General features: G+C 32.7%; 9 protein-coding genes and 1 non-coding gene across 13 annotated transcripts in view; 6 read left to right on the top strand and 4 right to left on the bottom strand.

The window, feature by feature from the left end:
- Nucleotides 1-6,806, bottom strand: part of LOC130648389 (transmembrane channel-like protein 7) — a 13,086-nt gene extending 6,280 nt beyond the window's left edge. Inside the window, exons 1-9 of the mRNA XM_057454435.1 lie at nt 6,579-6,806; nt 4,949-5,234; nt 4,677-4,764; nt 4,313-4,394; nt 3,660-3,907; nt 2,758-2,906; nt 2,062-2,209; nt 1,214-1,378; nt 877-1,037 (exon numbers count right to left, since the gene is read on the bottom strand). Coding sequence (XP_057310418.1) covers nt 877-1,037; nt 1,214-1,378; nt 2,062-2,209; nt 2,758-2,906; nt 3,660-3,907; nt 4,313-4,394; nt 4,677-4,764; nt 4,949-5,234; nt 6,579-6,672 — 1,421 coding nt within the window. The 5' untranslated portion in view covers nt 6,673-6,806. The remainder of the gene's footprint in view (nt 1-876; nt 1,038-1,213; nt 1,379-2,061; nt 2,210-2,757; nt 2,907-3,659; nt 3,908-4,312; nt 4,395-4,676; nt 4,765-4,948; nt 5,235-6,578) is intronic.
- Nucleotides 6,807-10,085: 3,279 nt separating this feature from the next.
- On the top strand, nt 10,086-42,928 carry LOC130649408 (mitochondrial Rho GTPase 1-A-like). Of its 2 annotated transcripts, XM_057455679.1 has the most exons (22): nt 10,086-10,290; nt 18,923-18,981; nt 19,807-19,888; nt 20,117-20,160; nt 21,277-21,330; nt 21,437-21,601; nt 21,786-21,887; nt 22,048-22,089; nt 26,054-26,110; nt 26,290-26,398; nt 26,520-26,640; nt 27,661-27,745; nt 34,022-34,057; nt 34,267-34,376; nt 34,822-34,919; nt 37,048-37,256; nt 37,951-38,073; nt 38,167-38,235; nt 38,475-38,531; nt 41,048-41,121; nt 41,524-41,636; nt 42,809-42,928. In XM_057455679.1, the coding sequence occupies exons 1-22, from the start codon at nt 10,245-10,247 to the stop codon at nt 42,826-42,828; spliced, it is 1,875 nt and encodes a 624-aa protein (XP_057311662.1). In that variant the 5' UTR covers nt 10,086-10,244; the 3' UTR covers nt 42,829-42,928. The 2 variants fall into 2 exon arrangements, 1 of the variants encoding a protein (XP_057311662.1); XR_008983044.1 differs by lacking the exon at nt 41,048-41,121.
- LOC130649407 (E3 ubiquitin-protein ligase TRAF7-like) lies at nt 42,893-65,283 on the top strand. Its single transcript, XM_057455678.1, has 27 exons — nt 42,893-43,033; nt 44,148-44,383; nt 46,275-46,335; nt 49,114-49,376; nt 49,631-49,738; nt 50,026-50,118; nt 50,477-50,516; nt 50,892-50,944; nt 51,073-51,169; nt 51,476-51,509; nt 51,675-51,750; nt 51,923-51,981; nt 52,545-52,614; nt 53,979-54,044; nt 54,523-54,604; nt 61,006-61,079; nt 61,258-61,353; nt 61,512-61,580; nt 61,731-61,813; nt 61,965-62,004; nt 62,126-62,242; nt 62,371-62,487; nt 63,275-63,394; nt 63,571-63,613; nt 63,830-63,918; nt 64,285-64,404; nt 64,683-65,283. Exons 2-27 carry the CDS (start codon nt 44,186-44,188, stop codon nt 64,692-64,694), a joined length of 2,280 nt encoding a protein of 759 aa, XP_057311661.1. The 5' UTR covers nt 42,893-43,033; nt 44,148-44,185; the 3' UTR covers nt 64,695-65,283.
- On the bottom strand, nt 54,597-60,446 carry LOC130649409 (cyclic nucleotide-binding domain-containing protein 2-like). Of its 3 annotated transcripts, none has more exons than XM_057455682.1 (12): nt 59,150-60,446; nt 58,981-59,063; nt 58,585-58,702; nt 58,419-58,487; nt 58,048-58,136; nt 57,826-57,899; nt 57,563-57,639; nt 57,242-57,325; nt 56,927-57,003; nt 56,670-56,747; nt 56,414-56,474; nt 54,597-56,136 (listed from the first exon to the last, which is right to left on the bottom strand). In XM_057455682.1, the coding sequence occupies exons 1-12, from the start codon at nt 59,288-59,290 to the stop codon at nt 55,426-55,428; spliced, it is 1,662 nt and encodes a 553-aa protein (XP_057311665.1). In that variant the 5' UTR covers nt 59,291-60,446; the 3' UTR covers nt 54,597-55,425. The 3 variants fall into 3 exon arrangements, with proteins under 3 accessions (XP_057311665.1, XP_057311664.1, XP_057311663.1); XM_057455681.1 differs by having other exon boundaries at nt 54,597-55,823; nt 55,926-56,136; nt 57,563-57,899; XM_057455680.1 differs by having other exon boundaries at nt 57,563-57,899.
- A 128-nt stretch (nt 65,284-65,411) lies between the features above and the next one.
- LOC130649410 (kelch-like protein 8) lies at nt 65,412-71,631 on the top strand. Its single transcript, XM_057455683.1, has 2 exons — nt 65,412-67,836; nt 68,418-71,631. Exons 1-2 carry the CDS (start codon nt 66,728-66,730, stop codon nt 68,692-68,694), a joined length of 1,386 nt encoding a protein of 461 aa, XP_057311666.1. The 5' UTR covers nt 65,412-66,727; the 3' UTR covers nt 68,695-71,631.
- Nucleotides 71,632-71,928: 297 nt separating this feature from the next.
- Trnay-gua (transfer RNA tyrosine (anticodon GUA)) lies at nt 71,929-72,018 on the top strand. Its single transcript is given in 2 exon segments — nt 71,929-71,965; nt 71,983-72,018. It is a non-coding gene; the product is annotated as a tRNA-Tyr (tRNA).
- A 6,022-nt stretch (nt 72,019-78,040) lies between these two features.
- Nucleotides 78,041-89,938, top strand: LOC130648806 (cytohesin-1-like). The gene is made up of 15 exons (XM_057454907.1): nt 78,041-78,183; nt 79,123-79,196; nt 80,523-80,587; nt 82,150-82,219; nt 82,467-82,585; nt 82,944-83,024; nt 83,250-83,362; nt 83,828-83,901; nt 84,466-84,540; nt 84,851-84,962; nt 85,413-85,489; nt 86,147-86,218; nt 86,462-86,540; nt 88,029-88,098; nt 88,487-89,938. The coding sequence occupies exons 1-15, from the start codon at nt 78,171-78,173 to the stop codon at nt 88,560-88,562; spliced, it is 1,170 nt and encodes a 389-aa protein (XP_057310890.1). The 5' UTR covers nt 78,041-78,170; the 3' UTR covers nt 88,563-89,938.
- A 13,684-nt stretch (nt 89,939-103,622) lies between these two features.
- On the bottom strand, nt 103,623-108,921 carry LOC130648801 (myb-like protein X). Its single transcript, XM_057454902.1, has 2 exons — nt 108,808-108,921; nt 103,623-106,266 (listed from the first exon to the last, which is right to left on the bottom strand). Exon 2 carries the CDS (start codon nt 106,255-106,257, stop codon nt 103,912-103,914), a length of 2,346 nt encoding a protein of 781 aa, XP_057310885.1. The 5' UTR covers nt 106,258-106,266; nt 108,808-108,921; the 3' UTR covers nt 103,623-103,911.
- A 2,117-nt stretch (nt 108,922-111,038) lies between these two features.
- On the bottom strand, nt 111,039-117,360 carry LOC130648800 (uncharacterized). Its single transcript, XM_057454901.1, has 2 exons — nt 116,676-117,360; nt 111,039-114,746 (listed from the first exon to the last, which is right to left on the bottom strand). Exon 2 carries the CDS (start codon nt 114,736-114,738, stop codon nt 111,673-111,675), a length of 3,066 nt encoding a protein of 1,021 aa, XP_057310884.1. The 5' UTR covers nt 114,739-114,746; nt 116,676-117,360; the 3' UTR covers nt 111,039-111,672.
- Nucleotides 117,361-118,690: 1,330 nt separating this feature from the next.
- On the top strand, nt 118,691-120,955 carry LOC130649309 (uncharacterized). Its single transcript, XM_057455568.1, has 2 exons — nt 118,691-119,041; nt 120,159-120,955. Exons 1-2 carry the CDS (start codon nt 118,822-118,824, stop codon nt 120,641-120,643), a joined length of 705 nt encoding a protein of 234 aa, XP_057311551.1. The 5' UTR covers nt 118,691-118,821; the 3' UTR covers nt 120,644-120,955.
- Nucleotides 120,956-144,179: the final 23,224 nt, after the last annotated feature.

Consider the following 144,179-nt stretch of genomic DNA (forward strand, 5'->3'; position numbering starts at 1 on the left):
CCTGTCTACACAAAAATACGATTAAAAATTGGTGCGTAGTTTGACAATGTGAAAACATTCAAATCTCTCATATTTATACCCTTATCCAGTCGCTGTTTTATAGCCCTACTACAAAGATATATAAAGGATAGGCGAAATTCGTTGATTTATTCACAAGCTACTAACTGGTCTATGTCTTATTACCCCCCTGTTTGTTCGTCAGCCAAACATGGTAGGTGCGAGTAGCAAATTAAGATTTTTCAATGACTGAATTCCTGTGGATTTTATTATAAATTAACGACTAGTACAATCTAAAATCTTTGCGTTTTATTCTACAACTAAAGAATTGTCCAGAGATTTTGCACATCCACTTAAAAGTACCCATTGGATGCTCCCTGTGGCAAACTGAATGTAGATGCTGCCCCTAAATTCATTTCATGGAGTCTGTGTATTGGCATGACTTCGTAATCACTAGTAAATAAATGACTTATCTCAAACAAGTATTTTAATTCACCTAATCCTTATCATAGTATAATTGGTGTAAATCATATTAAAGTAAAACTACTTTGTGCACCACAACATATTGCCCGGTCTGGCAGTATATATGCATATCATCTAGATTAACTATCTGCGTGCATCACTAACATATTGCCGCAAGTAGTATCGTGGGTTCGTCTACTACTCCCAGTTTTGGGGACAGCGGATTGAATTCCACCTACTGCCAGGCAGCATGTTAGTGATACACACAGTAGTTCTACTTTAATATGAAGTATCTTAGTCACTCACTAGTCTTCGTACTGGTCTGGCCTTGCAAATTAAAAAGAGTCTGCTGTATCTTTCTTTGTTTGTGAAAGAGTTGTTATGCTGTTTTGTTAGTTACCACAGTACTTTCCTTACCTCCATAATGACATTGCAACTTCAACTCTTGGACTCCAATCTTCCACCGCGGTAAGAACTTCAAACAATAATGGCATTATTAGATTTAAAACACTGATTGTCAGTGAAGATGCCCAACGCTTCATTGTAATAATAAATGTATTCCCTTCACTTGTTAATGTCTAAGTAAAACAAAAAAGAAATGACTGATTATTCATTCGAACATTATTTGTTTTAAACAACACTTAAACTAAAAATTACTGCTTGACATTGAAACATTAAAGTGACAAAGAAAACATCCGAACAACACTAACCCTCTGAAATGATGGGATATTGCAGGCTAAGAAAAAAAACTTACAACATCTTGGGAGACTTCCACAGCCTTTATAATAGCATATATGGATACAGCTAAGAGTCCCATCACTACTATTGTGATTAACAGACGACGGAGATATATTTTGAAACGTTGCCACTTTGTTCTGTTCTTCATTTTTTCAAGACGTTCTTCCTCAGCTAATTCAGCCTGAAACATGAAACATTATAAAGGAAAAAGTGAAAAAAATAGAGCTGTGTATATAAAAACATAACTGTATATATTCAGAATATAAAGAATTCATTGAATCCTCACATATAAACTGCCTCTTTACAAAACTAACTGAAATCTAAATGATTTACATGAATCTTTCATTTATACTTAAGTGTATTTTGTTCCCATAACTTGGTCTATTAAAAAGAGAACGAAAAAAGGTTCAAAGAAAGAAACTGTTCTGTAAAATATGTTCAAAAGAAATAATTTACTACTTTAATTCTACTAAATTATCACGTTTAAGAAATGATAAACTTTCCATAGTAGTATTTTCAAACTCAATAATAAAACAATCTATTCAAAATAACTTTGGCTTAAATAGTATTCTTTTTTATTTTCCAAATTCCCATATACCTTGCCCTCTTGTAAAAAAGTATTTTAAACTTATGCTATACAAAAGTTTTTTCTTCATTCATACCAATATCTTAAATTCTATTTTTTTTTACAAATGAGAGATTTAAGTGACATTTTTCCAGATTTATTAATTTAATGTCTGCTTCATGAAACAAGAAAAACAAACAGTTACCAAAGTTTCATCAATTTGTGACAAAAAACAGGTGACAGGTGTTGTCATGATGATGAAGTGATGCAAGAAAGACGCCCGAACGGGAAGTACTTACAATAAAATCCTTCCGAATGCAACTACACTTTAATGCAACAGCTTTCTCGCTAGTTATACAGTAATCCCAACTTGCAAACACTTTATTGCAGTACGAATAAAAAAAGCCACCACTTTCTATAATACTGTCGGTAAATCCTTGGGCTAAGCTGAAACAAAGAAAAGTGAAAAATGAAACATTAAAAAACAAATAAAGAAATGAACAGATTAGGTATTTTAAATTGAACAGGTATATCAATGGTGTTAGCAAACAGTAATTATTGCTAACACATCAATAACAGATTAGTGTCATAATCTGCACAGAAAATATAAAACAACCTTGGGGTCTTAAAAAAAGGGAGAATAATACAACCATCAAATCAATCATACTTTGTTATTAACAAAAAACATAAGCAAGAAACAACAACTTAAAAATACATTTCAGGAATCTACAATAGTGTGTTCTATTCTTCATGATCATCAAAAAAGAAATCCTAACAATTTACCTTTGCATATGAAACTGTTTTCTACAATATTTAAGTGTTTATCAGAAAAAATACCGTTTACATCGTCATTATCAACAAAGTTTCATTCGCCAGTGGCAAAGCTAACTCCATGTGATTAGGGATGGGGATGGGGATGAGTAGTCTGAAATAAAGCTGCAGTGCAACTAGTTTGAGCAGAAACCGTAATTATCCTAGATATTCAAAAAACCTACTTTTTAACCATTATCAGCAGACTAAGGATAAAATATGATCCACCAACAAGCATGTAAGCTAATGGCATATCATACTTGTTTCCATTGTCATTGACAACTATCTGGCCATGGTAATTACTGTAGAACATTATGGTTGTGTTCACATAACCCTGGATATAAAAACAATAAAAATTAGAACAGTTAGGGATTTTCATAGAAAAAAATTCCAAAATTAAAAATAGATTAAAAAATTACAGTCAAAAATAATTTAACAAACTTAAGCAAAAGCCAAGTTAAAATCTTACGATATAGTATATACATGTTTTTTTGTATAAAAATTCCTAAAAACTATTTTTTTGTTTATAAAGGAACCAGTTTATAAACAACTTCGGACTAAGCCACTCAAAATGTAAACATTTGAAAATCAAAAAAAGCTATCTTTAAAATGTATCAAATTAAATACCTTTAAAATTAATAAATAAAAGATTAGAATTAATATCAAGTGTTGGCAACACGTGGCATAAAAGCACAACATGAGCAAAATTGATTAGATAAATCATAAGCTAGTCCCTCAGGATAAGTAATTTTACTTTTGTCACTTTTCTACTGTTTATAATTTATAATAATGTAAAGATTTTTATTGTATATCTTCTTTAATACACTTTCGTGCTTTCGGTACATCTTAAAAATGGAGAAGCATGAAACTTACAGTCATGTACAGTTTTACATGTTTAAATTTTGAATAATGATATTCTGATATTTACCGTAAGCTTTTAATCCCACTGTAACTTAGATAGACAAACAAATTGTTACAGTAGTTAGTACGCAAGGTGAAACTTCAACAAAATAAATCTAGTTTCCCAGATCTTAATAAACATCACTTAATTATTAGAATATTAAAGATACTGTCTCTTGACACTTACCTGGCCAGTAAAAAAGTCCAATATATGTTCTGCACCAGAACGATTCTTATAAAAGTTTTTATCAACTTCTGGACATTTTGATATGACACCAGGATTGGTAAAATTATGCAAATTAATCAGATGTCCATAGTCAATAATAATTTGTGGTACAACGAGGAAGCAAAACAAAACCAGAAATATCGCTATGTTTAGGAATAGAAGTGATTTTAAGAAGAGAAAATAAGACAGCACACCATTTCCAAAATTGCCTAAAAATAAATACAAATTATGTTTTCAAAACATATCACTTTCCTATAATCAATTTCAATTTACCAATTATTAAGCTAGCATGGGACAAGATTCCAAAGACAGCCTTAAATGCTATGTAACTAATAATATCATGATTTCTGCAAATGAGTTTTAAAAATTAAGGAAGTAGACAATAACATAACCTTAACACAGAATAAACCCTAAAAAACATGACAACAAGTTTTTAGAACTGTTTGAGAATAAAAAGTGTTGGTCATTTTTATTGGATAAAATTATTTTTATTTATATATATTTTTTAATTTATGAAAATGTCAATCAATAACTTTTGTTCCAGATATAATTTTGTCAATATAATGTAGGTTCTGTTATAGCATTATTTTGCATGGGTGTAACACAAACTTTACCTTCAATTACTTTAAGAGAACTTCTCCACAATACCAGTGACAGAAAAAAATCCTTTGTGCGAACTTTAAATAATGTCCATTTCTAAACAAGCGGAAAATTATAAAAAAAACTTACATTGCAAAAATAAACCTACCCTTTACTCAGACTACGAAAGTTGATCTGAAGGAAAAACAGATTCAATAAAATTTTTTTCCAAGAGTTTACAATGAGTCTTTCTAATTTGCAATAATGCATAATGCAAAATTGCAATTGTGATTGTGATAGCCACGATGTAGGTGTAACTAACTTTTCGTTCATAAGCAAATTTACAGTACTAGAATCTTTCTGCATTATTTTGATTTTTACTAGGTACAAGTTTCCTACCATTGCAATTTGCAGTTTCAAGGCCTTCCAATAGGATAGTTTACTTCTATTTAATCTTGCAGATCGTCTTCTTGATTCACGTATTCTCCTATGAAAATGTCACTATTACAATAAAAAACAAAACAAAACTGTGGGCAGTCATTTACAAATGCAGAAGGAGACAAGTAAATGTTATAACAGTAGGATTTAGAATAAAAACAATAGCAATAAAAAAGCTAAAACCAGACAGTTATTTGTGTTGTCTTTTTGAATGGTTAAAAAACATAACAAACCTAAATGATTTTCTTTGAGACATTGGCGCAGCTATAGATTTCACTATGTCCTTGTCACCGTCTTCTAAGTCCATAGTATCCAATGGAGCAACTTCATTTCTAGGAGATCCTGTAATGTTGTTTGATTGTGGTTTTACAGACTGTCTCCTCCGTAAGCTCATCCGACTGGCTGTGTTGTTATGCATTGACCTGGTTTGGTCAAGGTTGCTAGGTAAATCTGCAAATAGACTCCGAATACCCATAATGTCATCGTCATCATTCTCGGTATTACCATTCTCATCAGAATCTATTTCAATAATTTTAAAGACAAATTATAAGTGTCTGCCAAACAATTTCAAGGTTTTTAAAATTTTTTCACCATTTCAGCAATAACTAGGTTCGCAAAATGGTAAGAATACCCCCAAAGCTTTGAATATTTACACATTATTTTAAAAAAATGCTATATATAACCACTATATATAGCATTTTTCAAAGGACTGTGAATAATTAGATGAGTAGAATATAAAATAAAAATACAATAAAATTATATTTTTACGTCACGCCGTTATGGGAAAGTAATAATCTTTTAGATTCAAACTGTTCGTTAAGAACAGGCCTTAATGACTTTATATAGAATGTCTCCAAAATTTTCCGCCTTAAACAGTTTTTAGGAGCGCAACATAAAATTTTCCAACAAAAAGAGTGTCCATCATTCGCGACAACATGATTAGCTGTTTGCACATTTCATACTGTTTTTTCTTTCTTCAAATAACCAATTCGGGATTAAAAACTCTTCCTTATCTTTGTTGAAATCTCTTATTAAACTATAGGCAAAACCATGAGGATACTCAGCTTTCTTATACTTAAATTTAATGTATTCAATTTCTTCTTGAAAATAATCAGAAATTTTACAGGCAGTAGATTTATTGTACAGCAGTAGTATTTACCTGACGATGTAAAGTTTTATTTACGAAAAGCTTCGTGTATTTTATTGTAAATTTTATATGTTCTTTTATATAATAATCCTACTATGGCAAGGAAAACAATTTTAACATGCTATATGTTCTGTTATTGTTAGATATTTAAGATGTTTTAAGAAGTATTTATATTTCAAGGTTATTCACCGTCTCATTTTAAGGTTTCAAGATTTGGCAGACACCTTGTTTGTTGTTTAGCAAAGTAAAATTTCTAGAATTATTACAAGCTTTTTATTAATTATGCATTTTAAAGTTGAAAAAGAAATTTAAGAATCTTTTTTCTCATAAAAAAATATTGTGGGAAAATTTGGAAGTGTTGCATAAAATATTCATATTTTCACACCATATTTCAATCTTGATACCATGGCAACAAATAAACTATATATACAGGCATCTATCAATTAATTAAAGATTGTAATTGGATTTATTAACCAACTTTTTATTTACTAACTTATTTATAGAATATTTAATTTTATTTTACTTTTGTGGTCAATGTAACAGTGCCAGTCTAAAAATCTATAATTATTATTTAACATTGCTCTGTGAATGCTTTGAGTAAACTGGCCATATAACATAAATAGCTAGCCCTTAAAATTGCAGACATTGAAATTTGTTTCAGCCTATTTGCATTTACGAAAATAAACGCATAAGAAAATGAAAATATTTTCACATACCATCATGAAATAAATTTAGTTCAACATCTTGATTTGTATTTTCTTGGTTGTATGAATGTTCTGCATGTGGAGAAATGCACCTGCTTGATGTCATGTTTTTAACAAAAATTCTTTGTGGTGCTATTTTGGCGTCTTCTTTTTCCGTGACATCACTGTTTATTAAAGTTTTTCATTTTTAATACTGTAAAGAATATAAAAAATATTACATCAATCATAAAAATGTAGCATTGTAATATTTAAGTAACAGATGTATTATCGTAAAAATTAAACAGTATGAACAAACAAAGCCAAACTATAACAAGTAAATAGAAACATAAAAGGCTATCTAGTCAAACTAATTCTGTCTTTTTGCCTACACACATAACCAGTTATTAACATTAACTGTTTGGTATGAACCTGAAACAAAAAAGGAAATTTTTAAAATTGTTACTTTTACTTAATTTGAGATGTTGACAACCTGTTAGTTTCAATATTATACTCTCCATCACATATATTAATTTTTATTTAAAACTGAAGGAGAGCTTGTTGATCACTAATAGAAACATTGTATCAATACCTTTGATCTATTTTCTTATACCAACTTATGATGCTGTCTCTACAGAAAAGTCATATATATAATTTGATTATACATTTATCGCAATTTGTTTTGTTTTGAACTTTTTTACGTACTTAAAAATGGTCACATAAAGGTTCTCAAACACATACTGTTGCTTATAAATAGCCTTAGGTTAAGTTTCACATGAACTAGAACAAAAAAATTGTATTAGGATTATGATTGCTAGTGCTTCTTCACAATTTATTATCCTTATAATTTTATAATAACATTCTGATAAATACTTGAAGGATTGTCTTTTCATATACGACCTGATTCAGCAAAGTATTGGAAAAAATAAACTTTATTAATAAAATGTATTGCGATTTCTTGCCATAAACCCAGCGAAAGTCTATAATTAATTCTGTTAAACTTATGGTAGCTGCTTTAAGTAAACAACAAACAAGCAGACACTGCTAAAGAATTTGAAAAAATGACTGCCAGGAAACAACCACTATAGTAGGATCCTATAATTGTGGTAATGTACTGGGATTACATAAGAAATAACTTACAACCCAGTGATTTTTACTATTGTACAGTACTGGAATAAGGACACCTAACATCGTGAGCGCATATCATGCACGACATGAACGTTCGGCGATCCAAAAAGTGTTAACGAAAAACTTTGCGATAGTCGCGATGTATAAAAAACTAACAATGCTATCGCGATCGTCACAATTAATCGTGATTGTCGTGATAAACAGTAGCATAACATGCACGAAGGATGGATCCTGAATTACATGCTTAGTGTTCTTTTAATGTTTTTTGCGTAGTATTATGAGAAAATCTAAATTTAAGTGCAAAATCTTTTACAGACTATCTAAGTACAAAATCTTTTTACAGACTATAGCTTAGTTGACAATATTTAGTCTTTCGCAGCATTAAAATTATTTATTTAATGGGATGGGGTAAGAAAATATTTGTTTGTTTTTCTTTTTTTTTAACTTTTTTGCTTGATGTTATTATTTTTTTTGTTTTTGTGAAAATTAGGGTCGGCCAGGCAAGAAATAAGCTTGCGAAGACAAAAATATTTTTGTTCTAAAAAAAAAACACCAAAAAAACAATTGTTTAACTTACGAATAACTTACATATAAAGCCCCCTAACAGTCTCGAAATGCGGTTGAATAAAGTTTTTAAAATTGTTTAATGAAGTGGCAGACACTGCTTTCTCTGGTAGAATGCTCCATTCATTAATTACCCGAGGAACAAATGAAAATTTTCCTTTATCCAGTCTAATGAGGATTCTCTCATTACATTTATTAAGTGATTATGTTTAAAGATGTATATGTAGAATATGAAATATCTCCTAGGTAGCATACTAATTATATGAAGGCTACCCTCAAAGATATAATTGGTTAGCGTCACCCGACCTGTCGAGTCAGGGAGTCAGTTAATTTGTAAAATATAAACAAAACAATCCACGAACAATCTTCAACACACAACAAAATCCACCATTTACCTTTTCAGCGGTCCTCCGAATTACGGTTGTTACGTTTGAATGTTACTTCGATAGGGGACTGCGCTGCTCTAGTCAGTGCTATATTTTCCTGCTTCGCATTTATACGGCAATACAAGTGAAAACCATCGGAAGGAGGCTGACTAACAAAAATTTGAAATCAAACTTGAAACGGAGGCTAAAAATACAGCTGGTGTACATTTAAAACGAATAACAAAATATGGCTGTAAAATATAGTAAGTAGTATAGTAGTCTTGTAATTTTTCAGGAAAAATTTTTATCTGACCGACCGACTCATTTTTGTAATTAGAAATGACAGCTAACAGTCAGGGTAAACACCTAATTAGGCCACATGACCTAATTAGAAAAGTGATTTAGTTAGGCCACGTGATGTAGTCTAACTAGGCGAACGAAAACTTTCTGTTGTAAATACGTCAAAATCATTGTGTTTCGCACTACAATTTTTATGTGAATCAAATCTGTCCACTTTGCAGATAATTTTGACCAATTATCGTCTTATTTGCATGGCGCATTGGTAACTTATGGCCCTAACCTCGTGTGGCACTATTTGTTGTTTTAAATAATGGATTTCAGCCATTTACGCCACAGGGAAAAAATAAATATGGCGGACAAAAACGTCACCTAACGAGGCGACACTTAACCTAATTAGGTTATATATGTCATTTTAACATAATTCTTAGTTGCGCAAACATATCGAGGCACAAGTGACAATTTTGGAATCATGGTCGCATAGACTATCTATTCTGAACAAAGATTTTTTGCGATTTTTTCTTAGGAATGTGTGAAAAAGCCATTAGATATTGTAATGTCTTAACTAGGTTACATATGGCCTAACTAGGCTACAATGAGTCGCCTAAATAGGTGGTATGCCCTAATTAGCCTACCGTCGCCTAATTAAGTGTTTACCCTGACTGGGCTAACCAAACATATTTTCGACAGTGGCCTAAACCACATATTTAAAGTTTTTCCTGACATTTAGTTGATTTATTTGATTGGTGCATGGTCTGTTGTTCACATTTTGCCCTGTATGCTGCACATGTCCATTGTTCTAGATGCAAAATCATAATATTAAGTTTACCCTGCAACTCATAATTGGAAAAATGCAACTCATATTTGGATCATGATCCCATCATCATGTTGAAGAAATCGTAGATTGCTTTCCCATATTGTGCTGGGGCAGTGCATTTGGGTGCTGAACCCTCCTAAACTAGTAAAAGTTCATTCGCCAGATTAGCCCTATATAATCGACAAAAAATGCACATAATCAGTTAGCTTCGAGCTTGGCGATGACTCCTCTTCCGACTTGACCAGAATGCGCAATCATTTATTGTTTTTCCAGTGTCAAACATTCTAGAACAGCTTTACCTAATTTTAGCCTGAGTTATTTATTATAGAACGTATGACCAAAGTACCCTTATAGAAACTGCTAACGTAAGCAAAAATATGAAGCGAAAGCCGAAGAGCAAAGAGCAGAAATTTTCAAGATGGCTACCTCTAAATGACCGTGTATGATGCTTGCAGAAAAGATAGCATGTCTTTGCAAGTTAGAATATCCTAAAACTAGCTAGGTAACTACGCAGTCTAGAATTAGACCAATATGTCTTTCGCAGCAAAAGGTGTTAGAATATTGTTGGTTGGCGACGGTAAGTTTTGAGCTATAGCTAGTCTACACTTGAATTTTTTGTATCTTTTATCTCTAGCTAGCTATTATCAGTTCAGGAGTTAAGTCGAAAAGGGTAACCGCTACCCATCTGGGAAACGGTTTTCCATTTAAGAAACTTCACGGTTTCCCATTTGGGAAACCTTTACCCTAAACAGGCAAGAGGGTGCCGATAATATACAGGCGAGTTCGGGCGACTTTTCGAATAAAATTGGCGTTTGCCCCCCAAAATCGCCCGCACTTTCCCGAAATCGCCCGGAACATTTCCGAAATGCAATCCCTTGTAACAAACCATGCGGACGATATTTGGGAAGAAGGCGCTTGAAGAGAAAGGAGTTAATATAGTTTATATATAAGTTATTTATAAAGTAAACTTTATCAAAAACCATCAAAAACAGTTCTTTTAAGAACTTCACAACCACATAGTAAGTTTATTTTAATTTTTATAGTTTTTTTGAATCACATTACTGTCTGGTTTTTTTTTCTCTTCAGGCCTATGCAGGTTTTTTCGGGCAAATCCTTATATTTTTTTCAAAACGCCGAACTCGCCCGAAAACGCCCGCACTTTTTACGGCGTATGCGGCTTATCGGCACCCTCGTAAACAGGCCAGAAATACGGCAATGGTTTCCCATTTAGGCCACCATCAAAAATATGTTGTGTTCGCGTCCTGCTGAAGACCCCGCAAAAATCAGTCGGTCGGGCATATTTTTTGCCGGGATTTTCAGATCGAATAAAGCAAATTTGTTCCTAGGGACAAGACACTATAGCGCCACTCAACATCGTTTGTAGACCATTTTTTCGCCGCCCTGTAAGCTGTCAGTAGCCGAGTACCCTAAAAGAATTAATTTCTACCGAAATTAATTTTCGCGAGTTTTTGTCAATTTTGCATAAATTAGTTCTGGCGAAAAAAATTTATTTTTGAAAAATATCTCGCAAAATTTTTTCCAGTTCTTTTTCCGACTTACCGACTCGGGTTTTTATTACCAAAAGGGAGTCGGTCGGAGGACGCGAACACAACATATTTTTGATGGCGGCCTTAGGGAAACCACCAAAATAAAAAAGAATCTGCGTCGGAGGACGCGAACACAACATATTTTTGATGGCGGCCTTAGGGAAACCACCAAAATAAAAAGGAATCTGCGCACGAGCTGGTTAAGAAGCGCACTACAAATTTTTAACCAATGGAAAGGGAATATTTTCCTGCAAATTTTCACCGAAGGAAAAAAAATTATCGTAGCCTCTTTCCGCATTTCCATAAAGTGGTTCTTAGAATTGGTAACGGTTTCCCAAAACGGGCACCAAAATTAAAATCAAAAAAATTAGTTTAGGAAACAGTTTCCTATATGGGAAACCATTTCCCTATATGACATGGGAATTTCCATGTAAAACATGGGAAACCGTTTCCCTTTTAGTGTCAATCCCGGACTGTTTATGTAGATGTGCATATTTTACGTGGCTAATATCGCACAAATGTCGAGGAATATACCTGTCTATTATTTCCAGGAGGGACCATAGCTTATGGAGGGTCCTAAAGTATTTAATACTTTTTTTGAGCTACGCAGACACAATCAGGGTCTGTGTGTGATGATGCTGTGCCAGACACAACTCCCTCCAACATCCAATGACCAACGCTGTGCTATCTCCCCCATTTTTCTCACATTGTTGGGTTTTCCTGGAGCTGTTGTAACGCTCACATGCCCATATTATATTGCAGCCAAGGGAAATCTAACCCCTGGTACCAAAGTATAACTGTTCTGACCCAACTAGGAACACTGGTCCAACGAGAGGGTGCCGATAGGCCGCAAACGCCCGCATATATATGGCCGAGTTCGGGCGACTTTTCAAATAACATTGGCGGTTGACCCAGAAACTTCTCGCACTTTCCCGAACTCGTCCGAAACATTTCCGAAATGCAATTCCTTGTAACAAACCATGCGGACGATAGTTGGGAAGAAGGCGCTTGAAGAGAAAGGAGTTAATAAAGTTGATATATAAGTTATTTATAAAGTAAACTTTATCAAAAACAGCTCTTTTAAGAACTTCATTACCACATAGTAAGTTTAACTCTTTAATACTTTAAAGAAAGATATACATGGTCGTTCAGCATATATATTTTTATGGGTTTTTTTTATTTATTTTAATTTTATAGTTTTTTTTAATCACATCCTTGTGGAGTTTGCAGGAAAGGGGTTGGTAGTAACTCAATTTTTTGTCAGACTTGCAAGCATTGGGTACATAAGAAGTGCAGTAGTATTAGTGAAAGGTTAAGGGCTGGCATACAGTTTGTATGCAAGCGTTGCAACGGTGAGATTATAGAGAATGAAGTATTTTCAGCTTTAATGATGTACAACAGTGGCTCGTTAGAGATAGTTAAGAACTTCTGTTACTTAGGTGATATGTTGGGCAGTGAAGGGGGTGTTGGAAGAAGTGTTACTTGCAGAATAGGTTCTGCTTGGAAAAAGTTTACGGAGTTACTTCCTTTATTGACTAGCAGAGTCCTGTCAATTGAGGTAAAAGGTAGGTTGTATGAGGCCTGTGTAAGAAGTGTTATGTTGTACGGTAGTGAGACATGGGCAGTGAAGCAGGAAGATCTTGACCGTTTAGAAAGGTATGATATGAGAATGGTTAGGTGGATGTGTAATGCCAGTCTGAGAGACAGAAAGAGTTCAGATGAGCTAAGAAGCAGGCTAAGTCTCCGTAGAATTAAAGATGTTATCCAGATAAGAAGATTGAATTGGCTGGGGCACTTGGAAAGAATGGAGGAGGATAATTGGGTAAGAAAGTGTAGAGACTTGATAGTTCCTGGGGCAAAGCCCAGAGGCAGACCGAGAAAGACTTGGCAGGAGGTTATAAGGACAGACTTGATAGACAGGAAGTTGAGTTTAGATCTAAGACAGTCTAGATCAGATTAGAAGAGGGTCATTAATATACCCCGTCCAACCCATGCTAGCATGGAAAACGGACGTTAAGCCGAGAATGATAAGAATGATGACATCAGTTTCTGTTTTTTATCTTTTTTTCGGGCTAATACTTGAATTTTTTTAAAACGCTGAACTCGCCTGAAAACACCCGCACTTTTTACGGCGTATATGGCTTATCGGCACCCTTGTGGTCTAACTTTAGACGCGGGACTAGTCCATCAAAAGATAGGTCATTGTGTTCTCAGTTCGGATGACCCATCTAAGGCCTATGGGTCAGTCTGAAGACTCCCAGACTAAAGTTTAAAATTGTAACATAAGCAACACACTTAAATTTAAAAAAAATTGAAGACAGGCCTGGCCCAACTATGGACAAGTCCAGTGCCTATATGAGAGAACTAAAGAGAGCAAAAATGTCTAGAGGAGAGTAAATCATGAATTCTATAAATATAATCTATTAAAAATATGGCTAAATAATAAGCAGTAAAAACACCATGTCATAAATTCTTTTTCTTAAAAATTGAATAAACACGGACATAAATTGACAAATAAATTTGATAAATAGGGATTAGCAGCACAGTTGGTAGAGCGTTTGACTCATGTCCAAGTGGTTGTGGGTTTAATCCACTCATGGGCTGTCGTCGAGTTGGAAAAAAAAATTCAAAAAAGCACGCATATCAATGAGGGGAGAGCAATTGCTCTTGCTCACGCAAAAGCTTGCCCAATTCTGAGAAATGAGAAACTAGCTGAGCCATTAATTGCTCCCTTAATTCCAAAAAAATTTTTTCTGGCTGAGCAATATCAATTCATCTGACATGGAAATCGATGTTTTTTTTCTTATTATGTACAGTAAAAAAGAACCGAAATATAAAAAAAGGCAAGAAAAAATAGATAAAAAAGACCGATAAAAGATGCGTTTATAAACTTATTCTATTTATTCAGATTGCTTGCCTAGTTTAAATTCTTGTAACCTTGGAGGAGCGATTTATTGCTCCGGTGTTATTCTCTTATCGGTAGGCCTATCGGTAGGTAAAAAGGTTTCTGTAGCTCAAATGGGAGCTTTAATGAGAACTCCCTTTGTTTACCACTCTGGAATATAATTTAATGGGTGTATTGCTCGAAACTGGTGAGATTTATCATATAAAAGATAAATTAACACATATTTCTTTAAATTACAGTCATAAGTTTCTTTTTCTTAATTATATAAGGGGTCGTCTACAAATTTCGTATGATATTTTATACAAATATATACGAATTTAATTGCTTTTAATTTGTATAAAAATCGTATACAATTCGTATAGTGTTAAATAGTTATACGATTTTTAAAAAATCTAATACGAATTTTATACGATTTTCATACGAATTGTCATACGAATTATATTCTCTTTTATACGATTTTCATACAAATTTTCATACGAATTATACTCTTTTATTTATACAAATTTTCATACGAATTATATTTCGTTTTTAAACTTTTAAAATGCGATCTAAAATAAACATTTCTATCCCCGCTTTTCGTCTATAAACTTTTAAAAAGCGATTTAAAAAAGCTTTTCTATAGCGGTTTTTCGTTTTTAAACTTTTAAAATGCGATCTAAAAAACATTTGTCCCGCCGTTTTTCTATTTTAAACTTTTAAAGTGCGATCTAAAAAACATTTCTATCGCTGTTTTTCAATTTTAAACTTTTAAAATGCGATCTAAAAAACATTTCTATCACCGTTTTTCGTTTTTAAACTTTTAAAATGTGATTTAAAAAACATTTCTATCGCCGTTTTTCGTTTTAAAACTTTTAAAATGCGGTCTAAAAAAACATTTCTATCACCGTTTTTCGTTTTTAAACTTTTAAAATGCGATCTAAAAAAAACATTTCTATCGCCGTTTTTCGTTTTTCAACTTTTAAAATGCGATCTAAAAAAACATTTCTATCGCCGTTTTTCGTTTTTCAACTTTTAAAATGCAATCTAAAAAAACATTTCTATCGCCGTTTTTCGTTTTTAAACTTTTAAAATGTGATCTAAAAAAAAACATTTCTATCGCCGTTTTTCGTTTTAAAACTTTTAAAAAGCGATATAAAAAAGCTTTTTTATAGCGGTTTTTCGTTTTTAAACTTCTCTCAAAATATGTTATACAGTACTGTGAAAAGGTTTGTTAACATTGTGTTCATGTAAAGAGCGTGGTGCACACGAACCATGATAATATTGTGGTCTTTATGTATATCATGGTCGCCACGCTAATATTATTATCTCAAAGAAGGATCATGTGTCCCACAATTATTTTTGCTAGCTTCACGCTTATCATTTAATAAAATTTAATTCTTTTTAAAAAAGTGTTTCATTAAAGTTAAATTGTTTGTTTCAGGTTTTATCAAGTTTAACAAATCATATTTGTAGTTTTTGTTTGGTGAAGAACCATGATAGAAAAGCTTCGTTAATCGCATTTTAAAAGTTTACGAATGAAGAGAAGCAATAGAAATGCTTTATTAGATCACATTTTAAAAGTTTAAGAAGGAAGAGCGGTGATAGAAATGTTTTTTTAGATTGCATTTTAAAAGTTTAAGAGCGAAGAGTGGTGATAGAAATGCTTCTTTACCATGCATTCTAAAAGTTTAAGAACGAAGAGCGGCGATAAGAAATGTTTTTTTAGGTTGCATTTTAAAAGTTTAAGAAGAAAGAGCGGCGATAGAAATGCTTTTTTAGATGCCGTTTTAATTCACGAACGATTAAAATTTATTATATGTTAGCTCTTTGACAACGAATTAAAAGAACAAGTGTTAATTTATTTTTTTGCCTTCGGTTTTTGATTTAATTGATAAACTAATACGGTCTTTGTTGTTTTACAATAAAAGCTATCTATCGTGGACGCCAAGGTGAAATGTTTAATTTTTGTTCGTGTAGTCCACGAAACATGATCGTGAGGTCCACGATTGTTAAAAAAATATGCATGGTGGGCTATCGTGGTTCATGCATAACATTAAAAAATAGCTAGGTAGCTGGCTGTATATAATATAACATTATGTTACACTAAGTGAATGTTATCTATATTGATATCTAAGTTCTAATTATTAGCTAGTAATTATGTACACAACAATCTAGTTAAAATCATCTCCAATCATGCAACAGGGAAGTCTCTAACTACTTTAAAAAATGCATTCGCCATATGATCTTGTCAGTTGTATTATAAATGAAAATCAAGGATCTGGTTTTGCACCAAGAGTTGCCAAGTAGTTTTGTCTTTGCTTCCCATAGCAAACTTTAAATGCACAACTTAAATGCACAACTTGATTTAATCTCAGCTAGCTATATACAACAATACGTCAGAAAAAGTTTAGATTTTTCACTTTATTGGAGTTAGTTTACATTAAATAAAGGTCTTGATGTATGCAAACACCTTTTAACACCATGTCGCAAGTTGGTCCTAGCCTGTCAATTGACAGGGTAGTATGTCAAAAGATGGACCACCTTGCCAAAGGATGGGCCACCATGTCTAAAATTGGTCTGTCACGTCTTTAGACGAGCCGTGTTTAAAGTTGGGTCAAAATATAACCACTAAGCTACAGCACCCCACCCACTTAAAAAAAGATTGGCATAATTTTATTTTGAGTAGCTTGAAAGTAGCTTGAAATCTGATCAAGTCCACAAGTCAAACTCATGTAATTTATGTGTTTTACTATGCACAAGTTTTGTCTGTGTAAAAATGAAGCTAAAAATATATTAAGAAAATTGTTTTTCTACAGCATATTAAGTTACCCAACAGCAATACACGCAAATTATTTAACTATTATAATGATCTATAACCATTTGTGTCGCAAATATACATATAAAAATTAGATTCATAAATATATATAAAAGCTGGAAATTTAACCTCACTGATTCTATTTTTCCTAACTTCTCCTTTACTATGAAGTGATTCTTCATTCAAACATATTTCAAATTTAATCCAATTTTGATGTCATTACGTTAAGCTAAAGGTTTTCACAACCACTGCATATACTCTGTTTATGACACCAATGACCTAATTTTAAAGTGAGCAACAAATTGTTGTCAAATTTCAAAATTTTACTGCTGTAGATCTTTGCAAAATACATTCCTATTAGTTCCCTATTAAAATATAACAATTTTGCGTACAAACAATGTAACATTTAAAATACTTTATGTCTGTTGCTTTGTGTGGAATCTCTTGTTCAACGTGGCATGTGGATTTGGTATGTAAGTCAGTGCTTCATGAAGTAGGATTTTATGTACGTAAGATTTCCTGTGTGTTACATGAGTTAATAAAGCACAACAATTTCATGCATGCAAATAGTTCACATAATTTTTTTTAACTCTCGCTGTTCATTCGCAAAATAAGGAAAAAAAAAGAAATGTTCTAGACGCAATATCAATGTTGAGGCTGTATGTATGTATGTATGTATGTTTCTTTATTTAACGTTGGTCAAATTTACTAGATAGCTTTCGCTAATAAAAACCAACTAATGTAACAAATAATAATAATAATAATAATAATGAAAAATAACATTCTGGGCAAAGATAAATTAAAGTTTACAATTCATATTTTACACTTTTTTTTTTTTGCATCAATTTTTTTTACATATTTTACAGTTACATAAAATAGAATCCTGGCAGGCTAATTTAACCGTGAACTCTTCAATGGTTGAACTATTTTTAATTTCACGGGGAAGATTATTCCATATCCAACAACTTTGATACAAGATGGAATTTGTACCATAGGTAGTGGTTTTAGCTTTAGGTAAAGTCAAGGAAGGGCCTCTCCGGAGGTTATGCTCACATTGGTATGTGTTAAAACTAAATAGGCACCACATGAATTCAGGGTTCAGATTCTTAATGCTTTTAAACATCTCTATTGCTAAAGTTTTTAAGTGGCGTTGGTGGATGGATTTGTCCTTGTATTTTTCTAAAATGTCAATAAAGTCAGCTTTCACTATATCGTATACAACCTTCAATGTTTTATAATGTACTCGCTCTATTTTACTATATGCAGTTTTACTGCAGAACATCCAAATAAGGGGTGCATAGTTAAATTGACTCTGTATAAAGCTTGAGCTGAGTATTTTTGCTTCGGGTTGCGATAAATAAGGTCGTAGTCTTCGTAATGCATGAAGTTTAAAATTTGCCTTCGAGTACAAGTTGTTTATATGTTGATTGAAGTTTAATTTATTGTCAATTTGAATACCTAGGAGTGTAACGTGGTCAGACTCATTTAAAGTAACTGATTCAAGTGGTAGAGTGATTTTATCTCTTGTTTTTTTACCTAGTATTATAAATTGAAATTTGGTTGGGTTGGCTTTTAGTGAGTTGATTTTAAACCAATGTAGCATATTTTGTGTATCAACAGTTAATGAATTTAGTACAGTAGCCAACTTCAAACTACATGCATACAATGTATTGTCGTCGGCAAAATTACATACCTCTGATTCTACAATAACAAAAAACAGAGGCGTGTTGAGTTGAATGTGATTTCCTGAATCCGCATAGTAATTTGTGTAGATACTGTTGTATGTACGTATTAAGTTGTTCATAGATTAATTTTTCGAATACCTTAGATAGTAATGGTAAAACACTTATAGGTCGGTAATTTTTTTTATCCGTGGTGTCACCTTTCTTATGTGTATTTGATAATTATTGATGGCATGTCAAAATTGTTTTAATAAAATATTTTAAGATTTATCTTTTCCTAGATGGTGTTGGTAAAACATCGCTGATCTTATCTCTTGTCACTGAAGAGTTTCCTGAAGATGTATGTATATCACTCTTTTTTGTAGAATAGTGGAGAGGTGTTACAATGCTTTTATGCTGAAATGATTGCATGATTGTATTTAAAAGGCAGATTTAAATCCAAAGCTGTGTTTAATATGTTTGAAATTACATGAGGATAGCTTACTCAGAAAAATGAAAATCTCCTTTAAAATAAATTTTTATTCTATTACAAAGGAAAAAAAGAAACCTATTTATGCATTGCTTAAAATAATGTTTTTAAACCTAACAATTCTCTAAGTACATTCACTAGAAATAAATTGCAATGAAAATTATTGAGTGTGGAAGCTTCTACATTGATATTATTTTTGTTAAAATTTTTCTGGCAATAGTTTACATTAAATGAGATCCAAGTTTGCTGATCATAAAGATCATTGCTGCAAAAAGCTATGATACTCTCTAACATATTGCCACTAACCGATCACCTGTTATGTGTTAGACTATGTGTTCTACTATTCTCAAAACTCAATCAGGTGTTAATACTTACAAAATATAAAAAGCAAAGTAAGTTAGTTAATGTGATTATATACCATGGAAAAGACCTAATAAAATAATATAGGTATAAAGAGCTTTGTGAAGCTTTTTTATGTGAAATTTTAATATCTCAGTGATTTCGGTTAAGACAACCCAATGTATATACAAAGTTAAAATAATTTTGCAAAATTTAACAGTTTACTCTTGACATTATGTATAATTGTTAAAGTGAAAAATAAATTAGTTTGATGGTTTTATCTAGAAATGTTAGACCTAATGAACAAGATGATCATGTATGCCACAATTAAAAAGTTGATGTTTTTTCAATACATAGGTTCCTCCGAGAGCTGAAGAGATAACAATACCAGCCGATGTGACTCCTGAAAAAGTTCCTACCCACATTGTTGACTTTTCTAGTAAGTGCACAAAGAATCGCTATATTTCACCATACACCATTGTTTACCATTTATTGGTAATGTGCTAGCAATTGAACTGAAATTCGTGACAATAGCTTAAAATGATTTTTTGTTGAGTTAAACCATGGTGCTTTCAGTAACTAACTTTTTATCTGAATTTATCTAATGTATCTTGCATGTGTAATTTTTTGCATCAGGCAAGCAAAATAAAGGTGACATCTTGTTTAGATGCTGATCAAACAGAGGATGAGTTGAGAGCTGAACTTGAACTGGTATGTTCTTTAAGGTTTTGAAACAGTTAAAATTCGCTATTAAAAAGGTGCAACAACAAAACATGACAATGTTGACCACTTATTTTAATTGCTCAATTAGTAATTAAACAGACCAATATAGTTTATGTTGTGGTTACAATTAATACTAGTTTGAAATCCTATTAAATGACTTTGATTACTTACTGAATGAACTTTTAAGACACAAAAATTAAGATATTACATACTGGCATGTAACACCTATAGGTTCAGGCCTACAAATATACACAGCGATAAAAGATTTGGGAATTTTTTTTAAAAGCTATGAAATTAATTGATACTACTCAATAAGCTTGTGGAAAAATCCTCTAAGTCAGTTTTGTCTTCTAATTTTGACCTGTTGGCACACAAATTTTTTTTTAGGAATTTTTTTCGCTAGTTGCCACTGTTATTTCAAACGGTTGTAGAGATTTGGGGTTTAACAGTTGATAACATCTTGATCTAGAATGGGCAGATTACCCTGCTTTAGGAAATTGGTGTCATTTTGGTCATAGACACGCAGGGTATGACATCAGTAATTTTCACCCATTTGAAAGTTATTTCGTTTCAAATATACACGTGCACTGCAATGACTTAAAGTCACTGACGTCAATCTTTGTCATGACATCAAAGCTATGTGAAGAAAAGTTTTAGGGTTAATGACTTTTTACTCTTCCAAAATATCCAACCTATTTTTTTCTCCATTCCAAAATATCCAACCCATTTTTTCCCCCATTATTCTAAAGGTCTACTGGCTAACTGGCAAACAGGAGCTAGAACAAAATGTTTTTCTTTACAAGTTAGCAGGTGCAATTTCCTTTCATTAGGCTGTAATGTTTGATCAACACATGGGACGAAAGCAGTTTCTGCATTTCCTCATACGTAAATGGTACCGCAAAAAAAAAGAGAAGAGAAAAAATATTTTAGCAAACTTAGAAAGTCTATCAAACAAGACACTTTAACACTATTTATACAAATTTTTTGTAACACAATAAAGGGTAGGCAAAAACTAGGGATTGCCCATGCATCTTTGATTTAGAATATAGTTGTGTTTTTTTCAGTAACAAGACGTGTATCTGTTAATATATTACTTTTTTCTAGGCGGATGTTGTTTGTGTTGTCTATGCTTGCAACGATGAGGAATCTGTGGCACGAGTGAGTGGTTTTTATAAAACCTTATACAATTACAGTTAGTTAGTCTGAGGCTGTTACAACAAGCCGTCTTACGCTATTATTATTTTTCTTTAAAATTTATGTGTAGATTACATCATACTGGCTACCTGTTGTGTTTGAAGTATGCAGTGATCACAGAAAACCTGTGGTATTAGTTGGAAACAAATCAGATCTTGTTGAAACTGAAGGTGCAATCATGAACGAACTTCTAGGTATCATGGATGAATATCCTGAAGTAGAAACTTGTATTGAGGTATCAAAATTTTATAAGTTATAACGCAATAAACAAGATTAAATGTAAAATCTTCCTAAACACTATGCTACTTTCAAATCATTACAGTGTGTAAATTAGATAATATAGTGTGTAAATTTAGCCTTTTTTTAATTCACTGGTTGTTATTTTAACTGCTGATGTATACATGAATTTTGACTTTTAGTGTTCAGCATATGATTTAAAAAACATATCGGAATTGTTTTACTATGCACAGAAGGCAGTGTTGCATCCCACTGCACCATTATATTCTCATGACGAGCAACAGGTATTTGTCTTCGTTACAGAACTGTTTTTAATGCAACTACCAGTTTTAAAATTATTTTTGTTGCCTGCAACCACATAATTCTAATTTTAAAAATTATATTAATAGATCTTTTGGATAGTATGAAATAGATTTGTTATATAAACTGTTTGGTTTGTTGTAGCTTACAGAAAAGTGCCAAGAAGGATTGATCAGAATTTTTAAGGTATTTTTGTAAATAAATTACTTGTTTATTTTTATTTTAGAGACATATACTCAAACATTTTTTTTTTAAAAAAATTAATACATTTCAAGTGAGGACATACATATATAAAATAATAAAATTCTTCTAAATTCTGGGTGTAAGTTTGATCTAATATATACTTCTGCTGAAAAAGCAAGTGGTGCATTGTCAAAGAATTTCCAGCTGTTGTTCCATTGCATTTAATAACCATGATTTTCGAATGATTTTATTTTTAAGCAAGACACTTTGAAAATTTTGATGATCAAAAGTTAGGAATCCAAAATTTCTAAAAGATGGCAAGCCATTTCGTAAGATTTAAGGCTGGCAGTAGATCGCACACCTCAAAAATTCTGTGCGTGCGAAGCGTGTGCGATAAAAAATTTTTGTTACAAAAACATTTTCTTTACCCCTGTATACCGCACAGGGGCTGCTGTTTTGGCATAAGGAACAAACAAAGTGCAAGTTCCAACAATGTACGGCAAGGAATTTCAACCCATATACGAAAAAGTTGTAAGCAGACTCGTTAATTTAACTTTGTTATTACTTGTGGGGCAAACAGATATTTATATTAAATTAAATTACAGAAAGTCGAATGGCCGCTAATAATAATATTTAATAAACCTTATGTTCGATGAATCATAAAAATTTTTACCTAAAAGAATGCTTCGTTATTAAAGAAGGTTTTTTTTCTTATTAGTTAATATTATCTTTTAGTTATTTAAGCTTAAATAACGGTGTATTTCTTTTAAATTCTCCAAAATGTGACCTTACAAAGATTAAAATATTGTTGCATTTTTTTATAAAATCATTAAAAGGAAACTCGCAAAGCCTTAATATAGCCTTGTGCGTAATACAGACTTGTTCTGCTGTCTTTCATTACTATTTCAGAAACATTTGGGAAGAGACAAGGGAAAAAAGACATCATAAAGTAAAGTTGCATGTCGTGTCAAAATATTTACAGAAAGATCAATCTTCAAAACTAAAACAAATGAATCACTTTAATTATCGCAGTTTAAAAAAAATTTATAGCGCTGATATAATCTCCACATTAACCCAAACTAAACAAATAAAATAAAATATTGACAATCCCACCATTAACTCAATGTTTTTATTGGTTCGCAAAATTTGAAAGGAAAAAGAAACAAATTTTTCAAAAGATAGCGGCCACACACTAGGTCGTTAGTGACCTATATCTGTTCTGCATAATACCCCTTGGTAGGCAAAAAGAAAGAAAGAAAGCAAATGGTAGCAATTAAATTCACATTATCAACATTTGGTAAAGAATGCTCACGTGCGATAGTTCAGTAAAAGAATGATCGTTTATTTTTAAGGTTTATTTAATAAACTTTCTTTCTTATAAATACAATAATTTTTAATTACAGCAACGTTTTGCACGTTTGATGAATCACACTCCTAAACAAATCTGTGCGTGTGTGGGGGCGTTCGCATGCGATCGCACACCTCTCACGAAATGGCCTGAGATGAAGTTTTTCTTTATTTCATGTAGACAAAAAAATATTCTTTACTAGTCGATAAAACCCATGGAAAAATCCCCTGAGGCAGGATAAAAATGAAAAAGAAGCATCATTTGAATTTTGGTGACGTCAGTAACCTACCACACACACACACAAAAATAGAATCTTGTTTTCACGTTGCCTCTATTGTGTAGAGCTTAAACTGCTGATCAAGAAAATGTATATGACGATGTGCTTTTGATGATGATATAAGGCTTGAAAAATTGTGCTGACGTCAACAAAGTCTTCTGACAGTACCAAATTTTTTTTAGAAATTAGTATACCTGTTGGCTTTATCTTAAAGATCTTGAAACGCTGATCAAAAAAATGTATAAGATCGCGTACTTTTGAAAAACGATTACGGAAATATTGAGGTTCAAAGGTTTTTTGATGACATCACAACCCGGTCATTCCGAAACAGATTCAGGGACTCAGGTTTGGGAAACTTACCCAAATTGGTCCCAGGTGGTCCCTAGTTACCCACGCGGTAAAATCATTGACGTCACCACCTCGTTTCCAAGTTATTTGGCCTCAAAGTTTTAAATGCATTGTAATAGCTCCATTAATTTAATATAAGATAATGACGTTAAATCAATGTTATTGACATCTCACCGTAACGTCAGATGGATTAACAAATCGGACATAAGTTTTTCGGCGACATCAAAGGAAAATGAACACATCCACTTTGCCTGTTACAGACACACAGACACACTCTCCATATTTTTATATAAGTCTAGTCGATAAGGCCCGTGGAAAGATCCACTTAGGCAGAAGAATAATATAAAAAAAAGTTTGTTTTAGGTTTTTTGCTGACATCAGCCAGTGCATGAACCAAAAAAAATTCGCGAAATTTGTTTATCCGTTTCCTGTAATTTGAGAGCTTGAAACGCTGATGATAAAAATGTATAGTATCATGTGCTATTGACCAACGGTTAAGAAGATATAAAGGTTTAAAAATTATGCTGACGTCAGTAATGGTCCGTAAAAACCTAAAATATTTTTTTAGAAATTTATATACCTGTTGCCTTCATTGTATAGATCTTGAAACGCTGATCAAGAAAATGTATAGGATCATGTACTTTTGACAAACGGTTGCAGAGATATTAGGCTATGAAGATTTTTACATGATGTCATCAACCCGTTAATTCCGAAACGGATTCGGGGACCCAGGTTTGGGAAACTTGCCCAAATTGGTCCCAGGTGGTTCCTAGTTACCCACGCGGTAAAAATTCATTGACATCACCAACTCGTTTCCAAGTTATTTGGCCTCAAAGTTTTAGGTGCACTGTAATGGCTTCATTAATTTTATAAAAGATATTGACGTTAAAGTAGTGATATTGACGTCGCGCCGTAACGTCAGAAAATTTAACATATTAGACATCGCTTTTTCGGCAACATCAAAGGAAAATGAACACATCCATTTTGCCTGTCACAGACAGACGGACACACTTAGCGTATTATTATATAGATGACCACACAAAATATCATTAAGAATCGATTTAAGAAGCGCATGCAAATCATCATCATCATCATTCTCGGCTTAACGTCCGTTTTCCATGCTAGCATGGGTTGGACGGGGTATATTAATGACCCTCTTCCAATCTGATCTAGACTGTGTTAGATCTAAACTCAACTTCCTCTGTATAAAGTCTGTCCTTATAACCTCCTGCCAAGTCTTTCTCGGTCTGCCTCTGGGCTTTAACCCAGGAACTATCAAGACTCTACACTTTCTTACCCAATTATCCTCCTCCATTCTTTCCAAGTGCCCCAGCCAATTCAATCTTCTTATCTGGATAACATCTTTAATTCTACGGAGACTTAGCCTGCTTCTTAGCTCATCTGAACTCTTTCTGTCTCTCAGACTGGCATTACACATCCACCTAACCATTCTCATATCATTCCTTTCTAAACGGTCAAGATATTTCTGCTTCACTGCCCATGTCTTACTACCGTACAACATAACACTTCTTACACAGGCCTCATACAACTTACCTTTTTAATAGTAATTTTCCCAAACACTATTTTATCAGCATTGTAAGCTTCTTTAAATCAAAACATCAAGCATATTAACAACTTTTGCAGTTTTAGTATATATATGCATAGTTTAATTTTTTTATGATGCAAAAAATTGTTTATATAAAGCATTTAAAAAAACTTTTTACCTAATCTTAAACACCACTCGGATAAAAAACGAAATGATAAGTCTTTTTTACAAGGCTTGAAAAAATATGTTCCAAGTTTAGCACCTAAACACTACAACACGGCTTTATTTTGAAGGTGTGCTTGAACCATTTGATCAGCATGAATTTACATGAAACAGGAGAAACCCATATTGCGAAACATTACATTATTTTTTAATTGCTTTGTTTTACTATCCTTTTGTTTGTGTTTTTTTTTTGTTGTTTTTTGATTTTTAAAATATTTGTTTGTAGATATGTGATTTGGACAATGATGGTGTTCTAAATGATCTTGAGTTAAATGAGTTTCAGGTAGGCTCTTTCTTTTTTAACTTAAAGCTTTATGGCTTAAAATGCATGTTGCTTGAAAAATTAGATTCATTATAATAAACAATTTAACATGATTTTCTTATAATTCCATATATCAAATTTTGAATTATATTTTTGGTTGGCAGCATTGCAACTTTGATTGTTTTTCTTCTTTTTAACAGAAACGATGTTTTAGAAATTCTCTTCCAACACATGGGTTACAAGAAGTTAAAAATATCGTTCAGCGGAACATGGATGAAGGTGTTACTGATGTTGGAGTAACTCTCCCAGGTTGGTTATATGCAGTTTTGAAATTTGCGTACTCCATGAATATTTTACCCCGTTTTTTGAAACCTAAGAAGTGATGCAGCGGGACACATCATAAAATAAAAAGGCATTCTTCATATTTCAGGTTTTTTGTTTCTCCACACATTATTTATACAAAAGGGTAGACAAGAAACCACATGGACTGCACTTAGGCGATTTGGGTATGGAGATAATTTAGAAATAAAAGAAGACTATCTTGTACCAACGTAAGTATAGATTATAGGATCAGTTCTGTTAATTCTAAAATTGGACAACAGTCACTGGTTGCAACTTTATTGGAAACAAATGTAGTACAACAAAAGCGACACAAGAGAAGTTGTACAATAATGTTGTAGATAAAACAGTTACATAATAACCATTGCAGAATATAATGGATTCTTAATGAAAACCAAGTAATAAAGGCTTAGTGTCTATATATTAGAACTAGAAGAAATACACTGATGAAATAGATGCATTAAAAATTGTGTTCCACGCTGAGAACACACTGAAAATGTCCCAATATTGCATTGAGACATGTTTCCCTCAAAATTTATACTTCAATTTCTTTACGAAAATTGGTCAGTACATAGAAAAGCATGCTGATAGTAAGAGCGGAAGTTTTGATTATTTGTCAGCTGAATAAAATAATTGATCTATAATGTTGAAAGTACTCCGTTTTCAACAAAATTAAAAATAAAAAGCTCACTAAATTTATTGGTGACATCAAAGTTTAAATCTAACTATTTTAGGTCAAAACTAGTGAAATCTGTTCTGTTGATAAAATTGACACACTAAACTAAAATACTAGTTTCACTGTTAACGAAAACTTTTGCAGTTTTTTTTATTACTTACCACTGAAAATCTTTAAAATATATGCTAAATTAATGTGTTACCTGCTCAAGTTTATTTTCTTAAGTTTATTTTAAAATGTGAGTGCCTGCTGCAGGTCAGAATGATAAACCTGCTGAATTCTATTTCCTAAATGTTTTTAAGGCATACATGAACAACCAAAACCCTTAATTTTAAACATAATCTGTGTTACGATAAGAGAAAAGTCAGTACAAATGGAATTTTCGTGGTTATAACTTTTAAAAAATGTCATCAGCAATAAGTTTATTTTCACAAAATGTTTGCATTTCACAATTGGTTGAACCTTTAGTTTTTTTTCATGAAGGCATCATAACTGCTTTTTGTTATTGTGGTTACATGACTAGTATGTAGCTTTGTTGATATGTCTGTCTATCTAGATTACATATTGCTCCAGACAGCTCTGTAGAGTTATCATCAACTGGATTAGATTTTGTTATGGAATTATTTTACAAGTATGATCAGGTAAGCTGTGAAACTTTTGTTTTTGTTTTTCTTCTTAAAAAAATATTAAATTCAAAATGTTGTTATTGCATGTGATTATTAAAACTTATTTAAAATTGTTTATCACTTTTTGTTGTTTAAAGGCTGTTGCTCTAGTGTTTAGTTTTTTTCTAAAGATAAAAAGTCAGTAAATAATATATTAAAATTACTTATTAATGGAAGATCTGGAGTCTTTGAAATTTAATTTTTGTTTGGGTGAAAAAGTGTAGTTGTTTTGTTAGCTTGTAGTAAAAAATATAAAATTGTGATGCGAAATAAAATAAGTACACAAATTTTATTTTGCATATTTACTTGTACATACCTTCCCCTTTATACACACTTTCCTCTGAATTTTTTTTATAAATAAAACCACAGTACTTGCCAAAATGTTTTTTAAATTTTGTATAAAGCCAGAGTTTTAAATATGTGCCTGTAATGGTAGATATTATTATTGTAATTTTATGTTTCATTTTAGTTATACGTAGGTTCAATATTTTATAATTTAATATTTAATATTCAAGTTATATGTACCTTTTTTTATAGAGATTTGCAGAATTTGTTAGCTTTTTACTAATAGAGTTTAGAAAAAAAAATAATAACCAGTAATATGATCTAGTTATATAAGGTTAAGACTATAAATGTGACATGGGTCTTGTCTATGTAAACAGACTAATATAAGTAAGGAAGATAACAAAGAAAGTTCTTGTAACCAAATAATTTTTTTGTCCTTGGAAGTTACTAAGTTTATTACTACTTTCTTGTCTCAATTAACAATAGTTCACACATCTGGAAGTGTATTAAAAATAGTATTTGTAACTTTTGATTGTTTGTATTGATCTGTTGGACAATGTCTACTGTGCCACTTCTGACCTTCTCTTGAACACTAGTCACATAAAGTCATATACCATTCTTCACCAACATGTTTTGTAGAGTTGACATTGACAACAAGATTTGTGTATTTAGTAAAACCAATGATATACTTTTTATTATAAATTCTTGTACCATGTATCTGTGGTAAAAGTGACCTGCTGATGTGGAGTCCATATTGGCCATTTGCCCTATTAAAATCAAGCTTAATTTTAACTTTTTTTCATAGTTTTACTTTTAATTAGCTCTTATTTTAACTAATGTTAAGAAAGAGAGGTGGATGTAGCTAGCGAAACAGTGCACTTCTGTCTGGTTTAGAACCAGTGAAAAGCAACGATGAATCTTTGGTAGTATTGAATACAGATTGTTAATGTTCGCTATTATGAGGGCTATTTCTCATATAAATACATTCATGATTATCATTTCATTACTCAAAGGATTTTGGTGAGACCCAGTTTTGTGTTTATCTAAAACCTCCATTATGTGGAATTTATTTACAACTAACCCTATTATGTGTTATTGTTTTTGCGTGTCCCTGATGTTTAGGTTTTCAAAGATATGAATGCCACCCTCTAATCAGGGTAATAAAATATGTTAGTGTATCTGATTCAAATATAAAACATCAGGAAAAAGAAATTAACAGTCTGATTTTCACTTCAAGAAAATTTCTGCGTACACAGATAAAATTTTGTCCTAAAAATCTGGAAACAGGAACCAAAACAGGAATATTTTATTAAATATTTTTTTAGCTGTACACAGACACAAAAGTTAGGTTTTTCTTTACTCATTAGGGTTACTTAGACACCTTTATATAATCCAATATTTTTGGATTGTCTGTGCTGTTTAGTATTGACGTGTTAAATTTTCTAATTGTATTAAAACATTCTACATCAGGAAATATTACAAAAATTAAAATACTTGCATGCACATAGTACAATGGAAATTGTTTTTTCTTTTAATTACATATAATCGACTATTCTCAACAGTAGTTATCTGCAACCTCCCGTTGATACTTACTTTAACTGCTTCATGTTTATCTTTGTAATTAGTTCAATATTCAATCATTTGTATGCGTTATTGTTCATGCACCTTGATACACATTATATATTTTATTAGGCAAAGCCCATACTTGCTTCATTTCCTAATGTTTTTTTTAAAGTTGTAGTTCGACTTAAAGCATTTTTGGTATTTCCAATATAGAAAGAAATTCTCCTATGCAGTATGTACTTGTATACAAAGTCTGAGAATGAATGATAATACTAGCACTGATTTAATAACTTTAATGAGCTTATTTCTATTGTTAATTAGAATTAATTGGCTGTTGTATAAACAACATAATGTTGTAAGGACCCATGCTTTAGAGTCAATTAGTATCCAGTTTTGCAAGACAGCAACACGTTTTCTTTGGAGTAAAACTTGAAAAATGCAGTTCAATACACCTTTTTATTTTCTTGTGACGGTTCTTGTTCATTTCAAATGTGATGGAGTGATTTTCAATAAAACTTTTACAAGGGAGAATTTGACTTCGTGGAATTTAAGTGGTTTTTGCATAAAACGTCTACAGTTTTTCAATGGATATTGGCAAGGTGGATCATACAATGACAATGTGCAATGTTCTTTGATATCAAACGAACTGACTTTTTCATCTTCCAGTGAAGTATCAGTGACAATAACTCTCCTGAAGAGAATGTCATGCAATGTATCATCACTCGTTTTCAAAAGTAAATTGGTTCTCATTGATAGCGTTCATTATAAAGCTTACAAATCATCCTTTATATCATACAAAGATCATCTCGATAAAATTGAACTTTATTTTGACTTTTCCGTCCAACCCTATACTTTGGACAGATTTAGTCTTCATTTACCCCATGAAGTAATATGCGGAGCTTTGTCTGAAGTTATGATAAAAGGTAACAAAAAGACGCCTTATAAGGAAGTTGTTTATTTTGGTTATTGCAGTCCAACAGCCAGAAAGAATCTCTACAATAATGAAACTGTGTATGTTGTTCATTCCAATGATGCACAGTTTCCACGTTATTATGGCTCATGTGCTTGCAGTAAAAGAATATCAAGTGCTGAATGTTTTCCATGTAAATCTATTGGAAAGAGACGAAAAGGGCAACTTCAGTGTCTAAATTGTCGACATTACAAAAAAATTTCAGGGGCTCGATCTGTCAATTGTTTCCAAGCTGTTAAAAGCTCAATCAGATTGCGAAGTGTAGAGCATGATACGATTTTTTTTGATTGGATTCTTGATTCACTTTTGTTTGTCAGCAGAGTGTCACTGACAGTCAGCGACATCAACAATAAGAAATTGAAGCATACTTTTACAACCGATGGTACTGAATCTAATGTTTTTATCAATAACCTTGACCCTGGTGTGGCGTACCACTTAAAGTTTGACACCTTAATAAACGATGCCGTAATCTCTTCAAAAACTATAAATATAAAAACACCTGAGAGACACCAATTTCTTACTAGTGATCAGATCACTGCTGTGTGCTGTACAGTGATAACTTTGATATTTTTGTTGCTGTTTGCATCATGCATGGTTGAAAAAAGAAGCAAGGATGAAACATCAACAGCAACTTATGATGAAAAGAAGTTGTAATGAAAGTGACCAACAAGAAATTTATGCTTAAGAAAAAACAAGCTTTTTTGTCCTGTGCATGAACCAGTAAAAAACTTTTGAGAAGATTTTCTTTATTGTAATGTATAATAAATGTTTTAATAAAAACATATTTGTTTTTTATGTTTTACAGCCTAGTTGTGACATAATGCTTAAGCATACGTGCTCATAATACTCACATTATTAGCTGACATCGTCAGACAGGATTAAATTGACAGAAAAAATTTTTAATTGGATAATATTCTTGTAACCTTTAGTGGAACAAATTTGTAGTTTTTGTGTATTTAAAAAAGATCATTGCACTTGGCATGAAAAAGCAATAAAAAACTGATTTTTTAGACCATCACAGATTATTTAAATATAATTAAGTACAAGCATAGCATACTCTTGCTATTTAGTGCTCTGATTTTTCTTCATGAGGACATTCATTGATAAAAAACATCAGATCTATAACCCCTCATAGAGACAATGGAAGATTTTTAGCCTTTTTACAAATTTGTGAAAAAGCATCAACTTGCGAATTTTACAGATGCATAGGTTGCGTAAGCAATGTTTATATTGTACTAATTGCGCAAAGGCCCCGATTTTAAAGAAGATTTTGTCATTTTTACTAAAGTTTTTTTTTGCCATGAACTTGTGCTACTGCTATTTATATTTCTGGATAATGTGTTTTTTATCTTGTTATGATTTCAATATTAACCAGTTCAAAATATTGTGACTAATATAATGTGTCTTTTTGGTTTTAATTAGTTTTAAAAAAATGCTTTCAGTTAATTAAAAAATAATCTGGTAGGGCAAGCAATGCCACAAATAAGTACAAATTTTTGCTAACGTGTTCTGGTTTGGTCAATAAAGGTTGTGCTGCAATCTTATTCAGAATTAATTAGAATACTTAGGACGTTTTTTCCGAACAACATAAAAACATCATTTTGGTGCATGACACATTATTGTTCATGCTTCCTAATACACATATATGTTTTATCTCCAATTAAGCAAAGCAAAGCAAATATTATTGTCATGTACAAAATCTTTTTAATTTTTTTTTTATTTATTTAAAGTTTGTTTGCATGTATAGACTAATTTATACCAACTATTTAAAAGATAAAACTAATTTGATAATAAAAACATGGGGAATACATAATTACTGAGAAATAGAACACTGACAAATAGAACACTTCTTTTGTACCAATGCTTTAAATTAATTTAAAGAGGACATATTTGTATGGATATTGACAAGTAGTTTCATGCCTGTCCTGCACTAACGGTTTGTAAAGGACTTAAGAGCTAGCTGATAAAAATTAGATACTTTATCAAACTTAGACCACATTGATGTGGTTTCAAAATTTTTTACACTTCTATAACTAGATATAGATAGCTTTTTCTGGTGATGTGAGTCCTGATTTTATCAAGTCAAATAGTCTGAGTAAGTAAGAGAGAAGTCACTGTCTCTTACTGATAATGCCTGATGGTCAGTACTAGGAGTTGCTGAGACCTTTTATCACAAAAGAGTGCAATAGTTAAATTGTGACAAAAAATAAATGCTTAATTCGTAGTCACTTTGGAATCTTTTTGACAACTCCCCTCTGTTTTGTTAAAACGTGACACAATGCTGTTGTGTCACTAATACTTGTACTGACAAGACTTTGCTATTTCTAATGCTAAGAGTGAGTCGTCGAGATACGGCAGCCAAAATATAAACAGAGAGAAACAACTTTTTAACAAGCTTAGAGAGAAAAATGTCAAATATTTTTGAATCTGAAGAGATGTGAATAAGAGCAATTTGACTTTTTGCTTTCCGTGGAAAAAAAATTGAAGTACACAGCCTGAAGTCAAGATTGTATTTTTCAGCTCAGATATTTTTTTCTGCTTCTTGGAAATTTTTGTATTTTAAAAGACACAATTTGGACCCAAACCTGACATGCATTTTATTAAAATGTTATCTGATTATTTCAATCCCCTTCTTTTTATGTTTTTAGCACACGTATATTTGTCCAAATCAATGTTCCGTCGAAAACAGCTAAATCGGGAACTTATATACCAATTTTTAAGTGATTATTTTAAATTTTACCAAAGTTTTTGGAAATCACCAACATGGAAACGATGGTTATTTTTTTGTATGCTTGCTGTTTAAAAGACAGACAACATATTACATTGCTAACAGGAAAACACAAAATAAATTGATTATAATTTTTATAGATCGGTTTTAATATTTTTACTATATTAAGCAATGTCCAAAATGTTACATTCCACAACCTGATATAAATAGTGGTGATATCAGAGTATTAGTTCTCAATGATAATAGATGTTGTCTCTATGATATTAGATCCTGCCAAGTATTTTAAGCTGTAGGTATATACAATCCCCTTCCTATAAAAAATTATTATTAATTATAATTAATAATATTTAACCTTGAACCCAAAACTATTTTAAAATTTAGTCTAGCTCTAGGTAGCTATCTTCCTACTTTCACCTTAAACTATAATACAATGACAGTGGCTAGATATCCCAAGCAAGTTGTTTATGATTGCATTTTATGTATACAAATTTTACTTTTTGCTTTTTCCATAGCTTTTACCATAGTTTTTTCTGCCTTGTGTTTTAATACACATGAGAACCACGAGCTAGGCAACATTTCATACCAACAAAATACCGGCTTGTGTTTTAATATAGACAGGGCTAAGTTTTAACTTAATTAATTTTGACTTTAGTACCAGCCAGTTTGCTTTGACTGAAGAATAATCATTGAAATTTTTTTTTATTAGGATGAAGATGATGCATTATCTCCAGAAGAATTACAGGTACTGCATATCGCATAAGGTTTTATTTTGCATTATTACCGTATATAAATATAATTAAACAGAAATATTATAGTGTGAAACCAATTAAGGTTCCTACAAAATACAAAAAGGAAATAAAAGTTTTACTTCTGTTTCGACCAAAATTTACGCCTGAGTAAGGCTCTCAATTTTACAGTTAACGTGACCTATGATATTTGTTTGCTGCATAGAATCTGGTAAGCTTGTGTCCACAAAATCCCTGGTCTCAAGTAGACTTTACTGCTACTTGTTGCAATGATCAAGGTTGGATAACAGCTGAAGGTTTTGTTGCTCAGTGGATGTAAGTAAAGTATTATTCTTGCTAAATGTATTTTATTTTTTTTCTAACTCAAATTTATTTTATACTCAGCCTTTTTAATTCACGTCGACTCTGTGGTTTTTAATAAGTTGGATGTGAATTAATCTGTTGTTTATGTATTGGAAAGCACTCTCTCTAAACAAATATATTTTGCCAACATCGTATGCCCGACGTGATACAGGAAAATGGGACCTCCATAAAATAAAATAAATTAGAAAGGCTGCGTAATTAAAAATATGTTTAAAAGTAATTTATGGTCTGCATAGTTTGTTCACAAAAGGAGCAATAACCTGGTAACTGCGATTAATCAAAAAGTAAGCCTCCTAGTGTTAAACTAACTTCACAGCTAGACATGTTATATGAGCTATTAAAGTTATTGTAATCATAATAATTTCATCTCTGTCACATATACTTTGCATATTTATAGTTTGTGGTCATACATGGATTACACGTGGACATTAACACAGCTTGCATATTTTGGATTTATTCATGATGATTTAGAGAATCAGCTGACTGGACTTAGAGGTAAAATTATTTTTTTGAATTTTAAATCCTCATAAGGAACTGATGTAGTGTAAGATATAATTTTTTTCTTATGTGAACAACTGTAATTTACTTGTGCAAATCACTGTTGTTAAAGGCGTGTAATCACCCTGTAAGCAACTTTTTTAGAGGTACCCATTTTATGTGTAAGTCATATTGAAGAAGAACTACTTTGTTCATCACTAACATACTGCCAAGCAGTGAGCGGGATTCGATCCGCAGTCCCCAGAACTGGGAGCCGCAGACAAACCCACTACACTACGTGCGGCAATATGTTAGTGATGAACTCAGATAGTTTATCCGGATGGTGTGTATACATATAGATGAATATTTATCATAGCACATCCGTATTTCATTCTCAACAGAGAATGGTTCACCCCGATCAGTTTCATTCTGTTGAGAATGAAATACAGATGTGCTGTGATAAATATTCACCTATATGTATACACACCATCCGGATAAACTATCTGAGTTCATCACTAACATATTGCCGCACGTAGTGTAGTGGGTTTGTCTGCGGCTCCCAGTTCTGGGGACCGCGGATCGAATCCCACTCACTGCTTGGCAGTATGTTAGTGATGAATAAAGTAGTTCTTCTTCAATATAAAAAATGTACATGATAATTTTTTTCGATAACGGTGATTACGTGCCTTTAATTAATTGTCAATTAATATATTAATCTTATGACATCATACCATAATTTAATAAAAAAGCAAAAAACATGATTTCTTAACATGGGAGATTAGCTTCACTTAAAATTAATCATTAAAGATATCCTCCGAAATTTCCCTTATAACCATTTCTGTCACAGGATATTTACGAAGACCCCAATGTTAAGAATTGCAAAAAGCATAGTTATTTGCCTAGAAGTAAAACATTTGCCATAATTTATGAAACATATCAAATGGTCAACAATATTATTTCCAGTGCTTTAAACCTGATGCAAGAACGACTTGCATAAGTTATGGTCTTGCTAATCCATTAAGAATTGCACTAAAGGTTTGGAAAATATTTCAGGAATTTCTGGAGATATATGGACCTACACAGTTCTTACAGCTATTATGGCATGTGAATCATCACACATTAAAAGTGTAGCTAAGTTATTTCCTACAGCAATTCACAAAGCATTTCACTACAAAAGGTTTAAATCAAGAAATCAATTCTCAGAGATTTTGAGTTTCAACTGCATTTAAACTAGCTTACATAACAAACATGGCGGACATATCTAGTATAATTGGGTAGAGTCTAAAAAGACTCATAAAAGGCAAAGTAGAGATTTGTCTATAATAATTTTAGCATAGAATGTTGTCATGTGAAATGCTTTTTTTACAATTTTGTACTTTATGTTTTTTCTTACGTTATCAGTCCTTGAAATTTGGCAAATTTAGGATTAGCATTGGGACTCCTGTGGTATGCGTGTTTGGGAGAGAAAGCTGCTATTAAAACATCACTACAATAGTGATTGTGTGTGCATTTAAAAAGGAGAACTTCAGTGGAATAGTGATTTCTTAGGATAAACATTGTGTAGGGCTGTCAAAGTATATGGTCAATGTGACAAAAAAAGGTTGAATATGTGATCCTTAATAAATATTCCAGTTTGGTATGTCAATAAAATCTTCCTCATTTGTGCAAACTCTATTTTAAGGCCTGTAGTGACAATTAAAAAAAACTTGTTGCTGTTATCATTGTTAAATCACAAAGAGAGAGCTAATATATGCCCCAGGCGTTTATTTTATTTTATTTTTGAGATTATATTAACAGGCACTTTGCTTTGCTGAAATTGGATTAAAATTTAAGAATATATTTACCAAAAAATTAAGAGTACTTAGACTAATACAAAGAAATACTGGCATTGATTCGTTCTGTGGAAAAAATTATGTGTCGAACATAGGATAAATTTGGTGTCCTTTGATGTTGTCTTATTTCATGTCTCAAGAATTCTTATTTTACGCTAAAATTGAAATAAATAAACACAAGTAATGTTTAAAATTTGCATAAACCACGCTTAAAATTTTGTTCTGTTCTACTTTTTAAGATACACAGTTGTACCATGCTGGAATCTTATGTTTATTTTTTGTTGTTTAATTAACATTGTTCTTATTTTTTTTAGTTACAAGAAGCAAAGACGTTGATCATCAAAAGCGCAAAACCACTCGTAGTGTATTTTTAGCTTATGTTGTTGGTCCACCTGGTGTTGGGAAGACAAGTTTTCTTCAAAGTTTTCTTAACAAAAACATTAGTGATAACAAAGAAATAAAACAATTTTCAAAGTACTCAATTAATTCGGTTCAACTTAGAAAGCACGAAGTTCATGTGATTGTAAGTTGCTGACTTGTCTTGACTATTTTATCCATACTAATGAAGCAGGTGATTTACCACATACCTTTTTTACCCTGTGTGTACGGTGCAGATTTAAAAAATTTATCATTCAAGATTTATCTTGCAAGCTTAGCTAATGTAACAACGGTGTTACACTACTTAAGAGTCCTGAGAGATTGTTCTCTCACTCCCATTGAATTTGCTTGTTAATGTACACCCCAACATTGTCGAACAACCTTATAATATTGAGAGATAGTTAACTACCTAGCCCAGGCCCTACAGGCAAAATAAAATACCCATTGAACCTATTGGGTGTAAAAGGGTGTAAAATATTAGAGCTATTTATAACAGACATATGTCAAGAAACTTAAAAATATTAAATTGAGGTTTTAAAAATAGCAGTGGGACAGCTTTCTTAAAAATTTTCTGTTTTTTTTCATAATTAATTCTAAAAACCTTTAAATTCACTAAAAAGTAAGTTTGATAACTAATAAACTAGACAATGAATCTCCACTGTGGAGAAAAGCTTATTTGTTTATGTGACCAGTCACAACTAAAAATAGGTATACAGACACAAAAATAAATTGTCTACCCCAACTTGCAATAATTTCATTTTAAGTTTTCTTACACTTTGGCAAATTGTGTCATACTTAAAAAGTTTTCAAAGATTTCAAAGCTTTTTCTTTTATTACAGTTGGAGGAAATTCCCTTCGAATTAGCTGAAGAGAAGTTGCTGGCACAAAAACATGACACGACGTGCTATTTATATGATGTGACAGACACAAACTCTTTCGCAAAAATTGCGGAACTCCATAAAGTAAGTTAATATCCAAGAATTTTCATGTAAGCCTTTCATTCAGTAATGTCCAATTTTTTGTTAAATTATCAACATATTGTACTTCCTATTTAGAAAATAAATTTAGACAAAACTCCTTCAATATTTATTGGAACAAAATCTGATTTATCCACTGTAAAGCAGGTAGGAAATGTATAGAATGACAACACCATGCTTTATTCTGGCAGTTTCGGATCTGTTGCAATAACCTTGTAACATAGTGATCACTGTTCTGTTTTTGTGAATGTACATTGTGTGCAAAGCTAATTTGTTGAATTCTACTTATTTCTTGTGCTGTTTGAAGAACTATTGAACTAGCTGGTATTATGTTTATTTATGGACTACATTAAAACTTTAATACTTACGGCTATTATTTATTTTAGAATTTTGAAGTACCTCCCAATGAATATGCATTTAAAAATTCTCCTTTTCAATTGCAAGTATGTCTTTTAATTTATTATTAAACTAACAAAAACATACAACATAGTAATTTGAATTTTCAAAACTCACATTTCAACCCCAACTCTGACTTTGTCTCCTTTATAACAGGATGGCAAAAAGAGAAAAAAGCCCTAGGATCGAGTTTGCTCACAATTTGCATTATTTTAAACAAAACGTCAAAAAAAATTAAAAAATACAAATGAAAAGTGTCTAAAAAAGCCAAAGGTGCTTAACAACCATTACATAAAAAGCGAAATACGCTAAAACTATATACTTGATTTCCCATTCCAGAAGTATGTGAGGGAAAAAAATGGTACCAAACATTAAAAAGATCCAACATTTTTTGTTAAGTCATGCAAAATCAGCTATTTAGTCTATATTGCATAAGGTAACCCTTCCAAAGATATACTCAAAGTATAAGAAATTAATAGTTGACAACACATAAAAGAGAAATATAACAAAATAGAATCATTTGGTATATTATATATCTACTGAAATATTTCAATCCAAAATATCAAAAGAACAGTTTGCCTTACAGACCTAAGCTTATAATCAAGAAAATCAAAGAAGATAACAATGCAGCGTTTTCGAATATAAGAATCGAATATATATATATTTATAAACAAACTATCGTAACATAACAGATTTAAACATTGATTTAAAGTTTATGTTTTAGGTTTAGTTTATTATAACGACATCAGCACCGAGTCACACAGTCTGTAGTGTCAAAAACAGTAACAACGGAAAAATTACTTTTTACAGTTTATATAAATTCTTTTCTATGATACACACGCTGTGTGTTTTCGTTTCAGCATTGATGTTCTTAACCTTTTTGACAAAATGCTATTCTTATTATTCTCAATATGTTCTTAGCATGACTATGGCCTTAATATATGCAATGCCTTAATAAAATAAATCCTGCTATAAGTTACTATAGCTAGCTAATGGCAATTTCTACATGTAACATGTAAAAATGGTAAACTTCTAATTAATTTTGTGCGTCATACAAATGTTCATATTTAAAACAAACTATCAAGCTCACACATATTCTTAGGATATTCTAAACTTCCAACCCATTTTTCTGAGTATATTCTTACAAAATAAGTGCTTAAAGAAAATATTTTCCGGCTCAAGGCGCAACAACAAACTTAATATTTAAGGAAAAAAGAGCTCTGGAAGAAACGGCTCAAAAATCGTTATGCACCCAAATTCATTTCTCTATCAAAAAATTAAAACAACACACACCTGCTTTTCTTTGGCTTTCTCAGTAGGTTGCTAGATAGGGCTCTCTGCAAAAAAGTCCAATCAGTTTGTTACTTCGATTAATAAATTTCACTTCATCCCACAGAGACCGTATTGGAAATGTACAACTAAAATTGTCTGGTGCATTTCCAATAAATTCTTTTTATGATGTTGTATCATCGCACGTTTTTTTCGTTTTAAAAAATATTTCTTACAACACTTCGTTCAACAACAACAGTTTGCTTTTTACATTTTAGATTCGAATTACATTCATATTCGAATGCGATACAACCTCGGTCCCAGAATACAAAAATGGAAAATATAGAAAACATATAAGCTTTAAGCTAACCTGACGATGAATAAACAGTGGCATGCCTTGTTTGAAATGACTTTTTTCAGGATTACTTTTAAAAAAGAGACAACCTTCTTCGCTTTGCTTTCATTTTTCAGTTAAAGAAAACAACTTGTTTCCCTGAGATACGGCATGCACATTGGAAACCAGGGGTAAAATTAAATTATTTTATCCATAACGACCCCCGTGGGGCTTTTAAAACAAACACAAATAAAAACAAAAAAAACACAAATAAAAACATTCAAAATATAAATTAGTTTTAATAACATAAAAAAACAGTTTTAGACAGTTTTATTTTTCAAATTAATAAGAAAAAATAATGAAATGTTTAAATAGTAACTCCCTGATTTGCGTTTTTTAACTTAGTAAATTTTAGCGTAACGCCACGCTTTGGGGACACAATGTATGAGAAATAAGAAAGTGACTTTTTTTTCCATGGTCACATCGTGCACACACACAAGCTAATATATAGATTGTTAGGAAAAATAATGTAATGTTTAAAAAATAATTTGGAGAGACTGATATGAGTTAAATTCTATCAGTCTACATTTGCAACTATACCAATTTGTTATAAAATTGAATACCATTCTTCATAACAAATTTAGTTGTATTGTGCTTAACTAGCAATTCCGGAGCATCTCTCCTGCAGATTTCTTTTAATTTAATGTTTTTACTGTTTTAAGTGCTAAAATGATATGAATGGAGTTTTTTTACCCTGTGGACTATTTAAAACACATTGTATGCATTAAATCTTGGGAAGTTAGTACTTTTTAGTCTGTATCCAATGTTTTCATCAAAAAAATTCTTAAAGATACTAAATGTCCTGTTACCATTTTAAACCTGTTAATAATATAAAAGTTGTGCTTCTGAACTTTCCTAAATTATATTTTATCCACATTAATTTTGATCATTTGGTTTTAGTTTTTTAGCTCCCTAGAAAATAATATAAAGTACAAAAATGTGTATACAAAGATCGCAACTTTGGCCAATCACACGTAAGTTTTATGTTAGTGCGCATTAGTAACTATATATTGCAATGCTTGCTGCCTGTGTGTAAGCCAAAGATGATAGCTGTGTGTAGTGGTGGGGAAATTCCTATGGACAGGTGTTTTGCTTCACTTGTAATTATTGATACAACTTCTGCATCCACAGTAAATGAAAATCTGATAGTTCATGACTATACTGATAGTTCATGACTATAAGGGAATTGTAAAATATTTCATGTCCTCAATCAAATGTTGCAATAAAGTAAATTCTGTAAAACTAGAAAAACTTCTGAGATCATAGTCTCCAAACCATACTATTATAAACTTTGAGGGATTTAACACGTAATCTAGAAAGCCATGTATTACATTTATTACGTTCTAATTTAATTTTTTTGTTTTACATCGTTTTAGAGGAGGAAGTTATAGTTCTGAAACATCTGTTATGAAATTAGCATTAACTGTTGGCCTGTCAATTACAGTATTGGCTGGAGTAGGATTCATAGCATACCGTTATTTAAGAAAAGGTAAGTTTCTAATCATTTAATTGAATTCTCTCGAACAGGACTATAGTTTGTTGCATAACAATTTTTTATTGCAATGAGAACAAGTTTTAAGCCTTGTACAATTGTTTTTCTTTTAGAACTGTTTGTCATGGTTTAAAGGTTATTAATACACTTGATTGATCATATTTGTCATATATTACAACTCATGCAGTGTATTTCAAAAATAGCTTATGGTTTGTGGCTGTTGTGTAGTAGTCGATAAGGCCTGTGGAAAAATCCATTTAGGCAGGAAAAGAATGGAAAAGAGAACCATCACTTGAATTTTGTTAATTCAGCAAGACTAATACACAAAAACTTTTTTCGGAAATTTGTTTACCCATTGTGTATAGCTTGAAACGCTAATCCAAATAATGTTTAGGATCATAGTTTTCAACTGACGCCTAAGGAGATATAAGGGGTTAAAAAATTTGCTTAAGTAAGCAAATACCTGCCACAATACAAAAAATATTTTGTTAGAGACTTGTATACCTATTGTCTACATTGTATAGATCTTAAAATGCTGATTAAGAAAATGTATAAGATCGTGTCATTTTGACAAATAGTTACAGAAATATTGAGTTTTAAGGGTACCTGTTATCCATACCATTCGGTGCCCCAGGTGTGGGAAACTTACCTAATTTGGTACAAAGTTGCCCTTAGTTACCCACATGGTAAAAATTACCGACGTCACCACCCTGTTTCCAACTTATTTGGTCTTAAAGTTATAGATGCATTATAATGGCTTCATTCATTTAAATTTAAGCTATTGATGTTAAATTCATGACATTTGAGACATAACTTTTCAGAAACATCAAAGAAAATTAACTAATCCGCTTTACCTGTCACAGACAGACGGACACACTCTTCGTATTTTTATAACGGGGATTTTTCTTTAAACACATTTTGCTCACAAAATACCAAGCTTTTTTTAATTTGTAGCCAGGGATCAGCATGTTTTTTTTTTTTGTTTTTAACTACTTTTTGCTACAAATTGCAACGAATTTGTTAATTTTTGGCTTTCCTCACAAAAACCAGATATGATTAATCATATAGTGTATACGAGACAAAGTTTGTGGTTAATACATCATGTAACTATGATAGATCATATATGATTAAATATGTAGTATATGAAGCTTAAGAATATTTATTTTTAGGAGCTTCAAATACTAGTTGATTATTGGTGTCATTAAAAAGGAGCCTAAAAGTCGGTGTTAAAATTATCATGTTCTGAATCATGTAGCAGTTCTCAACAAAGAGATATGTTTGTTAAGCAACGAAGATCATCTGTAACCACTTGATGAACAAATCAGAAACATACATTATTGCTGAATGTGAATGTGTTCTTGTGGAGTAACATATCATACTTTCTAATTTGTGAGGTGTGGCAACTTATGAACATATTTGAGATTTGCGTGTTAGAAATGCGCGAAAATTTCTGTGGAATAACATTTATTTCACTACCTTTTTCTCTTGTTTTTGGTTTTTGGTTTCCAGCAATGAGTCATTTATAATGTTTAAAATTTCCTTTTTATTTCTGCACGTATCAATTTTTTTTATGTTTTTATGTCAATTTCCTTTGTTGTTGTTTTCTTCAGGTTTGTTTACTTTACTTTTATTTTATCATCTATAAACTAGGCATGTTTTGAAATATTTTTAGATATTTATAAAATTTTCTACGAGGTATTATATTAAAGAGATGATATTCTTGAAGAAATTTATGACAGTTCAAAATGTATCTGTGTGAAAGTTCAACAAAACAAAGTATTTTTTTTTATTGTTGTCAAAATTCTTTATTTAACATATCCTAGGCTACCCTGTGTTATTATAGCTACCATTTTTAAAGCGAATGGAAAGTGTTGCCAAATTCCTTTTTTGACACATTTTAAACACTTCGGTTCTACTTATGGGGAAAAGACAGCTAAAAACGATTTTCTTGATTCTTAAAATATGTAAATTAAATCAGTTTTTTTATCATAAATGCTATTTGAAAAGTGCTGGAAAATGTGTGCCTGTGAAGAAACTTTTTTATCAATAGTCCAGTATTATAGTTCCAACATATTTTGTTAAACTTGTATTTGTTTACTTTTTGTCTTCTTTGTATTTAAGGGCTACAGTTAGTGACCACAAATTGGCACAATAGTAGTTTTTAGGCAATTTTTTAAACTTGGCAAAAACCATTAACTCTCCAATACTTCACACCCGGGTGGAAACACAACTTTTGTATGTACATAGACATGCTGTTTGGAATGTGCTAGTTTTTCTGATATACTGGAATTGCAGAATAATTAAATCCCTAGAAGATCTAAAATTTAAGGAAAAAGAGTCATGCTGACATTATTGACAAGTTCAAATTTTGTAAATCTGATTTAGAAATAGCCGAAATTACTACTTGTGGGAACAAACTTTAAAATTTTTAGTCATGTGCCAACATTTTTTAGATATCTTATTACTGTTGTTTCTAACCTTTGTTGAATGGAAACCATTTTTTCTTAGTGTTGAAATGTTAATGATAAAATACCAAAACCAACTGCATGGCATCAAACGAAAATCACTTATCTGTAATTCACTATGACTCTGATAGTGGAGCTGATTCAGATGTACCAGGAACACTGATGCAACATAGAAAAATGAATAATGATCATGCTAGGTCTTTAGCTCATAGATTGGGACATGCCCCGTTGGCAAGACAGGAAAGAGACCAAAGCTACAGACAAGATCTGAAATCTCAGGTAATGCTTAATTTATTACATTGGTTATTGGTCGGTGATGGTCAAGGCACAATAATTTTCCACTTAAAAAAGAAGAATTAAGCTAGCTAAAAATGACTGGTATTTTTAGTTTTCAAATTGTTTGCAAAGATGTAGTATGTATAACCTTTGTGACTTTATATAACTTTTTTATTGTTATTTTTATTGGACATATGTTTGCTTTTAGCAAGGTCGTTGTGGCTGTCAAAATGAAGTGTAGAACAAACACACTTGTTCATGACATGATAATATTTATATTACTCAATGACAAATATCATGTTTAGTAATCTTGGTGATTGTTATTTAAGAATTCTAAATGCATTTTTTATGACATGCCTTTGTGTATCTGCTGTCGCATTGCAAATATATCAATATATAAAATGCCAAAAGGACATCAGGGTTAATCGAAGTTAAATGCTATTTTACTTGTTGTTTGATTAATAAAAAGTTAGGGAAAAGTCAGGTAGAGCTACCAAATTTTTGTCTTGTCAAGCTGTAATGAGGAATTTTAGAAAAAATTTTTAATGTTTTAAAAAATTGCATTTTATTAAAAAAATTCTACCTGTTGCAGTGTGTCAATTAAGTGTATTTACATGTGTTATTCTAAAATTAATTTCTACAAAACAAAAACCTAGCAATTGTATTTTGTGAAACATATAAATAGTTGTCTATTATGGTCACGCAGACAGAAAATATTAATACTCAGATTCCCTGAATTTAACACCAGACTCTCTCTCTTTTATTTTGTACATTGGGACGCATTTAAGCCCATAATTCTGCTGAAGATTATTTAACACCTTACATCTTGGCAGGTCCTTTCATAAAAAACGTCCTATTTCATGCATTCAACCAATTCTTATTTTTGCTAGGAAACAACTTTTTCTTAAAGGGGGACTAGCCTAAATTCTTTGTAGTAAAAACATTTTTACATATCACAAAAACCGCATGGCATAAAGATGGCATGAAGATTTTTAAATGTTTTCATATATCCAGTTTTTGTCCCCTCCAGAACGATAATTATCGAAAAGCCAACTGTTGACATATATGTTGTCGATTTGTTATTTATCACACATCATTCATAGCTCAACAGGATTTGTAAGACGATGGATAAAGATTCACTCACTTTTTCATCTTAGAGTGATTTAAATGTATCACAAGGTTCAAGCGACGATGAAGACGAGCTAAATTCCATTAGAGCAACATTCTCGTAGAAAAAATAATTTCCAACAATTTAACAACAATTTTTACAAAGTAGATAAAAATGCTTAAGACCGTTTCTGTTTTGTTTTGATTTCACATAATCTGTTCCAGTACACTTTATTGCGCATAATCATTTAAAGTTTTGTCTTCAAACTTGGAAATTAAATGAAAAACCTGTTGTCTTTCAAGATGTTTGAATGTAAAATAGACATAGAAAAATTTCATAATAAATTTAAATACACTTAAGACTTCTCTATCTTAAACTATATTTATAACAGTGAAACATTATATTATGCAAAATATATTTATTTCAAAACATAAATAAAATTACTTTCAGACATTAACAAGAGACATAGTTTGTGTGTTTAGGATTTCCTCTCTACGTTCATTCCGAATACGTTCGTTCACAACCCTGCTGACTTGCATCATACATTTAGTAATTTAACAAACAGAAAATCCTCACCAACACTATCATTGTGGCGACTGTAGTACTACTTTGACCATTGTCAAGAACCAAAGCTTACAATAATTGTGTTTAATTCATATTCACATTATAATAAACATTTGTTATCAATCATTAGTTCTCCTTTAATCCAGTCTATTAATCATGGTTATTGCTTATGGTTTTATACACTGCTTGGGTGATATTTTTTTTAATATTTTCTTCTTTTAGAGTAAATTTACAACAACTTTTGATGCCACTGACAGTGCTTCAGTTACTACAACCATACAAGGTAAATTGAAATACTAACTTAATGCATTGACTATTTATTTGTAATCAAGTAGAGTCTATGAATCTTATATATTAATTCCCTTGCGTGAGTAAAACTGTGAGTCCACGACACGGAAATCACGGGTCACTTTCTTATGACGTGGCTGTACGCTAAAATTTAACTAAAAAGATTAGGGATGTACTTCATAGAAATCGCACATAAGGTGTAAATATATAACCCGCTGCTAATAACGATATAAATATATATACCCTTATGCCAAAAAACTCTTTGTTAGCATATATATATAGGTATCGCTACATATGAAACGGTATTAGATATTCACAAAGCATACGGACTGTTAAATGAAGTTCCTAGCATAAAACGGAAATTGTGTTTACGAAAAAGATGGCTGTTCTTTTTGAGTATTCTCTACTCTTTCATTCAAAATAAATCTTTAAAAAAACATTTGAAGAAGAGCATGGCTTTATAAATTAATCATAGCAAGGTTCTGTAAGGTTTTTTCATGTTTTATTTTCAGTTTTGATTATATTATTGTTGCCAGACATGTTTTATAGCTAGCATCATAAAAAGCCAACCACCACCAACAACTAGCTAGCTAGCTAGGAATATATATATATAGCTATATATGTAGCCATGTTCTTTATACCTAGCTAAGTCTCCAGTTTATATTTAAGTGACTAGCTATTAGCTGCTGTAGCTAGCTAATGCTAGCTTTAAACTAAAGATTCCCAGTATATATATTCCCACAAAACACATCAAACGTTATTAACCCTGAAAATTTTAAACATTTTCCTGGGTTTTTTTTGGTTTGCGAAGTTCTTTTCCTCCAAATATTCTGAAAATAAAGTTCAGAAATTACTTATTTTTAAAATGTAAATTTAATTTGTTTCAAATTGTGGGCAAAAACCTTAATCAGCATGCTAAAAGAACTGACTTTTTTTAATTTAGAATTACTAAACACAACCATTTTCTTACAATTAGTGTAAACTTTTGTGCGTATGGCTTATATTTAATACACCAAAAGAGCTACTTTGTTGATTTCAATTTTATACTCTTTGTAAGCTATTTTTTTCTTCTTTTTGACATTTCTGTTTTACCACTCATTTTTTACATTTTATAAGTTATTTGGAACAGAATGGTATGAAATAGACCAAAATACCTGATCTTAGTTGTTTTTAATTTACAGGCTGTGTCTGTGAAACTTTAAGGGGAACATTTGGTGGAAGACAATGGCATGACATATACTGATAGAACTGATTTTTGTTGTGTTAGATGTTATATCTGAACCTTTTTGACATTTTATGTTAATTTTGCGAGGAAGGACCATATATATATATACACAGAAGAAGAATTCAATTTTACACCTTGCAAGCTTTGTTTTTCTATATTTTGTATAAATTCTTGCTGGGGAGGACTCCGTGCAATATATCGAAATGACTGATCCTTCTCCATTTAAATTTGATGTGTTCTAAATCGTATATAGTTTTGGAAATTTTGTGTAAGATTTAATGGGTAAGGGCTAGATGCAATATGTCAAAAAAACTTTTTTTGTTGAATCAGAAGCACTCCCTACAACCATTCTTTTTTTTACAGTTTGTGAAGCTTTTGTGAGGAAAGAGTGTATGCAATATTATCGAAATAACTGATTTTTGTTGCAAACTGTTTTTCTTTGGCATTTTGGATTAAAATATTGTTTTAGAGGGCATATGCAGTAGATATATGTACTGAAATAGTTAAATTTTGCAAACTTTAATTTTGTCGTTACCTCTCATTTTTTACATTTTGATTAAACTTTTGTGGGAGACCGTCGGTATGCGAAGGACCAAAATAAGAGATTTTAGTATTATTTAGAATTTGTATTTTGTGTTGCAAAATTGGTGCAAAAATTGACATAAAATGAACTTATATACAGATTGATTGCTGTTGTTTAACATGACTCATTATGACTTATATATATATTTTATGAAAATTTGTGACAGAATACTCTGTGAGATTTGAAATTTTGTTTACTTTATTGATGGTAAAACAGCATGCAAATTGCTAAAAGGACTTTATTAATTTTAGGTTTAAACACCGTTTTTGTCTAAAGTTTGGTGAGGAGGGACTGTATGCAATATATCAAATAATGTTTTATTGCATTATAATTTGTCCTTGCAAATCCCTTTTTTTACACCTTAGATAAAAAATTCTGTCAGAGGCACAATTTATTGTTTATTTTTCACATTGTGTGTCAACCTTTGGCAGGGTTTGCAATAAACTAACTGATTTTAACATATACAATGAGAGAGATTTGTGTTTGACATTGATCAGCTTTTTTGTATATATGTGGTGTTTTAAGTGATTTAAATTTTATGGGTGAGATGTATGTTGAAATGCTTTTGGAAACTTCTTTCCGAATAATTTTCGCATTTGTCAGATGGTCAGAGCAAGTAATTTTAGTAGATTTAGATTTTAAATGTCACATAAATACTGCAGTTGTTGAAAACCTTTAATTTTTTTGGTCATTTATATAATAATGCAGATGTAAGATGCGCACTGCTGTATTGTTTGTTTTTTGATGGACATATATCTGCTACATAAATTAAATGGAATACAGTGGATTCTTCCACGGGAAACAGCTAGTATATGATTAATAGGTTTCCAAGGAAACAGCACTATCAATTTTTGCCAAAGTAGCATTTATGTTTCTCATATCTGTGCTTTGTTATTTGTACATGTATTTCAACACTGCTACATACTATATAAAATAATAGAACAATAAACATTTTTTTATTCCAGGTAGCCATGCATCTTCTAGCAAAGAAACATTTCAGCAAAATAGAATAAATTATGCAGCCAGTACAACAAACGAAAGATTGCCAAGTTTTTCAAGTAGTTCAAATGATGTCTCCTATCACTCGAATTATCCTATATTAAGTAATGGCGCTACCAGTGAATTAACGCCATATGCAACAACAAGAGGTGCTAATCCAGATTTCCCAGCTAGTAGAACCGGTTACTCAGTGATGACCAGTGGGACAGAAAGCAAGCCGGCTTCATCAGTAAGTTGTCTAGATTTTATACATTCGTTTCACGTGACAGTCATGTGGAAAAAACTTTAAAATTTAACTTGATAATCAAGTGTCTGTTGCCATTGGTTTTCTTGAGCCAACTATAGCAAGTAACTTTCTCATTTCTTAATCTAACTGTAGCTGTCTTGTCTCACTTGTCTTTATCTGTGAATATAACAAGCATAAATAGATATACACCACAACACACCATGAAAGCTATAAAAAAGAATTTTGTTTTTCTTTAGACCTCGTACCCTTCTCAACAACACAAACGTTCAAAGTCTGACAGTGGTGCTGAGATTTTAAGACAAGCTAATGTGTATAAAGTGGAAACACCATTTAACGATGAAGAGGTTAGAGATTTAGTCAGCTTTGTATATTTTTTATTTTGTTAATATTTTGGTACGCCTTTATCAGAGATAATTTAACATAGATTAATTTGTTTATTTATCATGGTTTGGCAAAAGTATCACGCTTACCCCTGACTATGCATATTACATTTGTAATGACATCGATAATATTTTTCTTGATTTGCCATGGACATCAAAAATAGCCTATCATTTTACCACACATAATGTATCTTAAATTCCCTATGTGTACCTTTCCTGTAGCAGTTTTCATAGAGTAATTCTGTTTTTAGTATTGCATGGTATTTTGTGAAGAAGTATCAAGAAAACTTTTATGTATGTTATGTAATAAAGTATTTAAAGATCCAGTGATAGCCAGTTGTGGTGTAAGTTACTTGATAACTCCATTTTATAATGTTGATTAGCTATACAATGTGTTTTGTTGTGTTTTTTTAAGTGTTTTTGTTATTTTTTTGGGATGGTTTATGTATTAATTTCTAAAGTTCTTTAACCAAAATATTTAGGGAGATCCCCTCATATAGGGGAAAAGCATGATTTTGCATTTTATTTTAAATCCATAGGACGTTTTTTTTGTAATGAGCTACACAGAAAGCCATTTCGACCAAAAGTGGTAATAGACTCTTTAGTGGGAGATATATCCTCTAAAAACCGCTGGAAAACTTTTATTAATCGATGCACTGACTATTAATGTGAAATACGTTTTTGTTTTTGTTTAATTCTTAGCACACATTCTGTCATAAATGCATTGTTGGAAATGCCGCTAGTAAGTACCTTTTTTGCAAGAAAGTTGTGCAAATCTAAATTTCAGTATTTAATTTTGAGGTGTTTTAAACTCAAGTTTCTGTGTAGATAAATTGTGACAGATTTGCCAAAATTATAAAAACTTACTCAGGGTAAAAATTCGTTCCCTCAGGTAGCGAGGTATGTGGAATGCGGGGAGTCAGTTAGCAAATCTAATTAAAATCTAATCTGGAATCGAAAATTCAGAATGTATATCCTGTTTCATTAATTCTTTTAATTAGAAGTATTTTAATAAGTTTTCTTGGTATTTTTTGCTGCTGTTCAAAATGTTTTCGGGTTATCACTGTAACATTCTGGATGTGCAATGCTTTTAAAAATAGTAAACACATTTTTTTAGCTACTTGTCCCACGGATGGTACACAACTGATTGTTGTGGTAGCGAATCTTGCGGTATAATATTTTGGGAAAGATACTTTTTTACCTTTGTTTACGTGATGCAATTATAACTCTATTTCCTTTTTCTTTTTTAATTTTTTTTTCTTCTTTATGTTATACAAAAAACGTACTTTAATTTTTAGGTTAGCGAGCAAATCGGTGAACTTTACATACATTGTAAATATGGTTGTACACCTTCTTCAAGTGGAGTACCTGGTGCATATGAAATCAATCCTAATGGTATTTATTATGATAAACTTAGCACCTTGAATGGTTACTGCAGTTTATATTTTTACTTGCGTGATGTGTAAACACGTTTAAACAGAATTCACATTCAACATTACCTGTCAATTTTACCAATAAGTAATTTTTAATAGCCAAACGTGTTCCAACTTCAACATCTGATTAGATTTTTCATCCATTTTTTTTTTTTTTTACCAATTTTCCTAACGGATCAAATCGACATTTAAAGCTATTGTTTAGTGGTTTAGGTATTGTAGGGTAGGGTAGGGTCAGTTCATCTCAATTCCCTATTTTTCTCATTAGGCTGTCCAGTCACTCTTAAGATTAGCTCAAGGAAGTAAGTCTTTTATCGTCCATCTAATTTGTTGCTGCTCCTTCATGGTTTTAATTGTTTCGAATACAATGGTCAAAAAATTAAAATTTATATTTTATTTATATATTATATTTTTAATAAAATAAATATTTTAAAATAAATTATTTTTGCTTTGTCTGGTTTTTATAGGGAACATGAAGCCACATGTCAATATGCACCTGTACAATGTCCCAACAGTTCTTTATGTCCCTCGTTAGTTGAAATGGTAAGAAATTGATTGCTTGGAAAACATACCCTATACTTCTTTGTCATTCTCATTCAAATAGATTTTCCAAATACAATTATTATTTGGGATACAGGTTCTTGTGTTAGTGTTTATTTTATAACTTGAATCTGTGTAACACATTAATTGATTATCTGCACTGTATCATTTTTAGGAACTTCAAGCTCATTTACAACAGTGCCAGCATGCGCGTTGTCCACATGCTAAATTCAAGTAAGTTAAAACCACAACACATAGCAGTGAAGAAATATTAAAGCCATGTCATTCAACAATAATACGTTCGACACTCTTGTTAGCAGACACATTTGGTGCGATTACTTTTAGTTGCTAGTTAAAGATGTCAGCTATTTTTAAATAGCTGACACTTTTAACTACATCTTTAACTACATCTTCAACTACATCTACAGTCGACTCTCTAAAGAGAGTCGACTGTAGATGATTTAATTGATCATTATTGATCTTAGTAACCATGTCACAATGAGAGAGTGTAGAAAGTAAAAAACCAGTCATTCATCTCACTAAAGGACACCAAATTAAGATAATATTTTGATGGCACTACGCCAACTCTGCCTATGAATGAGTCCAGAATCATTCAGTGGAAACCTAAATCAGCTTAGCTCGTTACTTTTATATATTACGTTGTAATTTTTTTTATTCTTCTATCATCACCGGTATATCTATGTGATCCCCATTAACATGAAATATTTGATCAGTGATGTTGTTTTTCTGTCTTTTAATTTTTATTTTAATTTTTAATACAATTATTATGTTTGTAGTTGCAAGTTTGAAGGAACGTCAGAAGAGTTAGCAGAACATTTAAGAGAATGTCGTTTTGAAGGCGTAAAGGTAATGTAATGTTAAATATTTTCAGTCCTGGAGAGACCCTTTGGATTGAAGAAGACGTGTTTTAAATTATAAACACACTGCACATGTCGGCTACTGCAAAGAAAAGTCGTGTTGGGAAAGTTGGTTTCCACTTAAACGAATGTAGTGGAATTGTTCGAATCTGTACATCCGCAATGAATGTTTTACCTTTCCTTTTTCGAGTGGTCGACGTTAATCGATTTTGAAAAAGAGATATCGAAACCGCTAAAACGTTTATTATGATAAATTTTTCCATAATGTTTATAAAAAGTATAAAAGAATACAAAACGCAAAAGGATGTTACAATGGCGCATTTCGACGTTTTTTGGAAGCGATTTTGTTTCGTTTTTTATATCGACGTGCTTTTTTTTAAGAACAAGCCATTTATCTTATGGGTATGATAAACTTTCTTTAAATTTCTTATACAATCCCTTACAATTATTATTCACAAATAGATGTCTTTCAGTTTGCAGGACGACAAGAAGGCAGTTTCAAAAATTTGTTATTGAAACATATTCTTAGTTAAGCACAATATTTTAATCTAAATATCCTTAAATTTTTTATACTTCTGTATTTTTCATATTTTGTTACAAAAAATTTAAACCCTAGAAAAATTGCCCTTTTTTATCAATGATTTAAATTTTGGGGAAAATAATGAGGGACACTAGATGAGTATTGTGTGAGACCAATATATAACAGACAAGCCAAAGAGTTATGGTCTCGTAATAATTCCTTGACTCGTTTGTTATCTATTGGTCTCGCACAATACTCATCATTATTACTAAATTTTGATTTTTCTTTTATTAATAAGACCGATTTTCTCAACAAAATTTGTATTCGATGAAATGTAAAGTGGGAACAGTTTTGGCGGTAATTACTATCAACGGAGAGCCTTTCAAATACATCTGTTGAAGTGGAAACTCGCCTTTAAGAATTTCGGAAGAAACGTTTTAAAAAGCATCTTATTTTGTTTGGATAAAGTTTTTGCGAATAGTTTTTCTTATTTTTATACACAGAGATTGAAAGCTAGTTTCGTGTTCGTAAGGCAAGAATTAAATCTTTTGTTGAGAAAAAATTATTGAAAATAATTTTGTAGAGATATACTTTTGCGAACAAGCTCTAAAATTTGCCTCACTTCTTTAAACGCACTGGCAAAGTTTATTTAAGCTATCAAAAGTTTGGATTAACCAATAGAAAACAGAAAAAATAGATAAAAAAGTTTCCTAAAAAAAAAATTGCAGAACGTGAAGGATTTCATTTGCTACCTTGCAGCAGTCTCACGTAACCAACTATGATTGATATGTGTAATGGTTCAGCTTCAAACATGATTTTCTTTCATTTTGCAGGACTTTTTAAACCATACTGAGAAACAGATGGAGGAGCTAAGATCTGTTATTGTAAAAAAAGATCAGGTAATTGATTTTGTGTTAATGCCATTGCGAGGTAGAACGTTAAGAAAACAAATTCTGATGAAATCAAATTGTTATGTCAACCACACTTTGCGTTAAAAAACATAACTCATTTATGGTAGACAGTTTTATGGTAGACTTTGGTAAATATACAAAATTTACAACTAAGTTGTGCTGTCTAGATTCAGCATGATTTCACTTATACTTTAAAACTGCATTAAAATATACATATTAAGTATCAACATTTTTGGTCACTTCCTAATGTAGTGAATAAGGAATAGTTTTTGTTTACATTCGAATTTTCTAAGGCATTTTTTATTTCCATATTAACAAATTTGAACCTTATTATTCTGATGAACTTTATATGTATGTATAATGTGCTGCTGTCCAAAATCATTTTAGCACTTTAATTTTTTGCGTGATATCCAATCTGTACTTAGTTATTTAGTTGTTTTTAAATCTTATTGTTAAATGTATGCAGGAATTCGACTACATGAGAGGAATGTTCTCACAACTTACTGAAAGACTTGAACGTTTAGAAAAAGCTGTGGAGGTCAGAATAGGTAAGTGTTTTTCATTGTTGTTTTTTTGTCATAAAGTATTCGCAGCGCCGTCAAAGTCCTTTCTTCTGTATTTTAATCAGAATTTTCTCCAGATGATCAACTCTACCTCTATGTAAAGTATCTTTGAACCTCGAATATAATTAAGGGAACCCAAGGTATAAAATGATGTTGGACTTATATTATAGAGACATGGTTAACAAGTCTTTTTTTATTTTTTAATAAAGCTCTTTTCACAATATTCACATTTAAAGAATTTCAGATTTAATTATGCTGCATGGATTATGATGTCATATTTAAGTAATAGCAAATTTTGACATTCTCTGTCCTCACTAATTTTAGACCTGATAAGGGATTTACATTCAAATTTTATCAATGCATAGATATTATAAAGGTGAATTGATTACCATAAAATTCTCGTTTGCTCGTCCCATGCATCTGAAATTATCATCACAAAGATCATTTCATACCTCGGCTTCCCTTTAAAGGTTTCGGCATGTTTTTATTTTCAAGCGATGGACATTGAAGATCTTCGAATTACCTTAATAATGCAAGAAAGTGTCAATACCTGAAAATTAGGATGATAAAGTAACAGTAGCTGTTCTACTTGTTTTAAAAACACTGCTAAATAGCTTTAACTTTACTCATATTTCGAACAGCATGTATTAAACGCCCATGTGTTTTTTTGTACAGGCCGTCCTCTATTAGACGCCCTCTTTTCGAAACACAAGACAGTTTATGTATGGAGAATGTCAACAAAGAAACGCGTGTGTAGTTTCAATAACCATGTATATATCTTAAGGACATAAAGGAAGATTATTTAGCTATATTTTTGCAGATTTGCATCTTCTTACTACATCCACTATTTCATTTCTCTTAAACTCTCTCCACCGCATATCATCTTCTAGTTGTTGCTGAAGCTTGTGATTGGTTGGATACTCCGGCACGGTTCGTTCTAATTCGTGGTAGCATTCCTGACTGCAATGTTTTAAGAAATGTTTCTTCGATATCATGAATATCTCTGCACCGTTGCTTATTAAAATCAAGCTGGGTTGTTTCTTGCAGAAAATATTTTGCAGTCCAAATGTATCTGTTTTTTCTAGTGTTGCAATTTGAACGAAACAAGCGGAGTTCCCTCGTGTTTCCGTCGCGATAACATTTTGCGTGGACGAACTGTCTATAATTGATATTTTCTGATTTGAATAAGTGCTTTGTTGCATTTCTATAAATACAATGATTTTTATAAACATTGTTGAACCTGGAGTGCAATTGGAGTGCTGAGTGTATGTCATCACAAGCAATATACTAAACACAGGGCTTCTACCTTTTCGCTTGCATATCTTTGATTGCCTTTCTGGTAGACAGGTTTTTGGTCTGCTGTTATTTATAAGGTGTGTTCTGGTTGTTGTTGGACTATAATTTTGGTGTACAGGAACTTTCTTGTGTATTCGTCGTTGCATAAAGAAGTTGTCGTCATTTTTGCCAGTTGGTTGTGTATTGATTTTATGTAGCTTTATTAACACTCTACAACTACCCTATAAAAAAGTTACAATTATGGGATAAATAAAAGAATAGATGGATGAATGAATGAATGAATGAATGAAGGAATTAATGAATGAATGAATGAATGAATGAATGGATAAATCAGCCAGTGAATGAACCAGTGAATCAAACATAAACGTTTTGTGATTAGGGGTGTGTGTATATCTCCCAAAGAAGTTCAATAAACATGCACTTTGTCCTTTTTTGTTTCACAATTAGAGAGACATGCGCTCCTTTGTCAAATACAAAGGTTTTATGAAGCGTTCTTACCGACTTGATTATGTAAATCCAATCTGAATATTTGCTGTCTTTCACTAGCACTGCATCATTCCTATACAATAACACAATTACTGCAAGAGTGAAGCAAGTTTTAAACCTTTAAGGTGTATGAGTTATACCCAAGTCAGAGTTTGCTGTAGATTTTATGTGTGGTGTTCTCATATCCTAAAACTGTGGCTAATAACTTTTTACTCGTGCATGAGTTAGTTTTTACTATCGTTTCAAAAGAATAAGAAGTTGAACTTACTTAAAGTAATTGAAAAGACAGTGTTTGGGTTCGTTATGAAGTTGATGTACAGGCCAAAGTTTGAGGAATTTGATTTCTCTGAAATAAAAAACAACTAATTGTTAGTTTAGACAGCAATTTTGTGATAATTTTTTTAAATTACAGCACTATACATATAACAATTTTAAACCAACGGGAGGCGTGGTAATATGTTTATTATTATATGCCAGACACGTAACGAGAGTTTAATTATTAAACACTGGTTAAATGAGCCCTACCCGACAAAAGATGCGAAGTCTGGGTCATATACATTTTTCTCACCAGGTCCAGAAGACATAAAAATGTCCACAAAATCCTAAAGAAACATTTTTATTATTCTGATGGCTTACAATTTTATGGCTAACAAGTTCATCCTTTTGAAAAAGCTTTCTTTGTGATTTTTTATTTCTACCTATCAGAAAAGTTAACCCGTCAAGCCCCTCTTGATCTATTCCTGTAAATCTCTCCACCTGAGTAAGTACAACCTAGCAGCGATAAGAACTCCCTTTACTATGCGTACTAACTAATGCGTCTCCTTGTAGGAGAGCACTGACCTTCTTTGCTATACATAGCAGCTCGATGCATTCTTCAGTGATAATGGTTGCTTGTCTGTTTGTAGAATGTATGATGGAGAGCTCCTATAATTGAATATTTTCTGCACACAAAGTGACACAGTGATGGAGAGTGGAAAATAGTTGTTTTTATTAGAGAAACCCAAAACAAGAATTGACATTCCAAAACCTTTTTTAAGAGATCCGATAAAACCATAAGCGTATAACGCATTTTACTCTTTCCACAGCCAAGAGGAATTTTTACTTATTATTTTTAATGTTTTTGATTGGTTGATTTTTTAAGTCCATTGAATTAGCTCTTACACCGAAGCTGTCTCCTCTCTTTAGATAGCATATGGTTCTTGGAACTTTGTCTTTAGTTGATAAGACCTTTACGACGGCTATAAAAATCACACACACATCAAATATTTGCATACATGTAAATTTTGGACGAAGTATAGTAAGAGTAATAAGTATAACGAGAAAAAAAATAAAAAACGACGAAACTGTAAAAATTTGTAGAAATTGAGTATAAAAATAAAGGTGGTGAAAACAGAAAAAAATAAAAGAGATGAGAATTTGCACACCTTTTCCTGATAAAATAAAATAAAAGGCTTGTGGAGGATGTCCCTGACGTAGAATCATATTCTTTGCTGAATGCCTATAAGAAATTGGTTGTTTTATACGTGAATAGGAAAATAAAGAAGTCAACAAAAACTTGGTGCAATGGTCATATTTCTTCAAAACTTGGTGCAATGGTCATATTTCTTCATCTATAGTGTTTGATGTCAAGATTTTTATTTATTTACCTTTCGTACCAACCAACCTCTACTAGCTTTCTTTGCATTCTTGTTGGATATTCCGCAAATGATTTGATGCTACGCAACGATAACACCGTCTAAAATAGCGATAACACTGTAACACGCGGTAACATCATCTAAAGTAACGTGCAATAACACACGATAACATCTTCTAAAATAACGCTCGCAATACTGTTTAAAGCAACGCTCGTTAACACTGTCCAAAGTAACGCTCGCTAACACTGTCTAAAGTATTGCTCGATAACACTGTCTAAAATAACGTGCGATAACATTACTTAAAGTAAAAGTACGTAAATAGGCAAGGACAGAAAAAACCAAGGTGTATGAACAGTAACAATGTCACGAGATACAGCGTTTACCTTTTCAATTTGTAGTTTTGATTTTTGTGGAAGCCTTAGTGTTTCTCTGGCCTCGCTTGAAATACGCATCTAAATAAAATTATAAAGTATATTAAGTATAACAGGATATAATAAGATTAAAAAGTAAAGTTTTGGTAGCACTAAGTTGAATATAATATATAGTTACCTCTTTGTTAGCTCTATACAATGTCGGGTCGAATAATGCCGTCGATGATTTGTGGCGCATGTCTTTTGCAAACTCGGCAAATGTGATATACGTGTCTACTTTGCTTAGCTCATCCATTCTGCAAAAAAGCAAGGTCAATATTCACTGTATGTTCACGACTCACTAAAATTTTAAAATGTAGGTTTCCATACTTTTAGGAAGTTGTATGCAGCATCCATTTCTTTAAAGATGATTTGCTGCGAATTTCCTTTTCAGCTAAAACCTGCATTTGACTGTGTAGTACTTAATTGTACCTTTTCTAGTAGTTTGAACCTAATGAACTAGGCGACGTGACCTTAAAACCACTCTTACCCACCAATTATAGTCACGCAGCAAGGCGTAGGAGGTTGTACTTACTTGCTCGTGTTTTTTGGTCTTAGCAGGTTCACAACCTTAACCATTTTGACTGCTCGTTTGAAATTTGTTATTGCTGATGTGTGCTAAATTTAAAATAAGGCTAGTTGTTACAAAGTAATATTAAATAAATATTTAAGAATGCTTACGAAGTCTTGAAAAAAGTTTTCACCTTTGTCATACATATTTCTTTCCTTTCATTTCTCTCTCCTTCACTGTTAGATACAGTGGAGCTGGTTTGAGACGAGTTTCTCCGGCGACTTCTGTGTTGATACGACCTTCGCAATGTTGTTAACCTGTATTTTTCCATCATTAAGCGCAAGGTTCTGTGGACGTCTTCACAAAAACATTTTCTCAAACTTCCCTACAGTGTGGGTAAAAACATTTTTGCTCGAATAACGTTGTGGTTTGACAACTTTACAATGAACATGTGATAATGTGATACTCAGAAGTTTGTGAGAGACACTAAGTTGTGTAGAAATCGTTTTATTTGTTTTTCTTGTTGCTTATTGTTTGTTGTTTTCTTGTTATTGTTGTTTTTGTTGTTGTTGTCAGCGGTATATTTGGTGTATTCACAATATACTTGTTATTTATAGTGTTATTCATTAAACTACTCTGTTGTTGTTATTGTTAGTTTTTGTTGTACATACTTCGTCCACCTTCGTCTAGTTTGACATGTTCCCAACATTACAGTTTATTTTTTGGAAAAGTTCCAACTGAGGACGGCAACAACACAGCGAATATATTTCATCACGTACATACATAATCCTGTTTTCAACATTTCTGAATTTTTTTGTTGTTTTCATTTACATGTTTCTTTCATGTTTCAAAAAATTTCTTGTTAAAACTCAAGCATACTTCGACATCTGTTTCAAAGTTATTAGTATAGCTTGTGAAATTTTCACACCATTGTTTGACGTTGCTATGCGTTGTTGCTATGCAGTATCTCAAATTACAAGCCCAAGATATATTCGAAAGTACACGTTAGCCTACAACCCCTTATGTTATTTTTATACTCTGGAATTTCTATTAGTGAGTGGTTTATGAACTAATATATGACGTGTTAATTTATGCAGCATAAATACATAATTAGGGTTAGCATCTTAAAATGCAAATATTTAGAGAGGGCCAACAACAAAACTTATTCAACAATTTTTTAGTTCAATAAACAAGTGTTTTCGGTTTTAACATATACTTTAGGTTTTTTCTATCGTTAGGGTGTATTATAAGAATATATTTAACAGGATCACAAAGTCTATATGGATGTTGTGCAAATATGAAAATTTAGAATATAAAAAAACTCTGCAAATCTTAAAATAGTTACCACTAGGAAAGTAAAGAATTTATTTTAAGTTAAAAAGTATAATCCTGTCTTTCGCAAAGTTTTCAACATATTTATCTTGTGTAGATTGTTTACTTGCTCGGGGCTTTTGGCTACCATTTTGGCTCGCAAGCAGAATAATGTATTATAGCATAGATAAGCTGTAAACATAAGTATATTTTTATAAAATATAAGTATATTTTTATATACTTTAAGCATATTTGTGTAATTTAGAAGGGGGCGGTTATCTGCTGTGTTGTGAGGGGGCAGATATTTGATATGTTGTGGTCATTGAAGTTAAAAATCATATACAAACATATCTATTCATTTAACGAGAAATCTAAAATTTTAAAAGTATCAGTTTTTCATTTGACCATCCGCCATAAAATATTGTTTCCCTTGTGCGTAGTATAATACAATTAGGGAAATTCGTAGAACAATCAAGTATTTCTATGATCGTCTTTATTCCCCTTTACAACACCATCCTAGCTCAGCAATACCACTTTTGCTCAGCCATACCACTCTAGCTTAGCAATACTAGGCTAATATAAATCAGGGTAAAAACGGTCAGAGAATCGCTTGGTTATCCTACCTAATATTTTTGGATAATTACAGTACGCAACGTAGCAATAATGTATTGTCAATGTCGTATGCTACTCTACGATGGTGAGAATTTATTCAAAATGTTTGTCAACGTTAATTTTTAGATCTTCTTGATGAAAATTTGACGAAGCTTTCTTCTGATTTCACTGAAACAAGAAGATGTCTTGGTCACATCGAGGTATGACATTCTCATGGTAACACAAAGCATCTGTGCAGGTCAAACTGACCACTCTTTATAATGAGAAATGAGACAATACTTTCACTTCAAGTTATTAAACTATTTAGTAGCAACTTATTGTGTACTTTACCGAACAAAATCCATAGCAAATTCCTTGTATGTATAAATTATTTCCTAGAAAGAAATATCGAGCATGGATTCAAGACAGTTCAATCTGGGTGCATTTGATGTGCAGTCGGTTTTGAAATGCAAGGGCACATTTGTTGGACACCAAGTAAGTTATAGAGACAAAAAATGTGCTTGCTTTCCCCCGGATACCCTAGATCCACAGTGGATGGAATACTTGCTTAAAATGAGCTATGCGCAAACTTTTGAGTAGCAAATTTTCTTTGATTTACCTTATTAACGATATGTTTTGAATTTTTCTTTTAGGGACCTGTTTGGTCTTTGTGTGTTTATTCGTCGCTGTTATTTAGCGGTTCCTCAGATAATTCGATCAAGGTAAGTGAGGCAACTTGATACAAAGCTATATAAAAGTAGTGTTTTGCCAGTCATTTGGAACAATTACAACTTTTTATGGATTACAATAGATTATGTGTAAATAATTAACCAACCGCTTGTGTTTTTTTACTCGTTTGTTTGTGCGTTTAGGTTTGGGACACACGATCAAACTACAAGTGTATAAATACTTTCGCTGAACATTCAGGAATGATTCTCGCCCTGTGTGCTTATAGGTTTGTTTTCATGTCATCTACTATCTTTATTGACACCAGATTTTCCCTTTGACACTTGTCCTGGTGCATCACTTGTTGTTAAAGCTAATGCGTTTTCGACAGTTTTTTCAGATAGAGCAAAGATTTAACTTATTCTGTATTGACCTTACAGGGGGAAACTTTACAGTGGTTCTGCCGACTGCACAATAAGCGTAAGTACCTTTCAAACAGATTTGTGTGTACAAAGATTCTTAGCATCTTTTGATAGTCATCAAATAATAGTTAATGTTTAGACCACGAAGCACCTATAACTTCAGTGTATATATATTGCAGGTTTTTGACATTGAAACACAAAAAATGATTCAGAATTTCACTGCGGACGACAATCCGATATGCACGTTGGCAGTGGGTAACGGAATGTTGTTTAGTGGCTCGTTGAAATCCATTAAGGTATCGATGTTTCAATCCGCACAGTAAATGTCACTATACTGGAAAAACTTGCTTATTTTACAAGTAGAATCGTTCTTTTACCAAGTCAGGATTTAAAAGTGAGAAAAAAGTTTATTAATTTTTTGCAGGTGTGGGAATTAGACAGTTTGAAAATGTTGCGTGTACTCGGTGGAATGAACCACTGGATTCGAGCGTTGTTGACAACAGAAAATTACTTGTACTGCGGATCATACCAAACTATCAAAGTAAGTTACGATGAGTGAATATTGGCAAAAACGTTTGAAACGCATGAAAAGAAATAATGTCATTCCATGTGAAGTTCGGACGTGTTTTCTTCTGTATTTTTCGTACAATGTAGAGTAACCTTATCGGGAATAAGAATTAGTGTACAATAATTTAGTATAATTAAAAAAACCATCATTTCCGAATTAGTTGCTTTTCTCAAAAAATTTGAACTCTTGAAAATTATCTTCCAAACTACTATGAAAGCAACTATACCAAGATTTTACGAATTAAAAAATTTGCTGCTTGGAACGGTTTTCAACCTTTTTTCGAAGACATGCTGCTCTAAGACCTAAGAATTATAAAAATTTTAAACCATTGGTAGTATTTCTTATTGTCTATTGTATTTGGAAATGTTGAGCAGAAAGATTCAGATGCAAATAATACTAAGAAAAAGCGTAGGAAAGTATCACTCAGGTCTTCTCTTTTGACGTTTGACCATCGACACAATACATCCATAATTCCTTTACTTTATTCTATTCGTGCTGTTTGACTTTTTTTTTCATCATAATTTTTTGGAATTAATCGTAGTACATCAGTTACAAATTGAGTTAACCCCCCTCCCCTCTCCCCTCTCCCCCCCCCCCCACATTTCAGCATTGAGGAGACCTCACATAGCCCAAGCCCAGCATGAATAGGGTGCAAACCAACTTTTACATACAACCCTACAATCAGGTAATGGAACGCTTTATTTTATTAACATTCCTAAAACATCAACCGATTCACCTATTTAGTTTCATTGTTTTTTAGATTTATGACCTGAAAACATTGGAGCAACTTCGTGTCATCCAAACACAAGGAGGGAGTGTGTACTCCTTGGTTGTTTCTCGAGAGTATATTGTGTGTGGCACTTATGAAAACAGCATACATGTGAGTTACGTGTAATTGTTTTTAAAAATCAAATCCATAATACACAAATATTTAGTTATTCGAAAACAAACTTTGTTTGACTAAGAATGTTCATGAGAAATAAGTATCTCTTTGGCCCAAATATAATAAAAAAATAAGAATTCTATGCTAGCGTTCTTGTATCATTATATTTTCAGGTATGGGATGTTAAAACATATAAAACCGTGGCCAAACTTACTGGTTAGTATATTTCTTGTAATACTATCGTTAGTATGAACCGTTTCACAAGATTTCTAAGTATATAAATAAAAATACTAAATTCTTCATGTACGTACAATTGCCGATAACAATTTGCCGTAAAATTGTCGATAACAATTTCTTGTCGTAAAGACATTGTTGCCTGAGACATTTGCAGTAGAGTCTTGCAGGAAACCCGTGTTCATTCATTCCATTTAGGTCATTGTGGTACTGTGTATGATTTGGTGTTAATGACGTTGGTGGATACGAATCGAGTAATCAGCGCATCTTACGACGGCTCGCTACGCGTAAGTATTTACGATGTTTACACCAAGTAAAAACAGATCGTCTGTAGAGTGTTATCAGCGGTCAAGTATGCTTGTTAGATCGGCGTAAATCGAAATTACGTGTTTTTGTAGACATGGTTTTATAGTTTTTATGACCTAATAAGTTAAATTTGCGACAACACGTTAACAGCCTTATTTTTCGGCCGTGCTAACGCCGTTAATATGTTCAAAATTTTGATTTTGCGATACAAGGCTCATCCAAAGTAATTTAACCATTACGCTATCCTTAATTTGTAGAAGTATATACATTACTTAAATGAATGTTATGTACTTCAGCAAGTTAGGATAAATTTTATCTTCATAATACTTACATATTGTGGTTTGCAGGTGTGGAGTTTAGACAACATGCAATGTGTACAGACCTTGTTTCGTCATCAAGGAAGCGTGACGTCGCTTGCTGTGAGTCGTGGACGATTATTCTCGGGTTCTGTTGACAGCACAGTAAAGGTAACAAATTGTTTCGTTTTTATATTTTTTAGTATTTAATTTTCTTTTTTAATCGTAGTTTCATGATGGCATTGATTAGATGTAAAAAGGTGTTCACCTCTAATATTTCTCCAATAATGCATTTTTTTATGCAACTGCAGCTCGTGAGATTGAAGTCCTTCTAACTGTCGTGTCACGGATGCAATGTTATACACGTCCTAAAAGTTTACGTAACATAGAATCACCAGTTAGCCGGAAAGCATATGCGACATTTAGTATCGATATATTTTATGTTTTAGGTATGGTCATGATGAGATTACGCTGAAGGATATTTTTTGTTAAGTATTTGTTTTAGCATGTTCAAACCATGTCTTATCAAACAGCATTCAAAGTGGACGTAAGCAGGTCGAACCCTTGCTTATGATTCACGATAGCTGACATATTTATAGAAATAAAAATGTTTACAGTGTATATAGAGATGCTCAAGTAATGCAACTTCGATGGAACAATCGTTTTCGTATGAACTTCCTCCTAATGAACGTCGCGTTTAAAAAACCCACCAGTTACAAAGGCAGAATTTTATGGATATTTATTGAAAATAAAGTCGGTAAAAGTGACTTAATTTTAGCCTGACGACTAATTTTGTGCAAGTGACTAATATTTTTAGTACCGACTTTTTTGGCGCCCTTTTTTATTAGCCGGTGAGTGGGTTTATCCGGCAATTTTTTGTTCTTTCGAAATAACGTCATTTTAAAATACATTACTTTTTGACAAAGTTTTAACTGAGCATCATTTATTTTTTAGTTATATTTTTTGTATATATTAACCTCATATGCTTCATAAAATTTTGACGATTGTCAATATATTATTTATAAAGAAAAACTCATTATCGTTTAAGATTTTTGTGCGTTTTTGTTGTTGCAGTTTCTTTTAGCAGTTTTTGTTAGCAAAGGTTAGCGCGTTCGCTCAGGAGAGTGCGTCTATGAACAATAAAAATATTTTTTCTCGTTTGGCCAAGGTAAGTAAGTAAGTAACTGGAAGTTTTACCGTCTTTGGGGATTCTATCCTAACGGCTCCGATACTTACGGTCAGTATATTTAGGTGTTTTATCACCCCCAGCACCATCACCAAAAACCATTTTTGAAACAATTTGTAGCATGTCCAAAATTTGATTGGATGACGTCACTTGTGCAAGTCAGTGGAATTGCCATAATTTGGTCTGTCATGTTTTTTTTTTCTGACTTTTGATCGATTTTTGTTGGGACGTTTGACAAAAAGAGTTGGTTTTTTTAGTTAGCTGGTTGGATTTTTAAGTGTATTAACTGCGATACTAATGAAGATAAATGGCATCACAGACCAAGGACCAGTTAGGCATATTTCCCAAAATTCAGACTATGTTGAGGTTGCAGAAATAATTGCTAAAATTGGACTTATTTTCTAACAATTTTTGATTCAAACATTAATAAAAATACGTTATTTCTTAAGAAGGATGCTTAATATTTCAATTTCGTTTGGTTTGGCAATTTATACGAATCAATAATTAATCTTTTGAAATATGCAAAATGCTTCCGTTTGTTATTATAAGCAAAGTTACTCCATAACCTTTGACACTGTTTGTCGACATCGTATAATACCACCATTGTTTTTGTTATGTTCGTAGTGACCTTTTAAAAAGGTTGAAACTAGCTATAAAAGTTTCTAAGCTATAAGAGACGTTCCTTTTAAACTTTAAAAAAGACGGAGAGTAGTGAAAGAATTCTAAGTGTTCCTTGTTGTTGTTCTCAAACGACGTTCAAGATAGAAAAAGTGATGAGTATATTTGTAAAACAAGCATTTGTCTATGATCATGTAGTTCTTGTTACTGTAAATACCACAAGAAATCTTTATTTACATTGCTTAGAGTTAGAAATGCAATTCCCTATTATACGCACGTCTTGATTTTTCTACCCAATGAAAATCGATACTTAATACCAAATTGACAACGGATTATAATCTTATTCATTTTAAACAATTTACTCGCTTCTCCTATTTCTTCTTAACAGTTAACGGACTATTTTTTCTCTAAGTATGAAACTCGAACCGCAAATTTGTCTCCAATTAATTGGTTAAGATGAACATAACCTTTTTCAAATAAAATATATTATAAGACGTTTTTGAAAATAAAAAGTGAATTTGGTTTTCAGATGCAACATGTTAATCCTAAAATATTATTTGACTGTTCTGTCTTAGATCAACGGCATATTTAACAAAATTTATAAGTATTGGCATAAATTAAAAGTCGGTAGAGGTGGAAATGCTAAAAACTTCCAGCGGTGAATGAACAATATATTTTTTTTAGAAAAATATGTCGAAAGGGATTAGCTTCAACTTTGACATGAATGAGTCACCTGCAATTGCCAAAGATGTTGAGCATGGTCCCAACCTGTTAAAATTTTTACATGAATGTTGGAAGCAGCAATTATATTGTGACGTGTCTGTGCGCATGAAGAACAAAGTGTTTAAAACACATCGATTTGTTCTGGCTATGATTTCAGATTATTTTCGCGGATTTCTTCAACATGACGGAAAGGAGATGGAAACTATTGTGATACCTGATATAACATCAGACGAAAATTTATTTGAAACTATCCTTACGTTTGCATACACCTCAACTGTTAATCTGGAAAATATTGATATACAGTCGTTAGCTGTATGCTCAGATTTTTTGGGAGTGGCACCCTTAAAATACATTTGTGAAAAATCAATGATAGAGAAGATAAACGAAGGTAATTGTTTTCAATTTCTTAGCTTTGCTTATACCTACACAATGTATGAATTGCTAAAGAAATGTAAAATGTTTTGGTGCTCAAATTATTCGGTTTTGAAAGATTTTAAGCTTGTACCGCCTTGTTTGTTTCTGCAAATTTTATCAGACAACAAGCTAAAGCTTTACAAAAAAGACACAGATGTTCAACCTTTGGATTTTGAAAGCAGGGAAAAACTACTTTTTAAAACTGTTTTAAACTACATATCAGCGAACATAGAAAATGAGATTACAGATGAACTTCTCGAACTTTTAAAAGCAGTAAAACTGCCACAGCTCGATTATAATTATATGATGAAACATGTCTCAAAGTATAAATCTCTCAAGAATGATAGAAAAATTCAAGATCTGTGCAATCTTGCTGAGATATTTTCTCAAGATGGAATTGACGATGTACCACATTACTGGAAAATTTCCAGATTACCTGTTCAACATTCATTTACACTTAGTGATCCACTTAGAAGTGGGGGATTTTTAATCGAACCCGATTGTACTAGATTTGGTGGAAATGAAATTGAACCACTTCTAATAATCCGAACAATTAAATTGTGGATCCGTCGATGGGATGGACGTCCAGTGTTGGGCCGACTGACTGTGATATATGATGATGGTACTGTTATTGAAGGCGGAGAATTGGATGATAATTCAAGGTAGGGAATCCATGTAACTGTGATGTTATATTCAAACTTATTGTCCGTCTGTAACAGGGAAAGTGGATGTGTTCATTTCCCTTTGATGAAGCCGAAAAAGTTATGTCCCAAATGTTAATCAATTAATTTAACGTCGCGACGTCAATATCTTAAATTAAATTAAAAATGCTATTACAATGGACTTAAAACGTTGAGGTCAAATAACTTTGAAACGGGGTGATGACGTCATTCCAAATTGATGGGACTTTTAAACCTCAACATCTCTACAACAGTTGTCAAAAGTACATCCTATACATTTTCTTGATCACCGTTTCAAGATGTATATGATGAAGGCAGCGATTATACAAATTTCTAAAAATATTTTTTTTGTATTTTGGGCAGCTTTCTGCTGACGTCAGCAAATTTTAAAACCCTTATATCTCCTTAGGCGTTCGTCGAGAGCACATGACTCTATACACTTTGATCAGCGTTTCGGAATAGAGGCAACGAGTAAAGAAATTTCCTAAATGATATTTTTTCTGTATATGCACTGCTGACGTCAGTAAAACAGTTTATATTATTGTTTTTCTCTGAATTCTTAGAATGGAGGAGTTTCACGAGATAAATTTCGAAGAAGGAGAAGTTATTACTAGAGTACTGTTGACTACTGGATGGAGGATGATTAATAATATAATTTTCAAAACAAATAAAAGCCGTTCATTTGGACCATATGGTGCACCTTATGAGGCTTGTAATATACGATATTGGAACGCACCAACGGAAAAAGCTTATGTACACAGTTTTACTGGTTTATCCGGATTTGCCCATGGTTGTAATACAATTATAAATTTGTCCTGTCGATGGGTTTATTTTAAGTAAGCCAGAAGGAACAAACGCTTTTTATATTTTCTATGCCATTAAATTCTAATATTTTGAATATTTCCTTTAAATATTTATTTCATGAATTGAAGGTATCATTTGCTTTAACTGCAGCGGTAATCAAGTAGAGGTAATTTTTTTCAAACTATTAAGCGAAGATGGTACAGTTGTAGCGCATTTGACATGTGGTTCAAGGTTCGCAAATCGGGCTTATTTTAAATTTAGTTTGTCAGTTTAATACTCATATGCTTGTCAAATTTTGAATAACTAGTCGTATGCCCGTGGAAATTTACAGCACCTCACTTGTCTGAAAAATCGACGGAAAATTCGCCGACCACTACTTACACCTACCGATGTTGGCTAACAAACGAAAAGACGGGTATTATAAAATGGACAAGTCACTAGACTGTCAAAAATATTTGTAGCTACAAGATTTCGTGCGTGGTTAGCACGTTACAAACAGACAGACGGACGACGACTGTTATAATAGAAACTAGCATAGTGACCTGGCGTTGAAATTCAGATTGAGTGTTTACACCGTGCTGCAGTTTCAGAGCGAAAAGATTACAGCGATATTTCAGGAGCGATTTTTTTCCCACAACCAGTCGCTTAACTTTTTTATTTTAACAAAAGATTTCATGTTAAGGTTTATAAATTATTTAGCGATACCGGGTTAATCACTTAGTGCATGCGAACCACGTAAGAAATTTGAGTAGCTTTTACAGCAGTGCACAAAGACGTAATTACTTTCTCAACTTCATTTACAACTTCAGTTTAAATTACAATCCAAGCAACCTTTTGTTTTAGGGAAATAGTTCCCGCAACATTCGGAGTCTTATATCCGTGTAGAGCACTTATATGTAATGTGGTTTTTTATAAAATAATAGCTTCAGTTTGACGAAAAACACAGTCTACTGTCCAGTTAACACAGTCATCCAGCAATTTTATTTTGCACAATGAGTTGTTGTTATTGTTCTTTTTACTACTTACCCGGTATAGCCCCATCAGTTCTCAACCTTACTGTTATCAATGAGGGTCCTGTGAAGCGGGTCCTAGTGCATTTAAAGCTCCCGTATGAGCTATGGAAGGCGTGCAAGTACAACAAACGCTCAACTAGACAACTGCCTAAGATATTAGTCCTATTCTCATGCTGAACATTAACAGAATGAATTGATTTACAAATTTTAGTCTCTGTCATAAATCGGCCGGGGTTTGCACCCAAGACCTTTGGCACTGAAGGCGAACTCCATCAGCCTGCGTTTTCGTCAAAGTTCCAAATTTAAACGTCAGTTTACAACAAAACACAGCATATCCACAGGCCATCTTTTTAAGAAATTAACAAAATAATTTGTAAGCCAAAATAAACCCTGTGCCACAGATTAATTTAAATTGTATGCGCAGAATACGCTCCTGCAACCAATGTTACATTACCGCTAGGGATACGCATAGCATTGCTCTAAGTTGCTTGCCTGCACACAAGCCGATTAGCGGTCAATAGATGGCGTCAAATGGGCAGACAACGCTACAGTGGGAACTTGAACCTGAAACCTTATGATTATCAGCAATCTGAATGCGCTACCACTACACCATCTCCGCCAAGGTAGCGTTTTTGTGTTCAACTTATAGCTAGTCCTAAAGAGTAACTTTTTATTAACTTCATTTAGTTCAGATGGCCAAACTCTCTACTTTTCACATTTTGAGATTTATTTCTCAATTATCGATATCAAAAGATATGCATCGGGATTCGTTGTGGCGTATTACTCATGTTGGTGTGATCTCATGTTTCGTCATAACGTATGTCACTTCGTGTGGTATTTCACTTTCAGGCGAAATAGTTATGCTTTTTTTACACGGAATTACTAATTTCGTGAAGCTTTTATATGAATATGTTTCACTTTCTTTCTAGTGGCTTTGGTCTTTCTACTGGGAAAAGCTAGCTATTTTTTTTGTAATTTTCTGTTAATAAACGATACATTCTTAGCTATAGATTTAGCTAGCTATCTATACATTTTAAGCATGCTACGCTGTATAATCTATTATCTATTTTGTAGTTTAAATGGATTCTGATGAAAATTTCAAAAATCAAGTAAACTAACTACATAAACATAAATTATTACATAAAACTCTTACACAACACATAATATTTCTTCATAATCACAAATGTAAAACTAACTTAAAAATAGAGTGTAAATTTTAGCACTAAACTAAAGGTTCTGTTTATTTTACTGCACTTTATTCATGTGACTTGAATTTCTTGTAAGCGCTACACGAAATTAGTAATTTCGTGTTAAAAAAAGCATGAAAATTTTGGCTACGAAGTGAAATACGCCGCGAAGTGAAATACGCCACGAAGTGAAATACGCCGCGACGAACACAAATACGACTCGACGAAACGTTAAACCACCCCGCAAAGAAAGATACGACACGACAAAATATGTTTACGACGCGACGAAAACTATACACGAATATTGTCCCATATATAACTCCATAGTTCAAGTACACCCGGCTTGTCTTTTGACACACAAGACAAATTTTATTTTAATAAACAATAGCTTATGACGTTATGAAATAGCATAAACACAAAGAACGAAAATCAAACATTAATTGCTCTAGTAATAATAACAAGACGTATGATATACGCAAACAACCTCGCCAAAAAAGTTTATAAAAAGCTGAAGTTAGACACGACATACTTTGCTATTCGGATAGGCAATAATATTGATAGAAAATTTCTCAAAATTTCAATTTTCGTTAGGTCAGTCTGTAAACACGTCCTCGCGGGCGAGATAGTAAAAAGAAAAAAAAAGTAAAAATAGTTACCAAGATGAGATTCGAACACACGACTACTCCCGTGTCGGTGCTCAGAGAGGCAAAAATTTCCATTCTTGTAGGACACATTTGCGTTTTAATACAAGCTCACGAGCTTGTAATAAGAACATGATTTCCAGCTGGAAATATTTTTCTTAACAGCACTATATACCAACAAAAACCTGGAATTTAGATGCTCTAAAAAGCCGAAATTTGTCGTTTCTCTGCAAAATATATCTGGTCTTTAGAATCTAAAATCAGATTGCTTTTAATAAAAAAGAGATAATATATGGAATGAAGTTCTCAAGAGTTTGGCTGGCGTTAGGGTTGTATGCAAAAAACGAGTATCAGAGGAACCAGCCCAGAAATTAAGTCTACGCAACTTTTTGTAGCAAATTTGTCTTTAAATAATACGTCGTTAGTTATCCACCGATAGCTCAGTTGGTAGAGCGGAGGACTGTAGATGAAACGTTATCAGATATCCTTAGGTCGCTGGTTCAAATCCGGCTCGGTGGAATGCTTTTGTTTATTTTATTTTTTCTTCTTTTCTCCCTCCCCTCCTCCTTTTTCATAAATTTAAAAGTTCTTATATTCCATGGTTATGTCATAATTTTTACTTTATATTTTTTAGATGCAGATAATATTTAAATGTCCATTCCAGATCCAGGTCTCGTCCCGATTACCCGATATCGGAATATTGTTTTTATCTCGCACTCCTTGATTGAAAACGATTCATCACCACAATAAAGTTGAAGAATGATAATCATGATTGTTTTGCTGGTGTTGTGTTTGTTTTTTGTTTAGCTAGGAGATAATCTTTTTTTATATATTGTGTCAAGTGGTCGGTTGTTAGCTATAGCTATATTTTATTTGGTTAGCCTATAGCTAGCTAGCTGACCAGTCAAATTTTAAGGCAAGGGGGAACCCTATCGCTGAAGCACGACAGAAGAGATATTCTAAAATAGAAAAAATGTTCAGAGCTATTTTCCACCAAGTAATAACAAAACGTGATATAACCAACCTAATATCACCAATTATAGTGTTACACAGTCAGGAAAAACTTTTAATGTGTATGCTACCTTCAAAGTAAGCGTCTTAAGAAAGATTCTCAGTCCTTAAATACAGTTGCAAATTTTTGCTTAAATGTGTGAATTTTAAATATTTTGCTTTTAATGGTTTAAATAAGTATTTGCCACTTAAAGGGATGCAATAGATGAGTTGCGGCGTGACATAATGTTTTGATTTTACATGAACAATGGACATGCGCACACATGTGCCAGGCACAAAATATAAACAACAGACTGTTCTGCCCAGATTGCGAAAACGACCTGTTTACAACCGGGACAGCCGGATTATGTACGCACGGTCCGATTATGTTTTTTTTGCACTGTTATGTCGTGGTGACCGGATTATGAACGCTGATATAAATAGCTGGGAGACAGGCTGTGATTGGCATTTTCTTCAAGCTTTTGTAAATTAAACATTCTCTGGAAGATAGAACACCCCTAAAAACTAGACATGGCGAAATAAAAAAGTGTCGACGTAATTCTTATTATAAACTACCCTTGTAGTAAATACATTTCAACATAATATACTTTGAAGCAACTAAATTTCACGGAACCTAAATTATTCTTTTTGCGGGAATTAATTTTGGTGAAAAGTTATTAAACTTGCGAATCCCAAAATTTAGTATTTGCCACGAATGATATAAAAGCAGTCAGCCCCAATTATATTTGTGTTATTTAAGTCCTATAATTGTCGAATAATATTTGACTGTCATACATAAGTCGGCCTGCCCCGATTATGTTCGTTCTATAATAAGTGAGAAATAATATTACACTGTCGTATATAAACTGCCCTGATTATTTTCCTTTTATAAGTGCCAAATAATATTTTTTGAGTAATAAGCCGGCCTGTCCCGATTATGTTGCCCTGATTATGTATTTTCTGCCCTGTTCTTAACCGGGGCAAGCTGCCGTACTTAATCAGGCCAATGTTCATTATCCGGGCAGAACAAGACCGCGACAATCGAAAATATTAAGTGTAAAAAAAAACTGATGCTAAAATTGGTAATGTCTGCTCTTAAACAGAGATAATAGTGGAGAAAAAACAATTCCAATTCATTTTTAACCTTATATTCCTAAAAATCTATAAATTAACATAAACATTCAATTTGGCTATGTGGTCCTTCTTTTCTTGCCTGTCAGGATGCGCCCATATACGGAACTTTTTGAACATTTGCAACTCATCTATTGATGCCTTGTTAGAAGGTGTAGTTTATTTATACAGTGACATCATATTTAAAAGTTTTCCTTGACTGTTACACAAACAATAAAAATCAGTTGTTTTTGGGTCCTTGTTTTTGCAAAAAACAATGTTGGATATGACAGTAGAGCCCATTTCAGTTTCCTATCAAATATCAGCTTTTAACTGATCACGGAGAGGGGAGGGGAGGTGTCAAGTATCAACTTGCCATATTTTAATAAGATAGACAAAAATTATTTTTTGACTGTACCCAAGCACTACCATCATAAGCTATTATTAAGCAGTCAGAGAGAATTAACCATTTCTTGCGTCGGGCTTGCATCATAATACTGGTTGAACCAATCACGGGTCAGTATTCAGATCAAGCAGCCATTATAAAATGATAGACAAATGCCGTAATCATAATGTTATTGTGGTGAAACCTTTATAAATACAATATATACTGCATTTTTCAAGGAATTCTATTTTTTAGTCAAATTTTTCATATGTTTTAGATATCGCTTAAAATTTGCTGTTTTGCTTGTAAATTCTGTTTAATTAAGATTTCTACTGTGAAGGTTTGGCCATAAAAAGTCCACTTTTACCCTCATCTGAGAGCAACAAAGGAGAACATTAATTAAACGCTGATATAATGGCTGGGCAGGCAGGCTGTGATTGTCATCTTCTTCAAATTTTGTGAATAAACACTGACAAATTATTGTCATAGAATAATGGATTTCTCTTTAAGATAGAACACCATTGAAAGCTAGGCAGCAGTCAGCCCTAATTGTGTTTGTTTTATAAGTGAGGAATAACGTAAAAGTGTGGCGCATTAGCCCGTCTGCCTCGATTATGTTTGTTCCATAAAAAGTTAGAATATTAGACTGCCGCACACAAGATGGTCTGCCCCAATTATGTTTGTTTTTAAGTAACAAATGATATTAGACTGTTGTGCATAAACTGACCTGCCCTGATTATGTTCGTGCTTTAAGTGCCAAATACAGCCCTGTGAATCTAGGTCGGGACTCGGCAATGGCGGCCTCGACCTTCATTAAATTGAAGTTGGCTTGTACATGCCAACCTATATTCTTTCCTTGGTTGGCATGCCAAGATAATTAATTAATTACATTGGCAAAACCGACCTTCTTACACAAATGAGTATCAAAAATGTAGCTTCAACAAATTGTTACCGTTTCCATATTTCGCTCAGAGCTTTATTTGCTATTAACAAGATTCTTCTAGAGTACTCAGTATAGCGTCTGTATTTTGTCAGTGTCAATCAACTTTCCTACATTTATCCATGGATGAAAAGTTCAGGCCTGGTCGAACGAACGAAGAAATTTTGGCTCGTCAAAGTGAACTCCCTATTTTGTTATGTAACTTTTTAACATTTGTAATTTACAAAATAAATGATTTACCTCACCATTGAAATCCCCATTGTCCAGCCCCCGTGACAGAAATCCCCTGCAGCAGGTTTTATCTACAATTAAATCCATGATATAATGTCTGTTCTGCCTGTAAGTGCAGTTTTGCAGACTTGCTTCATCCGTGCTCTGTCGGCGTTCACCTCCGCATTAGTTAACAACCATATGGCTGGATTTCTTGTGTAAAACCTGGTTACCAACGATGAAGGGGCCAGGCAATAGAGATTCATGTCTACGTAGTTCTTTTAACTAAGTCAGGAGTCGGTGAATTAGCTAGGATGGTCAGGTTGGCTATGAATAGTCTTGCTTGTGCGACCTTGCCGACCTTTCAGATCCGTTTGCCGACCTAATTTATGCTCTAGGTCAGCAAAATTTTGCAGGCCTTCTGCCGGTTCAGATTAGCACTTCTGTGCCGACTTTGAATTCTTCGGATTTACAGGGCTGCATATTTTTAGCTGTTGTACACAAATGCCACATAATATAAAAAGTGTCGTACATAAGCCGGCCTGTCCAATTATGTTCGTTTTATAAGTGCCAAATGATATTTTTTAACTGTCGTACATAAGCATAACAACAGACAATCATGGTCAAAGAAACCCAGTGAAATAAAAAATCTTTCACTTAAATTCTTGCAACTTGCTCTTAAAAAAAGAGAGTAGGTTATGAAAATTAATATCAACACATTTTGTATTTTGTATACTAAAAAATCCAATGTAACCACTAGAAAAGGCATGTTTGGCCTATGCAGTTCTTTTTGATAGACAAATTATTGTTGACATGAGCTCTGTGTTTTCTAAAGATTATTTTAATCACACTTCCATTCTCTCTCACTAAATCTTCTGTTACTGACTTACCTAAAACAATTGACACATTCTTTTTTCTGCACATGTGCTATAATCTTCCTAAAAAAAGCCTGTCTTTCCTGGTACCAGTGTTCCTTCTATTCCTAACAGTAGTGTCATTAATTTAATTTTAATCCAGTCAATGCGATCACGGGGCAAGGCTATAATTTTTCCTTTCTTTATCTGCCTTCTGGTGTTTCATAAAAAAACAGCTTCCCTTTAACGAGTAGCTTTTTTTATTTTTAAGCAGGTTATAGGCTTTTTTGGATGAGATTTGAGTTAAAAACGGTGAAGTTACCCAAAAGCCCTGTAATAGGATAGCTCATGCCTATAGTTAGCTGATGTGGTGTGATTATTTCATACATACAGTTAGTAAGGCTGTTCAATTAGCTAATTAGAAGGCAGTGACGTATCCAGTGGGAATTCGATACTGGCAGACCAGTATGGGCGCCCAAACTCAGATGCCCAAAAAATGTTTTATTGTTCTTGTTATAATGCTATGGTATTATTTTATTGGTAAATAGCATACCAGTCTTCATTCTCTACTTACCGCTGTCGTTAAATCAAATCCAATTCTTAGCAGTGTTGCCACCATGTTTATTTCATTAGATAAATCGAGTTTAGCCTTGTCATGTGCGTTAAGAAAAACCCCAGAGCCATTAGTGCTTTTCCTAGAACATCAAAGTCTTATTCATGTGCATATAACTGTAAGATACCCTCCACGTTTGGAAATCGGAATAACATCAAGACGGGGGTATCCGAATTCAGAACAAAAGTCAAGACTTATAATGTAGTGCCAAATTTGTTTTCGTATTGCATGGGAACAAGTGAAAATCATTATTACAAACATTAAGTCTTTTTTTATTACAAATACTGACAGTTGCGTGTTTTCAGAATGTTGCAACTTGGACCTCTTCACCCCTAGCTCATCTTTGAGCATAATGCCAGCATGATAATTGAAATTAAAACTTGAAGCAGGTGAGACTCTAGAGAAAGGAGATAAGGAGAGAGATATTAGTGTTTTTTGCAAAATTTTAGAGGTATAGATATCACATTATTCTTAGCTGTTTAAGGCACTAAAAAATTGCTAAAATCCTGCAGCTTCTAGGGCCATCACCCCCTGGACCCCCGCCAGGGCTAGCCCGGACCCACTGGGTCATTTCATCACTGAGTCATTTTCTTCTTTTTTAAAAATGAAGTTGCAAGAACTTCAGTGTAGTTTTACTGAATTTTCTTGATGACAGCAGACACTGTGATACTATTTTTCTTGTTGTTTATATACATTTTCTGCTTCTATGTATGTATGCACATTTCCATTGCTCTTTACACAAAATCACAGCGTTACATCACACAGAAACTTACATATAAACTTTGTTACTGAATGGCCTTGCGCTGTAAAATATTGTTGTGTCACATAATTAAAGAACGCACAACACTAAGCTCATGAAAAAATAAACAGAGAAAGGATGTGGACAGACTGAAAGAACATGAACTACAGTTTAAAGAGAAGATAATTTTTTTAGAAAATATGACTGATACTGCACATATTGCATATATAATTACAGTGTAAACTATCTTATTATATATTTAAAGAGTAAGGATCGATTTTTCTTGCCTGATTAAGATAAGGGAAATTGCATCACATTTTTTTAAAGCTTGCACATTTAGGTAGGGGAAGAGAACAAGTATTATGCATGTCTATTGTCTGTCCTATATCTCTCCACCCTGATTATTTTAATCAAATTAATGTATCCAATTCATTTTTTCATGCAGCAAGCCAGCACAATCTGCAGAGATATTTTTTAAACCATGCCAGATTGTGTGGGAGCCTTCACTTGCTCTTCTATTGAACATCACCTTGGACAGGACAAGTGTTCTGTTAGGTAAAGAAAATGATGAAGTGACTACCAAATGATTTATCTTAAAATGGCGCTTTTTACACAAATAAAAGAAAGTTCTGGAATGAACTTTTCATGTAGATGCTATAAGTCAATTTTCAGGTCTTGTTCTTTTCACCTGTTTTTAATGACAATAACAATGATTTGTTTTCAGTAACAAATTTCAAGCGCCTATATCTTTATTATTTGTTTGTATCTAGATGAAGTATATACACATAACATAAAAGCGAAAAGCAAGTTGGCTATAGCAAGCAGATAAGATGACAAAGAAAGGTAATCATGTATATGGTTCAGAAGTAAAAGCAACACAAAATAGTAGAAGATAATGTTTTCTTAGATTGTTCTCAATTATATTTGAGGTGCTGCAGCTTTTTTAGAAATTATTAATGTGTATCCTCACAGTGTTAACTTTTTGATGAAAAATGTGAATCATGCACAAAATAAAAAACATAAGCGAGTCAACAAATCCAATTTATTATTGAAAGCTTTTCCGCTGTAACTTCTGGCATCTTCAGTCTTAATACAAAGTTGTTAACATAAAACACATAATTTGTGCTGTAACCACCATTCTAAATTGTTCAAGAGCAAGAATCTTACTGTGTTCTATACTCTATATTTATACCCATCCTGCTTGTGATATACCTATGGCCTTAAGTAACCATCTTAAGGCATTGATTTGGTTAAATCAATAAGTGGTGACTATCAGTCATAGGTAACCAACACATTTGTAAAATTATCAATGCAGAAGAAAAAAGAACACTAGTGAACCAGGTTAGCCTTGTACTGGGGGTCAGTGGAGACACACCTTTACTTCTGTAACCTCAATTTACATGTGCTAAACTTTTAGTTTAGCCCCATTAATTTTGTCTACTTTGCCTTATTACATTAAGTTGTCATAAATTAAGCTTCTTTTGGTACTTTTAATTTCTGAGTAAAAGGTTTCAGTTTTATTAATGCTATTTTTAGAATATAATTATGTTTGCATATTAAAAAACTTTGAAAGTGAAAAATTGTAATATACTATAGATAAAATCCTAATTGAGCTTTCTAAATCAAATTTTGTCATGATATATTACATTACTGATGAGCATTGTATGTAATATTCTGTTATTTATTTATATCTCACTGAAACTCAATTTTAATTTTATTTTATGGTTTTAAGTTGTTTTTTTTTAAAAAAAGAATGATCATAAAAGGATTTGTTTTATTTAGACCTTACAGCAAGAGAGAAGATCATACTTCAGGAAATACAAAAACGAAAAGATTGTTTGCTGAAGGAGATTCAGGTACGAGATAGTATTGAGCCAAAGTTGTATTTAGAACTATTGAGCATTTTGTATGGTTTCACATTTGCGGACACAGTAATGAATTTAGGGAAGCCATATTTTAGTTGCATAAGAGGAACCATTTTTTGAAATTCCATTTACCAGATCACAAAAAAATTAACAAGACTAGAATATTGTTCCTTTCATTGTTGATATAATGTTATATCAACAATGAAAGGAACAATATTCTAGTCTGTTCATTTAATATAGGTCCGTAAAAATTAATTACTATAATTCCAGTGATCTGATTGGTTGATTTTGATCCTCTATAATTATCTCCTCTACTAATAAATAGTTAAAGATACAGTAATGTTTCGAATAAACGCCTCCTTCTATTAAACGCCCCATCGAATAGACACCCCTCCTTTTCAGTCATTTTTTTAATAAACGCCCCTCTCGAATAGACGCTCCTCCCTCATAAGGGAAGTTTATGCGAGCCGATAGTAAAAGTATACTTACTTCCTTATTTTTTTTCCTAAATCTTAGGTTTAGGGTTGAAAGTTTAGCTTTTCGCTTTTGAAGTTTCTAAAACATGTGAATATCTTTTATTTTCTGTGGTGAAGATATATATTATAGGTATCCTTAAAAACTGCAAAAGAGACGAAGTGTAATAAAAATTTAATAAGCGCCCCCCTCTTTTAAACGCCCTTCTCGAATAGAAGCCCCCTCAAAATGTCAAAAAATTTAATAAACGCCCCAGGAGTTTATTTGAAGTATTACGGTAATTACGATCATTGCCTGCTGATGACAGCTGTAGCTGTAGAAACTTAGCCTAGAATAACTTGTTTGTTTATATGACATGATAATATGTATATTCAATTAATACCTTATGTTTGGTTGTTTCTTTGTGCTAAGAAACACACAAAACAAAAACGTCTAACAGCCAAACAGTGTATTTCTGATAGGCTGATGAATAATGATATCTGACTTAAACGACATTGGTTTTGACACGTTTTGGGTGTCAACACCTGATTTAGAAGAAAACATTGGTTAAGAAAAAGACCCCCTTACTGTTAATGTTAATGGTCTTCTGTATCATACAGATACTCACTTCCAGTTCAGCAAACAAATGTTGATTCCTCATCCAATGGGAGTGGTTTGAAAGAATAAAGGCCTATCACTTTTAAATTTCATTAGCTTTATTTTATAATCACCCTGATTGTAAGTTTAAAAACTTACATATTGGAATATGTTTTTGAGTATCATAAATGATGTAAATTTGCAGGTTTTGCTTCCTTCCTTTAAAAATTGTTTAGAATTTTGTTTATCTATACTTCATACTTCTAGCAAATTAATGATGAAATTGCTGAAATATCAAAAGAAATTGAAATAATGGATCAAGCTGATGATCTGTAAGTCTTTTTGATTTAGAAATAATTTAGGAAATTGTATATTTTATTTTGTGTTTTTTACATTGGACATTTAAATTTTATAAACAACAATACTTTGTGCTTATTTTTTCAAAATTTATTTCCTGTTTTAATAAAAATTAAATTTTGAATTTTCATTTCCATGGCGTATAAAAATCGAAGGGATTTTAAAAGGAAAATACTTTGAAGCTAAAAAAATCACTATATTGCATTCTTAAATAACAAAAAAATGTTCCTTTGAAATTGAAGAATTGTTGTATGGCCAAAAACACGGTCATTAGAAACTTAAACAATGCTGTATTTTGTTCTTTAATAACAAAAACTGGCCATAGAAAGCTTGGACTCTGCTGTATTTCTTTATAAAGGTAAGAAAATGGATCTGTAAAAAATTGAAAACATTGGCCTATTTTATTGTAAAATAAGCGTAAGAAACATAAAAAGTCATTATACTTTGTTCTTAAAAATTACAACACATAAACATTGATATCAAATCAGGATATTACAAAGCTTAAAAATATCGCCACATTTTGAATGAAAATTCGTATTTTTGGAAATACCTTATAGGAGATTCTATTGTTTTAATAATACTTAGTGAAATGCTTTCGGGTTTTTTATTTTTTTCACCATACACACCCTTCTTTATCATTCCATGGTAAATCTGTCATAATGGCAAATGTAAAACTGGGAGGAGGGGGAGTGGTTCTAATAGGAAGACACCTAAACTGAGGGATGGAAGTAGCATCACACTATGATTGCATATTAACGTGCTGATTACCTCCCTAATCAAGTGGATTTTTTCCTGCTAAATCAACCACACTTTTTTGCTAATTTGGTTTAACAGCTCATGAACTTATATAGCTTTATAATCAGCCACGTAACAAAGAAACAAGGTTCAGAAAAAACTAAAAAGCTTAAAAATTGGATCAAGCATGGTTTATGACATCCAGGAGTTCAAAGTAATTCCTGTAAGCAGAAAACTGCAAAATTGAGGCAAGCAGCAAGATTTTATAACTAGCAGTGTTGTCAAACCTAGTTGAACATTATTAGTCTTGTGTGTTTGACAATAAAATACACTCCAATTTTATAATTAGGTACATTAAAAATATTACTTATACAAAAGAAATGTACAGCACAGTAATGAAAAAAATGTAAAAATCTAAAAATTTAGGTAAGAATTTATTTTGCCTATTACCTTGCAAGAAACAATGCAGCAGAAAAAAATTGTAATTAGACACATCTCTTTGATGGTCACATTAGCAGTCGTACAGAGATTACTTGTTTATGTAAATGAAACATATAAAAAATTGTTTCCCTAACTTTATTACCTTCAATACCTGTAAGAGTATATTTAATTATATTATAATAATCAAGTTAATGTCTGTGAGCCAATGATGATAGGTGCGAGTAGCAGCAAATTCCCTTTTTTGGTCTTTTTATTGGGGGTTTTTCTAGGTAATATGGATATTCCCTGTCTTTGACTATTTGGATTTTTTACATTTTTTTAATTAAATTAATCTTGTTATAGTAAAATTCTGTTTTTTTAGTGACCCGCAAAGCTCAAAAGAGAAGTTACTGGCTTTGGGAAGAAAGAAATTTAATATAAATATGGGAAAAGTAAGTAATTGATTTTTTTCGGCACAAAAAAATATTTCTTTCTATTCTTAATTTAAAATCAGATGCAATACTCTCATCTCTATATTAGCAGTCCAATTTGTTCAGGATTTGTGTTCTGCAAAATAGTCATGCACTGCAAAATAGTCATGCACTAGTATGTATCATGGTCGAAAATACCTATGTTTTTTTTACCCATAATGTAGTAATGTCTAGATATGTTATTCTAGATGTAATATTTTTATTGTAGGGCTTGGAGTATCTTTATAAAAACAAATTATTGAACAACACCCCTGAAGATGTGGCAAGATTTTTGTTTAAAAATGATGGGCTAAATAAAATAAAAATTGGAGAATATCTTGGAGAAAAGTAAGATTTAAAAACCTTGATGTAATTAATGCAAAATTCTTTGCTCACTTTAACAAAGTAAAAAATTTAAAATGGTGCAAAATTTTTGATCAACATTTTAGCCTGGAGTGAAATGAGGTTTTCAAAAGTGATAAACATTAAGATTTGGCCCTATAAGGTTCTCCCCCAAAATTATATTCATCTCGAAGTGAGACACTGTGTATACACTGTCTGTTGTATGGAATTTTTATTTTGTTTTGATTTAACTTCAGTCATGAACAGAATGTGTATTTTGAACTTATAAATGATAACGCTGAAAGATCTTATGTAAAGGTCTTAAATTTTGTTAAGTATTTTAATTGATAGTTTTTGTTTTTAGTCAACCAATGCAACTACAAGTATTAAAAGAGTTTGTTGCTTTACATGATTTTGAAAACAAAAGTTTGGATGCTGCTCTTAGGTAATGGAGTTAGTTCTTCCTTCCTGCTATTTATTTAAAACTTTTTTGTTTTTTCTTGAAATTTTTTTTCGAATTGTGGTTTAGACTGCACAAATAGCTGTGCATCAAAATTGAGGTCTTCATAAGAATTAGATTTTAAGTTTATTAGCTGTTAATCTATAAGAAAAGGGACTAAATATGTCCTGGAATCTAAGGCGTAGTCTCATTAGGAATCTTATTTCGCAGGGACTTTCTTTGGAGTTTTCGTTTACCTGGTGAAGCACAGAAAATTGATCGTATGATGGAAGCATTTGCCACTCAATATTGTGCGTGTAATCCTGATCAGTTCAAAACTGTCGGTAAGTTGCTACATTAAGAAAAAATTACAGACAGGCGTCAGTTTGCTTTGCTATGAATCAAATTGACAAGAGCTATAATCAAAATGTTAGTGATTGCAAATTAGCTAGCATGCAAGAAGTGAGATCAGTATGTAAGCATGTTATATACCTTAGCTTATTACTTTTGCGTCTTTTTTTAAGTCTAAAAAAATGCACTTCGCAAGGATTAATTTTTCGGAATAAATCATGTTGAGATATTTAGCAAAGAATTTTTTTGCGAATAGATAGCCTTTTTTATTATGGTAACATTTATTTGCTCAGGAGCTGATTAATTTTTTCAGCTACAAAAACGAAGAAAATTAATTAAAAGACGTTAAGGAATTCAGTTTCCATATGTTATGATGGAAAGTAACGTAAAAAAGTGACCACCTTAAATAAAAAAAAAAAGCTTGGAAGTGTTACAAGGTATATAATTTTTGTGTTTAGATACGTGCTATGTATTAAGTTTTTCAATCATAATGTTGAACACTACATTACATAACCCTGCTGTAAAAGACAAGGTATGTATAATCTCGCTATGACATCTGAATATTTGAGACCATTTATTTTCATTTAAAAAACAAACTTTATTCAATGAAGACAACAGTTGAAATCTTTGAAAGGAATTACACTCCTTGTAAAAGAGTTCCCAAAGTAGTTGAGGTTCCCAGTTTTGTTAAAGAATTCTTTAGAACAAATACCTTACCCTACTCTTTTTTTCTTGTTGCCTCTCTGGTGACCAAAAGCCACTAACACTTATCATTTTTTAACTGCTAAGGTGTCCTAGTGCATCTTCAGCTGCATTTGGGCTACAAAGGTGGTACAAGCATAGAAAGTGGTTGAATAAAATCTAATTTAAGTATTTGTTTTAACCTCGTGTTATAAGCATAACAAATTAATTTAAAAAATTCTGCACCTGAACGAAACACTCGACAGACAACGTTTCAAATGATGCTAACAAAATTTAACTTCTTACTTTCGCCTAACCTCGTGGCTGCCAGTAAATATACATAAAATAACAACGTTTGAAGTGTATTTGTTAATCAAAAAATCAGCAGACTAATGGTTATTTATTTTTGTGTTAGATGACAGTAGATGGATTTGTCAATATGAACAGAGGAATTAATGATGGTGGTGACATCCCAAGAGAAACTATGGAGGTGACTTAACTACTTAACTCATCTTTAAATTTTCAGAATTTTAAATGATTCAGGACGAGGTTTAACATCATCGATTCTGGATAAATGAAAATATGTGAAGGTTTCAACTATAATCTAGTTTTAATTGATGTTTTTAATTATTAAGAACTTTGTTTATTGTATGTTTGTTTATGTTCCATTCTACTGGTTTTTGTTATTGAATATCTTACTCACCGCTTTACATGTATAACCCTATCTAGTGCTTGTGTTTATTCAAATTATCCATTTCTTTTCAATATTATATAACAAAGCTGACATGTCTCTTTTTTAGGAGTTGTTTAACAATATATTAACAATACCATTTGAAATTCCTGGAAATGATGGTACTGACTTGACACAAACATTTTTTAATCCCGAAAGGGAAGGCATGCTGACAAAAGAAGGTATTTCGTGTACATAAACAGTACAACATTTCGTTATGTGTCGGTTGTTTGGTTCACTAGCATCACAAAATCGCAACAATAGTTCAACAATATCATAAGTATGCAACGCATGTTATAGAAATTTCTATCACTTGTGTAATTCAGAATTGGAAACAGCGTTGAACAACTGTTTGGAACAGGTCGATTCTGCAATAATAATTAAAACATTAAACGGAACACAAAAAATTAAATTTTAAAGTATTTTCTACATTTTCACTTGTGGCTGTTTAACCGTAACTGTTAGCCAGTAATTTAGCAATGTAGGATTGTATAACTAGCATGTCTCACTTTTTGACACGTAGCAACATTATGTAGCGATATATCACTAAAATACTTCCCTTCATTACAAAGTCGATTTTTCTCAAAGCGACACTAAATAACAACTCACCACTCTTTATTTTGTTTTCGCAGGTGGCATTCACCGCACATGGAAACCACGTTATTTCATCCTAAAAGATAATTGTCTCTTTTACTTTCGCAACAAAGGTGTAAGTATACCTGCTTGGTTTCCAGTAAAATTTTTGTTGTGCAACTATTGCATTGCGATCACGATACAGTCTAAAAACGTTTTCGAAATACTGGCTGTGCACCATTTTTCTGTCGTCGTACGACGTTTGTTAAAGATATCATGTGATATCAACTATATGCACGATATGTGTGGTTCGGATAGCCTTTCTTCGTTTGACTGTAACTTCTTGTTCTTCTTTTTTATATAATAAGTGTTCGACTTATCACTGTACCACTATTTCTGTTCAACAATTCTTGAACGATAAATATATCCTTTTTGGAAACTAGACTTATATTTTTTTAAAAGGCTTTAATCAACCTAGCCTTCGTCAACCTACATGCCCCAGTGTGTAAATAATACCCAAACCAAGTCTTCCTAGGATAGTCCCTGGATATTTTTTTACCTTAGTCATCGTAAAGCATAAATACGTTGATATTTTACGATATCTTCAGGACATTACTCATTGAAACAGCTAGCCTTGCATATTTTGCATAAGTAAGTTAATAAGGGATGACAAGAAACATATATTTTCAAATTTTGCCAAATCTATAAGTATTTCGTCCTTTAAACGTTCAAGGTGACTTTAGTGTCAACATAAGTCATACAATTTTCTTTTTCATTCTTTTAATAATTTTAGGACAAGGAACCAACTGGTATTATCCCATTAGAAAATTTGCAAGTGCGTGAAAATACTGAGATTCGAAGAAAGGTACTGTCTAGATTTTTCTTTATGTTGATAAATACTATAAAGTTCTGTGATCTTATCTGCTTATTTTGTTTATGTGGTTTGTTTGTTTGTTTGTGTTATTTGTTTTGTTATTTTTCTTAGTGAATATACTTTCAGAAAAGTCCTTCTTAACGTTTAACAAGGACATTTTTAGTATATTACCATGTTTAAATTTAGTTAACAGTTTCGTAAGTGGTGCTATGCAAACGATGTAAATTTTTTTAGTATTGTTTTGAAATTTATTCTCCTGGTGGTGCTATCATCAAAGCATGTAAGACAGAATCAGATGGAAAAGTTGTGACAGGTATTCTTAAACAACTGTTTTTTTTATTACTGACTCCCTATTCCTTTTATTGTTAATTCCCTGTTCCTTTTTTTGGTTGACTTCCTTTTTCTCTTATTGTTGACTCCCTGTTCCTTTTATTGTTGACTCCCTTTCTCTCTTATTGTTAGCTAACTTCCTTTTTATTTTATTATTGACTCCCTTTCTCTCTTATTGTTAACTTCCTTTTTATTTTATTATTGACTTCCTTTTTCTCTTATTGTTAACTTCCTATTTATTTTATTGTTGACTCCCTTTTTCTCTTATTGTTAACTTCCTATTTATTTTATTGTTGACTCCCTTTTTCTCTTATTGTTAACTTCCTATTTATTTTATTATTGACTCCCTTTTTCTCTTATTGTTAACTTCCTATTTATTTTATTATTGACTTCCTTTTTCTCTTATTGTTAACTTCCTATTTATTTAATTGTTGACTCCCTTTTTCTCTTATTGTTAACTTCCTATTTATTTAATTGGTGACTCCCTTTTTCTCTTATTGTTAACTTCCTATTTATTTTATTGTTGACTCCCTATTTTTCCAATTGTTGACCCCCTATTTTTCCAATTTTGACTCCCATTTTTTTCTGCTGCTTCATGAAAATGAGAGGCGAAAGCTTTCAGGTTTTTCGCAGGAAATTTGTATACAATATGTTGAATATCATTGGTTCGTGTACGAAAATTTTTCTGAGTTAGTATTACGTGTGACACTAGTCCATAATTTTTATTTTAATATACAGTGGAATCTCTTTATCTCGAACTTGCAAGAGACCACAAAAGTAGTTCGAGATAGAGAAAGTTCGACATAAAGAAAGGAAAATACCTTAGGCGGACCACCAGGGACCGAGACTTTAATTCGAGATAGAGAGAAGTTGGAGATAGAGAGTAGTCGAGATAGAGAGATTTCACTGTATGTACTTGCGGAGTGGTTACATGAGAGGCGGGACGGGACGTTTATCGAAATAATAATTTTGTCTCGCCTTTATATGGAAGGAAGTTTTTCAGGATGTTTTTTTCTTTGAATCATAATATGCAGAAATTATCTCGTTCGTCCCAGGACGGTGTCGTTATATGGGAAACATCCGGTCTGAGCCAGAATCCCGCTTAGTTCCCGCTTCGCTAGGACGGGACGAAATTGTCCCAGGACAAAAGAAAGTTACACAAACACAAAATTACTTTTAGTATAATTATTGATGATAGCAGGATCCCAGCAAACTTCCCGCCCAAGCAATTATCCCGCCCCGACTTTTATGTAAACAGCCCCTTAACCTTATAAACAAATGAACAGTTAAAAATGTTAAAGCGCTACGTTAGTGATGGAAAAGGTTGGAATATTTATTATCCCTTTAACATGAAAGAGTTACCAAGGTGGAAAATGATGGGAAACTTATGCAGGAGCTTCATAAGTTGTTTCGCAATGTTTAAGTTTTGCAAAAAGGTTTGTGAGAAATAAACATTTTATTTTTTCTGCAGGCCATCATGATATATACCGCATTTGTGCTTCGAGTGCAGAAGAAAGGGATGACTGGATAAAAAGTATAAAGTAAGTCAATTAAAGTAAACTAGCCTGGAAAAGCAGTTTATCGAAATCAATGAATGACGAAGCTCCACGTCTATGCTAGCAGTTTAATTTCTTTAGGCTGGTTTTCATTTGTCAACTATTTCACTGTAACTCTGAATTTCGCGTTAAGATTAAATAAAGTTAATTGAACGTGATTTATTCTTTTTTGTCGGTAATTTTAGCAATCTTATTATTATCATTCAACTTTTTTAAAACCAAAACATTCCAAGTTGGCTCAGTGACGCTTTGTTTTTTTTTCTAAACACAGTGTGAATCAGGCTTTATGTTACGCTTGGTCAAAACCTAAAATTTTAGTTACAGTTAAATTTAAGTTTCATTCAGTTTAATGAGATATTTTGATATTTTTTAGGAACAGCATCACAAGAGATCCTTTCTACGACATGCTGCAAGCAAGAAAAAAAAAGGCCACTCATATGCAACCGTGATTATGATAATTTATGTGTAATTTATTCCAAACAACCTGAAAGTTTGCAACAAATGCAACATATACAGTGAAAACAGTCATAGTAAAATTCCTCTTTTTTACTATACACGTACAAGCCTCAGTCGTCTTCTGCATAAAGCAAAAGGAAATATGTTGTTGTGAGTTTTCTTGTCGTATGATAAACGTAAGTGATTAATTAATGCTGGATGAATTAATGCATCATTTAATTTGGCGATTTATTGGAGAAATGTTTTATGAAATTTATTTTTGTGGATTTGGTCTCTGTAAATATACATTTATGGAATTTGTTTTGCGAATATCAAACAAATCGTATCTTTCCGTGAGTGAGCGGTTTTTAGGAGAATCTTCAACGAGGAATGAAGAAATGAAATTTTCGTTCGGATTTTGCGGAATTTATTTAAGCGCATTGTGTCTCGAAAACTTGTTTCCCGCTAGATATTCACTTCAGCATTAATTGTTTCTGTGCGTTTTTGGTTTTTTCTTCGTCACTTTTTTAATGATTTTTTTATTTATATTTCTTTTCTTTTTAATTTTTTTTTTTTTTTTGTAATTTTTTAAAGCCTATATTCATCAATCACCGGTTGTTTCTACACGTTATAAATTGCGGCCGAGAGAAGCAAATAACCTCGATTATCTAAAAGATTCTGAACATTTGTTCACATAAATTGTGTCTTTTTGAATTTGTATGACATTTTTTGTAAGAGTATAGTATGTAATAATTCCTTTTAACATTCTCTTTAAATATCTTAAATGCTCGGATTAGCGCCCTCTCCCGATTAACCGCCTATATGGATTATGCGCCCCGGAGCGTCTATGCTTTTATTAGGGCATCTAATTGAGTTTGATAATTCCGCTTGATTTTGATTAGGTATAGTTGATTCTACTGTAAATTCATGTGTTTGTTTCATGAAGTGAAAGGAATGGAAAAATCATTACGAGGAGTGATTTTGAAGTACCCGCCCTGCATAATTGAATATTTACAGATGCATAATACAAAATTTTCTGTTCAACATTAAATTAAACATGAAATTAAAAGAGTTACAAATTGAAGTAACCCACCTTTTTACACTCATTTGTATACGCATCTTTTTACAACATCGTCTTCTGCGTGCATATCTTATATATGCTTTTCTATTCATTATATATGCTTTAATAGATATATATTATATAGTGTGATATATATAAATAAGAATAATTTACAAGGATTGACAAGTACATCTATATTACTTATGTTTTTAAAAACTAGTCGCATATAAATAAAGATTTTCACTCCAGGCTACATTATAACAAGCAGTATTTGTATATATTTATTTGGGTGTGTGTTTATAGAAAATATAGCAAATTAATTTTTTTTGACCATTTTTGTGTTATTACAGGAGTAACGTTGGCAATATTCTCAGGCTAAAAGCAATATTTTCAAGCTTTTTTGATTTGTTAAAAAAGTCTAAAGATCACATCTAATCAACTGGTTTAATAAAATATGCTTTCTAGAATGATGGACGGAAGGTCGTAGAATGTGATCAAACAATTGAGTCATACTCATTTCACAAGAGAGCATGTTTTATTTTTAACACTTACTAATTTTTGTGAGAGATGACTCACAAAGTGACAAGCACAAACTGGAGATCAAATGAGGTTGTAAATATCTGATTTACGTATTGTAATAATTTTTTTATACTTTAATCCTCCGAATGGAAGGCCTGTTCTTATACAAGGTTATAAGCTTTTTATCTTGGGCTTATTCATGGATACTGATTGGCTAATACAGGGGTTGGTGGTTGGTTGGGGTTATATTTGTAGGTTTACAGTATAGGGTATTTAAAATGTACGCTCTCTATGAGGTAGTAGAGGGTCCAGTCACGTATCTTTATTTTTCAAAGACGAAAAGTGACGTCGCGTCATACTCTTTCAATCATCAGAAAGATTTTTGCCACTGACGTTTTAGTAAACTACCTGGTAGGATTGTTACTTTAATGTTGGGCACACACTTTGAATACTCATGGCTCATTATAAGCAATCCGTGGATTTGTCCTAATTTTTCCTTTTTAGGACAAATTTTTATTTCTTCCCTTCAGGAGTTAATTATTGCACTTTCGTTTTACAAATGTGACTAACGCGAGGATTTGTGACGCGCAACACTTAAAATAACGACGACGTCATAAAACGCCGTGATTCATTACCGAGATGACGCAAGAAAACAAACATTAATTTAATGATAAAGATAATGATGATTGTAATGTTACAATGTTGCTATGAACAGATATCGGAAATAAATTGGTGTCTTTATAAACAGACTATTTAGATATTGGAGCCAGTCCGTGTTATCGACTATGAATGTTAATTACCTGTCGTTAAAATACAACACCGAAATATATGTACATTTTTAAGACAAACTGTCGCCTAAACTTGACCCTAGTAAATTAGAAGTATATTTAGTCAAAAGTTTAACTCGGTGAGCAAAGACTATGAGTCGAATAAAAGCAAAGTCGATTTTTAAATAAATTTAAGGATGGAAGATTGTCCCCTAAAAGTCAAAATGATTGATGGGAAGTTGATGGTTCATGTGTTGTCTTTGTAGATAATCTACTGCGGTTAAAATTGAAAGTAGCAGCCAAGTTTATGATACAATACAACAGCAGTAATTCAATGTTGTCAATATCACAGCGCCACAATACTGTTATGTAATTGGCATGCAACTAAGTTACACATCGTTTGTTTTACATGTGTTTAAAAATTAACATTCATAAGATTGTTATATTGAAGAAATTTATAAGATGAAGATTGCGAAGTAGCGAATTTCCAAATTTTTTAGGTCTTTAAAGAAAACCTCGTTTTCTTTTACATTGTATGTGATTTTCTGTTTGCTGTATCGCGAGCTAGGTAATATAGTATTGTGAGAATTTTCCTCACTTTTTCCTTTCTGCTGCAGTCAAAACAAAAAGGAAAAACCAACCGTGTTAATAGAGGTTACTAAATCAGTTAACTGGAGTGATGGGCTAAATTTAAGTTACCAGTATTATATTGCTTGCCAAGAATGATAGTCAATTTTTTCATATAGTGATGAGCAGGTAAGACTAATATGTGGACTTTATGGTATTTTTTCTTATTTAGTTTTTTCAAGCTAGACTCAGAATTGTTTTTATGGATTACCTTAAGAGAAGAAATTGCTTGCCAAGGAAAGGATTTAGGAATTGAAGTTCTCAAATGAAACCGCAAATTGCGAAATAATAAATTGCGAGTGTGCAGTCAAACGAAAACACGTTCGTGCGCTGTCTCGATTTCAAAAAAGATTTAAGATGGCCCCAAAAACGCAGTTGATAAATGCACATATTTCTATTGAAATTGGAGAATTAAATATCTCAAATAGCTGACATCAAATAACTAATGATTTGCTAATTGAATTTCCGCGCCCGAAGGCGTAGGAAATTCTTTAAAACCGTCGTTTTTTTCTTTCGGAGCATTTTTTGAGAAAAAATCGACCCTGGGATTTCGCGTTCCCCTGAGAGTAGGATAGTATTGGTATAACTGACTAACTAACCCTGTCCCAAATGGTCAGTTGCAACGTCACAGATTTAAACTTCGTACCCAAGTCATCTAAATGACGTTTCAGGCCAAATTTGGTATTTGTTTTCAACAAAATGTGGCACAGTTAAGAAAAAAAGTATGCTGAACATAATGGTGACATCATGATTTTGCTTTTTGTCACCTAAATGTCATTTTAGGCCAAAATTGGTCCAAAAATTAAAACTACTTTATTTATAACAAAATTTGGTACAGTTAACAAATAAAGTATGCTGAACATGATGGTGACATCAAAACTTTGGTTTTTTGCCATCTTAAATGTCATTTTAGGCCAAAATTGGTTTCAAGAATTAAAACTACTTTATTTTCGACAAAAAATGGCACAGTTAATAAAAAAAGTATTCTGAAAATGATGGTCACATCAAAATTTTGATTTTTTGTCAACTAAATGCTGTTTGAGACCATAAACATGACACGTTTCGTTTTGTTTGCGTTTGTTGTAAGATATAATGTCGCTTGTGTGCTTTATCTTCAGAGCTTCACGCACCCAACCCCTTTAAATGTTTGGCACGATAACACAACGAATTAGCAGGTTTTCAAATATTTTGGTAGTGAGCAGAAATTCTTAGAGCCCCCAGGGCTTCTTGTTTTCATTAAAATTAAATGAAAATTCAACCTCGCTATTAAGGCATTTTGCTTTTTAAATTATTTGATAGCTGCTCCGTAATAACGGCTAAAGGGCCAAGAGACCCCAGGGACGAGAATGAAGAAAATTTCAAAGGGGTAAGAACTAAAGTAAAATGCAAGATAAAATTCTTCTTGCTTAAAAAATGAAGAATAAAATTTGCATTAATTAATAATATTAATTCTGAAATCTTTTCTTTCTTGCCAGAATGTAGGCCCATTGAATTAACAACATTAAGAACGAAAACTCCAGATGAAAAAAAAAAATCAGCGAGGCCTGATTTAATACTGTTTTTCGTCGTATCCTTAAACATTAACCGTTTTGATCCTCGATATCCTTTCAAATAACATTCTGAAGAAATAACTAATTATATTAACAATTACAAGGGCACTAAAGTTTGTCATTTTTGGCGCCATTGTGGGCGCGCATGTGCAAAAACATTTATGATAGTTAAGTTTGATTACACCGCCACAACTAAAATTGACAGTCCTTCAGTTGTAAAAAATTCGTCAGATGTATACTGACGGGGAACCTCGTCCCCAGGACTTTTCGTCTCTCGTCGGCGCTGCGCTTATTGATAGTCCCATATGCAAAAAGAGACAACCGGTCCTAGGATCGAGGTTGCTGACCGGACACTATAGCATATATAGCTTATAAATACTATTTCATCATGGTAAAAGAAACACCCAATATAAAATTGCAATCCTGCTCCCCAAGGTTTTGTCAAAGCGTCTACAATCCCTCACAAAAATTCTGAGACTCCCCCTTCCCCTAAATACAATGTTGGCGTCTCTTATGCACAGATTCGTTTCTGCTATACTCGTTCTACTCGTTTCACGTCAACATTGAGGTAGGTGGGGCAGGGGGAGCCATGATACAAAACTAAGTTACAGACTATTAATTGCAGTCTCAATACTTTTTGGTGAGGGATTGTAGCGCTTACTTTTTATCAAAAAGGCAAGAACCGTGGGGACAAAGTTGTAAAATTACATGAAAGCAAAATAACAGTTTTAATTTTTCACGGGAATAATCGCACAGCAGAAATTAGAAAATAACAATTTTTTGAAATAATTTACGAACAAATAATACCAAACCGTGCAATGACCCTTAATCAGCCAACAATGACCAACAACGACCCTCAGTGAGCCCAATTAGCAATCAGTGACCTCCAATCATTTTCAGTTTCTCATAATAGATCAAAAACAATAATCAGGAAACCAGTGATTTTTTACAGCAGTTGAATAAGACGAAAGATGCGAAAGGCTGAAATACGTTATCAATTCTTATGACATTTGTAAATTTTCTTTGTAAAAAAGGCAGAACATTGAACTAAAATGGATGTAATAAATGCTGAAAAACTTGGTTCATGGAATAGCGACCCTGCGCTTTACAATGACTCCTTACACAGCATTTGCTACGTCCTTTATAATCAAAATTTAGGCAAAAATTTTTAAAAAGTATAAATTTTTGATGTAACCTTTGAAGTAAATTTGTTTGAATAAATGCCTTGTATAAACCAGGTCGAAGTGCATTTCGAAAAATAATATATACATACATTTATACACAACTATCCTTTTTTGTTTCATTTTCTATTGCAACGATATTTTATGACATCGTTCATTTTATGTGTGGTGTTGAAAGTTTTGTTTTCAAAATGTGCACAGCGTCTAAGTAAAGTTCAAATTATAGTTTAAAATAATCGAAACATTGAAACTTATATTTCAATAAAGCCAAATCTCGGGGATTTCCTTCATTTCTACCATTGGCGAGATTAAGTTCTCGCATAATTCAAGAAATAGCAAAAGGTTTTCTCGCAAAAATACAATTGTACTACGTGTAAGAAAAACTACTAATTATGATCATTATTTGGAAAAAGAACCATGGACTAATTTCGTAATTAAAGTCTTTTATTTATTCTTATTCTGGTTGCAGGTTGTGTGACCCAATAAAAGTTTTTATTTTTATTTTAGCCTCATGTCTCTCTTTTACAAACTTGTTTGCTTATAAAACAACGCGTACGCAATAAGTTAATACACGATAATCGACTCATGAAATAAAAATGTCTGTCTCATTAATTAACATCATCGCAATGTGTATTAATTTTCTCTCCCTTTTTCTCGAATTGTGACTTCTATACAACTTTCCCACGTCCAATTAAAATCATCTAAAATATCCAGTCAATTTATTTCAACCGTGACCAAATTGAAACAGCGTCATTCTCGTTCCCTCTGGGCTCAAGAATAAAACAGCGTATAAGTATGCGCGAAGACTGAAGGAGAGGCTAGATGATAATGATGTTACTTTCATCAACAACAGTTCAAAATAAGTTGCTAAACAACTGTGGAGTGTGTGTAGTATGTCATGGCCGAACATATGAAGAAATAAAGAACTAAAGCTAAATTTCCTTGTTGTTTTAAAACGTGTATTAAGACTCAATGAAAAAAAAAAACGAATTATGTATTATTATTCATTTCTCCTTACATCAAAAACGTAGAAATTTGAATTTTAAGACCAACTCCATTTGGGTGAGCTCATAATTAATTGACATGAGTGACACATAGATGACATGGGTGACACGCAGGTGACCCGCACCCACACAGGTAGATAAGTCGGACTGTTTTAAATAAACAACTTTGTACCACGTTGGGCTGCTAGTTGAGAAAATTAAATTGTTTGCTAACGGTCAGGAAATAACCACTCACCCATTGTCTACTATCGCCATTTTTTTAAAAAGTTGTCGAAAATCTATCAGAAAAGAATGGGTACGAGAGAAACCAGAATTGAAAATTACTTTGTATTACCACAACAATAAAACCGACGTCTGATGTTGTTTTAATTCTCCGTGACTTGTTGAATTTTGTGCCTGTAGCTAGTTTAAGTGGCATGTTTTGTAATTAAAAGTACAGAGCAGCAGTAGTTTTGTTCATCGTATATACATCATTTGGTGCAGGATGCAGGGGAGGGGATGGGGAGACACTTTATATTTGATTGAATGTATGCACAGTTTGATGTACACGCTTTTTATAAGAACTTTGATCGAAGGCTGGCTGTTCTTTTCTTTTTAAGCTTTATATAAAAAAATTGTTTTTTGTTGCTATACAAGCAGAAACAATAATCTGCAACTTAAGAGAGAAGTGAAGGAGAATACATATCCAGGATTTTTTTGTGTGGAAAAATTTAGGCCCGGTGTTTTTCTAGTTCATGAACAAGGGATTTCACCTTTGGATTATCCTTTTTTGTCCTGTTTAAGATACTGAAGGCTAACGCTATTCGCTTGTTAAGAAAGATTAAGTCCTGGTTTAGTTCGTTCCATTCAAAACACGACACAAACCTTTCAGTATTCACATTTCTTTTAAAACTAACAACAAAATATAATAAATAATTTTAAAACAATATTGTTATGTACAACATTAAATAAATATTGGTGTTTCGCTTTTCAGATTTCATGGACAAAGTTTGCTATCATGCATACTTTATTTCCAAAAGGGCTGCCCGAGATGCACTGACACGCGCCCAGCATTTTGCATAAGCAGAAGGATTCTGCTCCTTGATAGACACAGTCGCTGTCGGTTTCACATGACTTTAAAAAACGACACTAAAAAAGTAGAAAAAAAAAATTAATCAAATAATAATATGTAAAAAAGGAAATACATTATATTCAGCAAGTTAACCTGGACTTTAGTAAGGTACAACAACAACAAAATGCTCGATAAACGTTTGCAAATATTCAGGAAAATTGAAAATAATATGGCCCCTTTCCTGGAGCTATTGTTTTGGTGGTTAGGAAAGGAAACATAACCAAGATAATCAACATCCGACATTTTTAATAAAACGCGTTTACACTGTCTCCATTTTATTTGATGTAAGCCATTAAAGTCGAAAATCTATAGCACGTTACGCAGCTTCTTCATTGGACTATATCCTACTAAACTTTCAACTTTAAGTGGCATGTTTCCAAAGCAACCACTGCAGAGGGAAAAAAAAATATATTGTCGCAATCAACTTACTTCATTGTTGTATGGCTTGCATGTTGCTATGGTAACGAGCAATAAAATGCCCACCACGACTGCGTGACCTAAAAATAAACTCCATTAAATTCGAATATTTGAGGTTAATATATTGGCATTTGTTGAATTTTATAAGCGAATACTAAAAAAGTGTAAACTCTTTCAGATTGTTACTCTACAGCTACTAAATCGATAGCTACTGAATCGAATAATATTCCACAGATAGAATGGACCTAAATTGTGTTCAATACAAAAATTGGCTCACTTTGTAAGAGGACATCATGTTTCAATGGGTTCTGATAAATTTAAATTGCTATAAAAATGCGCCTGTAAGCTCACTCTCCGAGAAGTTTTAATGGTCTATTCTGTGCGTAGAAAATTCCTCAAATTAAGAAAACAAACAAACAAACAAATAAACAAACAAGCAAAAAAACAACAACAAGTAAACAAACAAGCAAAAAAACAACAACAAGTAAACAGTGCACACGTGATATAAAAAATTCTATACCTTTGCATAATGAATTCATTTTTCTTGCAGTATAATGATATATCTACCTCTGTGATGGATGTCCAAGACAGTGTACTGATTCCTTCAATTACAAGATGTATACTTTTATAAGAAAACTGTTGCAATTAAGAACAACATTATTTCTGGTTCGTTAACATTAAACGAATAATTAGTAGCCAACGTAATCATATCCGCTCCGAAATGTCAACCCTCTATCTGTCATCTTTAATGACAACTTGGTCAGAAAAACAAAATAATAATTTGACTAATGTCTGTCATATGCTCCTACTGTCTTGATCTCCTACGTAGAGATTTTTTATTTGTTGTGACAACAATGATCCGCACGCATTTTTTAAAACGAAATCTGTTGATAAAAACTTAGCAATAGAATTGATGTTTTGAATTGATGGTCGAAAGTTATTTAGTTTTTTTTGCAAACTATAATTTAAATTAAAGTTGACGGGGGATATTTTTTACAGTTTTAAGGCCACTTCTTTTTTTCGAGCGTGCTTGGTCGCAGCTCCTAGCGTTTAGTATCTGGGCATTTTGGCGCCATTGAGAGTCAACTTTCACCTTTAAGAATTGATATAATTTAAGAAAACGCTACCATCTTTAATGTATTGGAAATTGAGTATATTGAGCGCCGACTTTTAAACGTTGTGCAGCCATGAACGATTTAATGGGGAGCAGAATTTACTCCACTTTAAATGCACGTCTATTTACACAGAAGACGTATGAAATAAATGATTTCAGTAAGAAACACCGTATTAGAAAATCCTTGGACCTAAAATTGGGGTGAAAGTTTAAACGTTAATTGTTAATATATCGAATTCACAAATAAGAGAAATCCATATATTTATAATAAGATTCCATTGTGTGAAGTCGTTTATTTAGACGTACATGCTAGCTAGGTAGATACTAGTAAAATCTTTTTAATTTAGCGTTGAGCACTTACTTCAGAGCGCTTCAGTAATAATTGTTAAATTTATAAATAAATGTAGAGAAGAGAGGCATTATATAAAGGGGAAAAATGTTTATTATAAGCTAAATTATAACAAAATTGATATAGATTAGGTGGTTGGTGTAATTTGGAGAATATACGGAACCGCAGACCTTGTCAATCACACGGTTTTCAGAATGTCACGATCGATGTCTCCATAAAGAAGGTTATAACCCGGTTATGGGAATAGTAATTGTGACAGTTGAATATCCGTACATATTACAACAGTTTTGTCATATTGAGAAATAACTTTCTTTGTCAGGAATGTTCTCCCGCGAGATGTTTTTTTGAACTCCTAGTTCAACCAGTAACCCACTGTGTCTGTTTTGTGTTTACTTGTCAGATTACTAAGACAGAAAATGTCGTTTCACATTGATGTAAACAACGCAATTGACTGTCTTTAAACGATGTCAACACGCGATAAAGTGTAAAAAACAGGAACTTATCATAGTTACCATTATAACATACATCATTTTAAACAAACATTAATACTTTTTCTTTGCTAGTAACAACCTAATTAGTTTTGGTTTCAAAAATAATTGGGGGTGTTTCTCGTGGGGTAACTCCACCCTTGAAATGGTGGGAAACCCTATATGTCTATATGTCAATAAGTCGTGAAAATTTATTTTGAATTATGAAATGAAATTTGTTTTTAGTTTGTGATTCCCATGACCTTATTATCCAACACATTACGACAGAAGTTTCTAATTCTTTTAGAGTTTATTTTCTGGCGCATATGTTTACTCTCCTATTAGGGAAGAGGTTTCCTGGGGGGGTTGGATTTCAAGAACAGTGCCGTCGGAAGCGAAAGGGATAGGGGAGGACTTAACTCTCCTCTAATAATTCATTTAAAATGACAGTTCCTTAAAAAATAACATTAAATTAACAATAGATTTTTAGAGAGCGTCAGTCAGTGCGGAAGATTGCAAATTTAGTCCACAGACTAGCCTTACCAGCAAAAGTGTAAAACGATCCTTTCTAATAATAACAAGGAAAACACATTTGTTAGTCAAATTATTATTTTGCCGGACTGTGAATCGCATACATTTCACAGGACTGCACAATTTACAAAATACATCTTCTGTTCTTTCTTTTTTTTTCTTCATTCAATTTTTTGCAAATTATCAACAAAATTACGCCTATTCTAAAACTAAGCTGATTGTCATTTATGCAGAGAAATCTTGGAAGTAATGATTCGTTTTTTAAAACTAAACCAAATTTTCCCACTCAAATCCCACTCTGTTTAAAAATTTAGTTAACATTTCGAAAGTAGCACACATCGATAGACAACTTTTTCTCCACTGTACGACATCTATTTGCAAGGGTTATGGCAGTATTCATGACATGAAATAAAAATATAATTTATATAAACTCAAAGAATTATATTAACTATGTCTATGCTTGGAGGAAAGAATATTCTTTCCTCCAAGGTCTAGGTAAAGCATGATTTGTGTTTAAAGTTTGCGATGCTACATCAGAGTTAGGAAGTTAACATTTTCGATAACTAGATTGTATTGTAGTGCAGACTCCAAAAAGAAACGAAAAAGACGCTTTTAGCTTAGCATTCAGCATAAAACCAGGATTGTTAGAAATGAACCTTTTTCAATACGAATTCTTAACAGGATAGAAAAATTCAATGTGACCACTAGACAAAAGTTATCATTTTGAGTGAAACGCACGCTTGATAGAGCCTCATGAAGCTCGAACTAACAATTGTAACAAATCAATCAGTCAAACGTTAAAAAAATTATCTGTAAAGTAATCATGTACTTTTAATTGGTATGTACTTCATTGAGCAAGACGGCTAATATGTTGTAAACTAGTCATTAATCCGTATAAAAGCCCACAGAGTCGTCCGTAAACTACACGCTATTTCGTGTACCCGTAGCACGACGATTTTCTTCGGAAAGACACAGAACACGGTTATTATTAAAGAGGCTATTAAAAAACCAAAAAGTACTCTCGGTGGACGTGTCTATTTCATGTATAACTGTTTCGTGCGTCCTTAGCACAAAGTAATTTTGTTACACGACGAAAAATGTACCGTTTTGTAATGAATCTTTTTTATCTTATATTTGTTCAATGTAGCACCTCTTGTCAAACTGCAATATTTCCAAACGGACATAGAAATTGGTTTTCAAAAAGAAACATCTCACTTTATACGTGTCTTCCTTTGTCATGCACCAACAGCATTTTCATGTATAACTGTTTCGTGCGTCCTTAGCACAAAGTAATTTTGTTACACAACGAAAAATGTACCGTTTTGTAATGAATCTTTTTTATCTTATATTTGTTCAATGTATCACCTCTTGTCAAACTGCAATATTTCCAAACGGACATAGAAATTGGTTTTGAAAAAGAAACATCTCACTCTATACGTGTCTTCCTTTGTCATGCACCAACAGCATTTTTGCATCTACGAATGATTCGTCTGAAAGGTAAGAACGTCTAACCACTAACTATATCAGCAAGCTTATTCCGCAACATGGCGTCCAAAGAAAGCTTGACGTTCAAACTTTATGGATAAACGTAGAAGAGACACCTTGGCGCAATTTAATAATTATACTATATTTGTTTTGTTATAAATAAATAAAATAATAAACATTTTGCTTTGCCTGATGATAGGAAAAGGATCTCCCGAAACGTCGCCTACTAAACTATCATGTTCAAGAAATGATAAACTTTCCACAGTAAAATAAAATAACCTTTGAAAAATTTTGGGATAAAGCAGTTATGAACATTAAAAGAAAAAGTGAAAATCTTTTCTATCTGTCGGCTGACTTTTTTCATCCATGCGAGTAGAGATGGATTTGGGATGAAAAATTAAGGAATCAGTAGTATTAAATATACTTTGTGTCGAAGTATTTTAAAAATTGAGTAAAATTCTTAAATAAGTAGGTAACTCGTTACAAAATTTGGCAGCATGGAAGAAAAACTGTTCTTGGATATTTCCAATTTCACTTTAGGTAGACGTATGTGTTTTGATTTCTTGTGTTGTTTGACATAATATCGAAATAATTCTTCAAATGTATTACTGGAGACGTGTGTGAGACACGTCTCCAGTAATACATTTGAACCCATGTTGACGGTTTTCGTAGCAGGTTTTCGACAGAAAATAATGGCAAGGGCTCGGTTATCGAGCGGTTGGATCTTTTCCTTGTTCGTCCTGTTAGTTTCACATGTTAAAATCGAATAATAAGTGAACAGTGGCAGAATCAAAGGCTGGAATATGGCTGCAGCAGCTTTTACAGTGGTCGTAATTATTGAAGAGGGTTCAGTCGACAAACTATTTTTCTGTAGGCGACATCAATGTGGTCAGCCAAGTGAAGACATTTGTCCAGCTTGATACCAAGGTATTTAAAAGAACCCGTTTCTGAGATAGAATGATGTCGATAACCAATGTTCAAGTTAGGGTTAGGGTTAGGGTTAGTTAACGTTTTTCATCATACATTCAGTTTTTTCTGGTTTCATGTTAGTAAAGAGTTCCTTGACCTTGAACCAGTCAGCGATTCGTTTGAAGTCATTTGCAAGTCTATTTTGTATCAAGACTTTGGCTGTTGCAGCTGTATGTAAAACAGTGTCATCCGCATACATAATAGCATTACAATCCTCCACGACCTCGTCAACGTCATTGAAACTCAAAAGAACGAGCAGAGATCTGAGAATAAATCCTTGTGGGACTCCACACAAGATTGCTTTCATATCGGAGGAGGTGTTTTGATATGTAGCGATTTGTTTTCTGTTGAATAAGTAATTTTAAAAGAATTATTTTTCCCTATTATGGGTACCATAATTCGTTAGGTTATTTAATATTTGACTGTGGCTTAAGGTGTCGAAAGCCTTATCGAGGTCAATAATTGTTTTGCGTATCGTGTCGAGAAATATCTTTGCAGCTATTTTTGCGGAATCCAAACTGATTTTTCGACCACAATTTACATCTCTCGATATATTTCATCAGTTGAGAGTGGACACAACGTACCAGGATTTTTGTACAAATTTGAAGCACGCTTATAGGTCTATAGTTGTTCATCACATGCTTTGAACTACTTTTATGAACTGCTGTTACTTTGCCGATTTTAAAATCCTCCACAGTCATCCTTTCTAAACATTAATTAATGATATAGCTTGAATGCTTCGCTATATATTGCAGCATCTTTTAGAGACCCTGGTGGTCTACTCCGCTTCCTTCCTTCCATTTCCGACCCTTCATCTGCTTAAAGACTTCATTCACATAATAGATTCAAAATAAGTTCGATTTCGATTTTTTTTGGTCTTTAAGATAAATACATCCGGTTTTTAGTTTGGTAGCTACATTGGAAAAGAATTTACAAAATCCCGATGAAATAGTTGTTGGGCTACAGGTGATCGAACAACTTATTTCAAAAGATTTAGGGCATGAAGTTTCGTATGTTGTCGAAAAGATGCTTTTTATGGCATCGTGGGTTGTTCGCCGATTCTTTCAGAACAGTCTTTTGATTTAATACGAATGAAGCAATCAAATTTCAGGGTTGTTAATTATTGTTTTCCCATATCGATTCGTTTTATGTGTGGTTATTAGCCTTGTGTGGACTCCTACTGATTATATTTTTAGCTTTCTTTCATTATTTCAGTTCGAAATGTATGGGTCCTGTTTTTTCGGATTTTGTTTTGAAAATATTCCATGACGTCTTTTAATTTGAACCTAACGAAATTCTTGCTACTGCAGTCTAACCTGGCAATAGCGGACATCTTGTTATAGCGGATACTTTTTCTAGGAACGGGCAGAATCATGGTCAAAGTTTCACATGCGAAAAACTCTACATAACGGACACTTTATAGCAGACAAAATTTTTAGAACGCTGTGAACATTTTCCTTCAGAATACCTCTTTAAAGCGGACACATCATCTTTTTCAGGAAAACACGCATCAATAACTTCATTGGGAAATAAATTTGCAACAGTTCCAAACTCTTCAAAAAAGTCCGAAACTCTGACAATTTTTTTAGGAACCGTAGGTCTAAAGTATTTTTTGCAACGCAAAACGACAGGGTGTTGACAGTTTCTGATATAATGTAAAAAATTCAATACAAAAACATACTAAATGAGAAACTTTTAACGTGTAAACTTTTTTTGAAATTTATATCAAGATGAGGAAGACCCAACTATTTAAACACAATATCAGGGCTCATGGTAACAAAATTCGGCAAACATAAGAGTTAAAATTTATATTAGGAAAATATGACAAATATTTGCAGAAAATTGAGTCACTCTTTACCGACAAAATTTCATCAACATAGGCTGATGGAAAGACGGTGTTTATCGAGTAATTACGGCATCGCATCTCTTAAAAAGCTCGTAGCAGAGTTTATTTTTCTTCAATAAATTTACAAAAAATCTTCACAAGAAAAAAAATAACAAGACAAAAATAGACAAAAGAACAAACAGACAAGAAAATAATAAAAAAACAACACAGACAATAAAAAAACATCCTTACATAGGAAAGCATATTTTTAAATTTCAAATTACTCCCAAAAAACAGAAATTTAAGTTACTTCCAAAAAAAACGAAATCTCAAACAGTTAGAATATTCAGGCACTATCTTATTTAACAAATTATAAAGTTTTTGAATTCACTCCCACAAATTGTTTGTTGGGATAGCATTTTCCATGTAATCTTCATCCAAAGCTACCGTTGTCTGTTTTACTGTCACTGGTACGCAATTTTCACGGTAAGATATCAAAATTTGACAAGGATTCAAGACAGAAAAACCAAGTCGATGCTTAAACACCCAAATCATTGCATTCCCGATCTTATTTTGTGACATTTGACCATGAGAAAGCAGCTCAAGTTTCGGCCTTTTGACTTTCTTTTTCCTTATATACAGAACAAAAAGATCGTGATGTTTTCCATAATTATCTAGCTTATCGCAGTTTGGATGTTGTTGTGAATTGAAGCATTGCTTCCTTGACGAATGACTTGTAAGTGCATACATTATCTTTTTTGACTGTAATAGATCAAAATTTAAATCCTCCCAACCTTTTCCTAGCGTATTGTCAGGGTTTCCGATCACGACAAATCGATCTTTCAAACAAATATTAGCGTAGGAGACAATAGTGTTCATTAAAATACCTCTAGGTACAATAACTACGACAAGCTTTTGTGAATTGGACAGTTCTAATTTATTCAGATAACTCGCTTCTCCGGAACTGCTTACAAGAACGTGGATGCTTTCAATCATTTCGTTATTTAAATTTTGTTGCAGAGCGTTCAAGATCTCCATACGTCGTGCTCTTAATTTACTTTTTGATTGGACACGTTGTTGAGAATACCTATTCGCCTCTTTAAAAACGTGTATACGAGTTAGAAAAGTCAGTTTTTTCTTTTCAATAAACATATCATCATTCAAACGACCAGTGCACTTTCTTGACCGTGAAATTCTTGCCCTGTTGAAGCCATTTGTTTTTTGATGAATAAAGTTATACGAAAATTCCTCAGTCCTTACATCATTATCGACTTGGAATTGTAGTTTTATTTTTCTAATATCTTGGTTTGTGTTGTCGTTTTCATCATCCAAATTATCATGGTATTGTTCTCCTCTTTTGTTGTCGTCATTGTCGTCACTCACTCCGTTTTCTTCAGAAGAATCTATTTCATTAGATTTCTTGTCACTATCTCCTACGTTTTCAACCTTCTTATTATCGTTAGCTTTACTAGGATTGGTGATATAACTAAACAAACCTTTAGTCAGTTTTTTAATATTTTCGTCATTTTTGTCATTTTTATCTTTTCCTCTTTTCGATATTGCATCCATTAAAGTTTTTATGCGATCTTTCAAATCTGCTGTTTTTACTTCTTTTTTATTGGAGTCATCATTGTTTATCAGATTAGTTTCATCTTCTCGTTGGTTCTGTTTTTTTGTTTCATGATTTTCCGGTGAATCTTTTGTTTCGGTAATTTCGGTATTTTTTGTTTTCTCTTCTTCACGTTTTTCGTTGTTGTCATTATCACTATTTTCAGCCTGTTTATTTGCATCCAAATCTTCAGGCACAAACCCTTCATCCTCATTTCTCTTTATATCATCATTTGGTTCACTGTTATTCGTCTCCTGATCCTTATTTTTGTTTTCATCGCCTCTAACCTTCAAATCTTCTATATTTTCCGTATTATCATCTTTGACTTCAAATCCTTCATCTTCCTTTCTCTTTTTATCGTCATTTGGTTCACTGTTATTTGTCTCCTGATCCTTATTTTCGTTTTCATCACCTTTAACCTTCAAATCTTCTTTATTATCCGTACCATTATCTTTGACATCAAATCCTTCATCTTCTTTTCTTTCCACACCGTCACCATTTGCTTCGCTGTTATTGCTCTGCTGATCCGTATCTTCTTTGGTATCTTTCACTTCTGTTTGATCGTGGTTTTCTACGTCTCCTTCATCTGTTTCTTCTCTTCCTTGTTCTTTTTCCTTTTCTCCGTTCTCTGTTTCTTCCGTGTTACTCTCATCATTTCCTGTTACTGTTTCAGATTCTTCTGCAGATATATCAGAGTCTTTTTCATTGTGCCCACTATCTTCCTCCTTTTTCTCCTCTTCCTTTACTTCTTTAGATTCTTCGTTAAACGATTTAGGATCTTTATTCTTCGCTTCATCACCATGCTCACTCTCTTTCCCTTTTGCCTCCTCCTCTTTGCTTTCTGCGATACTGTAAATGGGAGAAGTTGTCTCTTCTTCAACATCATCTGTCGCATCAAATCCACTATCCTGATTCTTCACCCCACTGCCTTCTTCTGTTTCTGCTGGACTTTTACCATCTGGGGTTTTTATATTGACTTTTTCCTTAACATGCTGTTTATCACTCTCCCCTCCCAAGTAAGATGTGTATACCATATACGCCAAAATCATAGAAGCGAACAATAATATTATCCATATAAGTGGTTTGCATCTGCCAGGCTGTTTTACTGCAGGTTTCTCTTCCATGACGAAATTCTACAAAAAGTAGTAAGTATTCAAAAACAAAAATAAAAACAAGATTTAAAGAAAGGAAAGAGCTACCCTATTTGTTTGACTTAAAAGAATTATTAGTTCCATTGTAAGAGACCTAGCTATGATTACGACCGGCACACTAGAGGGAATTTTAAGCTTCTGAGCCACTAGATCAATTAAAAAAAAAGCTCTGCAAGTCTCTCCCATGTTCACAGCGACAGTCAAAAACGTTGGTGGGAAGGAGGATCGTACCGGACGCGCACTACGGCTGCTACAGTATTGAAAAACATGGTAGTTTTTTTTTTATATAAACATGCTTCATAATAGATTCACAGACAGCTCAATACTAAAACACTAAAAATTTTAAAAGTAGGAACTTCCCATATTTTTTATGATCAATTCTAAGTCTTCTTAAAATAAGCAGGAATATCCAATAATTCTTATGACCAATCCTAAGTCTTCGAAAAATAAGTAGGAATTTCCAATACTTCTTATGACCAATCCTAAGTCTTCGAAAAATAAGTAGGAATTTCCAATATTTCTTATGACCAATTCTAAGTCTTCTAAAAATAAGTAGGAATTTCCAATATTTCTTATGACCAATCCTAAGTCTTCTAAAAATGAGTAGGAATTTCCAATAATTTTTACGACTAATCCTAAGTCTTCTAAAAATAAGTAGGTATATCCAATATTTTTGATGACCAATCCTAAGTCTTCTAAAAATAAGTAGGAATTTCAAATAATTCTTATGACCACCTAAGTAATGAAATGTACCGAAAATTGATGCCGACGAAAATTTTTGAAGACAAAATTTGGTATCCACTGAGGTACCTGATCAGAAATGCAAGTCAGTGTAAAGTTTTACGACATCTTATATATTAGATTCACGGGTCCACCGGTCCTCAGATTCTCACTCGTCGTAGGATCGCTAATTCGTGCGTTTTTTAATTACTCGATGACAAAGAGAAGACGGGTATTACTATATATTTTTGTACGCAGACTATTATAAGCCAAAAAATTGATAAGCACTACTTGTTAGCCCGTAAAAAAAACCTGCTGCTATTTGCAGCTATTCGCAACCACAACCTTGGGCTCGTTAAGGAAAGTCAAATGTTAAAACATAGACTAGTTTTTAGCCAATTGAAAAATTTGCGGGAATTTGTTGCCGTCCATATTTTTCAAACGAGGGGCCTGTGTATCCCTGTTCAACTTTACCTAAATTACTCTGCAGGAGAAGGTCTGAAAAAAAGCTGCGGTCCAGGGCTTTTAAACAGGTAGACCACGGATATTTTTAAAGACATAATTCACGTTTTTTTAACGTCGTCCTAAAATCTGCATCTTTCAAACGTACGTTGGGTATAGCTTTGTTTCCCCGGAGAAAATTGTTTCTCGCATCGATATATAGCGCATTTTTAGCACAAAGTATTAATTTGGCAACTATTTTTAGCAGAACACGGGAATTACTATAAAAGAAAAATCCACGGGGATTCGCTTGTATGATGTATATTTATCGCACAAAACTGTTAGCGTCGTAGTTAAAAATAATTTCTGTGCGCAACAAACAAAAGCCAACATGTAGCAGGCAAAATACGGCTATTAATTAATAGAAGAGTAGTCGTTGGCCAATAAAGAACACCCAAGGCAAACAAAATCGATAAGAATATATCACATGTCCGCAGCAGAAGTTTAGGCAGCGTAGAGAAGGACAGACGATAGCTATCATTATAGAGATCAGTTGAATCGCCGTGGTTGCCACTTAATTCAAGAAAAATAGTGTTTACGGAAATCATACCTATAATGTATAAAACCATGTTGTTTTGATGGACTTCTATGGAGATTTTGATGACGTCAGTGAAAACCCGTACAATGTAGAAAGTTTTTTTTATTGTGTGGACATTGGAATGTTGATCAAAGTAATGCATAGGCTGTGTTTCGACACACAGTTACTGACATTAAGTTGACGTACCAACTTGTTTTTTCCAATTCAGAAAAACCAGGCCTACTAGTCAAGTGGTTCAAATAATTGGCAATTGGCTCCCCAGCCCTTGTGTAGCTAAGATTAATGACCCCAAAATCTTTTAGGGTCTGAGGATTATCCAAAAAGTGAAGTTCTAAATTTTAAGAGATTTGAAATCATGTGTTAGTTATGTGTTCAAATAAAGTATTTGTTAAAAGAGGTTGTTTAAGAGTTCTTAAAACATTTTTGCAGCAGGCAATTTTCACCAACAATTTTGACCGTTTTTAACCTTTCCTCATTTTAAAATTAAATATTGTGTGGTGAACCCTGACTTACTACAAAAAGGAGCAACAGCGAAACAGAATGAAGGCTAGTGTTAGTTAAAAAGAACAAGCGTGCACCCATATCCAGCGTGTGTCCACAAATCAACAAGGAAGAATAAATAAAGTGAAAATCAACTAACACTTCTGATGATACAGAAACATTTAATACGCAATTGCAAAGAGAAAAAAAATTCTCATCCGAAAAATTGTCCCCCCAACTTTTTTTAGCATAAAAATAAACCAACAAAAAAATCTTTAACTTACTTTTATAGGTTTTGTTTTCTATTGCCACGTTTACTTCTGGCTACTTGAATAATTTTTTTGCTGTGATTGCTGTTAGCTATATCGAGATAAGAAGTTATCAAATAATTTGCGCTTTGTTCAATTAATCCTACTTCAATTTTGTAATTAGATTGTAACCATAACAACGTTTAAATTTAATTAAGAGTTTTTTATAATTGCATTAGTTTTTATAATCGCATTAGTTAAGGTGGATTTCCACTTGCGTATTTCTTGCCTCGGATCGGATCGGATCGGAACGGGTCGGAATTAATTTCAATTTCCACTTTGGGGGCAGAAAAATGTTTGTGTATACAGTATAAATAAAAAAAAAATAGTAATAAAAAAAAAAATGGGACTGCCAAGTTTGAGATTAAAAATTATTTTGCTTCTTACACGAAGGGAAAATAGAGAAATAAGAAAAAAGATGTGGTTGCTACAAATATAAAAAAACAAAAACAGGAAGGGAAATTTCTTTTACTGATTAAAAAAATACAACTGCACGATCATGTTATGTTCTACCAATACCTTTGTATGAATTCCAGTCAATATGATTAAAAAAGGGATAATTTTGATTCGAACCACTATTATGGTTACCCAGATTCGCCATTTTGTTTATTTTTGTACTGCATGGTTTTCGATCGACTTGAAGTTGTCGCGAAATTTTAATTGAATTTGATTGTTTACTTTTTTAAAGATGTCATTTTTCAGTCGGAAACCATTGGAAAAAGTTGAATATAATACAATTTTCACTCGGAACAGAACAGAACGGAAAAAACAAGAAAATTTCCGAATCACGTGTTTGGAAAACGCAAAAAATATGGAAGTGGAAATCCACCTTTACACATTTGAAGATTCAAATTCCCATAGCATGTTTCATCGAGAATGAGCTATCCCCAAGCTCCTAAAGAGATGTGATTAGCATTTTTACTGTTAAAAGTAAAAACACCAATACACATTTCTCCATAAGCAAAGCAAGGGTTGAGGCTTTATGTTGCTTCGGTATCTGTATTTTCTTAATTGGTGCTTGGTTGTTGTTTCTTGATTATTCATGGAATTGACGTTTTTCGTTCCTTAGTAGAGCACGAACATCCATTTGAATCAAACTTTTAATAACATTTGCTGTTACCTGGCCTGACTTTTAGAAAAAGTTAAATCTCGGGAATTACAGGCTGCTATCTCGAACATTTAATGGACTGGACAAAAAGTTCGAGATAGCGCGATTTTCAAGATAGCGCGATTTCGATATAACGAAGTTACGCCAGGAGAAAATTTCAGAAAGCGTGGTAATATTTTTTTTAGAGTTGCGTATAACTTGGAAGAAAAGAATGCCAAAAGAATGCAACCCTACCTTCGAAAGATTAAAAACATTCAAAAAACATTTAAAAATTGAAATAGGGACTAAAAATCTTCGAGATAGCGGAGTTCAAGATAGCGAGAGATAAGGAAACTCAACTGTACTTCTGTACTTATACTTCCTTTTTGTTTCTCCTTGTTTTTAAAGGTTGTTAGCTTGATGTTACTGATAAGACGTTGCTTTAAAACAGGTTCTTACAAAAATAATTATGACTGCAACCTAACGTCGATAAAACTCGTTAACGCTGAGCTGCTTCTTTGCACCATAACATACAAGAATAATTTTTAGGCCAACAAAAAGTTGCATAAATGTTCAAAAATTCAACTTAGGATTCCTGGAGAATTCTACAATAGTTTATTCTAAAAAGCAAAACGTGACACAAATATACGGGCAAAACTTTCGCGCCAGGAAAATGTTACGATTTACGAATGTTTAATAGTTTTTGTCCAACTCTTAAAAGTTTTTTTTTTTCTGTTTTGGGGTTTTTTCTTTATCCTGTCTCTACTTTTAACTTCTTACACCCCAAAATGCGAATTTTAAAAACCCCTTTTATAAAAAAGCCAAACGCCACGGTGACTGCAAAACTTTTTGAGTAAACAAAAAGGCATTAATTTGTTTGGTTGTATCTTGTGACAAGTTTTATAAAGTTTTTTTTAATTAAGATCATTTTTAAAAAAGTGAGCTAAAAAAACTTAACTTAATAAGTCGTATAAGGACTACGTGACGTGTTTTGTTGGTGTAGAAACGTTTTTTAGAAATCATTTCTTTAGAGTATGGCGGAGAATTAGTTATAACCGTGCTTATGTTAATAAACCTAGGGTATTTTTGTGGAACACAAAAAATACTAATATTCCTGTGCAGGGCTTTAGCAGCCTAGATGGATGGGTTACCCCCCAAAAAAAGTTTTGCCGATTTTGTTAATTTTAGAGACTGATACAGAGGATGCATTTTGACTCCAGGAACCTAAAATCTCAATTTTTTACCTCCCTAAAATGGTAATGGGTGTCTGCTATGACCCTGCTTTCTTTTGTACTCTTATTGTGTGAACTTCTGATGTTGAAATCAATATTGCTAAATTCTTTAAGTTGTTAGTGCTAGGGTTCAGCGTTTTAAAAAATAAACAAGCGATTAAGTATTTTAGAAATATATTTACTGAACCATGTAAATTAATTTAAATTTGGATGAACCATCAAGTAGTGTATTGGAATATGTATAGTAAGAAAATGGTGCAAACGAGGCTATTTATCAAAGAAAAAGAAGGCTGAAAGAAACGGCTAGCAGCCACATACATTATCATAATGTAGTTACATGTTGTTTTTAAAGTGCACATGACCTTTAATCAAATTCAATTAGTCTCCTGCACAGATTTTTTTAGAATTTAAGTAACACACTAAATTTGGCGACTGTACAAAGTTTTTAACACCAATTTTCAAGTTAATTTCACTTGTGAAATTAAAATGTGTTGATATTACGCGTCATCATTTAATTACGCTTCAAAACAATTTTTTTGACGGCCAAACGTACGTCATGTCGTCAAAGTCAAATTCACTATATTCTTCATGTAACGGAACACAATGTTCATGATGCACAAATAATACTCTACAAGGATTCAATATTGTATACCCGAGGTCGTATTTAAATGTCCAGATTAAAGTATTTTCTATGCCAACATGGTATAGGGTAGCGTTTCTGAGCTTTTGTAAATTCTTCAGAGAGAACGAACCATGTACATAAAACACGATCACATCATTGCTTTTGCGATACATGTTTCGACGATCACAATGTGCTTGTGTTTTAGAATATCGGCAAGATGTTTTCGAGGAATGTCGTGTGACGGCATACAATAGCTTTTCTGTTTTTAAGTGATTGAAATCTAAATTCTCCCAACCTTTTCCAAACAAGTTATCTGGTTTTGTCATGACAACATATTTATTTTTCAAACATTTTGTTACGTAAGATAAAATAAGCTTCACTGTGACAGTTTTTTTGACCGCCACTAAGATTAGCTTGTGAGAATTTGAAAAATCTATTTTGCGGAGATAATCGGCATCGTCATTTGTTGGGGTAAAGATGTGAACACTTTCAAACATCTGATTGTTAAGGTTCTTCTGTACAGTGTTAAGAATTTCCATAAGTCTTGCTTTCATCTTCTCTACGGTTTGTTTACGTGCACTGTACAAGTTTATACTTTGAGGATTCGTGAAAGCTGTGATTAAAATCAACTTTTTCCGTTCCTTCATGTTTTTATACTTCCGAGAGCATTTTTTGTGTAAAACCATAGCTTGGTTGTATCCTTTTGATAGAGTCGATATGGTTTTATATGAAATTTCATTCTTTTCTTCATCGTCAACATCAAACTCGTCATCTTTCTCATGATCAGCTTCATTTTTATTAGTAACCGGATTGTTATCTACAGGGCTATCCGTTTCAACTTTAATTGCATAATTGGCACTTATAGTCTTGTGCACATACCGTTCGCCGACACGTTTTTCTCTTCTATCTTCTCTTTCTTTAGCTTGTATATTCTTCTTTCTAATTATTTCAAATATCGGCTTACTCATTTTTACATCAGGAAAATGTTTTGCAAAAAAAATCTTCTTGTGTTTTGCATTTTTTGTCTCAGGTATGTTTGTCATTTCATCTTCATCATTGTGTACACTTTTATTTTTATGTTCGAACAAATATACTTTATTATTGTACTTTTGTTGCTCACTCTCATTTTCTGCGTTTGTCTTTCCACTTATTTTCTCATCCTGGTTAGAATCTTCATTTTCATCACCTTTTCTTTTATCTTTAATTTTTATATTTTCATTTTTATGGTTTTTGTTTGCAATTTCTCCGTGTTTGCTTTCATTTTCTGCGTTTTCATCCTCTCCTTCGTTTTCGTCCACGTTCTTTGCGTTTTTACTTTTATCTTGATGAGTTTGATTCTTGGTTTCACTTTCTACATTTTTATCTTCACTTTCTTCGTTTTTATCTTCACTTTCTTCGTTTTTATCTTCACTTTCTTCATTTTTATCTTCACTTTCTTCGTTTTTATCTTCACTTTCTTCGTTTTTTTCTTTACTTTCTTCGTTTTTATCTTCACTTTCTTCGTTTTTATCTTCACTTTCTTCGTTTTTATCTTCACTTTCTTCGTTTTTTTCTTTACTTTCTTCGTTTTTATCTTCACTTTCTTCGTTTTTATCTTCACTTTCTTCGTTTTTATCTTCACTTTCTTCATTTTTATCTTCACTTTCTTCGTTTTTATCTTCACTTTCTTCGTTTTTTTCTTTACTTTCTTCGTTTTTATCTTCACTTTCTTCGTTTTTATCTTCACTTTCTTCGTTTTTTTCTTTACTTTCTTCGTTTTTATCTTCACCTTCTTCGTTTTTATCTTCACTTTCTTCGTTTTTATCTTCACTTTCTTCGTTTTTATCTTCACTTTCTTCGTTTTTTTCTTTACTTTCAGTGTTTTCATCTTCAGTTTCTGCTTTTTCATCTTTACTTTCTAATTGTTCATCTTTACTCTCTGCGTTTTCGTCTTTACTTTCTGATTGTTCATTTTTACTCTCTGCGTTTTCATCTTCACTGTCCGCGTTTTCATCTTCACTTCCTACGTTTTCACCTCTACTTTCAGCGTTTTTGTCTTCACTTTCTGCTTTTTTCTTTGCAATTTCTCCTTTGTCTTCAGTTTCCGCCTTTTCATCCCCTTTTTCTTCGTTTTCGTCCATACTGTCTGCGTTTTTACTTTTATCCTGATGAATTTGATTTTTTTCACTTTCGTCCTCTGTATCTTTAGTTTGTGCGTGTTTATCTTTACTTTTTTTACCCCCTTCTTCTTCTTTCTCGTCCACTTCATCTGTGTTTATATTTCTATCCTGATGAATTTGATTCTTGCTTTCACTTTGCGTACCTTTATTTTCACTTTCACTTTCCACGTTTTTGTCCCGTTCTTCGTTTTTATTAACGTCTTCTGCTTTCCCATTTATATTTGTTACCGGTTCATCCTCACGACCCTGTATGTTGTGTTCTTTGTTCATTTCATCCTTTTTATTCATTTCTCCTGCGTTGTCACCCTCTTTTCCGTTTGTTTCTGTATTATCCTCTACATTTTCATCCCTGTAATCAACTCCGTCAAATGTTTTTTTTCGCACTGGATAAGTTTCTGACTTTTTGTTTTGCGCGTCTCCATGCGTTTTCTCAGGTTCATTTACAATTGTCACAATATCTAATTTAGCTTTATTATCCTTTTGTGATAGTGTCGGTGCACCTTTATCTTTTTCGTCGCCCACGTAGACGCCATTCTCCTTTTGGTTTATCACTTCGGCATCATTATCGTCTTCTTCATCCTCTTCTTCATCAACATCTTTGTCTTGTCTTTTATCCTCTCTTCTTTCACGTATGATTTTTTGTTGCAAATAGGCAAAATATAACTGCTGAGCTGCAGAGTTGCTAGATGGAGCAACATCGTTGGTATGGTAAAACGAGCGGCCAATTAAATTACCGACGGAAAAGGCGATCAGTATTCCAATGATGTATAAAAGACGATGCTTGTCGATGTGTTGTCGGAATTTCATATTGGTTTCTAAAAAAATTAACTCGACGTTTAACTTAACGTTTTAGCTGTTAAAACACAGCTGTTTGAACAGCTAAAAATTTATTTTCTTAGGTTTAGGATTTATTAATACAAGAAACAAATTCGTACATTTCAAAATCCATTATTTACAATCTTTGCTATTTAGAAATTTATCGAGTCCTATTGAACGTGTATCTGTAAAGTGCAAGTAAAAATTTAAAATTGTTGCAAGCGATGTAGTTAATCCTAGTTAAATGAAGATTTCAGAATTTATTTTCATTCTTGCGAGGATTTAAAAAAGAATTAACAACATAACATTTGCATTGCAGTTTCACTTTACTTTCACAAGGCACACATCTTAAATTCTGCTAAACACACATAAACCATATGATAGACGAAACAGGAATTTAATATCAAAAAAGGTGACAACTACAATCTTGGCTAAATATGTTGCACAAGAAAAACAAAAATAAATTTTTTAAAAAAAACGTTTTTTATAAGAAAAGCTTAAATCAATCAAAAATCGAAGCAACTGCGTTGGCCAAGCCCAAAGCGAAAAAGTAAATCAATGTATATAAAAAAGAGGTAAGCAACAATCTTTTTTTTAAAGTTATTATACAACAGTATTCATACACAAAACGTGATTACAACTAAAGTTTGGTTTTGATTGACACATTAGCTCAACTGAGCCAGCCAAAACTTAAAATTCGCTTTCCTAGATAAACAGTGAACAAGCAACAAGTAAGTTACAATTGAGCCTTAAAAGTACCAAAACTTAAGTCACAATCAAATTGTTGTTCTACTTATGACAAAAAAAACGTTTAGAATCCAATGCAGTGAGTTCACTAATCTTAGTTGTTGACGCTTTGTAAATAAAAGAACACTTTTAGATGTTTTACAGACTTTGTTAAAAAATATAATCTACTTTGTGACAGACACACGGACAGACAAAGTGCATTAGTACAATAGGCTAGTTGAATGGCTCATGGAAAAATCTACTTGATTAAAAAGGCAAAGTTGGAAATATGTTTGCAAGGAACTGCTACATTAGAAACATTAGTCAAAATAACTGAATAGCGTCTTTGTTGATTATTTTAGGACAGCTTAAATTTTTTTTTTCTAATTCTTAGCCGATGCATTTTGAAACTACTACTACAAATGATCTATTCCGCGAATTTTAGAAGTATTTTTGAAGCCAATAAGTCCGACTATCATCAGCTTAAGAAAGTATAAATAGAAGCAATACCTAATAAAGAAATCCCAACTAAGATGAATAAAAATCGTTGGACGCCACAAAAACGCTTAGACCTTCAGCTATAGAACTTTAATATGATTTAAATATTGAAACTTAAAATAATACTGCGGTCCTTTCTCAACAAAATAGGCAAGTTTCCGTGTGACGTAATGTTTTAATTTTGGGCAATGCACATTTGCGCGCATACATAAGTGCAGACAATATAAAAAAAACTGCCATGATTATAAAAATCTGTTACAGGCTGGGTTTTTTTAAAACAGCTTATAAGCAAGGTGAAATCCTTTAAAATAAAGCGCCAGCTTAAAGTGAGTAAATATAAAAAGAAAAGAAAACAATTAGAATTTAGTTTCAGAGATTTCCTCTTGCAAGCAAGTTTGATTTTCGAACACTGCACCAGCCTAACTGAGCGGCCAACACGTGAATTTTGCCTTCCAGAGTAGATAGCCAACAAGCAAGTGAAAAAACAACAAGTAACAGAAGTAGTTCCTGCAAAAGACAATATTTTATATTGCTTATGAACAAGGAACGTATTATGACATTCTTGCAACTTGTTCTTAAAAGGAGAAGAGAATGGTTAATAATATTACTTTCAGTGCGAGGAAAAACATTTGTTTAGGACAACATTTTTGACAAACACGCATTCATAACAAAAAAATCATACATCAAGTCGTATATTTACTTACAAATCTCTGTACTGTTCACATCCTCGCTTTAAGTAAAGTTGATGCGTGGTGAAATTAAAAGAGAATTATAAGCAATCAAAAAAATGTCTTTTAAAGTAATTACATTCACATAGGTCTATAGTAAACACTCATTTGCACAAAACAATAAAAGATATATCAACAATAAGAACTTTTAAGCGCATAGGTGATAGCCAATTTTGTATAACGATGGCTGCAGATTTTTTGTGAACAAGAAAGTATTATTTATTCTCGGCTAGCTCCAAAGTTTAAACTGGAAAAGAGAAGTCACTTGAGGAGTCACTCGCACCAGTTTTTTAAATAACCCTTTTCTGGTCAAAAAATAATTTCCTATTGGCTATAAACAATATTAATAACAAATATAACCTATTAATTTTGTATCCCTAAAATTGTAACAGTAATACCTAGTTGCAAAAAAAACATTATCGTATCCGTCCCCCCAGTGTCAACGGCTCAATTTTTAACTTTTTCATTATGAATATGTGTTAGCTTTTTCTACAAAATTGATTTTTGTGAATGAGTTCCTAGAATGTCCATCGATATTGTTGGTGTTTATATTATTATTTTTGTTTACAATAGCTATTTTTAACCGGTTTATGCGGGATGTCTGCAGCGCTGATTGGCTAAAAATACTTAACTACGGGCTTTATACAGAACGGTATAACTTTCAACCTCATAGCAATCGTAATAAATGTTAACAAATTAATTGCCGGAGAATCGTTCCGCTAGAAAAACAACAAGAAATGTTGATAATTTTAAATTTGCGTTTTTAATATCGACATTTATCAGCACAATGAGCAACAAGCAAAATAGCATCAAATTTGTGTGATAGACTCTTTTTCTGACGAAGAATAAACTTTGTTTCAAAAACGTTTAAAATTTTGACTTTTTAAGGATGAGTGCTTATTTGAGAGGAACAGTAAATCGAGAGGGCACTTATAATAAATTTTTATTAATGTGTTATCTGAAAGATTTCTTTTTAGGAAACTGTGATGGTCGTAAAATAACGGTCGTAAAATGATTACGGTTAAATTTCCACTACTTCAATGAAATAATAACGAACTGCTTAAACGAAAAAAGACAGGTTTTGACATGAAATATTTGCTGTAGATGATTTTAAGAAAAAATCTGTTTTTTAAGGTTAAAATCGTTCTAGTTTCTAAAGTATCTGAATAAGTGCCTTCTTTGGCTGTAGTAATATATTTAAATAACCGCCCCTGGGCGTTTTTCCAGAATGGGCGCCTAATCAAGCATTTACAGTAAGATTCTTCCCAACTAGCCCCTTTATAAATTCTTGTTAATTTTTTTTTAAGAAAAGAAATGACAATGTGTTGTATTGCTAGCTATGAACTTTAGCTTCCAAAAATAATTTTGTTATGGAGAAAATATATTCCTTTACTTACTCATAGAAAGCTTATAGAACCTTGTTTAAAAATCAATGTTACGTACCACGTGAAGTTCGAGAAAGCTGTCAAAATGTAATCTACGCTATGGAGTTTGTCTTTGCACAATTCCACAAAAAACACTAAAAGGGGAAGGCGGTTTAATTGAACTTCTACGGATTTAGAAAGCTTGGCCGATAAGATTGGATTGTGTGTTCAAACAAACAGGTTTTCTGTTAACTGTTATAATAGATTCTCTAGTGTTTGCGAGATACTAGCCTTCAACATAAAAAAATAATCCGTCCCATTCACTGTTCGTATGCAACAAGCAAAATGGTGGACAATAGGCGAAACCAGAGGTGGTCCATGCCTGCCGCACGGCACGGTTTTTGTGCTGTGCAGCATGTTGTTATATTGTGCATAATGACAACACGAGGATGTGAACACGTAATACTTTTTATTATAAATCATCTTGTTCGCCAATTAAAAATAGTACGTTAAAGAATAATACAAGGAGTAATTAAAACCCATTTATGCAGTTGATTGACATAGAATTAAGCGCATTGCGTATATCAATTTGAGCTTCAAAATTGCAGGTAAAAACAGCTATAAAAGAGGTTCTCTTTAATTTGTAAATCAGGGTAAAGAGCAAGAAGAAAGAAAACAAGCTATTTTTATTTATTATTATTTACTGTGAAAGAAAGTCTATACAATACTTATATGTCCATGATGTTGGCCATCGAAAAATGACGGTACATAGACTCGTAGCCAGAAGGTTCACATACGATATACACGAAAATCAACATAACTTCTGGCAACTTGTTAAACATAACAGTGAACCACTTCGATACGGTAATTATCAACTTAAAATATTGTCAAACCCAAAACACATTTTAGAAGCAGAGAAAATGGTTTCAATGATGTTTGATGAGTGCCACTGGACATGGGAGCCTAGTAATCCATCAGGTAAGTTCAGCATGTTCTATATATTTGAAAAAAATGATTAATACAGTAAAATGTAAATAATTACCTTTGTCACTCACGAGTTTGTAAAATGTCCATTTATCAGAAAGACTTGCAAAGTTGTGACCTAATAGCAGAAAAAGTGCAAGCAGAATTATTAGTAGGCAGAACCTTTAAATCGCCTACTTGTAGCTGCCGTCTTTGACTTACAGACAAACAGCGAGAATTATAATATAAACTAGGCGGTGGACCCGGAGTCAAAAGGCCGGATTGAGCCACAAGTAACTGTGTGACCGGGCGTTAAAAGCGCAGTGGCGCACTTAATAAGCGCCGTGAAATGTGCAACACATGGAGCACTTTAGTACAGGTATACAGTATGTCGTAAATCGAGTGAAGCGCACGCATTATAGTGTTTCGGGTGTGACTAAAGGTGAAATAAAAACACGATTTACAAGATTTACAGCAAAAAGTCAGTCAATATTACTTTATTTTTCAAAGTAAGTTTCCCGGGCTGAGTGTTACTATAGGTAAACTGTGTTAAAGCTGACTTCCATTAGGCGAATTTTGGTCACTCGGGCCTTAGCGTTTCGAGTGGACAAGTGACTATTAAATCTCCATACTTCATAGCGAAGTTAGATGAGCAACAAAAGTGAAACGCTAAAGTGAAAATATGGATTTTCTTTTTTCTTTTCTGCAGAAAAGTATTTTAGCACTTTGTTTATAACTTTATTCTAATTGTCTGTCAAAGATTTATGACGTCAAAAATCGCCAACGATCGCTGAAAAATTTCAAACTTCTTTAACTTTTTAAGCGATCTCAACGAACAGCTCATGTTGCGCAATTTTACGTAAACGACCTTATGTGCATGCTCACATCCCAATCGCCCGAGCGATAAAAAAAATTCGCTTAATGGAAATCAGCTTTTACACATTCGTTGTTAATATATTAGAGGGAAAATAAATGGACAGGCTGCATAGTATATAACTTTACAGCACAAACACTTAAGGTAAAACGAACAAGAAACTTCTGTGTAATGATTAAGAAAAAGTGCGTGTTGGTTTAATCTTTCTCTTTGTACACCACTTATGTACCTTTTATTAAATTACTTTTACTTTTGCAGATTTTGAAAGACACGTGGATAGTGATGGTAAAACTTACATAACAGATAGCATGGAAGAAAATTCTATTTGGGGAGGTGCCTTCAAAGATGATGATCTTGTTTCGTGTATTCGTTTGGTCTACAGGACAAAAAATGCGGGGTTAGATGTTGAAAAATATCCATTAAACAAGGAATTAAGGACACTTCTTTCCAAGAACAATGTAGTCGAAATCGAGAGAGGGTTAACACTCCCTCAGCACAGAGGCAAAGCATTAAATAAACTGCTTTGTGGGGTATTTGGAATGTATTCAAAGATAATCGGATCTGACATGGTCAGCACTTCTCCAGCACCTCACTACGTCAGAGACAACATTGGAACGGTTGTCGACGATCAATTTGACTATGGTGACGGAAACAAAATACTTTTTCTTTACTATTCACAAAAAGATCTGGAGAAAATAATAGATCATGTCAAATATATGACAGACAATAAAAAAAGTAGCTAGAAGTTAAAAGTATTGAAGGAAAAACCTTTTATCGCAAAATTTGTGCAGTTGATTGCAAAGCTACAGTTTACGATTTCCTACGAATAACGACGCAGAGAATATTATCTAAGTTTGGAAAAGATGCACGAAATCGAGGAAGGTGCAACCAAGCAAAAAAACTAAGGCAATGACACACGATTCGTTTAATCCGATTTGTCGAAGTTATATTGAGAATTAAAATAAGTTCAAACTTGAAATGATACACGAGATCATATTTTTGTTATCTTTTGTGATCAATTTATTTTAATTTTAATGATTTAAATCGTTTGGGCATTGATTTGTTTTGTTTTAACCCTTTTATGCTTGAGATATTTAATCTGAAGTCTTGGATTTGAGAAGAGGGGAGGAAACCGCGGACCATATACCTTAATCTACATATGTTTAAGTTAAGAAAATGATTACAGGTATAAGGGATTAGATCTTGATAGTAGTCGCAAAACTCGTGGATTAATGGATTCCGGCAGAAGAACAATGGGGGAGATCCGCCATTTGTACTTGATCACGTCAACAGTGATCCGTCGATACACACAATCTGCTTACTCGTCGCATCTATTGATAAGATCTTGAAACATAAATCAAAATAATGTATAGGATCATGTAATTTCAAATACCGATAGTCAAAGCAGCAGATAACCTACGGCAAATCAGAAGTCAAATGTTATGATGAAATTTGTATCCGCCATTACTGATTAAGTTGATTTCATTTATAACGCAGACCGGAGCTTAAATATGGTTCTCATTGCGGCAGTTTATAATGGATGCTAAATCCACGCCAAATCACACTAAAGACCGCCGCAGAATAATACTGAGGAAATCATACAGTATTCTCTCCAGTTAACGGACACTCTAAAAGGCGGACACCTCTGATTAGCGGAAACTTTGTCCATGCACCGTCCGTTTTCTGCTCAAAGTCTCAAGGAAAACTTTCTAGTTACCGGATACTCAGTTAGCGGACACTCTGATTAGCGGACAAATTTTTGTTGCACGAAATGGCACCTATCGGCCAATTGGCGGACAGTCCAAAAAATTAGGGAAAAGCATACAAAAATAATAAAAAATTGAAAAATTTTAAAATATTTATTTTAATAGTCCCGATAGAGATACATTAAATATGGATGAAAGTTGGTGTTTTTTTTAAGCGTTGCCCAACAAAGATTTGGCTCTTGGAAAGGAAAGAAAAGCAAGGGTGGACAAAATTCTGAACAGAGGATAACTGTTGCATTTTTCGTAAGTGCCGACGGAGAAAAAGTTCGAAAACCTATTGTAATTTGGCGGAGTAAAAAACAAGGTGTTTTCGATTAGCTAGTGCAGAAGATAAGCTTAGTATGGTCATGTACTTTGCAGACCCAAAGTGTTGGATGCAAGTGGAAATCATGGAGTATATCCTCGAAACAGAAAAAAACAGAGAAAAGAAATGACACAATCCAAAACTGCTTTCCTAATTGTGGTTTTACTAAGGAAACAAGTGAAGATGAAGAAGAAGTTGTCGATGAGGAGTTCAAAGAACTTTTCAAAGAACTTTTCAAAGAACTTACAGATTCTGAATTTTTCACTGCTGAAGAGTATATTGGTTTTGATGTTAAAATGTGTAGTTCACTGGCTATCGCCACTTACTTAAAGCTTTTACCACTTGTCTGATTTCATATCGGGCTAAAGAGAAAACATGATTTTTTTATTATTGCTTCCTACAAACCCACCAGGATAATAACGGTGTATCTATAGGCGGAGAAAGTTTTAAAATGTTTCAATTTCCTTTGATTTTAATTACTTTATATTTCCTCATTTTCCTTATGTAATATATGAATAGCTTATTAACTCTTTTGTCTACGTACTAAAAAAAGAAACATTGTTTACAATTTTTGAGTTTGTAAACAAATCACTTACGATATTCTTGTTTAGAAACGGAACAATGCATCCTCCTGGAAATGTGGATACGTTGTCTTGGAGGAATAAAAGTAATGGTAAAGATCTTATTTGTGGCTTTCTGTGTTCAACCTTTTTTTTACAGAAATGATCATCTTTTGTTTTAGCTCTTACAGTATTTGTCGAGTACTGCTTAGAAGTTATCAAGTTTTTATTATTTTGTTAAAGCAACATTCCATTATCTTACTACAAAGCTATTTCTTCTGGCTGCATAGCGTTTGTCTTTGTATTTGTAGTTAAACGGGGTGCTTATTTCTGGAATTTAGATTTTTTTTTTGTTATCAAACTTTACAAATAACAACATTGATCATCCATAATATCTATTGTGCCCTACAACGGTACTTCTTGATCTACTTAGAAAACCACTTTAACCAATTAAAAATCTCAACATCAGGTATAGCTGCATCTTTTCTCATAGAGAGACATTACACCGACTTGAGACTGCAATTCTACGAATATAACACAACATGTGAATCTAAACATTCGTGCAGTATATTGGAATTCGAATTATTTAATCAGATTGGTATGATGTTAAATCTTATATAACAACCGCGTGCGATCACACTAACATTTAAACAAAACATTTGAACTCAATAGGACTATATTATTCACTTTTGAATTGACATTCATTTGACCTACTTAAAAACATATGCGCGCGGTAAACTTGCAACTGAACTATGTATTGTGATCAAAAAATTGGAAAACATTAGAAGTATATAAGAGGCAGTTTGTGGTGTACAGTTTACAAGAGTTAATTATCCATTTGAAGCTAATAGAATTTATAGGTCGTTGCTTAATGTTAGAAATTAGAATAATTTGTGGAAGACCTGAACATTCTCAAATTTCGAAATGTGAAACCACAATTAAATCACTTACCACAAATTATAACCACGAAACATTTGCTTCTCATTAATCACACGACGGCAGGTGTATAGAATCATTTTTATTTTATCTAATGCTATATAACGTATGTCTTTTATTACTCAATGTAGTTGCGATGGTTGCTTGCAATTTTGCATGCAAGTAGCCTAACCATTTTCGATGTATTTACTGACAAAAAATGACTTTTTTTATTGTAGCCAATTCACAGCAATGCTGTCAGGATCTCTCCCATGGGCTAGGTCACAAAGTTTTAATCGAAGGGGAGTAAAAAAGAAGTAAGTGAAAGCACTAAGCTAAAGTAAATAAGACCAAAAAAACGATTTTTATATATAACTTGATGTGGAGAAAATAATTGAAAACAAGACGTATGATATACGCAAACAACCTCGCGAATAAAAGTTGTCTATCAAATTGTGATTTTTGTTACGAAGTTAGACACGACGTATTTTGCTATTCAGGATAGGCAATAATATTTGTTACGCACTACGCAATTGTTTTTAAACTGACTGACAGGAAGAAGAAAGACCACAAGCCCCACCTAAAAATTTAAGAAATTCAATAATTCAGTACCCCCCCCCCAAAAAAAAAAAACAAAAAAAAAACAAAACAAAAAAACAACAAAAAAAAAACAACAACAAAAAACACACACACAAAAAAAACCCGGGGAATAAGAAAGTCACTCAGTGAGAAAAAGCAAAATAAAAAAAGAATAATATACAAGTAAATCTTAATTGTTCGAAAAAGAAATAGCTGCAGTTTAAAAAATATACCAGAACTGTCACAAACCGCAAACTTCGATAAAAAGAATCCTGTGCACTTATAGCGCGGAGACAAATAACAAGAACGGAATCAGAAAATTTATGTTCTTTCGAAGTGTTTCCAAAATTCATATTTCACTATGTTGGCGCGTCATTAGCGTAGCGAAAAGAATATCGTTCTCGTCATTATTTATATATGGTGGAGCGTATTCGTTTTTCTCTTACGTATTTTTGTGGAAATTTTATATTTCGCAGACTACTTTCCAGGCATTTGGGGAGACATTAATTCTTAATTCACTTTTGAAAACTTTGGTGGAAACACCTTTACTTTTCCAGTTAGTTAAATAAAGCTTTGGAACACTGATCTTATCTTTAAAAAAAAAAAAAAAATAGTTACCAAGATGAGATTCGAACACACGACTACTCCCGTGTCAGAGACGCAAAAATTTCCATTCTTGTAGGACACATTTGCGTTTTAATACAAGCTCACGAGCTTGTAATAATAATATCTAGTATTAGTCTCTATAAGAGGCAAAACTTTAACCAAACCTGATCATCATTCAAAAAAGTCACATTCTAATGCTAATTGAAATAATTTAGTAATTTGTATTTATTAAACATCTACTACAGACTTTTTTGTAGGTGAAGAATTTCTGTTTTTCTCTGCATCTCATTTTATACAAATAAACTGATCAGGTTAATCCACAATTCTGGACAAAATGGATGGAATACTTTTCAAAATTTTTCTTTTCCTCGCGTTGCCATGAGTGGCCCAAAAATGTCGCTTTGTTTGAAATACTCTTAACCGCATGAATTCAACATTGGCAAGGGGCAAGTTGGTGTGATAATAATGAGTTTAAAATCAAAATATTAGGGTGTGCCATTACATTTGTCCATAGAAGCAAATTATTCAGATATATACTAAAGCAAGGTGAATCATACCTCTTCATGTAACATAAAGATGATCTCTGAGATGACTGATTGAGTAATTAGTTGACATTATTGGCTGTTTCTACTTCCCTTAAGGTACACCACCACCAATTCTAAGTAAAATCGTCTTCATTTAAGTCTCTGTCTTAACGACTGGCTATTTATGTTGGGTTATTTCTTTGTTCTTTGTATCTTTGTTCAAAGAAGCGGCTTTTTTCTCTAGCAAACAAGTGCCTCGTAAACAGAGACGCAATATAATTTATTTTAACATGTCGTCATTCTAAAGAAAATCTTTAGCAATTAAATTTAAGTTCGGTAAATTGGGCATAACAAATCATATTTTTGTTATCTGTTTGTTGATATGATGTAACATTGAAAACAACAACAACAACAACAACACCAATATTAACGCGACAGTAAAAGAATTTCAGGAGACAATTTTTGACAATGGGTCAAAAAACTGTAGTCAAAATATTTTTTGGTATGTATGCAATGCATGATCGTAACAATCTTTTTACTAACGCTTTAACTTCAACTTCAACTCTATTAGTTTAGATTTCCCACAACTAGAACTTTCAACGAACTATTTTACCTAAAAGCAGAAATTCTTGCCTTTATAAGTTTATGCAGAATATTGTATTTCATATTCGAAAATATATTGATAGAACTGGCCCAAGTTAAACGCTTGAAATGCTACACAATGGATATAGTCCACAAGATGCTTATGAATTCCTGATGCAGGTTTCCAAAACAAGATCCAAGTTGCAGATTTTCTTAGCAGTGTTACTAATAAAACGTGGCAAGTTTAATAATAATACCACTTGACCTTTGAACCTAAAAGAAGGATACAAAAGGCTATAGCTAAGATTTAATAGACACCGCTACTTAAATGATATCTATTTGAATTTCTAATTTCCTTGCGCTTAGTAAATAATACTTCTATTTCAAGTACTGACGAAAGAGTCATTCTATCAGCGTCATTCATATTACCGCTTTTTTAATGAAGTAGTGGGTTCAAGTCACATAATGGATCTGTCTTTTTTGTGTTGCAAAAAGTTACCATGCCACTCAATTATGTAATCTTTGTGGTGTCTCTAATCCTTTTGATTCCCCTCATTAAGCGTCGCAAGATGTATAAACACATTAGTAAATTACTTAATGACAGTTGTTAAGTTGACAGGACATGTCAACACATTTTGACATGCGCATGCTGAGCTATATAATGTCAAATTATCAAGAAGCTTGCAAAGCATATCTACTCTGATGTCTGGTGAGTGAAGGTGTCCAAAGAAAGTTAAACTTGTTGGATATTTCAAAGGTTGCTATTGCTTCCTGCAGAAGAATTGCCTTGTGTTTAAATTTAATAATTAATATTTGAAAATGGATCCCTTGATAGAACTATCCACACTAAAAGATCATTCTACTCGAAGAAGAAGCCATAGTTTAACAGATATCATTACAGGACCTGCGAGAGCATTTATAAGTAACAGCTTAACACGTAGTTTGACGAAGCGGAAAAAATCATACAGCTTAAACCAAAGTATACAGATTGAAAGCATCAAAGAAGTCCAAGAAGAAAAAAACTCACCCTATGATGATTTCTCATTTTCTCACAACGTATGGTTTTACGGCTATATAGATATTACGAACTTTACCACAGAAATGCAGAATGTGGACTGCAGCACACTTGGTCAATTTGTTGTAAGAATTGATGAAAATGGCGAAATTGTTGCAAGTATAATGTACAAAGTGGATAATGAGCTGCACACTGCTTCAATACCTGAATGTGACGACTATTACTGCCTAAACTTCTCGAATCCCTATGAACCAAAATTTCGTTCAATCAAACAATTAGTTGCTTATTTGATACGTGTTAATTATTTAGAACAGGTTTCATTTAGTTGGTTGTTGGAAAATTCCTTTCTGTAAACGGCTGGTCCGTTTACTCTAGCGTAAGTGTTACTGTTCAAAATGGCAGTATAACAAAAAACGAAATAAAATATTTTACGAGATAAAAATTATCTCATCTGCAATTCAATCAAGAAAGGTCGATGTTTCTGGTAAAAATGCTGGCAAATAAAGCTTTCTTGTTGGCAGAGTTAATTAGAACAACATAATATCTACATTAAAATACCCGTATACGTCTGTCCGTCACGCAAAATGGCAGCTTAGCTGCGCAGGTAACGAGACGCACGCACTTAGGTATAAAAAGGACGGGCAAACCCGTTGATTTTTCCACGGGCTAACGACTAGTTCTAACAAATGATGAACTTTTCAACTAATTAAACTATTACGATTGAGCCAAGGGCTTTAAAATCGTTCTATAAAAGAAATTAACATATCCTGTGCGGAATTTTCTGCACTTTTTAAAAATTCTTCGCGCGGAACTAAAATAATCGAACATTATGATTAGCTGGTGAAAAATTATGCCAGTCAATCATAGGAATTGTAGTAATTCGCTCAGAAAAATGTAGGTTAAGGTTTCAAAACACTATTTTTAAAATTTCCTTGTTTAAATTTCGATGTGTGTGATGTGTGTGGTAGTAATGATTTTGCAAAGTGTTGAATCAATAAACTGATTTTAATTTTCACAAAAATGAAGCCGTGTATTGATAAACCACATGATGCATTTAAGATGGGAAAAACAGGAAAGGGATATCTGTAATTATTGTTCTGTTTACGACAAACCACGACTGGATTAGCTTGTTATAATTTTTAATGAGCAGTTAAGAATTTTTAATGATTGTAATTACGTTTTGAAATTATTGCTGATGTAATTGTGCTGTAAATGTATAAAAAACATGCACGAATATGTTCGTTTTAATGGAAATAAATATAAATAGATATATAAAGGACTTTTTAATGTCTACCTGTTTGACTAAAAAAGAAACTGTAGATAGGTTGCTGGATTTAGAAGAAAAAAGTTGGAAAAATTATTTTTTTATCGTCCAAGTTTTGGTGCAACTATCTTGTTTTGCTAAGACCACGCATTCAGTTTCCTCCGAACTGCAAGTGTATCTTAAATGGTCAATCATAATAATTCAAGAACAAAAGTGATCATCACCGCTTCATCAAATATACAGACAGTGATATAAATAACTTAACCAGGGAGGCAAGAGAGTCAGTAGAAATCTAGGTGATGTTTTAACAAGTAGTCACTAAAAAACAATATCTATTGTCATACCGGCAATACGAGGTGCAATGCTAAAATTGAACTATATATGCAAAAACATATGGGGCGCTCTTTAGTAAGTAAGTAAGTAAGTAATGGGAAGTTTTAACGTCCTTGGGGTTGACTCTTCTATCATGTTTAAGGTAACTTGCAACAATTGTTCTTAAGCAAGTAAAGCAAAAAATTTTTTGGCGTCTTCAATGCAGGTAATGAAATTAATCAATTCTGCAACGACATGTGTATACTCATGAAAATATTGTTGATTAGTCATCCATTTTAGGACAACTAATAAAAACAAAAAACATCTCTATATCTACTTAAAAGCCATTAATCGTCTTAAAAGTTATACTTTAAGTTATAGACCAAAACACACATGTGTCTATGTTGTATTGTGAAAAGCTTTACAAAGTCAAATTAGGTAGTGGAACTTGTAGATGTTGATAAACTTCTGACGTGTATTAGATATTTGGTAAGATGATGGCTATTGTGCGCAAAGTAAAAAGAATCAATATTTTTATTATATACCAAAGTATAAATTTTTCTGCAAATGGGAAAAAAATAAAAACAAAATTAACTACAACAACAACAACAGCAACAACAGAATCAATCTCCTGACATTCCAAAGTCAATTTCATCCTACATTCAGGTCTCCCGCTGTAGACAAAAATAAATACCGCTACAAAATCAAAATTCCTTTTCTTTCCGTTCAATTTTAATCCCCTATTACTGAAGCAGAAAAAAGGAAATTGGAAATTTGTACACTTAATATAAATGAAATATCCATGTATCCGAAAAACTTGAACATGCATCCCTAGACTTCAAGCAATTTACAAACGGTGAATTATTTGATGCAGTGAATTGCGCAATCCATAGGCAACTTTATTTTTCTGGAAATAAGTTCTAAAAAAATGTTTGCAATATCAAATAAATAAAACGGTTTTTCTTAGCAGACTTGTTCTGGGTAATCATCGGACAAAAGTTTAGTTAGAAAAAATAGCTAGCTAAGAGTAAAGTAGAAATGGCTTTTTTACTGCAGCTACATTTGCATAAGAATTCATATGGGCTTGAGGACTATTTTGTCGACTTTCTTTGGACTAAGCAAAACCAAGCAAAAAAAATAAAAAAAGGTCAACAAAATTGAGAAGGGGTGCTAAAATCTCGAATATGTGCAAATCCAGTGGTCGTGAAAAAAGGCTAAACAATATTTTTTAAAAGCTGATTCATCCTTCACAGCAAATAAAAATGACGCATTTTTTTGCAGAATAGTCGCAGTTAAAATAGTTTGTGGTTTTGCAGTCAAATTAGTTCAACACAAAATTAAATTGAATGATAAATGTGGTGAGAACAACATTAAATACAAAATGACTAATTTAATGATTGTCCATGTTGCACGTGACAGCACTAATGTGAAATTCGGCAGTACCATCTGATCTTAAAAATTCATAGCTAATGACAGCAAGTCATTATAGGAAGAATACACTTTCTAAAATTTATCTTAGAAACGGCTCTAATTTTTTTGAGCTTTAAAGATTATTGGGCTCCTTTAATTGTCGATTCATTAATTGACTGCCCTAAAGGCGGTTATCGATTAAGATAGTGGGGTTTAGTTTGCTCTGGACATTTACAGCTGATATGTAAGGGTTTTATATACCTTTCACACGCGTAGGCAAATTGATGCAGTGATTCCAGTGCCACCGTAGTAACGACATTAACAATGTTATAGCCCCGGGCATATTGTTGACTCCTCTATCGTGCAAATTAGTTTATTAGTTGCAAGAAATTAAATGAAAAATTTTTTTCTCAAAAAAGGTTTTACGTTTTAGATTATGCTCATACAATTTTTTACTGCCCGCAACGTTCTAATGTCATTTTTGCAGCCTAAAAACTTACATTCTATAACAACCTGCAAGATTCCAGCTTGTGCACCCTACTGCGCAAAAAATGACCTATTTTGCGCAGGAATAATTTTCGCGCAGCTTTTCTGAAATTAAGTCATACATTCATAGATTCTCGAAGTAAATTTTGTAGAGTTGGTGACGTCTTATCACGCGCTGTAACATGCAGCAACGTTTGATAAGAATTTGAATATTTTGAAACATAATTTTCTCTATCTTTATTTAATGAGTTGAAAACATCTTATTCGCGTTATGTTTGAACAGGACACGAGAAATTTGGTTGGTTACATGTTTTTACAGGTTGTGATATGGTTGCATATGTCAAATAAAAACCATATCCGTTTATTTGACAATTTTATATACTTTTTTATTATTTATTTCAAAAGCATGCAGTCCTGTTGATACATATTGCGTTGAATTGTTTCAGGTGCTGAAAGATTCTTAAGATGGAAAAGCGATCAAGTTAGCAGTAAGGTCGTATAATAATGTCTGAGACAAGCTTTGTAGCAGAAGGCGAAAGCTTTATTACAAGACATGAATTGGTGACTGATGACTCATTACTGCGCTTATAACATTATATGAACATTCTCCTACCTTACCACTACTTGTCTTACTTGTTGATGGAACGGCATCTAACCATTTAGAATAAGCACTGACAATTCATAAAGATATTGGACACTTCTTTTTGTTGTTGTGTTGCAGCTGAATCTAGCATTTTTCCAATACATCTTTTTCCTTTTACATCAGCATTACACGACTGTTTCTTTATGCAATAAACTTTCGCAACGTTTTAACTGATATTACTTCCTGTTTTTCTTGAGACAGTTTATATCAAAACTTGTGATTTCCACAATAAGGTAAGGAAATATGTTAGCACATGACCTCAAATTGTAAAGATCGTTTCCACAAGTAGTAACTTTGGCTATTTCTATGTTAGATTAACACAGTTCGAAATTGTCGGACTTATGACATATTTGGTCTAATTTTTGGGAAGCTTGATGTGACCTATTTCGTAATTCGGCTTGATCTATAAAGCTGTTGTTTTGTTTTGCTTTTTTCACCATAGTGTCAGACTAAGTTTTTTTTAAACACCGGATTGATTTAAATTTCCTGATTTTTTGAATCTTTCTTGTGGTTTTATTTTTAACCTGGTTTTTTAGAACTTCGATTTTTCGAGTTAGCTGATTTGTCAAACATATTTTTTAGTCCCCAGAAGCCAATTACCTTGAATTTTTAAACTATCAACTAGGAAAATTTAAAAAACATCGAATTTGTTCGGTAAGAGGGTATTAATTATTGTGATAAATGTTATGTTTGTTTTTTAGTTTTTTGATAAGCATACAAGTTTTTTAACTTATGAAGAATTAGCAAATTTAAACGACAAGAACGATAATGAAGATAACCATCTCGGCTAAAAGGCCAGATGATCTCCCCGAACCAAATTGCAGTGCGTTTGCTATTTTCCAACTGGAAAACCGTGATGGTTGAAGCAGTTGTTCTGCGATCTCGAAGATGATCCTCAGTAGCAATTGTTTATAGAGTCAGTTTAACTGCGATGTGTTGCTACTCTGGTATGACACAGAAAAGAGACTGTAAACTAATACTCTGTTTCTTTTAGACTCTTAGGGACACTATTGCTGCGGGCAAGTCTCAAGATAATATTATTTACATGCATCTAAATCACAAAATGTTCAATAATATTTTTAAGTTATTTATTTATTTATTTCACATTCCTTCTATAGTCAACACCGTGCGATACTCGATTGTGAGATAATCAAATATGTGAGGAACTCAGTGTCTCAATAAAAGATAGAAACAATGGCCGATGAACTTCCTCCGAATACCCCGATTTTGTCAAATTACTTCTGTAGACACTAATTAACTTTTTTTTGACAAACAACGTCATAAGAATTGTATCTCAGATTAAGAATGACGTATCAAACCATGAACGAATGCAACAAATGAATTAGGGTGATGACACGTGATTCGTTTAGATAGTTTGCAGATATCGTTATTAAAGTCCTAATCTTTGATATATTTAGGTTTATTATGTTAACTTGCATCAGTTACTTAAACATTAGAAAATATTTCATGTTCTCCTCCTGAACTCCTTGCAAGAATGAGTCTGTGGATAAGCTGAATTTTTCTCCGTGATCTTTCGATCTGCAAGTATATTTCCAGGACTATAAAAAAATTTAGCCCTCTTTAATCCTTTTTTCTGGGTTTTCCTGACTTACCTGCCCGGTTTTTGTTATAACCTAAATGGGTCGGTCATGTTTTCAATAGTGGCCTAATATAGTTCGTTTCTGCAAGAACTGGTAAAATTCAGTTTTACTGCACCAAGGGAATTATTACAGCTGCAGAATTTACTAAAAGACTTATTGTATCAAAAGTATTACCTGTTGTGAGAAGTTGTAAATGCCCAAGTATTATGTATTACGTTGGTGTCACTATGGCAACCAATACCAGGCAACGAGAAATGTTAGAAAAAAACATGTTAGTCACAATCTTATCAATTAATTGTATTGTCCAGATAAAAGTACATTCATCTTTTAAATCACGGAAAACTTAAAGGGGTAAATATTAACCGGATAATTAATATTATCCGCCTTTTGTGTGTCCAAAATATCTGCACATAGCTTTATTGCAGACACTACACAGTGTGAGGAATAGTTAAATTACTGCATACTAACTGGTTAACAAGGAGCTCAAATGGGAGCTTTAAATATACTAGGACCACCTTCGCAAAACCGTCATTAGGGACGAAAATGACCCACTCCCGGGTTTTCATAGCCCCTAAAAAGCCGGCCTCAATGTCGCTAAAACATTAACAGACTGACAATTGGTTTATCTAAATTATTTTTATCTTTAATATATAAGCTGTGTTTTTGTAAAAACAATAGTTTTCTTCGTGATAATGGTCAGAGAAAGGGCCAATACTTTTGATAAAATATTAGAAAATCAAAGTCTAAAAAATTAACTGACAAAATATAGAATAATTTTTTTGTCATTACTAGCACCATAGAGATATAATAACGATTATATCTCTATGCTAGCACAGAGAAAGTGCAAACTGAATTTTTTATAAATATTTTAAGGTGAAAGCTTCTTGAAGCAAATTCGTTGCCAGAACAGCCCAAATATTGTTTCCGTGGCAACATCTAATTAAACAAAGAAACATCGTCGGTCAAAAGTATGTATGTATCAACAGTATTTACTAAGCAACTAACAGACTCCAGTTTTCATCAACAGTTACTTAAAATATTGTTACACTATCGTCTAGTAATGGCAGCACTTCTCGTTGGGAAATTAATTGTAAAAAGGGCGCATATACGAGCCGTGGAAGCATTGCTTAAATGAGTTAAAACGACCAGGTATGCTGAGTACAGGAGCCAGCTAAAGAGGATTATGCACATAAATTGGATAGATTTGGAATATATTATCGCAAAATAATAAAACCTACAATGGTCCAAAAACTCATAACAGCGGTTTAGGTTCCATTTTATACAAAAGGATTAACCTTAAAAGAGGTTTGTACTATCATAGACAATACAAATCTTATAGCCCAATTTAAGGTCGTTTGTGTCGCAGGCCTTTAAAATCCTTTCAATTTGAGACTTCTATTTGGTCCCATAATAAAATTAAGAAAAGTATAACTTGTATTAGAACAATTTATTTGCTTAAATCATTGTTGCAGGTTTTAGTGTGTTTTCTAAATGCTCGACTTCAGATCAAAGAAAACTGACGTCCGATGTTGAGATACAGAAACGAAAAGATACGCAATCCACAATCCACAATCAATCTACGGCGAGGCAAGGTTTAAATTGTTGAATTTACACGAACACAATTTTTTCTAAAAACATTTTTTTTGAAATAATAAGATACACAAACGACGGAATTTTAAAAAAGTGGCAAACAAAGCATATCTCGAAAAGCACAAAAGTTCGAGAAATTGGGAAATTTAATTCTCGCAAAAGAAAATTGCTATACAAGGCTATAAGGCTCTGATCACTTTGGAAATAAGACGCAACGTCGTTCTTTTACCACTTCCTCTGCGCATCACAAAATATCTTAGCAGATACGGCTCAATCAAATAAGGTAGAGAGAGATATAAAACAGATTAAAACATCGGAAGATATAAACTAGTAGTAAAAACTACCCTCTCAATGTACCACTCTTTTTAAATTAGGGCCCACTATAAAAGTAAAAATTAGCATCTGGAGCGCTCGATCGAGCGTTTACAGCAGTAATTTCGACTTTTTCTATATTAGATTCACACAATTTAAATTTTTTATCACCAAGGAACTTGGTTTTATCCAAATACTTAAGCTGAGCCAATTGTCAATGACGTCAACATGAGTTTTTTCCCCGGTATTTCGACACTTTGCGGGACCTGATTTGAATTATTCCGTCATTCCAGCATGTTGGAATGTGCGACTAACGCATATTAAATTGTACTTAACATTTTTACGTATATACAGAGGTTTTGCAGAGTATTGGCGGGTTGATGGTTTTTGCCAATTTTGAAAATATTTGCCAAATATTTTGTTAGCGATAGTGTATCCACGGTACGAAAACTTGACTGCAGAGAGATATTTCATACCCATCTTCTTTTGATGTTATACATATAACACAAGATTTTAAAATTTTAGTAACGCTGTTTTTTCCCTATAATCCAGTGTTTTTCCAGTCTGCTTTAAAAGTCAAAACCTTTCCAGATTCCTGGCAATGCTCAAATACGTACGCTGAAAGCGACCATTTTTAAGCTCCTAAGAGTTTTGTTTGTTCATTGATCTTAGGTTTAGAAAATTTAGCATAAACAATAAAAAGGTCATGACAAACATACAGAAGATGCACGACTGCACTTAACTATCTACAAAAACGTAAGAACAAAAAGAATAAAATACATTGACCAATGGATTTATCGATTTTGATGACGTTATCGTGTTTTTGTCGTGTCAAAATACTTCAAATTTAGCTTCGAAAACAGGAATGTTAGAGGAGAAAAAAAAAATAAAACTTCACAAGAACTCTACTATTACAGATGTGTTGGTGCCATTCATTTGTCTCATTAAAGGTGATCTTGCATAACTTGCACGAGCGTTTAATGTCTGCGATCGCACGATGTCAATCCATTCGAAACCGTTCGCTAATCGAAAACAATCTTCGTTATAAGCAAGTGCAAACAAAACACACAACGTTTCTCTCAAAATTGTCTTTCACCTGCCATAAAGTTTGATATTGGGTATAGAAAAATGTCACGTACATATACGATGTATCACGCAGTCGTCAAGTTTTTTCGTTAAGTAACGTCAAATGTATGTTTCTTCAGAGTTTATCGTAAAAAATTGGTGCAAGATAGTTTCAAAAACGATGTTAATTATAAACAAAAGTAAAATCATTCAGCAATTGTTTCAGCAGACTTGGTGTTTTTTGAATTTTCAACGTTATGTTAGACGTCTACGTCGATTTCATCTGTTGTTGAAATTGGCTTGTTTGTTATCCCATCCATAACAATATTCGATGTCTGATTGGGTCCTGTTTTGTCCATAAACGAAATTCGAATATTGGTTCTACAAAATATTAAATCAAAATGATATCGTAGTATAATAGAAGTGCTGTTAAAACATTATATCGAAGGTATTGGGGTGTGGGTAGTTAAATAAGTTTACTTAAGTAGGCGGGTATTATTGAATGGGTGTTAGGCTTGGCGATGTTTGTATTGCAGTGGGATTACTGCAATATTTTCAACTTCGTTTTCAATAAAAATATTTTATTTTCGATTTTCACTCAAATGAAAGCTGATATCTAACTCGTGATTCATTTTTTTCAAACAGCGAGATGGATTGGTGAGTTCAGTGAAAGAAAAAAGGTTTTCAAGATACTGAACACGTCGAAAAAAACAAAATCTATCAAAAGTTGACACGTGTCTTGAATTTAAATTGCTTTTGTAATGATATTAAAAGTTAAAAGGGTCAATATTCATGTTGTCACGAAAAATGTTATTGACTTGGTAGGTAGGTTTTATATCAAACCATACTACGTCATTCCGAGGCAATATAAATGCATTGCGACATCAGGGAAATACAAATACTTTCTGTTCTGTTGCTACTTTCTATTAGGGCGACTTCTTTTTATTTGATTATTACGTTCCGACATTATACGACTTTATTACCCATGGATAAAAATCCGGGGAAAAAATGCCTACCTAATTTCGGTTTTAGATCATATACAAGTTGAAGGAAACACTGTTTTTTAGCCATTGGCTTTCATCTAATAATTAATACTGGAGGCGAATCAACCCGTCTCATGCTATGGTCAAATAATGAAATAATAGTCAGAAGTGATTATTGCCATGGTATGACGTTATCTGGTTAGATTCTTATGCGTGGCAACAAGAAAATGGACGCGACTCATATCGATGCGTAAGGAGAGACATCTACCAACGCCTTTATTTACCTGAAAGGTACACTGGTAGAAATAACAATCCATTGAGTAATCCTAACGCAACTATACCAAACATCATCTTGAAAGAGATACGGAAGATTTGACATTTACTGACAGCCATAACAATAATCCCCCAAAATGTTGACATACCTGACAAAAAGTAATAATGAGCGTTAATCTAGAATATTCTGAGTAAAGCATAATTTGAATGAAAATAGAACGCTCTGCAACATATAACAGCATACCTCCTATAAACACACTCGAACCAATTGGTCCTAAAGCGTGGACAATTCTTTCTTCAGGTATTGGGGCGTTTGATATCATATACGCATGCGCAATATGAGCATTGTTTCGATTCCATCACCTTTCTTTCTTTGGGAACGTGTAGAAAATAGTTTGTCGTATTTTCTGATGGGCTTTTGACACCACATAGGATACATTAAATAATACGGAAATAGGGGATAATATATATCAATGGCAAATGACCTGTGAGAAAAAGTGAAAGGCAAAAAGGAAAAGAATGGAACCAACTGCTAAATTAATGGAAAACGGAGTACACAGTTGGTATTAAATAAATATGCTCATGTAATCCGCAACCAAATATTTCAAAGGTTTGTTTGCTTTACTTTTTCGATGGGAGAAAAAAGTATTGGCTGTATTGTTTAATTGAATTCTTCTTTTATTCATTTGCCTTGTGTTTCCTAAAAAATGACAAAAAGATCTTACTTACCATCAATGATTATAAAAATATCTATACCAACACCAAGAACTAAAAAGGGGACTGTGCCCACAAATGCAACGTAATATGTGCCAGTAGACATAACAAATCCAAATGATGAACCAATACCCAACATAATACAACAAATACCAATCATCCCTAGTAACAGAGTCAAGAGTATAATGATTGGTTCATAATAGAGTATTACCAAAGTGATGTCTAAAGTAAGACTTCTTTCTCTGCCTCAGTAATTTGAATTAGTTCTATTTGTTAGATGTTTTTAGCCAAAAAAGTTTTATGGAGCGTTGTTTTAACATTGGCGTTCCCGTCAGTTCTAGAAAACAGTAAATGTTGTCTGCCTTGATAAAAGTGATTTCCAATGAAAGACGTTTGTGAGAACTATGTTCCCTGTCACGAAACATATAGATCTCTTACTGCACCTCATGTGCGTGCATCTAATATTTTTCTGGCTTACTTAATGAGTATCTCTAATCATTTGATTGTTCTGAGTTCAAAATGAAGTTTTGCATTAGTTAAAAAAGTCTAGAGGTCAACACTTACCAAATCTAAAATGGCCTCCAACCGAATATTTAAACCTTGATAACGCAAACGCTGTAAAAACACACATCAGGAAAAGAGATACCACGATCAATTTAATGTCTCCGGCAGTGCTTACAGATACTTCATTATCAATACTTCGAATCGTACTTATATGAATTCTCATACCCTCTCGATCAAATTCATTTTGTTTTGATTCCAAGTAGTCAATTATTTCTTTCTCTGCTTTGCAGTTCTCATCATACATCTCATCTGTCTCAGGTTACCTGACAAAATATTGCATACGCAATGATGCAGCCCTTACTACAGAATCCTTTTCATAAGCATAATATCCAAGAATTTCTCCTAGTATAACAGAGGCTGGTAATCCACTGTTCAGTAAAATTGTATCATCACTTAAAGAGTTTAGTAATGTCGACTGAATGGAAGTGTTGGTGATTCAACTGTTGTTGTATTGAAACAAATCTAAGATGAAACATCCATACACTGTGGAGTCATTTCGTACGCGTGCACATATGTCATTATAACTTGTATTATGCACGACGCCATTATGAAGCAACAGGGCAGCTTTTAATGCTTTTGTGTTCAATATGGAACTTTGATCTTTCATTTCAAGTATAAACACTTCAGGTAAAGCTTTGCTTGGAAACGAGCTCTTTGCACGATTATCATTTTGACCAGAGAGGCTGCCTGTGGAAAGTACAATTTTTCGCCGTGATTTTGTAAATTAAACCGAACAAAACCAGCCATGAGTCCCAAAGATATAAGTATTGATAAAAATATCAAAGTTTTTGGATAAGAACCAATTAAACGCGCCCATTTGATAAAAACGTTCTCGAAGAAACTGTTTAACGAAGCGCAAATTTTCACCCATCCACGCCAAATCTTCATTCTTGTAAATTAACTCAAGATATAACACTGGAAATAAATTACGTAAACATAATCAAGTTAAGAAAATAATATTAAAAAGGTGCGTAATCAATTTGAATTAACATTAACAAAGCTAAGGTAAAAACGCATCTCAAAAAAATATTACTAAGCCTGAATAAAAGCATAGCGCACAACGTAAAATATGTGAATATTTTTATAGCTATAATGTCCAAGAATTTCTCTTAGTCTAACAGAGGCTGGTAGTCCACCGTTCAGTAAAGTTGTATCATCATTTAAAGAGTTTAGTAGTGTCGACTGAATGGAAGTGTTGGTGATCCAACTGTTGTTGTATTGAAACAAATCTAAGATGCCTTCATAATAACATCCATACACTGTGGAGTCGTTTCGTACGCGTGCACATATGTCATTATAACTTGTGTTATGCATGACGCCATTATTAAGCAACAGGGCAGCTTTTAATGCTTTTGGAAATGAGCTCTTTGCACGATTATCATTTTGACCAGAGAGGCTGTCCTGTTGAAAATATAACTTGTCGCCATGATTTTGCAGGTTAAACCGAAGAAAACCAGCAATGAGACCAAAAGATATGAATAACGACGCAAATATCACAGCCTTTGGATGAGTATAAACAAATCGTGCCTATTTGATGAAGTCTTTTTTTGAAATAATTATTTATAGAACTGCAAAAGGTAATCCATCCATCCACGCCAAATCTGCATTCTTTTTTTTCTACACTGCTTGAAGATATAAAATATCGCATCATAGCTACCCTGTATGCAAGCAATCAGAGAAAATGTAAGCATATGTTACCATAAATATACAATTTCTTAAATATTTTACCACCCTCAAAATTTTGACGGCTGTCATTTACTTTGATTGCAGGTCCATATAATAAAAGCAGTCTTTTTCAAATCTGATATTTTTTATCATTATCAAAAGAAGAGGGTACAATAGTAAAGTTCAAACTTACTGTTATTAACGCTTGCTTACCATCAAATCTTGATGTTTCTTTTTTACTTTAGTTATTTATAGAGATAACTCCAACCAACACAAGGCGTCTTTTACTAAGTGTGTTCTATTGTATACTTTAAAAACCGTCTTACTATAGAAGTCCTATAAACTTTTTATAGATTTCTTGTGATTTTTATTAAACCGTCCTAAACCTATTTTTCGAATTGCGATTTTACATAAATGGCAGACAAAATGGTGGCAATAAATTTTTGCTTACATCATCACATTTTATGTGACGCCATCAAAAGCTTGAAATTTCTTCAAAATGCCACTTCTGCTTAAAATGCAATAACTTAAGTTTTAGAGCGAATTTTTGCATTCTGTTTGAAGTTTCTGTTAGCTAAATAAAAGTTTTTTCACATATATTTCGGTTTTTACATAGATCGCCTGAAAAGTTGCCAAACATTGCCCGAAAATTGGATTAATCACGTGTTCAAAACATAGAAAATGATTCTTATTGATGAAATAAAGTGGTGTTGTAAGTTTCAAGTTCTAAATATAATCCCAACAAGAGTTATTATATTTTCCCAGTTATAAAGGTTTCATAGAGATTTGTAGGGGTAGTTCGAGTAATAGCCAATATCAAAGCCTCTTAGAGGCATGAGATCTAAAAATTTGGCATGCAGGTGTCTAATAGACAAATACTGAAACTCAGTAAGTATCATAGCCATGTAACGTAGCGTTAAGGAGTTATTAAGAAAAACCCGTCAGGAGGTGGGGGGGGGGGGGGGGGGGTGGGGGATTTTTATGATAAATGTGCTACTTTTTTATTGTCATTTACTAAAAAAGGAAAATTTTCCTTCCGTATTCTTTTTGGCGGAAAAGTAAGCTACGAGCTCTAAAATAAATTAAATATCAGTAAATGAAAAGTTTGTTTTGACGACGGAACAGAGACAACACGATCAGCTGCATTTGTTAAAAAATGCTATGTTAAGAAGGTAATTAACACTTCTAAATAGATCGTTTTTGACTGGCTTTACGTACAATAAACTTATATGTTTCTATACAGAATTTCAAAGGATATAGCAAGCTAGTTCAAAGGGTTTGCAGTTTATTTTATAAAAAAGTTCGACTTAAAAATAGAGGTGAGTACTTAGATCAAATAAATCATGGATATCCTCGAATATATGTAGGGAACTTTTCCGCCATTTTCAGTGATATTTAGATGTCCATTATGATATTGAAGATGATTTAAGTTTTTTTCTCAGCCAACATAAACTTTTCTCCACCGTCATTAGCTTGAATTTCGTGTAAGTCAATAAATTCAAAAACCATCAGCCGTTTTGTAGTCCCTTTAACATTTTATCCTAGATGATTACTGAAGATTTGACTATGTATGTGTCAAAAAAATTCTAAATTTAGCGGTAAAATAACCGTCTCACCACACGAAATAATAATGGCTAAGTCATTAAACGTGGCATGTCTACAGAATATTGTATGATAGCAGAAACTTTGTTAAATGATTCTTTACCTACGTCGTTATTAATATTTCTGGATATACATTTGAACGGAGAGACCGTGTTTCGCCGGGAGGAGGTGTTGGCGCTTACATTAGCAACAGCTTAAATTATGTTAGAAGACTCGATTTGGAAACTTATGATGTCGAATGCATTTGGTTAGAAATATTTTCCGATTACACAAAGTCTTTTATTGTTGGTATACTTTATCGACCACCGAATACCTCAAAACACCTCAGTAAAAACTTTAACAATAATTTTAAAAAACTTTAACAAAAATAAATAACGGAAACAAAGAACTCATAATACTGGGAGACATTAACTGTAATTATCTTATAAAAAATTAAATGGCCTTATACAAACCATCAAGGGACCAACAAAAATTACGGATACCACTGAGTTGCTTATTGACGTTATTTTGACAACAAAACCTGAGTAATGGAAATGAAAATCGTTTCAACCGCGCTGAGTGATCATTATGCCATTGGGTGCAAAAGAAAACTTATAACATTAAACAACAGTATGAAACAATAAAATGTAGAGATTATTCAAATTACAATTCTGGTAAATTATCTCGCGATTTGAGTAATAAAAACTGGGATTCAGTTTATGCTGAACGAAATCCTAATAACGTCTGGGATACATTGAGAGATATTGTAAGTCGGAATTTCAACAAGCATGCCCCAAATATTACCAAAAAAGTCAAACGTAAAAAATCACCATGGTTGACACGTGATATAAAATCGGAAATGAATTACCGAGAAACAGAAAGTTTCGTAAATCAAGAACTTCCACTGACTTTGAAAAATTCAAGAGTCAAAGAAACAAAGTAAATAACCTTGTTAGAAAGGCTACAAACGAACATAGTAGGACACTCCTGCAGGAAACGGCAAACGATCCTAAACGATTTTGGAAAACATTGAAAAGAATTTTTCCCTTCAAAGAAAAAATCTCAACAGTTAAATCTTTTATTATTGACGGCATAAGAAACTCAAATGCAAAATCTATCGCCTCACGTTTTTGTTCTTACTTCTCTACCACCGTTTCGAAACTGAAATTCAAGGCAATGCCACTGAAAAAATTCATCTGGGCAAAACCGGAGGAAAGTAATTTGAAAACAAGTACTACCTTTGAGTTCACTGAGGTCACAGTTAATGAAGTTTTCATGCATCTCAAGAAACTCAAACGTAGTAAGGCTTGTGGTTCTGACGATCTTCCACCAGGCATGTTGAAAGACAGCGCAAAACACTTAGCGAAGACTTTTTGCCATGTCATCAATGCCTCACTAAGATCTGGTATAATACCGTCCGATTTCAAGCTGGGACAAGTGACGCCCATTCACAAATCAGGACGTAAAGATGACATGGACAATTATCGTCCAAATACCGTCTTGCCTGTTTGTTCGAAAATTCTGGAAAAATGTATTCACAACCAGTTATAAAAATTTCTAGAGCAGAATAAACTGTTATCTGAAACTCAATTTGGCTTTAGAAAGAAAAGAAACACGGAACTTGCTGCCACACTATTTCTTGACACAATAAGAAGGAATATAGACAATGGAGAGTTAACTGGTGCAATCTTCATAGATCTTAGCAAAGCCTTCAATTCGCTAAGTCATGCACAAATCATTGAAAGCCTGAAAAGTAATGGTGTTACAGGAATTGAAAAGGAACTTTTCATTGACTACCTCTTTGGTCGGAAGCAAATTGTGAAAATAAATAACGAAACATCTGAACCTGAGTCAGTAACCTGTGGTGTACCGCAGGGCTCGATTTTAGGTCCCCTTTTATTCTTAATTACCTTCAATGACATTGGCAGCGTCCTTTCAAATTGTAAAATACTGACATACGTTGATGACACTGTCATTTTATGTTTCTGGTAAAACAAAAGATAGCATCGAAAAATTGTTGACTGATGACTTCAATCGTGTTGCAGACTGGCTCGAAATGAACGATCTTGTTATAAATATGAAAAAAGGGAAAACGGAATGCATGCTGTTTGGCACTACTCAACGTATCAAAAAACGTATCAACGTATCAAAAAAAAAAGACCTTCGATATAGATTATCGGCATCAATCATTCTCTTTCACCAACTCGTACAAGTATCTTGGTGTAAAATTGGACCAAACTCTTTCACTATGTGAGCACATCGAGTCGACATACAAAAAAGTTAGAGGGAGATTATACTTGCTTCAGAGAATCAGACCTCAGTTAACCATCGAGATTGCAACAACAACAATTTACATCTCCAAGATACCAGTTTTCACGTATTGTTCAATCATTACATGTTATTCTACCAAGACGTATCAGCTAAAGTTGGAAAATTTAGAAAAGCGAGCAAATCGTATTATATTCAAGAAGAACGTGCTAAGAAAATCTAAACCAGCATCAATTAAAGAGCTGTTAAGAAAACGTCTTTGCCTTCAAGTTTTCAAGTGTGTTCGTGGAGACGTGTGTGAAACCTTTGTAAATTATTTCGAAAAAATGACAAACAACACAAGAAATAAAAATCATTTACTACGACTTCCTAAGATTAAGCTGGAATCAAGTAGAAAAAGTTTCTTTTTTAATGGTGCAAAAACTTTCAACTAACTTCCTCTGAAAATACGTGCTTCGATATCAATAAAAGATTTTGTAAAATTATATGAAGAGTTTTTTTAATTTGTAAATATTAATTTTTACTAACACATTTTTAGTTATTATTTTAAATTTTATTACTATTTTTTTTTTTTTTTTTGGGGGGGGGGGGGGGCTGGGAAACAGGACCCATGGAAGAACAGAAATTTTGTAATTATATATATTTTGTATATTTTACTAACTTTTAAATGGAAAAATCCTGTATAAATATTCGTTAT

The sequence above is a fragment of the Hydractinia symbiolongicarpus genome, chromosome 7 (genome assembly GCF_029227915.1).
Source record: "Hydractinia symbiolongicarpus strain clone_291-10 chromosome 7, HSymV2.1, whole genome shotgun sequence".
Lineage (NCBI taxonomy): Eukaryota > Metazoa > Cnidaria > Hydrozoa > Anthoathecata > Hydractiniidae > Hydractinia > Hydractinia symbiolongicarpus.

What these genes read in the sequence shown, in the direction of transcription:
- LOC130649408 (XM_057455679.1), top strand. Translation starts at nt 10,245, where the DNA reads ATGTCTTTCGCAGCAAAAGGTGTTAGAATATTGTTGGTTGGCGACG. An exon ending in TATTTTACAAGTATGATCAG is followed by an intron (nt 27,746 to 34,021) that starts GTAAGCTGTGAA and finishes TTTTTTTATTAG; the next exon opens with GATGAAGATGATGCATTATC. An exon ending in TCAGCTGACTGGACTTAGAG is followed by an intron (nt 34,920 to 37,047) that starts GTAAAATTATTT and finishes TATTTTTTTTAG; the next exon opens with TTACAAGAAGCAAAGACGTT.
- LOC130649407 (XM_057455678.1), top strand. Translation starts at nt 44,186, where the DNA reads ATGGCATCAAACGAAAATCACTTATCTGTAATTCACTATGACTCTGAT. An exon ending in CAGTGATAGCCAGTTGTGGT is followed by an intron (nt 50,119 to 50,476) that starts GTAAGTTACTTG and finishes TTTAATTCTTAG; the next exon opens with CACACATTCTGTCATAAATG. An exon ending in TTGTGGTAGCGAATCTTGCG is followed by an intron (nt 50,945 to 51,072) that starts GTATAATATTTT and finishes TTTAATTTTTAG; the next exon opens with GTTAGCGAGCAAATCGGTGA.
- LOC130649409 (XM_057455680.1), bottom strand. Translation starts at nt 59,290, where the DNA reads ATGATGGAAAAATACAGGTTAACAACATTGCGAAGGTCGTATCAACAC. An exon ending in AGACCAAAAAACACGAGCAA is followed by an intron (nt 58,703 to 58,980) that starts GTAAGTACAACC and finishes GCTTTTTTGCAG; the next exon opens with AATGGATGAGCTAAGCAAAG. An exon ending in TGTCTTTTCAATTACTTTAA is followed by an intron (nt 56,475 to 56,669) that starts GTAAGTTCAACT and finishes GTTATTGTATAG; the next exon opens with GAATGATGCAGTGCTAGTGA.
- LOC130649410 (XM_057455683.1), top strand. Translation starts at nt 66,728, where the DNA reads ATGTCGAAAGGGATTAGCTTCAACTTTGACATGAATGAGTCACCTGCA. An exon ending in GAATTGGATGATAATTCAAG is followed by an intron (nt 67,837 to 68,417) that starts GTAGGGAATCCA and finishes CTGAATTCTTAG; the next exon opens with AATGGAGGAGTTTCACGAGA.
- LOC130648806 (XM_057454907.1), top strand. An exon ending in TTTACTTTCGCAACAAAGGT is followed by an intron (nt 85,490 to 86,146) that starts GTAAGTATACCT and finishes TAATAATTTTAG; the next exon opens with GACAAGGAACCAACTGGTAT. An exon ending in ATACTGAGATTCGAAGAAAG is followed by an intron (nt 86,219 to 86,461) that starts GTACTGTCTAGA and finishes AAATTTTTTTAG; the next exon opens with TATTGTTTTGAAATTTATTC.
- LOC130648801 (XM_057454902.1), bottom strand. Translation starts at nt 106,257, where the DNA reads ATGGAAGAGAAACCTGCAGTAAAACAGCCTGGCAGATGCAAACCACTT.
- LOC130648800 (XM_057454901.1), bottom strand. Translation starts at nt 114,738, where the DNA reads ATGAAATTCCGACAACACATCGACAAGCATCGTCTTTTATACATCATT.
- LOC130649309 (XM_057455568.1), top strand. Translation starts at nt 118,822, where the DNA reads ATGACGGTACATAGACTCGTAGCCAGAAGGTTCACATACGATATACAC. An exon ending in GGAGCCTAGTAATCCATCAG is followed by an intron (nt 119,042 to 120,158) that starts GTAAGTTCAGCA and finishes TTACTTTTGCAG; the next exon opens with ATTTTGAAAGACACGTGGAT.